The 123602-nt window shown below is 58.9% G+C and overlaps 25 protein-coding genes across 25 annotated transcripts; all 25 read right to left on the bottom strand.

Annotated features, from left to right (window-relative positions):
* Window positions 1–9565: 9565 nt before the first annotated feature.
* On the bottom strand, window positions 9566–11485 carry LDBPK_291440 (RNA-binding protein, putative; the record flags this gene model as incomplete). The annotated part of the gene is made up of 1 exon (XM_003862513.1): window positions 9566–11485. The coding sequence occupies one exon, from the start codon at window positions 11483–11485 to the stop codon at window positions 9566–9568; it is 1920 nt and encodes a 639-aa protein (XP_003862561.1).
* A 3740-nt stretch (window positions 11486–15225) lies between these two features.
* LDBPK_291430 (hypothetical protein) lies at window positions 15226–16134 on the bottom strand (the record flags this gene model as incomplete). Its single annotated transcript, XM_003862512.1, has 1 exon — window positions 15226–16134. The coding sequence occupies one exon, from the start codon at window positions 16132–16134 to the stop codon at window positions 15226–15228; it is 909 nt and encodes a 302-aa protein (XP_003862560.1).
* A 495-nt stretch (window positions 16135–16629) lies between these two features.
* On the bottom strand, window positions 16630–18393 carry LDBPK_291420 (serine/threonine-protein kinase, putative; the record flags this gene model as incomplete). The annotated part of the gene is made up of 1 exon (XM_003862511.1): window positions 16630–18393. One exon carries the CDS (start codon window positions 18391–18393, stop codon window positions 16630–16632), a length of 1764 nt encoding a protein of 587 aa, XP_003862559.1.
* Window positions 18394–19919: 1526 nt separating this feature from the next.
* Window positions 19920–21266, bottom strand: LDBPK_291410 (hypothetical protein, conserved; the record flags this gene model as incomplete). Its single annotated transcript, XM_003862510.1, has 1 exon — window positions 19920–21266. The coding sequence occupies one exon, from the start codon at window positions 21264–21266 to the stop codon at window positions 19920–19922; it is 1347 nt and encodes a 448-aa protein (XP_003862558.1).
* A 3725-nt stretch (window positions 21267–24991) lies between these two features.
* On the bottom strand, window positions 24992–26875 carry LDBPK_291400 (carnitine/choline acetyltransferase, putative; the record flags this gene model as incomplete). Its single annotated transcript, XM_003862509.1, has 1 exon — window positions 24992–26875. One exon carries the CDS (start codon window positions 26873–26875, stop codon window positions 24992–24994), a length of 1884 nt encoding a protein of 627 aa, XP_003862557.1.
* Window positions 26876–28964: 2089 nt separating this feature from the next.
* On the bottom strand, window positions 28965–29855 carry LDBPK_291390 (hypothetical protein, conserved; the record flags this gene model as incomplete). Its single annotated transcript, XM_003862508.1, has 1 exon — window positions 28965–29855. The coding sequence occupies one exon, from the start codon at window positions 29853–29855 to the stop codon at window positions 28965–28967; it is 891 nt and encodes a 296-aa protein (XP_003862556.1).
* Window positions 29856–31160: 1305 nt separating this feature from the next.
* On the bottom strand, window positions 31161–31517 carry LDBPK_291380 (hypothetical protein, conserved; the record flags this gene model as incomplete). The annotated part of the gene is made up of 1 exon (XM_003862507.1): window positions 31161–31517. The coding sequence occupies one exon, from the start codon at window positions 31515–31517 to the stop codon at window positions 31161–31163; it is 357 nt and encodes a 118-aa protein (XP_003862555.1).
* Window positions 31518–32402: 885 nt separating this feature from the next.
* On the bottom strand, window positions 32403–38120 carry LDBPK_291370 (lipase domain protein, putative; the record flags this gene model as incomplete). Its single annotated transcript, XM_003862506.1, has 1 exon — window positions 32403–38120. The coding sequence occupies one exon, from the start codon at window positions 38118–38120 to the stop codon at window positions 32403–32405; it is 5718 nt and encodes a 1905-aa protein (XP_003862554.1).
* Window positions 38121–41694: 3574 nt separating this feature from the next.
* On the bottom strand, window positions 41695–44298 carry LDBPK_291360 (ATP-dependent Clp protease subunit, heat shock protein 100 (HSP100), putative; the record flags this gene model as incomplete). The annotated part of the gene is made up of 1 exon (XM_003862505.1): window positions 41695–44298. The coding sequence occupies one exon, from the start codon at window positions 44296–44298 to the stop codon at window positions 41695–41697; it is 2604 nt and encodes an 867-aa protein (XP_003862553.1).
* Window positions 44299–46560: 2262 nt separating this feature from the next.
* Window positions 46561–51723, bottom strand: LDBPK_291350 (hypothetical protein, conserved; the record flags this gene model as incomplete). Its single annotated transcript, XM_003862504.1, has 1 exon — window positions 46561–51723. The coding sequence occupies one exon, from the start codon at window positions 51721–51723 to the stop codon at window positions 46561–46563; it is 5163 nt and encodes a 1720-aa protein (XP_003862552.1).
* A 1424-nt stretch (window positions 51724–53147) lies between these two features.
* Window positions 53148–58592, bottom strand: LDBPK_291340 (hypothetical protein, unknown function; the record flags this gene model as incomplete). Its single annotated transcript, XM_003862503.1, has 1 exon — window positions 53148–58592. One exon carries the CDS (start codon window positions 58590–58592, stop codon window positions 53148–53150), a length of 5445 nt encoding a protein of 1814 aa, XP_003862551.1.
* Window positions 58593–60448: 1856 nt separating this feature from the next.
* LDBPK_291330 (hypothetical protein, unknown function) lies at window positions 60449–62626 on the bottom strand (the record flags this gene model as incomplete). Its single annotated transcript, XM_003862502.1, has 1 exon — window positions 60449–62626. The coding sequence occupies one exon, from the start codon at window positions 62624–62626 to the stop codon at window positions 60449–60451; it is 2178 nt and encodes a 725-aa protein (XP_003862550.1).
* Window positions 62627–64126: 1500 nt separating this feature from the next.
* Window positions 64127–70603, bottom strand: LDBPK_291320 (hypothetical protein, conserved; the record flags this gene model as incomplete). Its single annotated transcript, XM_003862501.1, has 1 exon — window positions 64127–70603. One exon carries the CDS (start codon window positions 70601–70603, stop codon window positions 64127–64129), a length of 6477 nt encoding a protein of 2158 aa, XP_003862549.1.
* Window positions 70604–71642: 1039 nt separating this feature from the next.
* On the bottom strand, window positions 71643–73076 carry LDBPK_291310 (hypothetical protein, conserved; the record flags this gene model as incomplete). The annotated part of the gene is made up of 1 exon (XM_003862500.1): window positions 71643–73076. One exon carries the CDS (start codon window positions 73074–73076, stop codon window positions 71643–71645), a length of 1434 nt encoding a protein of 477 aa, XP_003862548.1.
* Window positions 73077–73765: 689 nt separating this feature from the next.
* Window positions 73766–74896, bottom strand: LDBPK_291300 (hypothetical protein, conserved; the record flags this gene model as incomplete). Its single annotated transcript, XM_003862499.1, has 1 exon — window positions 73766–74896. The coding sequence occupies one exon, from the start codon at window positions 74894–74896 to the stop codon at window positions 73766–73768; it is 1131 nt and encodes a 376-aa protein (XP_003862547.1).
* Window positions 74897–75733: 837 nt separating this feature from the next.
* Window positions 75734–77545, bottom strand: LDBPK_291290 (hypothetical protein, conserved; the record flags this gene model as incomplete). Its single annotated transcript, XM_003862498.1, has 1 exon — window positions 75734–77545. The coding sequence occupies one exon, from the start codon at window positions 77543–77545 to the stop codon at window positions 75734–75736; it is 1812 nt and encodes a 603-aa protein (XP_003862546.1).
* A 1560-nt stretch (window positions 77546–79105) lies between these two features.
* Window positions 79106–80899, bottom strand: LDBPK_291280 (hypothetical protein, conserved; the record flags this gene model as incomplete). The annotated part of the gene is made up of 1 exon (XM_003862497.1): window positions 79106–80899. One exon carries the CDS (start codon window positions 80897–80899, stop codon window positions 79106–79108), a length of 1794 nt encoding a protein of 597 aa, XP_003862545.1.
* Window positions 80900–82326: 1427 nt separating this feature from the next.
* On the bottom strand, window positions 82327–89703 carry LDBPK_291270 (hypothetical protein, conserved; the record flags this gene model as incomplete). Its single annotated transcript, XM_003862496.1, has 1 exon — window positions 82327–89703. One exon carries the CDS (start codon window positions 89701–89703, stop codon window positions 82327–82329), a length of 7377 nt encoding a protein of 2458 aa, XP_003862544.1.
* A 2865-nt stretch (window positions 89704–92568) lies between these two features.
* LDBPK_291260 (hypothetical protein, conserved) lies at window positions 92569–93681 on the bottom strand (the record flags this gene model as incomplete). Its single annotated transcript, XM_003862495.1, has 1 exon — window positions 92569–93681. The coding sequence occupies one exon, from the start codon at window positions 93679–93681 to the stop codon at window positions 92569–92571; it is 1113 nt and encodes a 370-aa protein (XP_003862543.1).
* A 1096-nt stretch (window positions 93682–94777) lies between these two features.
* Window positions 94778–95215, bottom strand: LDBPK_291250 (tryparedoxin; the record flags this gene model as incomplete). The annotated part of the gene is made up of 1 exon (XM_003862494.1): window positions 94778–95215. The coding sequence occupies one exon, from the start codon at window positions 95213–95215 to the stop codon at window positions 94778–94780; it is 438 nt and encodes a 145-aa protein (XP_003862542.1).
* A 1380-nt stretch (window positions 95216–96595) lies between these two features.
* LDBPK_291240 (tryparedoxin) lies at window positions 96596–97045 on the bottom strand (the record flags this gene model as incomplete). Its single annotated transcript, XM_003862493.1, has 1 exon — window positions 96596–97045. One exon carries the CDS (start codon window positions 97043–97045, stop codon window positions 96596–96598), a length of 450 nt encoding a protein of 149 aa, XP_003862541.1.
* A 4333-nt stretch (window positions 97046–101378) lies between these two features.
* LDBPK_291230 (tryparedoxin-like protein) lies at window positions 101379–102206 on the bottom strand (the record flags this gene model as incomplete). Its single annotated transcript, XM_003862492.1, has 1 exon — window positions 101379–102206. The coding sequence occupies one exon, from the start codon at window positions 102204–102206 to the stop codon at window positions 101379–101381; it is 828 nt and encodes a 275-aa protein (XP_003862540.1).
* A 3081-nt stretch (window positions 102207–105287) lies between these two features.
* On the bottom strand, window positions 105288–106403 carry LDBPK_291220 (tryparedoxin-like protein; the record flags this gene model as incomplete). The annotated part of the gene is made up of 1 exon (XM_003862491.1): window positions 105288–106403. The coding sequence occupies one exon, from the start codon at window positions 106401–106403 to the stop codon at window positions 105288–105290; it is 1116 nt and encodes a 371-aa protein (XP_003862539.1).
* A 4456-nt stretch (window positions 106404–110859) lies between these two features.
* On the bottom strand, window positions 110860–114165 carry LDBPK_291210 (hypothetical protein, conserved; the record flags this gene model as incomplete). Its single annotated transcript, XM_003862490.1, has 1 exon — window positions 110860–114165. The coding sequence occupies one exon, from the start codon at window positions 114163–114165 to the stop codon at window positions 110860–110862; it is 3306 nt and encodes a 1101-aa protein (XP_003862538.1).
* A 6442-nt stretch (window positions 114166–120607) lies between these two features.
* On the bottom strand, window positions 120608–122485 carry LDBPK_291200 (hypothetical protein, conserved; the record flags this gene model as incomplete). The annotated part of the gene is made up of 1 exon (XM_003862489.1): window positions 120608–122485. One exon carries the CDS (start codon window positions 122483–122485, stop codon window positions 120608–120610), a length of 1878 nt encoding a protein of 625 aa, XP_003862537.1.
* Between the last annotated feature and the right edge of the window lie 1117 nt (window positions 122486–123602).

Raw genomic sequence — 123602 nt, 5'->3', positions numbered from 1 at the left:
TGCGTGTGCGTGTCTGCGTGTGCGTGTGCGTGTCTGCGTGTGCACGACTCTGTGAACTTTGGCGCTCGCGTCCCGCGTTGCCTCGTCTTTCGCCACCGTCCTTGTCGCCTCTTGTTCAGTCGGGCATCGTACTAGTCATGGGTGTCGGTCGTGCTTGAAGCGCGCAGCGCTGATAGAGAACGAAACAAAAAAAAAAGTGGTAAGCCCGGCGAGAAGAGGAAGCACAAATCGAGGGCAAAGAGCCACAAAGCACGCACACAAGCACACGCGCGCATACCCTCCACCAACTTAGCCGCAACGCTGCAGGCGTAGGTGTCTTCTGTGACGAAAAGAGAGGGCAGCCGAGAGGAAAGAAGTGACGTTGTGGCCATTGATTTCTCTGCTGCTTCCCACTCCTTTACGTGGTCTTCGACGCCAAAGAGAAAACAAATAAGATCACAGCATTACCGAAGCACAACACCCACGCTGCTCCCCCTCCCCTCCCGCTCTCTTTGTTGTGTGTTCTAGGAGCAAAATTTTCGTCTCTACACGGCAATAGCAAGAGCGTCGGTGCTCCTCGCCGACGTGTTACACCTGCTGCTCATTCCTCTCCTGTCTCTCTGTCTCTGCTTCTCTTTGCATGCGCCGTTCGGCTGTGCACGTATGGGTGAGTGGGCATGTTGGTATGAGCGTTCCTCGAGTGCGTGTGATGCACTGCGGGTATCAAGGCATCTAAGGGCTGTTTAGGTGGCGTATGAAGTGTCACAAAGAAAAGATGCAACGCAAAACGATGCACGCACATGACTTACTGCAAGTCCTCCAACACCCGCCCTCTCTTTTTCGACATGCTTACATCTTCTACAAGAACAACGACAAGCATGAGTGCCATCGACCGCCAGAGCGAAAAAAAAAAAGAAATTTTACCATACTGCACACAGGGTCTTCACGCAGCGCACAAAGAGAGAGTTTGATCGGGGGCAAGAAGAGTAGCTTAGAGAATGAGGACACTGAAGGGCGTGCAAAACCAAAAGAAAAAGAAAGCGAAGTGAGATAACTTGAAATAAGAAGGTGCAGAAAAAAAAAGGACAGGCAGACACATGCGTAGGCGTAGATGGATGAAAGGCACCCCTTCCCCCAACACAGACGCATCTCCCCTTTTGTGGCTTTCTGTTGTCTTATGTCCGCTTTACGTTTGTTTTGTGTTGCTTGCCTGGTGTTTGTGTGTGTGTGTGCGCGCGCGCTGTTTTACCACATGTGCTCGCGCGTGAAATCGAAACTGCTTGCGTGCATATAACTCTGCGGAATGTTGTGCGTGTACGAGGCTGTACGGAAAGAGGGTGGCATCTTCTACGAGTAGGAAGTTCGGTGCCCAGAAGCGTACACCACAGGCCTTCATAGGAGCGTCCCTGCCGGTGTCGGTCTTTCGACAAGATCACATATTTATGTGAGCGTAGGAGTAAGCACAGGAGAAAGAAAAACGCCTTGAAGCTGAAAAAGCGACAGTAAAAAACTTACAGAAAGAAGCGCATGCACGCACACGCTCGCACTCATGTGAAACAAGCAGAGAGCAATGTAGAAGAAGGTGAAACACGCGAAAACATCGAGAAAGAGAAGTGCGCGCAGTCGAGCACCTGCACAGACGCATTTGTTCTTCTATTTTTGCTGCTCCCCGCGCTGCTTCATCAGCTTATCGCAGCCTTGGTCTTTTTTCGCCGCTTTCGTCTGTTTTCCTTTTTTGCATTTTTTTTTCGTGTCCCTTCTTGCTTTTTGTTGCGTTAGGCTAAAGGAGTCGTTTGCTTGTCTTTCGTTCGCCCTTGCTTATTTTCTGCCGGCTTTGTAGCTGTTGCATTGTGCGCCCGCTGCGCTTCTTTCTCAGGCGCGCCTCGCCTTTTCCCCCTCCTATCCATCCCACCCCCGCCCCCCTTTCTGCGGCCTCACCGCTACGGTTGCCTACCAGTGATAACGCGCAGGCGTTTGCCGGTGTGTCCGCCCGGGTGGGTGTTTGCCTCTTTTGCCTTCCTGGTCTTTTTTGCTTGCAAAGAAGACGCGGAGGGGAAGCTCGGAGAGGACCACAAAACGAAAACGCTCACAACACAGACGCCTTTTTGTTTTGCTTTTGTGTGGGTGGGTGTGTGAGGACGTCACAGGCATTCCGTCCCACTGCATCCGAGCGATCCTCAAGGCCGTCCTTGTGTAACCCTCATCTGTGTCGTCCGTTTTACCGCGATGTGCATACACGTATATGTCTCCCTTTTCTCCGCTGTACGCCGTCGCTTCTCCCTTTCGCTCACACACACGCATGCGCGCGTGCATGCTCGCACAGGGCCATGGTGAACGGTAGTGGAAGGCATACCCTGCAAGAGCGTGGGCATGAGCGCTTCATGAGAGTGAGAGGCAGAGGGGGGAAGGAGAAAGAAAGAAAGGTTGATCGAGGATGAGAGACGGTGCGTGTCACACTAGTGCAACCCGCGCGCACATGTAGAGCGCAAGAGAGACAGACGAGCGTTGAGGTTAAGCACAGCACAAAGAAAGGGTGTGTGACCTCACACAAGGAGGAGGGTGCAGAGGTGTTGAGAAACGCGGCGAAAGAAGGAGAGGGGAGGGAAAGCAACATGCGCGCAAGAAGCACACACACACACACGCACGCACACACACGCATGCGAAGAAAATGGTGCTGGAGTGGTGTTTTGATGGAAGTGAAGCCGGAGGGGAGCGGCGACAGAATGCGCAGGGGAAACGTGGAAAGGTGAGGCGCGCGAGGTAGACTAGCCTGTGCTCCGAAGTCAACACGCTCGGCAGCAGCAAAGACGCGACGCAGAAGCACAGCACTAGGAAAACAAAAAAAATCAACAGGAGTCGTTTTTATTATGATTATTACCTTGTAGTTCGTGTGTGCGGATGTGTGTGTGTGTGTGTGTGTGTGTGTGGCGACTGCACCAATCGGAGAAAAAGAGAAGACAAGGGGGTGGATTGGGGGGGGGGGAGGCGAAGGAAGCCGGAACTGGGAAAGGGGAAAAGCAGAGGAAAGGTATGCTCTACTAGATCGCAGAGAGAGGTAGAATAGCCCCGTCCCTCCGCACCACTCACGCCCAAATGGAGAAGAGGGAGACGAAAACAAGCAAAGAGAAGGACAGAGAAAGAGTGGCCTGGACAACACGAAAATAGAATCGAGTAAAGAGACGGACGCCGCGAAGACAAGACAGTAAAAAAGAGAGGGGAGGTGGCCCCCTTTCTTTCTTCCACGAGACGCGTGAGTCGAAGAGGACAGGGAAATGGAGGGGGAGGGGGCGACGGCAAAGAGGAGGAGAGAGACAGAGAAAAAAGGGCGAGGGGGGGGGTCGAGGAACAGGGGCAAGCAACGTAAAGAAAGAGCAAAGAACCGAAGGAAATCACTAAGATGACAAGGGAGAGACAATCCTGAGAAAGGGGGAGAGGCGAAGATGCAACGAGGAAACACAAGAGCATGCAGCACACATGCAGCACACAGAGAGAGAAACACGCGCAGACACGGCCCGGGGCAAAACAAGGAAAAGATATAATAAAAAGGCGCAGAGAGAAATGGAGACAGAGAAAGGGGGAAGGGAAATAGAAGTTTGGGCGTGTAGGAGGAAAAGAGGGAGAGCAATGCTCGTATCCGCTGCCGTCGGAAAGCACGAGAATAAAAGACAATGGCGAGAAGAAGAGGAGAATACGGATCGAGCAAGAGGGTCAGAGCGAAGGATCTGCGTGGGGGACAGAGGGGCAAGGGCAAAGAGCGACAAGGGCGAGAAGGAGGGCGGGGAAAGGGAGTGAGGCACCTCTGCAGAAGCAGAAAACAGAGAGAAACAGTGCAGCGGCTCCTCCAAGAAAATGAAGAACGGGAATCACTGACTGGAAGCGAGAACAGCAAAAAGAAAGTGATCTTGAGATAGAGCAGCACACACACGCGCACATCAGCGACGCTCGCGGATGATGGCAACGGCATCTTTTTGCGTCATTCCGCCGCTTCCTCTTCTTTCAACTCGTGCTGCAGACTCTACAGAAGTGCGAGCACCCGACTTCAACAAAGCAAAACACGCACACAGACACACGCGCATGCACAGAGAAAGCCCGCCAGCGGGCACACAAACTTGTCAAACCTGTGCACGCTTATTTCTCCACTTGTTTGATCTTCGGAGGCCATTTCGTTCGCCTCCACGGAGACGCTTGCTCATGCGTATGTGCCCGTGTGAGCGATGTGTAAGGGTGATGCGATGTTTCCGAGAGCACGCACACACAGGCACTCAGTACCCTTTCCATCGCTCTCTTGGGCGCCACCACCGCCACACCTTCTTTTTTTTTCGGGGGGGGGGGGAGACCGCCTCGCCTGCCTATCTTTGACATACCGTTTTTTCTGCTCTCTACACCTTCTGCACTTTGTGCGACGAGGTCGAACGCGGGGACGGATTCCGAGGCACAAGAAACGTAAGCGGAGCGCATATAGGGGCGTGTGAGGGGGCCGCGTTGGGGATGAGACGAAGAGAAAGAGGTCGTTCGTGACCCGCATCAAATGAAGTCCCTCAAAGAGGAAGAAAAACGGGCAGACAGATAAGATGCACACATGCGCACGCACATGCACACATACATACCTACAGACTCGATCGCATATGCACCCAAGGCTTTCTTGCTGGAGCATTCCTGCGTACAGAGAATGGGAGTTCCAAAGCATCATCAAGGTACTAGGGAGGACGAAGAGAGCGACGGGAAAAAAAAAAAAAACAAGAAGCGCCTGGAGGAGCAAGAGAAAGCAAAACTAACGAAAAGGAAAGAGAGAGAGCAAGCTCGTGGAAAAGGTGAGCAACAAACAGAAATTCAAATGAAAAGGAGACAAGGGAAGCGGCGTCGACAGCCATCAAGCACACAGAGCAGGTAAAGGGAAGGAAGGAGGACAAAAACGAGGGCAAGGGAGCACGCGCAGCAAACTCGATAGAGAAAGCACAACAGAAAAAAAAGCACAACCAAAGATAAAGAGAAGCAAAGGAAGCGAGGTCATTCAAAGAAACCGAAAATACATAAAGCAAGGAGAACACGCGATGGAATACGATGGCCGGAAAGGAAGACGTCAAACACACAAGTGAAGAGGAACGACGAAAAAAAAAGAAGAAAAAGCGCGTACGTGCACAGCACAACGAAGGAGAAGTGGCATCCACGAGATAGAAAAGAAAACAGAAAGAGAGAGAGACAGCTAAAAAAAAAAGGCAAAAGGGTGAATGAAAATCAGAGAGCGATCGACAATACGGGCGGGGGATATGGGGTATATGCAACCACACTAAACGACATAGGAGGGCGAAGAAAGCTGGAATCGACCGTTCGGCGGTCATGCAAACACCCAGGCTCAGAGGACGAAGGCGCCTGCGGCCACGTCTCAGACAACAGAAAAGTACTACGGCCAAACCCTCAAGAAAAAAAAAGAAGCATAGAAGAGATCGACGGGAAAAAAAAAGATAAAGAGAGAAAGCGAACGGCAGAGGGTGGGGGGCAGTGTGCATGTCTAGAGGCAGCAGCGGTGAAAACGTCATCGCGGTTGTTAGGAGCTCTTCGCACACAGAGCAAGAGGTCAAGCGAAAAAAAAAAAGGAGAGAGGGCTAGTACTACTACTAGGTGATACCAGAAGCTACACAAGCACAAGTAGACGCATACGAAAGACAAGCATAAAGAAAAACAGACGCACGCAGACACACATACATAAACACACGGGCATACACAGACATCCACGCAAGCATAGAGGGAAAAGAGAGAGAGCGCACAGCCGTCGAGCAAAGCAGCGAAGAAGGGCATAAATAAAAAAGACAGCAGCAACGGCAGGGTGTGTAGTCCATCGCCCTGAACTTTCGCTGTTCTCCTATGCTTTGCGTGATTCGTCGATTTCTCCAGCCACCATCCCCACCACCACCACACTTTTTTTTTTCGGTCCGCGTTGGTTTGTGTGTGTGTGTGTATGCGTCAAAGAAAGATACCGGCTGAGGATGAAGGGCGCGCGCGTACGCACATACACATGTATCACCACCATCTCCGCCTCCGAGTATGCGCCGGGAGAACGGAGAAGGGAAAGAAAAAGGCGCAAATATCGTTTCCGTAGGCAATGGCATACACGCGGGAGAGAGAAGCGGTGTGGATTGGAATGTGTACATGCGTGGATGCGTATTGTGTGTGCGTGTGCGTGTGGGTGGGTGTAGCCCTCTCCCTCTCTCTTTAGAGGAAAGCGATGAGACGAATTGAAAAAACAGCAGCATCGGTTTGAAAAAAAAGGAGCGAAGAGGAGAAATAAAAAAGAAAAAAAAAAACAGAGATTGTGTAAGGAGAGAAAGAAAAACAGGCACGCAACCACAGAGACATCAATCGCGTGAACGGGCAAGCATCTGTGTCTGCGGCTAATGACGAGGGATGAAAAGGTCGGAAGAAGCTCAGAAGACAAAGAAGAAGCACCCGTCGAGAAAAAAGGGAAAGGAGAGAATGAGCTGCTTTACACAAAACAGCATCGAAAAGCGACGTGGAGACGCACGCTGGTGCACGCAAGAACATTCAAACATATATATATATATATATAAACAACAAACCCGAAAACAGACGGTTTTGACCCACAGCGCGCATGCGACAACGACAAACAGTTACACATACACATACACGCGTAGGGACCTTCTTTTTTATTCACATTTTACGAGCACGAAGAGATGAAAGGAGAGTAAATAAGAAGCGAAGGAGACGCAGCTGTGAGATGGAAGAGAAAAACGGGGTAGGGGTGCCAAAAAGCGCAGGAATGGAAGAGCAGCGACTGTTGAAAGAGAAATAGCGCAATGGAACAGCGAAAAAAAGAAAATGGGTATGCTCGAGAAGAGAGAAGTGAAGAGGTAGAAGAGGGGGAGAGCGCCTAGGGAGAAGAGGTGAGTGGAGCAGGGCGAGGCACAGAACCAAACGAAAAACTACAGAGATGTCATCTCCTCCCAGCACCAGTTGCGCATGCAGTACCAACACGCTTCGTCTCCTGCTTCCATGGACCCTTCCTCTTTTGCTGGTTCTTTTTTGTTGTTTGCTTCTTCTCTGCTGCTCCGTTGACGCCTGTGTGGCGGTGATCGGAGGCGGTGCGCTTCAGTCGCACATCGCCCCTCACCTCCATGCCGGCGAACGCCTTCCGCCTATTTGTTGAACGCACATACGCACTTTTTAAGACTCACCTTCCCGTCCCACTGTTGTTTTTTTAGTGGCCTCGCCCTGCGCTATCTTCAGCCCCTTTTTTGAAGGAATCCATTTTAAAAATCTTTTCGTTCTTTTTTTTTTCGCTGTACCTAACCCGCATACACATTTCTGTGTATGTGGAAGGGGAACGTGAGGCGGGACGATGAAGGCGCCTTCCACACAAACGCGCCATCTGCGCTTGCCAGCAAAGCCGGTTCACTTCTCTGCTGAATCCCTGCCAGCGTGAACACAAACATGCGCACAGAGACAGAAAGCGAAACATAGAGAAAGGAATGAGAAAGAGCCGCTACAAGAAATCCAGTAATGAACGTGGCGAACTGGCACTTAAGAACCAAGAAAAAAAATGCTCGGAGCACACACGCAGAAGAACGAAAGCAAAAACGAGAAAACCACGTACAGCCGCCACACGTACGAGGGAGAAACGGGGGAGAACGAGAGAGGCCAAAGAGGAGTAGAGGTAAAGAATGGAGTAAGGGGCGAAAACGTGCGAAGAGTGCTGCAGCAGACGGCGTTGCTGGCGTTAGTCAACGAATCATGGGGTGGAGCACATGTAAAGCGGACAGGGAAAAATGGGCATACATCGTCAATGCTGCTTCAGACAGCGCTACAATAAATTACGGGTGCTGTAAAACGCAGCGGAAGAAGGACGCCAGACTGCCATCCAAAGCACAGCACACAAGGAAAAGAAGAACAGCAGCAGCAGCAGCATCGGCAGGAGGCAAAGGCCAAGGCAAAAGACGAGCGCAAAAACACGAAAAAAAAAACTGAACAAACAAAGTTGCCAACGTACAGCAGATGGAGAGAGAGAGAGAAGGGGTTGGTGGGAGTGAGTGTGGACGGGGGGGGGGGGCTTCGACTTCGGCATTCCGTGTTTGCGGCTTGTTGTTGTTGAACCCTCGGCGTAGCGCATTGGTTTTATTTCCTTATTTTGTTGTTGTTGGCTCGAACAAATCACCCCTCCCTTCTTTGGAAAAAGGGGGCTATACGAGCACACAGAGAGATAGACGTTGTACGCATGTGTGCACGCATACACGCACACAGAAAAAAAGAGCTCAACAAAAAAAAACCGAAACAATGAAAAGGGAGGCGACATAGGAAGACAGAACACGAGAAGAATTTGCTGGGACCAAAAAAAAAGAGAGAATCAATAAGTGAAAGGGGAAAAAAAAAAACAACGCGCAAACGCATATGCGGTCACGTTAGCAACACGAAAATGGAATCGCATTGAGAATCCACAGTTAAAACACACTTGCGGCCAAGCAAGGCAAGGACAGGCTGAGCGAACTGCACAGTGCACGACACTGTGCATAGTCCTCGTCCTTCGACGCGAAGAGAGAAGAGCAAAGCCGGCACGGCAAAGCGAGGCAGAGAAAGAGAGAGGCCGTGCGAGACAGTCGAGAACGGGGGGGGAACGGAAGAAGCAAAAATAAGATGAAAAGAGACTCCAGAGACAAGGGCAGTAAAATGAAGAGGAAGCGCACAGACGCGACGACACAACAAAAAGGGAGCAAAAAAAAAAACAAGGAAAGGAGGCCTCATCCCTTCCATGGGGAGAGACGTAGAAGGGGAGCAGAAGCGAAGCCACGAAGCTGGCAATTTCGCCAAAGCAGCAGCAGCCGACCGCAATGTGCGTCCTGTCGCCCATGCACCCCGTTTCCGTTATCTATACTCGTTTTTTTTTCGCCTCGTTCTTCACTATCTCCTTCTATTCCCTCCTGCGCTCGCGCGCTCTGTCAACAAAACGTCACACACAGCGCCAGAGCACGAGAGAGGAAGCTGTGGCCAGTGAAGTATAGTGAGGGAAGAGAGAAAAAAAAAAAGCGACGGTGCTGTCAAGAGGGTAGCTGATAAACAGGTGAGAGAAAGAGAGAGAAGGAGCACGGAAAGGGTAAGAGATTTAGGGAGGGGGAGGTCAAGAAAATCGTAAAAAAAAAGAGCGCATCAACCTGAGAGTGTAAAGGCTGTTGTGCAGCAGCATGAGCAAGCTGCATCAGCGCGAGCAGACGCAGACTGTCGTGTTCAGTGCAAAACACGCGCAGATGAAGCCAACCCCACAGAGAAAGTGAGAAGACACCGTGCATCGAAAACTGTTGCGAGCTAAGCATGTTTAAACAAAGAGGGGGGACAAAGTCAATCAACGACAGAAAGAAACAGAAAACGATAACCTCAGAAAGAACACACAAGGCGCCATAGAAAAGCGAAGCGAGCGAAAAAAAAAATGCAGCGAGTAAGAGACACAAACACATATGAACACAGAACGGGGCGCTTCAGTGCACCGTCTCTTCTGTGCTGTGTCTGGGTGGGCGTATGCCTGCGTGTGTGTGTGTGTGTGTGTGTCGGTCCAGCCCAGCCCACCTCCAGCTGTTGGCTTCCATCACAAGCTTCTTGAAACACCAGCTGCAGCCGGCGTTTTAGCAGAGACGTTGCCCCACGTCACGTCATCGTCCTCGATACACGGCACCATGGAGGGCATCGGCACCTCGCACATCAGTGTAGCAGCGTGCGCGCCGTCCGTTGTCGGGCCCAAGCTAGAGTGTCCTCGCGCTTTGGCATCGGCGCTCGGCGGCGCTGCAGCGCTGCGAGGCACATGCGTCATGGGCGCCTGCAGCTGGGGCGGAACGGTGTTGGTGGGGTTGACAGTCCCGTTCACTGGGCTGTCCGTCGCAGAGAAGATCGTCATCGGGACCGACTCCCGCACACCACCAGGGCTGCTGAGCTGCGGTGAGACCGAGAAGGGCGGCTGAGCGTGTGCCAGCTGGTGCTGTAGCGGCGACTGGTTCTGAAAGACATCTCTAGCCGCCTTCGGCACCGAAGCACCGGTTCGCAGCGGGTGTGTCATGGGCGCCGCTTGCACTTCGAAGATCGGCACCTGCTGTGGCGTCTGCTGAGAGGACTGCGGGCTAGGAGAGTAGGAGTAGTAGCCGGGGACGAAAACGTTCGGCTGCGGCTGCAGCGGCTGGCCCTGCGCGTCCGCAAAGACCTGCGGCAGCGTCACTGTCTGATAGTATTGCTGCACGGATGGAGGCGCAGCAGCCGCGTAGAAGGGCTGCGACGGCTGCGGCATCACCCTGTTCGCCGTCGTGAAGCCCTGAAGCCCGTTGGACACGATGACGCACTGACCAGGGGCTGCGGAAGCTGGTAGCACTTGCTGCGCAACACCGTTGTTCGGCGAGGGTGAGACGTAGACGTACGCAGTGTTCCCATTCGCATCAACCGTGGTTTGCAGCATGGGAGTTGCTGTGGATGTCGGCGCTGAAACAGTGAAGGGCAGTGTCTGTTGCCCACTCGGCGGCAGCGAAGGCGCGTGGCCCTCGTGAATGAAGATGGGGCTGTTGTGGCTGACATCCATCGACAGCGTCGGGGGCGAGAGCGTTGCCGAGGCTGGCGTGGAGAGAGGAACGGTCAGCGGCGAGACGGAGGCGGCAGTGGAGAGGTGGTTGCTCTGCATCATGGCCGTCGCGAACGCCTTGGCGGCCGTGTTCGTCGCGCTGCTCTCGCAGAAACGCTGCTTTCGGTCGATGCGGTCACGGTTGTCCTCAGCCAGCTTCACCATGAGCGGGATCCCCTCGCAGCTGTCAAACGGGCAAGTGTTGTGCAGCGCGCTCACCGCCTGCTCCGCGACGTCGTCGTCCTGGAAGAGAATAAAGGCGATGTTGCGCATTTGGCTGGCCGGGCGCGAGCTGTCGCCGTTGTCGCGGGTGGCTGCGGGGGCCGTGTCACTATGCAGGGTAACGTTGCTGATGGATCCGAACTTGGAGAAGATCTGGCGGAGATGACGCGCTGTCACGTCGAGAGGGATGTTGCGCACGAAAAGCTTGTGTATCTTGCGGCGAGCGTCGCCACACGGGGTGCTGTCATGCTCGCGCTTTGCCCACTGAATCGAGATGGGACGGCCGTAGAGCTCACGTCCGTCGAGAGCCGCCATGGCCGCGCGGGCCTCATCGTGGGTACTGTAGCGCACAAAGGCAGTGCCAAGGCTCTCGCCAGTGTGGATGTCTCGCATGAGCGCGAAGGACATAATCGTGCCGTACTGCTCGAACAGCTTGCGCATGTCATCCTCCGTCACAGCCGAGGCCAGCTTGCGCACAAAGAGATTTGTCTGGCTGCGAGGGCCTTTCGGGTCCAGCGCGACAGCCTCGTACGATGGCGGAGCCGCAGAAACGGCGGTGAAGGAGTTGCTGTTGCTGAACGATACCGACATGTCCTTCATCGGGGTGCCGAACGGCAAAGGCGCAGACGTCGCGATGACCCCTGGCGGCGACACCGACGACGGAGCGGCTGCAACAAAGTACATTTTTGTGTTGCTGTTGTTGTTTTGCAAAGACTGTCCTGTTGACGCGCCTCCTGTTTGGCCTGTAAGTGTGCGCGGTGACGAGAGGAAGCGGATACGTAAACGATACTGAGGAGTCGGGCTAAAAGGAGAGAGAGAAAGACCTCAAGCTAAACAAAAAGGGGGAGAGAGACGCAAGTCGCTCGAGCCTTCGTGTGAGGACGCCAAAGAGCGCGGCAGAGAGGAAAGGGAAAATAAAAAAGGACTTGAATCAACAAAGTAGAAGATATGGAAGTTATGAGAGATGAGGAGAATGATCGGTGACAAATAAGCTGTGTGCCCCACACACACACACGCATACACTTTTTTCTATTGTTCCTCTGGCTTCCTCTATTTATATCGATGAGGCCCGAAGAAGCAGAAGTTGTGGTGTGCGTGCGACAACGCAAAGAGCAAGCCGAAGGAGAGCACCCCAAGAAAAAGCCAAGAAGATGATCGAAGATGAGAAACAAAAAAAAAGGTGAGGTTCAATTGTGCGCCAATCAAAAAAAGTGTGAGTGAGACAGCAACAACAACGATACAATAAACACACACACGCACGCCCAAAAAAAAAAAACGCAAGGAAACCAGATCCTTTCCTGTTTTTTTTTTGCTTGTCGTTGCTGTTTTAAGTTCGGTTGCTGTTGTTTCTTTGTTTGCTTGTTTTTTTTTTCGTTTCGAGACGTTGGCTTTGTGCGCGTATCGCTATCGCGACCCTCGACTTCTGCGCTTGTGTGTCTGTGTGTGTGTGTGTGTGTGTGTGTGTGTGTGTGTGTTTCGTTCTGGTTGTGTCTTCCTCTTTCCCTCCCTTGCTTTTTTGTTCGAGTACCGGTTCGTTTGCCCTCTTCTCTTCTGTGAAAGAGAAACTGAAAACGACCGACTTCTTTGCGCACTACGGGGGCAGCAAGACCAGTGACGAGAACGCACAGGGGGAGAAGGGGGGCAGGGGGGAAACGTTTAAATAAATTTAAAAAAACGAAGGCGTGTAAGAGAAGCAAAACCAAACCGAAAGGCGCAAGAACACACACACGCACACGCGAATAAAACAAAGAAAAAAGAAGGGAGGAAATCCAGTGTGGCGAGTGAGAAGAATGGAAGTAATCAAAAAAAAAAAACAGAGAAAACTGAAAAAAAAAAGCGCAGAGAATGAGCCTTCTCTTTGTTCTTATTGTTGCTGCTCTCGTCGTCGTCGTCGCCGTGTGTGTCGGGGTGAGAAGAGGAAGGGGGAGGGAACGGACGGCCTTTGTCTCGCAGCGCTACCAAAATCAAAGAGAGAGAAAAGAGGGAAAAATGGGGAAAAGCGAGCCTGCGCGTGCTGGAGAGTTCGCGTTCTCTATCGGGCAAAACAGTCACACAACGGCACACGTGCTCTGGAAAGAACAACTGGAATCGGAGAAGAGGGGAAAGAGAGGGAAAACGCACAGGCGCCGAGTGTGAGTGTGCGCAAGCGAATATAAGAGAGTTAGAGAGAGAGCGAGTGAGATAGGATGTTTTAGTGGAGGGGGAGGGTTTGCGTAGGTGATGGTAAGGGTACCTCCTTTCTTTTTACGCCTTGCGTTGAGGTGAGTGCAGAAATGAGATGGGGGAGCAAGGTTCGGATAAGAGGTTTGGGAGGAGAGGGGAGGGGGGCTGCAGCGTGCTTGTTGCTTCGAGTGAGGGCGTGTGGCAACCAAGCAAAACAACGAAAAGGAGCGAGATATAGATAGGTGTATGGGTGTGTATCTGGAGCCGGAGGAAGAGAGTAAAAGAGGGGAGGAGGTAGCGTACAATGAACCGATTGCACGCGGTATTCAGTCGTCGTGAGAAGGTGATTCAAATTCGAAACGGAAAAAACAAGGGAGGAAAGGTACAGGAGAAGCAACGAAAAGAAAAAGATGAGAGAAACGTAAAGGGGATGATGAGAGATGGGCAAGAAAAAAAAAAACGCACGCGCACGTGTGCACACCCTCTTAAAGATATGCGACCTGAGAAGAGGGAGAGGTAAAAATAAAAGTAAAGAGCGAAAGGAGGGGAAAAGAGTTTAGGGGGAAAAACGCGCACACACAGGAGAACGAACACACAAACACAGAGAGAGAGAGACAGAAATAGATAGCGAGGGAGGGGAAAAACAAGAAAACACCGGCACACAGACACACACGGAGAGGGAGGAAGCGAAAGTGTCAGGATGCAGCACGAAGGAGAGGAGAAAGAAAAGCAAACCCACGTACGCACGCTTACAAACTTTCTGGCTAAAGAGAGATGCCGAAAGGTAAGGTGAAAACGAATAAAGGATTTCGGAGAAGCGGGATAGAAAGAGCGAAGAGCTGCTGGAGGTGTGGTGTAACTAGTGGATACACCGCTACCACCGTTACGCGTGTAGAATAACTAGAAAGAGCTACGAGCAAGTCGGTGGGGGAGGGGGGCTCTGTGTATGGCTTTAGTAAGCGTGTATGTGGAGTGCTTGTGTGTTCCTCCAAGGCAAAGGTGCGTTTGCTTTTTTTTTTCGTGGTTCACTCCCTTTTTTGTTGTTCTTTCTCTTTTGATGTTCTCGAAAAGGAATCCTTCTGTTCGCTTCTTTCCCTTGTTTCATGAAATCAGCGTGTCTCCTGTTGGGATCTCGTAGGCCGACTCACTCGCTGCCTTACCTCCTTTCCTTTTTGATATTTATATATATTGATATAAAAATAGGTACATATAGAGAGAGAGGTTGGTTTTTTTTTTGATGCCGTGGGATGTGCACGGCAAGCAGCGCAAGCACACTCTCTCTTCCTCGTCCTCGAGCTTCGTTTGCAACTGTGGTACTAACACACACACACACACACTCACACGCAGTGGGAGAGGGAGAGGGAGAGCTATGCGCACACGTGAGATGCACAGTTAAGCAGTGACACCGAGTCAGGGTTGGGCAGAGCCAAACACGCGCACAGGACGCGCGCTCACAGGCAGGCAGTCGTCAGAGCGTAGCTGTGACGCGAAAGAGAGAATAGAAAACGCACAAGGGCTGCAAATGTGAGAGAAGCCTAGCAAGTAAAGGGGGTGAAAAGAAAAAGAGAGACTGATGCAGAAGGCGTAGCTGATGGTGAAAGTCTGACCGGTTATGAGGTGGGGTGGGTGGGTGTGCGATGGAGCGTCAGAGAGAGTTCAGGGAGTGATGGAGAGCGCTTGTGTGGGAGACAGAGAGCAAGATGATGATGAGGGATGGGGAGAGGTGTAGGACGGTGCTGATAATGGCGTAGGGGAGTTACGACGGGGAAAGAAAACAGAGAGCCCCCTTGAGCGGTCAGAGAGAATGGAAAAATAGAAGAGAGAGGAATTACACACAAAAAATGAGCGAAGAAGACGAGGATGAGAAGACCAAAACACACACACACGTCGAAGCACAAGAAAGGGCAAGGAAACGAAAAAAAAAAGGAGGAAAGACCAGGAAGGAAAAAGAGCGCTAAAAGAAGAACGCCAACCACATAAAAACTTCCCAAAAGTGAAAACGGGAGGGCGGCAGACGAAAAAAAAAACACGAGAACACACAGGTAGACAGAAAACAAAAAGAGGAAGAAGAGAGCACCACAGAAAAACACAGGGAAAAGGGACGAGTACCAGAAAGCGACAAGTGTGAGATGTGTGGAAGGGAGGAAAGGGGGGAAGAGAGGGAAAGGAAAGAAATCACTGATGGAAGAGCACAGACGCACTGACACGCACGCACACGAAGAGAAAGAGGAAGCGTTGACGATAATGATGAGCTTCAACTTTCAAAGGCGAAAAGAGAGACGCACAACATGCACACACACGCCCACACGCAACGTCAACGAGTAGTGAGACCTTATGAGTCGAAGCGAAGAGCGCCGCCGCAGATTCTTTTTTTTTTTCGAAGGGGTGGGGGAGGAGTGGGGGGGGGTCTTTGATGAACAGCCGCGGAGGAGACGCGTGTCAAACGCGTGAATTTGCTGCAGGAGGAGGAAGGGGAGGGGAAATAGGCAAAGAACAAAATAAAAGGAGGTAAGGGAGACGGAAACAGAGAGATGGGCAAAGGGTTTGGTGAATGGGTAGGTGGGAAGAGAGGGGGAGGAGATGTGGATGGGATGACGGTGAATGCGGGTAGAAGGGGAAAGAAGTGGATAGCCTGTGCACCCCGGGCGGGGCGAGCAAGGAATGGGTGATTGCAAGTCGAGTACGCGATCAGCGCGCGCACACACAAGGAAAAAAAAGAAAACTAGTCGATCAATATGCGGTTGCGAGCCGGAGAGGAAGACAGCGACGAGCAAAGGAAGGGAAGCGGCACTGATGGACCCAACCGTTTTGTTTCTTGCTTCCTTTTCTTTTTTGCTGCTGTTGAGTTTTGCGTGTGTTGGTTCGTAGAGGAGCGAGGTGGATTGGGTGGAAGGAAACGAGAAAAAGGAACACACGAGTACAGAGCACACAGACGCAGAATGACGAAGCACACACGTGGCGACAGTGAAGGAAGAGGTGAACTTTAAAATGTTTAATGACATGCAAATAAAAACAAAAAAAAGAGAAGTAGAAACGAAGTAACCGGCTGTGTTGTGCGTGACTGTTTGTGCGTGGAGGGCTTTAGATGGAGGGGGTCGGTTCGAGAGATGGGGCGAGAGAGACGTGGGGGTGGAGGAGAGACGATTATTCGTGGCAACGGGATCAGCCATCGGCTCTGTCAAGCAGGTGACTCGGAGAGCGTCGCAGTGGGTTGCGTCAGGTGGAAAAAATCACGCGCAACGCGAGCGGAGAGGGACGGGGATGTGGGAAAGGAGCTGTCGTGTGCCGGCTCATTCCCTTCCTCCTCCTTTTCATGTGCTGTGCAGGGTAAGTCTCACGATAAAGCCGTGTGTCGCCATTTCTTTTCGTTCTCAGGCGCCATTGTGCGGGCGAAATTCCCGGAGGACTCATCCCGATAAAGGAGCGGCTGCTCTATACACATACGTGCAGCAGTGGCACGCCTAACTCTAAAGCGGCACGCGAAAAAAAAAAAGAAGCCCAACAACGGTAACTGTCGTTGAGGCACTTTAGCGCCCATGCGTACATAGCAGCCACACGCGGATAAGCGCCAGACAGCACCAGGCAGAACAAGGGGATCGAGAGAAGAAGCGGCACAGGGTGCAAGGCAAAAGGAGCGGCATCCACGCCACTTCTTTCATGACTTCCTAACGAGTTTTTTGCAGCCAGGCATGGCCCAACACCTCCTGCATCGTCGGTCGCGCCGACGGGTCCTTCTGGAGCATAGCGTGAATGAGAGAGAGCGCACCTGCAGATAGGGCCACGGGTTCGTCGAGGGTCAGACACACATTACCCGTGGCGGAGGCACCGCTACCAGTGAGCCCTGGCCCGCGGCCTTTAGGGCGTAAGCCGGTGAGGTTGGGCGGCAGCCGCTGGATGGCGTAAAGCGTCTGCTGAGTCGACTCGGTGTAGAAGGGCGGCGTGCCGGTCAGCATCTCGGCCAGCATGACACCAAGCGACCAGACGTCTGTCTTGGCCGAGTGTGCTTGGCCGGAGACCATCTCAGGCGAGAGGTAGTCCAGAGTGCCACACACGGTGCGGCGACCCTCTGCCACCCCTTCCGTCGGGTCCTCGTTGCTCGTGTCGTGCTCCGCGCTGCTACACGGTACGTCGTTCCTGTCGCCTGCAGTCTGAGCAGTAGCCGCTGACTTACTGGGTGGCAATGGATGCACAACAGGGCGTGACCAGCCAAAGTCTGCCAGCTTGGCAATGCCGTCTGCATCGATGAGCACATTTTCCAGCTTCAGGTCTCGGTGCGCCACTCCGAGCCCGTGCAGATGTGTCAGCGCCTTCGCCACGTGGCGAGTGTAGCGCGATGCCTGCCGCTCCGACAAGCGGTGCTGTGGTGCAGCTCTCAACCGACTCAGCAGCGTCCCGCCGCTGCAGTACTCCAGCACGAGACTGATGCAGTCTGGCGTAATGAAGTAGCTGTAGAGTCGCACGATGTGCGGGTGGCGCAGCGTCCGCTGCAAATTGATCTCCCAGCGCAGCTGCGCCTCCAGCGGTCGCCATCGCAGGCGGCTTCGGTCGATCTCCTTCAGCGCGAAGCACAGGCCCGACGCACGGTGCGTGGCAAGGGTGACGATCGAATAGCTCCCCTCACCGAGCACCTCCTCACGACGGAAATCTGCGGGGCGAAGCTCGTGTTGATGGATGCGGTGCGGCCGCGATGGCACTGGCGACGGTGCTGATGTGTCAATGATAGCGCCAGGGACTGAAGACGCCGATGCGGGCTGAGGATGAGAGCAAACGACGCGCGCGCCGCGAGAAGCAGATACCAGGGAGGGGTAAGTCGCAGAGAGCGGTGGTGAAACGACGCCCGACGAGGGCGAGGCCCGCACAACGGCCGCCGTGGAATGCGCCTTTGAGTGCGCAGATGTGGTCGAAAGGTCCCTCGGAGCGACACTGCCGCTCACGTCGCAACTTGCTGACGAGCCTGGCAGGTGAACGCGTGCACCCTTCGCCCCGACCACCGGGCACCCACCGAGAGATGTGCACAGAAAACGAAAAGGCGAAGGCGCAGCCCGCGAAGAGGGGTTTGATGTAGAAAGCAGAGGAGCGGCAATGGTGACGGCTGTCGCCGCCGCACTCCTGCCGACAGAACTGCTGTCGCCGTCTGGTCCCGGGCAAGATGACGGCTCTGCATGATGACGCTTTGCGCTCGGTTCCTCCTTCCCTCGAGCAGAGGCCGAAGCAGCCGGCAGCGGCGGAGCGCACGCTTGGCTGACACCTCCGCCAGACTTCTCTGGGCATGCGCGAATGTTGCCGTCCTCGTGTAGACGCAGTCGCATCGGGGCATGTAGCTGGTGCTGCTGCTGCTGCTGCTGCACTGGACCTCTTGACGGCGAGCGAATACCGTTGGTGATGCTGCCTAGCAGAGGCGAGGATGAGGAGGGGCATGGCGATGGCATTGTCCTCTCGTAAAGGCTGCAGCAGCAAGAGTGGCTAGATGCTCATGCAGATAATGAGCAGGCAAGGAAGGGAGGGAAGCAAAGGAACACAGGCGCCCCTCTGTGTGTGTGCGCGCGCGATAGGTCGCGCAGGCCCCCTGGATCTCTCTTTCAAAAAGGCCGTGCGTGAATCTCTACGTCTGTCTTGAGAGTCGGTGCCGCACTTCACCATCCCACACAGCGGCAACAAGAAAAGGCAGAAAACGATTTTTGTTTGTGCTGCTCTTCTACTTTCCGCCGAGCCAGGCACCTCGCGCTTCGCCGCGCCGATGTCCGTCTCCGGGAACCAGCGCCCCGTCGGTGGAGGGTGCGTGTGCAGGGGGAGAGACGGAAAGGAGAAAAGAGCGAGCAACGCAGAAGCTGGAGAGGAGCACAGGCATGCAGGAAGCCGAACTGCTCGCAGAAGCAAAATGCAAAGACTTTCAACGGCTGCAGGCACGAAAAGCCGCGCCCCCTCGCGTGTAGGGCAAAAAGGCTCCAATCCATCGTGCGGAGAAGGCGGTAGAGGAGATGCGGATGGCCCACACTGCTTTCCACGCCCCTCCTCCTCCTCCGGCCCACAGCTCCCGGATATGGATGCAAAAAGCTATCACATGCCTCTTTTTTCGCTTACTTTTCGTTTCCTTCCTTGTTGTTGCTATTAAGGGGGGAAAGCTGTGCTTCCTCTCCGCCACCACGCAGGAAGGTGTGGCCTGTCCCATGTGCACCACACCACCCTCCGATGGGCTTGCTGCTGCCTCGCAGCTCATGCTCTCCCGGCGTGTGATTCGGGAGAAGGCAAGGGAGGGAAGCGGAATGGCAAGCGAGCACGAGTAACAAGAGAGAGAGGTGAACGCCCCACGTGCACACGGGCACCCGCCCACATGAGAAAGAGGGGTTGTGAGGGGACGACGCTCCCTCTGTTCATCGAGTCCCGCGTTCTCGCCACTGTCCTTAGGTCCTCGCCTCTGACTTCAACAGCGGTGGCCCTGAGCACAGTGAGCGTGAGTCTGTGGGTGCGGTTATATCTTAGGCGCGAGTCAAAGCAAGGCAAAGGGGGGGAGGGGGTTAAAAGCGCATGCAGTGGAGTTGAGCGCTGTTGGTGTGGAGTGGAACGCTTATGTTAGCTTGGGGGAGTGGGAGTGAGGGTACACTGCACTGCAGAAGCTATGCACACGCGCGCGCACACACACACCGGGTGTTGTGTCGCTGCTATGAGAAGAGAGAGATGATACGGACGGGTGCGCGAGCGTCTTTCCTTCGCAGCACTCAAGAAAAAAAGGCGTGCACACACACAGGCAGCTCTACCGCCACCACCACCACCTTTCACATCCCTCCGTTTCTGCCCATGCTCATAGACACCAGTGCAAACACCCTACACCTCCCACCGCTGCCGGAAGGTCCAACTCCCTCCCGCACAACTGCTGAGACTACAGCGACGGTGCTGCTCGATGTGTCGCTTTCTTGTTGTCGCCCCTGGACTTGTATCTGGAGGAGGAGGGAGGGGGTCAACTTAGCCAGCCTTTCAGGTAGGTGCACCCCTTCGGATTCACCACGCCACGGCACGAAACGGAGCATTGATCCAGAAGGGGGCACCCGAGGCAGGGAAAGCCCACAGCCGGCATGTAGGACCAGCCGTCAACAGCGTCCTTCGAAGATGGTTGCGAGACGGGCGCCGGCTCCCAGAGGCTGGACTGGCGAAGGGCCTCCATGGTGCTGTTGCTGAGTCCGTCATCCTCTACATCGGGAATGCACCCACTTCCGCCACCAGCCGCAGCAGTTGACGCCAAAGAGGGCGGAGCAGCGGACGGGTGCCCAGACAACCCCAACACCAAGTCATTCTCTTGGCGCACGCGCTGCAGCGCCGGCCCCTCCATGCCTGTCGGCAAGGGCCGTTGGCGAGGACGCCGCGCCTGCGCTGTGAAGTGCCGCATCACACTCTGGCCGTGCGCAAGCTGGTACTGAGGTGTGTTGACCTCCTCCGTGGTGGCTGGTATAAGCATCTCCAGTACGCCGTCGAGGACGAGGGTGTGGACGAGGGTGCGCAGGTCCAGGTCGGAGAGCTGTTTCGCTACAAACGTGTAGCTGCTGCCCGCGGATGCCATGCCAGACGTGGACAACGACGGGCCACCGCCGGCAGGCCGCTGCATCGCTGAGTCAATCATGGTGAAGACAACGGGCAGGTTGTACGGCTGGGTGGATGTGCTGGACGGGTGATTCGCCGCAAGACCTGCGGCGGGCGGAGCGCTGCCACTACCACGGCCACCGGCAGCGCTCTGCACCGCTTCGACATGCCGCTTGATCTGGTCAAAGCTGACCATCCGCCGCGTTGACACAAACCGTGTCAGCTCGCGACGCCACTCATCCACAAAGGCGACGTCGAGCTCCTCGCCGCAGTACATGGCGCCCCCCGTGATGTGCGTCGACGGGTCAATATTGAAGAGTGTGTAGATGCGCTTCGCCCGGTTCGTGAAGGAGCGGTGCTCCTTTATGAGGTTCTTCGCCGTTAGCGCTGCGAGAGCCTTGCCAAGCTCCGTCTTGGGCATCCGCACCTTGCTCAGCAGCTGGGTCTGATCGATCCCACTGGACCCGCTCGCCCGCACCGCGTCGAGCACCAGAGACAGGTTCTCGTTAATGTTGTTCACGATGGAGATGTATATCTGCGTGTCGGCGCCGTTGCCGCGGCGCAGGCGCACTCGATTCTGCTCCATCAGTTGGCGCACCGCTCCCTCGCCGCCGCTGGGGCCGAGCTGCAGCTCCCTCTTGAGCCGCTCATAAGGGATGGCCTCCTCGGCGCAGGCGGAGAGCCGGTGCAGGATGCGCTGCTCCACCGTCATGGAAGACGAGAGGGACATTTTGCGCGATCAGCGAGGAGTGCTTCGGTTCCGAGTTGAGAGGAATCACATACGACAGGCAGACGAACAGGCACACACCGACACACACGCCTACCACGACAACGAAAGCGGATGCGGTACGCGAAACAGCCGCTCTGTCGTGCAAAACACTGGCCGCACACAACGCTGGTCGTGGAGAGGAGACAGTGAGGAGGCGCCCGCGCAGCGGTGCGTTGGCGGCTCCTTTGCCCGCCTTGGCGGTGTTCTCTCTCAGAGGACGTACGTGGAAAACGAGTTCGTCCACAGACGCGTGGCTGCCATGCGGCGGCATTCACGCAGCGGTGGCGTTGGTGAGCAGGAGAGTGCAAACGCGAGCAAGAAACAGAAGGAGGGAAAAGAGGCACAGAGAGTGCGAAGAGGGTGCGAAGGTGTTAAGAGCGTACATCGAGAGTGGAAAGAAGACACGAGGAGGAGGAAGGGCGAGAACAAGGCAAGAAGGAGCAAGAGAGGGGAAAGCCTGCGCCGCCTTTGCCGCCGCGCTGTGTACACTTTTGCGGAAGACTCAGGGTCTCGCTGGACAACAAGCTTGGATGCACCTGGCGCAAAGACGCGAGGAAGAGACGAGGAAGCTCGTGGGAGCTGCTCTTAGTGCGCGCGTGCGCATATAGGCAGGCGAGTGAGTCGTGTTGCTCCGCCTGTCTGCCTTCCTTTGCCTACCTTCTGCTCTTACCTTCATGGATCCATGTGTCTCGGATCTGGGGTGCCTGCGCGCCTCCGTGCGTGCGTGGTCCTCGTTGGAGGTTGCTGTGCGTGCCTTTTAGAAAAGGTAAAAAAAAGGCAGACAACACGCAACAAGAACGTCATGAAGGAGGCAGGAATAGAGAGGATCGAGGGCCAATACAGTGGGCCTGCCAGTGGGTGGAAGGGGCAGAGACAGAGCCAAAGAGAGATTAGCAACGGGAAGGAAGGAGGGTGGGTGACAACGCGGCACAAGGACGCCAGTTGGCTAATAACAAAAGAAAACCCTTTTTCAGCGTATCCATTCTGACATAGCGCATGTCTTGAGCTTCACTCTGCCTGAACTGTCACAGGACCCCACCGCCCGGTGCGAAGCAGCCGTGAACACACGCGTTTCAGCACAAGGCCCCCACTGAGCCATCGGAGAGCACGACCTCTGCCCTCCAACTCCACCCACCCACCCGCGGCCTCGCGGGTCGCCACAAAGCCGCTCCCCCATCGTGCCGGTCACCACTCCCGGCGCATCCCCGCTCGGGGGGTGGAACTCAGGCACCACGCACAGGTAGGCAGCGAGAGGGTCGGGTGCGATGCCCTCGAGTCCCGTGGACACCTTGACCATCCCGTTAATGACACAGGCGTGTCCCTTGTCGCAGGTGCTTCGACGCACAACGCCATCCAGGACCACAAGGCCGACATCAGTGGCGATGCATCGCTCTGGTCTCCCCCACTACGTCGTCGGCACTTGTCAATGGCACCACCAGAAGCCGCCCGGCATTGGGAAGGATAGGAGAGGGAGGGATGCTTGGCTTCCGCCCCACACAGGGTGTGGGGTGGGGGGACACGGGAGCCTGCGATACCACGCACTGCGGTGTCTTCCGTCATCAGGGACAGTTCAAGGCAGCAAGCCCGAAAGAGAACAAGTAGAGAGAAATGTGAGACTACGAGGGTGAGAGAGGGGGGGACGTGCTAGCGGAAGAGAGGCGAACGAAAAACAAGAGAGAAACAGACTCGTAAGCAGTGTCCCTGAGAGAACGTGAAAGAGGCCCCTTGAGCAAGACCCGGAAACACGTGCCCTATTGGTGGCGTGATGACTCCCTTCAGCGGAAGCCAGCGGCTGCTCGTAAGCGGCATTGACTCAAAAGAAAAAACAGCGTTCGTACGCTCTTGTCCCTCTTCGTTCCGCGTCTCCAGCTACTCCCAACCTCCCCATTCGGCCCGGCCGCGCCGTTGGCCTCAGCGAAGGTGCACGCCAAAACGACAGACTACCGGCAGCGTCCCCTTCCCCAATCGATCGGTATCCCTTTAGAGACCTACTTCAGAGGGCACATACAGCGTGCCCTAATCTCACTCACTGCAGAGTACATCAAGCCACAAAAGTGAAGCTGGCTTGAGTAGATTATGGAGAAGAAACAACGGACACACCAATCAAAGACGAACACTTCACATACAGGCAAGCCCAGCAGCACACGCCCTGCCCTGCTACTCGCACACCATACATCCCCTCTCCCTCACCTCAAATAGACGCGAGAGCCACGCCACAAAGGACAAAAAAAAAAAGAAATGCTCCCCCTAACAGGCAGAGAAGAGGAGGAGGTAACATCCCCGTGTCGGCTGCTGCGTAGAGATGGAACACAAACACATACAGACACACACGAAGAGAGAGACGTTAATAAGAGGAAGGGAGATGAAGCACAAGCAAGTCTCAACCAAAAAAAAAAAAGAAAGGGTGGGCGTCGGAGCATACGATGCAAAAGAGCGCCCATAGGGAAACAAAAACAAGGAGAGGTGCAAAGTGGGCCGACGGTAAGGCGAAGAAACCAACATCAGCGACATCACCACACAAACGCTAACACGTTAACCTTTTTTCAGCAAGGCTACTGAGAGAAAGAGAGTGACGAAAACGACCGTACCAAGAGAAATAAGAAAAGCAGCTCACTAGCACACGCACACACACAAACACACACCGCGCCATGACAAATAACAGAAAAATGTGAAACACTGACATATACAGAGACGCACCGGCCCAAGTACGCAGAGGTGCGGAGACGCTTGCGAAGAAAAGTGATGCCGAGGGGGGAGGGAGGGTGGAGGGTAGAGCGCAAAGAAACCGATTCGGCTTGTCCCCCCCCTTTTTTTCCTCGTGGGCCACCTCTTCCTGGGCTCTTTCTATGCGCTCACACGCACACAAAGAAAACATTTTCGACAAGGAGGCGCTCGAGAAAGTCAGCCACACAAAACAAACAGAAGATCGCACAGGCGAAACGCGGAAGGGGGACAACTGGAAGGGAGAAGGGCGGGGCGTACGAGAAGGTGAAATGGCGATATTCACACATACCCTCCACAAAGGCGAAGGAGGAGGGCGAACAAGACGACAAGAAAAGGGGCGGAAGACAGAGAGACAGAAAGCACCAGAACAGAGTTATGCTCGCGGTGGGAGGAGCGGGGAGGATGAATGTTGCCAACTCGGGCCAGACACCCTGCGAAACGCCCCCTCCCCCCCCCCCACGATACACTAACACAGGTCCGTTCTCGAGCAACAATGTTCGCACTGATTGTTGTGTTTCCCCACCACCACGACCATGGCCCTTATCTCTCTGCTTGTGGGTTGCTGCGAGCAATGGTTGCCGTGCTTTGTGTAGAGAGGCGGGAGAGGGGGAAGAAGGGGGAGGGGAGGGGGCTGCCTGTAATCCGTGTGTGTATAGCAACGCACAGAACGAAGAGAATCATGACCAGCAATGAAGAAACGCTGCGCAAAAGAGAGCGCGAGATCAGCGGGCGAGGTGGCGCGTCCTGGACAGCGGAAAACAAGAGGAACGAAGGCTGAATTTGCGTCTCGCTGTGCTGGCTGAATTTCCGTGTGGGTTTGGTTGGGGGGAGGGGGTTGTGGCGATCAAGTGCGCGCGCCCAGCCTCTCGTCTGTCTCTCATTCATAGGCGTCGGATGCTCCCCTGTCCCTCTACGCCTCGAGCCTCCTCCCCTCCCTCACCCTCTTTTTTGTTGCAAGGCGCTCATTTTGTGGCTTCTGCTGCAGCGGTGTTTGCGGCTGGCGCGCCTCCAAGCACCTCGCAGAGGGTGTTGCAAGACAGCATCAGAGCCGCCTTCAGGTCTGCCACGTTCGTTGTCGGGCTGTTCGTAAAGGCGGAGAGAGAAATGCGCACCTCCTGCTCATCGATCACGTACCCGAGACCGTAGCCGTTGCTCTGCATGGGGCCAAAAGTGTAGTACCGCAGCCACGGCTGGCTAAACTCGCTTGTGCTCAGCACCGACCTGCTCGTCTTGAGGAACAAGTCGTCTTCAAAGAAGGCAAGCGCGGCCTTGTCACCGTTGATGCGCGCGACGTGGCGTAGAGCCATAAGGTGGCGGTCGTATCCCTCGCCACGCGATGCGGCAGCTGTGAGGGCGACGTGTCGGTCGCTCGTAGCGCGGATTAGCTTAGTGAGCATTTCTTTGCCGTTCGTGTCCAGCACCGCGGCGTGCTCGCCGTCCTGCTGAAGCTGCGCGAGGTTTTTCGCTAGCGCCAGCATCTCCTCGGACGTCGTATGCACCAGCTCCGTGGTGCCGTGAAAGAAGCCGGCCGTGCTGCACACCTCCGTCGTGCTGTACAGCTTGTTGCGCATCTTATACATGGCTAACTGCAGGCACATCTGCACAAACGCATCCGGCTCCACCTTTAGCGCGGACAGCTGCACCCTGCCACAGGGAAGGTGAATGGAGTGCACCTCGGTGTCCGTCACAATCGCCAGCGCCTCCTGGCGTGCCGCGCGGATGTGAGAAACGAACGACTTGCCGTATGTCACGCTCAGGTGGCGCACGATGCGGCTCACGGCAACACCGTCGATGCCATCCGTCGACCCTCCGCTAGCACCCCTCTCTTTGAGGATAGAGAGTACGTCGCCTATCCATTTGGCCCAGTGCACGCGGTCGCTCGATGTCGAATCGAAGTTGAACGCCACCTGCCCATCCTCGGAGACGATCATCTGATGCTTGTCGTACCAGCGGTTCTCCAGCTCCTCCTTGCTGCCGTGCAGAGCCGAGGCCTCCGCCAGACTCTCGTCGTTGCCCCACTTCATGCTGTCGAGACACACCACCAGGATGCTTTCGTGGAAGAGGCGCAGCACCTCGGCGTTTTCGGGGGTCTTGAGGAGCTCTTGGTACGCCTGGCCCCACACAGCGCGGCTACCAGCCGTCAGCACCGACACAGGAGACGTATTGTCCTGGTCGGGAGTGATGGTGAGGATCAGCTCGAAGGCTTTCTGGATCAATCTGCGATCGAGCACGCGCTCGTGCTCGTCAAAGACGCGGACCATGTAAGGGTGGCCATCGTGCAGTACTATGATGTGGCTTAGCTTCTCCAGTGGCGTGGTATGTAGCAGATCCGTCTCCTTGGATGGAATGAGGCTACGGCCAAACTCGGTGAGGAGCGGCGACACGTCGTACTGCGCCGCCGGATCAGCCGGGACGGAGAGACCATTCGTCCGAAGTTCCTGAATCCAGCACGCGATACCGTAGGTGAGGGCCGATGCCACTCCAGCCTGCGTCCTATCCGCCCCGGCGATGTCCTGCTGCAGAACAAAGCTAGCGTTCATATTCACCTCTTGTGGGGAACGGCTGTTGAGGGCCGACTGTGCCAAGAGGCCCTCCACGTACGTGAACGGCGCCTTGCCCGACTCCGCGGCGGTCATGTCCGCGTCCACCAGATGCCTCTGCAGCACAGGGGCGGAGGAGTTAACGAAGGCGTCCAGCTTGGCTAGGTGCGGCGCCGTCACCTCGGGTGACCATAGTGCACGCAGCGATGAGCGGTACCCGTCCATGGTGGCCGCAACCGACGGAATGGGCAGACGCGGCAGCTTGAGCACGTTGCCCTGCAGCTCGGTGGCGCTGATGCGCTTCATGATCAGCGGGAAAAAAAAAAGGGGGGGGGGCAAGAGGAACGAAAGTCTCTTCAAAGCGATGAGATATATCAGAAAGAAAAACGATGAGCCGATGCTCCGTCTCGGCTGAAGCCGCTCACGATGGCAGATGTGTGTGCGATGGGTTCGTCTCTCTCACTCTTTCTGCGACGGCAAGAGATGATAGGGCTGCAAAGCGATCTAAATACCACGACACTTCACGAAAAGGTCAGAAGTGAAGGTCGCTGAAAATCGTTCTCCCTTGCCGATCACGCGGACGCCTCTGGGTTCTTGTGGAAAGCAACTGAGAAAGAAAAAGAAGACGCTTCTGTTGTGCGGCTGCGAGGAAGCGTGATCCGTCTTCGTCGCGTCGTGCACGCGCGCTCCGTCACACGCGTTCTGCTGGTGCCAATAAAAGAAACAAAAAAAAAGTCTAGAAAAGAGAGACCGTTACCGCCTGATATCGTCTCTTTCCCCGCCGCTTTTGTGGAGGCTTACACACCGCTCCCTCACTACACGCGAGAGGGCAGGCAAACGAACTCCCACACCAGAGACGACAAGGTGTGTATGCGCGTGTGCGTGGAGGTGCGCGCTGCGGAGAGACAGCAGCGCTAGTTGTCCCTCTCTCTTATGTGGAGTGCTCTGCGCCGTGCGTGTGTGCGGAGGTGGGACCCGTTTCGCGTCGTAGCAGCTCAGCACAAATACACATCAAAAGCCAAAGAACCGGAAAAAAAAACTGAAAAAATTGGGGTGTCCTTTTCACACTTTTTTTATGCCCAAAGAGAAGCGGGAATGATAAGGAGAGCGTCTGTGATGGTGGTGGGAGGGGAGGGGAGAGGAAAGGAGAGGGGTACTTTTTTTCTGTTCTTTTTCTTCTTTAAAGGAAAACGAAAAACTGTGTGACGCACCGTGTCTTCGATGTGAGGAATAACAAATAATCGAAACAACAAACCCGAAACCAAAACGGAAAGGGAGGGTAAAGAAGACGAAGAAATCGCGTAATCTGCGTGTCTGTACGTGCTTTTCGTGGATGGCGGCGTGTTTTGAGTACGGAGTGCGTCTGTGTGCGTTACTAGTTGTATTCTTCCTCAGAGGCACGTGGGGATGCAACCGACAGACGCACAGCCGCGTTGCCCAGAAGAAAGTGGGTGAGCGCGCGCAAGAGAGAGGGAAGAGAGATTGGGAAACGACAGAAAACAAAATTGAGGAGACGTGCAGTCGCAAAAAAAAAGCCTCTGAGACTTTGTGCGGGCGTGTCTGTGTGGGGGACGGGAGGAGGGGGAGGGGCGTAGACCCCAGAGGTGAGAACCCAGAACAGTCCCACGCGGACACACACGCATACTCGTGCATTCGCACGAGCACAGAGAGACGGCCGTATGTGTGTGTGTGTGTGTGTGTGTGCGGTTGTGTGCCAGTGGTGTCTGCTTTTGTTTTTTTTTAGCAAGGGAATCACCAAAAACGGAAAGAATGTGAACGTCGACAACCCCACAACCGGACAGCAATACCGAAGCCACCACAGACGTGCGTGGAGAACGATGCCCACGCGCAAGTGCTTTGGATCGCCAAGAGAAGGGCACTCACCACCGAGCGAGCAAGAGAGAAAGCGTCCTTGCTCAGCCAGAGAGAGGCACACACATACAGACACGCCACCACCCAACAACACGCCTTGAAGCGATCGACACGCCTCGAGCAGGCACGAATACCTTACTGCTCCGTCCCTGATTTCTCTTCTGGCATCCCTCAACCGTCACGTCCATAGGCCTCTACCGGACGCGTTTTTCCTCTCAACTTCGTGCCGTCGCGAAGCGCTAACAACACGAAGAAGCGTGTGACTCCTCAGCGGGAGGAGAACGTGCATCGAGGAGGGGGGAGCGTGAAGGGGAAGGAAAAACGCGAGGTCTGTGGGACGCAGCCACGGAACAGAACAGCAAACGACTACGAAAGAAGGGAGGGGGAGGGAGGGAGGGGGGCATCCACACAGCCACCGGCAGCACAACGACCACAAGGCAGCCCAACACTGTGCGTGCTTAGTCAGCGCTGCAGAAAGGGAAAACGAAGCGGCACCACACGAGTGCGCGGCAGCAGAACGACGCTACGAATGAGCCGGTACCGCTTCACCGGCACCTTCCTCCACCTCCTCCACAGTCCAGCCGCGAATAACCTCGTCGTACGCGATATCGCTGTACTTGCTGAAGATGAGCGGGTCGGTCGGGCTTAAGAAGTTGAAGTTCCCCTTGGCGAACTCCTCGTCCGGAATGCGGTCGAAGAGAGCCGTGTGAAAGCGGACGTAATGGACAAGGGTGTAGTACGTGAACATCGGCACATCCTCCGGCCGCGGAAGCGGGCAGAACTTCATCAGGAACCCCATGAGCATCATATCCGCCCCTGGCCCATCGTGCAACAGCGCCTCCTCAAAGTTAACCGCGGTCACGTAGTACATGTCGCGGATGTAGTACTTAATCTTGTTCAGTGGCGGGCGGCCCATGATGTCCTCGGACGTAGCCGCCCAGCCATCAAACATAGTCACCAGCAGCTCTTCCAGCACTTCGCGGCGGCGGTTGAACTTCTCGATCGGGATGCTCGTCGCGCGGCGGCTGACGAGGTGCACATGCAGCACGTACAGCCAGTACGTCAGGTCCATCTCCGCGTACTCTAGGTCGAACAGATCCTTCCACTCGGGCAGCGAGATGTGGTGGCATAGGTGGCCAGAGATGAACTCCGATACAGCACGCACTTGACCGCCCATCGTCATCCACCGCGGCCGTTCGCCCTCGTAGATGGCCATCGAGGATGGGTCTCGAACGTCGATGCCCTTGTACCGCTCCGCGTTCTCCTCCACCAGCTTTGACAGCAGCTCCTCGGCGGGTTGGATGTCGGTCGTGGCCCGAGGCGTCAGAAATTGGTCCGGAACGGGCTTCAAAAACTTGTCCTCCGCAACACTCTTGAACTCGTTGCCCAGGCTGGCCCACGCCGCCCCCGCCATCCACGACGTCGACGCAGGCGTAGCGACAGGAGAGGAGGCTGCGGAAGCACCGGTGGCAGCCGATGATGACATGGAGGCGGAGGGGTGGCTCTCGTGGCGCGCATTGTCGCTGTTGGGGGCCTCATGCCTGGCAGCTGCAATGGCTGTCTTCTCCACCAGGCGCCAAGCACTACGCGAGAACATAGCGACTTGACGTCCGGGCAGCTGCCGCCACAATTACTGCCTTACCTTGTGAATGCCGTGCGAATCGACGCCGCGGCCGCGCTCACTGTTTGGGCGGCGGCGAATACGATGGAGTCAACGAGTTCGCGGTGGTCTGCCGTGTTTGGCGTCGTACGCGATGCGGTGAAGGACTGCCTTGCTAGCACTGTAACAATGACACCGAAGCGCGGGAGCGAAGAGTCGATTTGACAGAGGGGGCCAGTTCGTCACTTAGCCAGACGAGCACCCCAGCCCTTCGCACGACTCCTCGGCCTACCTTTAAACTTACGGTACTTAATATCGATCTCTGCGAAGGACGACCTGGCATGCATGGCAGTGTTGGCCAAGGTGGGTTGAATGGTTGTCGCAGACACGCACGGGCGTGTGGGTGCGTGGTGGTGGGGGAGAGAGGAGGGAGTGGGGAGGTGCGCGGTGATCAGATGCAGAGTACGCGAGCGAGGGAGAGAGAAAAAGGAGCGGCAGAGACGCTACAATGAGATGGGGTGTCGAAAAGCAACAAACAAAATGCCCTAGCACAATAAGTTGCCGCACTGAACGAGCCAGCGCACCATTTTGGCCCCAGTCGTCGGCCACCGATAGCAACGGCAGCGCATTCCTTTGTTAGCCGCAAGCAGCGCGTTTTTCTTGTCCCACACCCTTGTGGAGGAGGAAATCGGGAGGCGTTCGAGGAGATTGACATGACCCGGTCAGACAGCACCCGCAACTGCCACGCAGACAAAAGGCATGAAACACGCCCACGCACAGCCATGGCAACGCGCGGCTGCGTTTTCATCACTTTTTTTTTGAATCCTTCGACAGAGATGCGCCCACGTGTCAAGGGGCAAGCCGCACACAGATGACATGATCGAAACTGGAAAGATGTCGCAACATAATAGGAGACATGGCAGAGAAAAGGGACGAAAGAGGGTGGAAGGGAAGACGAAAGCAGCACCCAGAGGCTAAGCGGGTCGGCGTGCGTCCTACTCGCTTTGTCGACTTGCCGTGGTACTGGTTTCCGTCTATATGCCCCCCCCCTCCCCACCGAGCACCCCCCTCCCTCGCATCCCCGACACAGACGCAACCATCCGTCGTCTCTCGATCACACTACTTGGACGCGGCCTTGGTGGCGTGAAGCTGTGAAATCTGGCCGATGATATGCTCGAAGGTGTCCTCCACGTCCTCGTCCTCCCAGTCCTCCTCCCATGACTTGGCCACTTCCTCTTCAAACTGCCCGCTGATCTGCCGCATCGATAACGTGCGGACAGACCCGGCGCGGGACATGTTGCCTGGGCCTCCCATCGCCGGCGCCGGCTCGAAGCTCTTGAACTCCAAAAACTTGTCCTCCGACTCCTTGTACCACGCCGACCACACGGTCTCGCTCGAAGGGACGGCTAGGAGTGCGTCTGTCGTCTGGAGAATAGACGGCTTCGCCTCGGTTGTGCTCGCTGCCGTCGCCGCCATTTGATCGGGTTTTTTTTCTTGCGCCTTTTGTGTGTCGCTGCTCGTGGGTGCGGCGCTTTCCGCTCTAACTTGTTCGGCGTGGAGGAGAAGTGGGGGGTCGCTGTAAAACTTCCTAATGGGCAGTGCGGCACAGTCGCTGGACCGACCGATGAGACGCCAAAGAGAAAAGAGGTGAAGGGGGAAAGAGAAGCAGAGATACGCACGTGCACTGCGCAGGCCTCCGAGGGAGGGGGCTGGAGGGTAGCGATGCTGATGAGTACGATGAGGGTATCCAACAACATGAGTTCGCAACAGTGAAAAGGGGCACACAAGTGCGCCCCGCCGCTCTCGTCTAGGCCGCGGCATCGTTGAATCGCGCAAACGCTGAGGTGCTTCATGTATTTCCAAGCTGCAAGTTTGTATTATGCACGATGCAGTGAACCACCACACATGGAGGGAGGAGGCGGTGGTGTTGGTGGTGATGCGTCCCCACGCGCAGCCGTGAAGATCAGCGTCTCCTCCGTTATGCGCGTGAATTAGCGGCTCTTTGTAGCCACCCCTTCAGCAGACAACAACAGCAAGAGCGCACGCGCCGGGTTCATGCATCGTGCTTGCCACGCGCGTACGAGTGCGGCTGAGCGTATGTGTGTTTACCCGCCCATGACGTGGGTAGATCAAAAAAGAGGTCCCTCTTTTTCTCTCCCCCTCTCGCATACCTGAGCAGTGACGGCAGCTGTGCGCAAGCCATCACGCGCTCGCAACGAGGGTGCCCCTATCGGCATGACGGCAGCAACGATCTTCCCTAGTGATCGTCACCGGATCTCGCCCCCTCCCCCTTGCTATCGGCAGTGTGGACCTCCCTCTCACTCTCTCTCTGCGCACGTGCTGTCGACTTGCTTCTCGGCTCTACGACTGCGCCGCGTGGATTGCCTCCATCTTCACCGTCTCGGCCTCCACCTTTTCGGGGTCGGCGGTCAAGTAAAAGTCAAGCCCGCGCGCCGGGCATGGGGTCCGAGAGGCGATCGCATTCAGCGAAATCCCGTAGCTGGTCAGGAGGTGGTTGACCACCATCAACCCCCGCCCCTTCGTCGGCGGAAACAGTTTCTCAATCGCTGTCGGCTTCACAATAAAGTTGCCATTGCGGTCCACGTCCACCTCGATGCCGACGTGGTAGCCGCCAAAGATGAACATGTTCACGACAACGTCGCTCTCATTCACAACGCGGAATGTGCGCGGAACGGCCTTGTTGTAAATGTGCTGGAACGCTCGATTGCCCATGCGTGGCTGGCCGTACGTGTAGACGGTCACGTCGGCGATGGGGTAGTCCATGCGCCTCAGCATGTAGGTGATGCTATACGCGCAGAGGGACGCCAGGGCGCCGCCGAGGCTGTGGCCGGTTGTGAAGATGCGGCAGACGGTGCCGCGGTCGTCACACAGGACGTCGCGCAACCGCGACAGCACTGTAGGCTTCAGCGTCTTCCAGATGGTAAGAAACCCGGCGTGGCAGGTGGGCCGCCACGACGTCTTGCGCATGCACGAATGGATGCACGACGCACAGCCGAGGTGCTGCGCAGCTGTGGTGCTGCCTTCGTCAAAGGTGCTCGCCAACTCGGACACCTCTTCGCCCGCCGCGTTCGCTGCCTCCCTGTCGGCCGTCTTCTCCATCTCCCGCCACACGACCCGGTGAATGTTCATGTCGTACTTGGCGTTGCTCATGTTCGCGGTCCCGCGGAAGCCGATGATGACGCGCGGCGCCTTGCCCTTGTGTTCACGAGCGCTCGTGTCCATCTTCACCATGAGCACCTGCACCTCCCTCGCCTCCGCTACCAGTAGCCGCACAAAGCCATACTTCTCGACGTTCATGGGCAGCACCGCCGAGTCGGCGACGGTGGCTGCGGCTGCGGCTACCGTCGGCGCCGGCGCCCCCGATTCAGTCTCAGTGGGTGACAAGGCGGAACGGCTGGGCGGACGCTTACCGGCGAGTGCAGGCGTGGAGGTTGGCGGTGACGCGGCTGCGCCGCCGCTGTCATCTTCGCTGCGTATATGAACAATGACCGTGTCCGAGTCACGCGTGCACGGCGTGGTGGGCACATGCATCTCCTGCCCCGTGCGAGCGTCGCCGATGGCGGACGCGACTGCTGCACTGCCCTCGCTAGCGCCGCCAATTGAGCCAGCGACTTCCCGCGCGCCCGCGACTGCCTGATCTGCCTCTCTTCCGCTGTCATCTTCGGCGTCATCGTCGCCCGTGTCTTCCTCCGCTGGGCAGCAGCCGCAGAGTCGATTCTTGATAGCGTTGGCCACAGCGCGAGGAACGCTCTGCGGCGTCATCTGAATACCCGTCTCGATCGCCTGGCCGCCAGTGCTCTCCTCCACACCGTAGGCCTCCCAGGAGATGTTAAAGCAGTCGATGGCAGTCTCGAGGTTGAAAAAGGGCAGGTACTGCATTGACTGAAAAGGCCGATACGCTGCGTCGAAGATGTGCGTCTCGAGCCGCTCCAAGCCACGAACCGGCCGTTCCAGCAGGTTCTGCTCCGCCGTCCCGATCAGCGCTCCCAAGCGCTCCCGCGCCAGAACCAGGGTGCGCATCAAAGAGCGAGTGCCGCCACGCGTGCGGTCGCTGCTGCTGGCATCATCGCTGTCGCCCGAGGTGCGCAAAGAGAGGTCGAATAGCGCGTCGCCATCTCTGGAGTGCGATATGCGCGGATGACTTCCTGTGTCGCCATGTACAGAGACCTGTCGCGCATTGGCATCAACACCGCTGCTCGCTGGCGCAACGCAAGACGCGTCTGCCGTCAACAGTGGTGAAATGCACGACACAGTGGGAGGGTCGTCCTTCCCCACAAGCGGCGTTCCTTTGAGATTGCTTCCATCGTTAGCATCGGATGCGTCTGCAGTCGACGCCTGCATCGGAAGCATCGCGCACGGCAGAGAATCGCGCTGGCGCACGAAGGTGTCATTGTTGGTGCCTAAGGCGACTTCGCTTTCGCTTAGTCGCCGCTTGTCATGTTTGTGCCACTCCTCGTCCACCTCGGTGTGCGGCAACACCGAGACTGAAGCCTCCGCTGGCGTCGCAGCTGCCGCCTGCAACGCTCTCGAGAACGCTGCTATGGGTATCTCAGTGTCCCCTGCCACGCCTGTACCGGCGGAGGGATCTCGGTAGCGTGACCGCGGCGCCAGTGGAGGCGTGGCATGCCGTGAGACAGTCTTGCGGCTGCGTCTGGCGGACTCCGCGTCCGCATCCCCCCACGAGTTAGTGGGAGCGTTCCCATCCGAACGGGAGCGTGCGTGGTGCTGGCACCACCCAGCATGCTTCAACGGCGCCAGTGACGGAGAAGCACGGCCGCTGTGGCAGTCAAAACCACTGTACGTGTGCGCCAAGGTATTCGCCGACAATGCTGCCTGGCGCTGCGAAACCCTACAAAACGTAGCGCTGCCGTCTCCGCCGTCAAGACCTCGCGCGGCAGATGCGTTCTGCCGAATCCGGGACCGCCATCGCGCGGGGCCTTCAATAGCGTATGCGTCTCCTGCCAATGACCTATCGCGCCTAACGCCGGCGTACGACTCCGTAACGCCTCCGCCACCACCAGCGGTGCCGTCGCCGTCTGCTAGAAAGTAGGTGCTAAAGCGATCCATATTGATGATGTGGCGTGCCGCCACGCTCACCGGCATCAAGCCATTCGAGTCTACATCACTATGGCCACGCCAAAAGCCACTGCTCCGCATGTCGAGTGTGGTGGTTGCAGCACCAGCGCCACTGTCATCGTCGAAGCGTCGCGACGGACTCGGCTCGATGCCCAGGTGGCTTGCTCCTCGTGCGGCCGGCACACCCGAACGACCATCGCAGCGCACGAGGCTGATAGTGCCACGACTGTTGTCCCGCGCAACCGGTGACTCCTCATGGTGCTGGCTGCCGCCGTCATCGGCGTCGTCGTCCGTGTCTGTCGCGCTCACCAGGCGGCTCGGCTGCGGCGACGCGCATACGTCGGTGCGCCACGACACGGGAGCGCCGCCGTCGCGCTGCAGCGAGCTCGTCGCACGGCAGCCGTCACCCTGCATTTCACGCATGGGGGGCAACAGGTTGGACTGCATTGCGTTCTGCGTGCGCTCCCACGGCGTGGTGGCGGCGATGGAGCCGGCCAAAGTGGGTACGAAGCTCGCCACCGCTCCGCCCGCGTTCTGAAGCCGTTTCTGCTTCGCCATGTACTGCCGCCGTCGAAATTGAAACTGAAGACGGTAAAACCGCGTCTCCTCCTGTTCTGTGACAAAGATGTACTGGCTGCCGCCGTGCCGCGCCAACCAGCGATACCACGTGTCGGGCCACACCATGTGTTTCCAACGTGGGTCCCTCGGGTTGACGGGTACGTTCTCGTCGCGGCTCTGCGAGGTGTAGACAAGCGTCATGATATTCACAAAGAAGCTCGCGACCATCAACATCGGAAGTTGCAGCAATGGCTGCTGCGAGGCCAGCGCCGGGTAGCCGCGGTTGTAGAGCAAAAAGAAAACGAGACAGTGAATCACGCAGTAAGCAATGGCGGACAGGAAGACCATCAAGAACACACGGCAGGCAAGCTGCTGCGGACGGCTTTCCAAGTACGGCTTTTTCCCGAGGTAGCTGCGTAGGTAGAAGAGGAGCAACAGGCAGACGAGACCGCCAGAAATCTGAAGGATGATGACGAACCAGTAGAGCCGCTTGAACCGCACCTCGCTGTTGGAGGTGAGCTGCCACATGTACTTGTTCACGCTCGCATCCACGATGTCCAGCACACAGATGCTGAGCATGTAGACAGAGATGAGGATCTTCGTCCACATGGGTGGGTCGCACACGTTTCGGCTCCGCGCGAGTAAGGCCTTGAGCTTGGCGAAGGCGCCGTCGTTCGGCTTCGCTTCGAGAGGGCGGGCCCACATCATCGAGGCGGTCATGACGGAGAGCATGTACGCGATCGACACCGCCATGAAGTAGGTGGGGATGCGGTACTCCATGAAGGCTAGCATGGAGGATAAGGGCCAGCTCGTGATGTTCAGCGCGAACAGCGGGTTCATGTACCACAGTAGCGCCACCTGCAGGACAAGCGTCCAGCTCTGCTCGTACAGGGCGCTCGTGTACTTGCAGTACGCGACAAAGCGTAGCGTGTGAATTAGGGAAAAGACCATCAGTGTGTAGCGCCACACAATCGTGGCAACCGTGTAGGCAGAGCGTTGGTAGGCAATGCCGACGGAGCCGCCGGCCGCCCCGGCCGCCAGCGATTCCGGCACCAAGGTCAGGGTAAAGCTGAACTCGCCCGCAAGCGTGGGCGTGTTGCCAAGCAAGAGCTCCGGCACACGCGCCACATCGCACCGAGTCTTCGTCCTGTCGCAGCGAATCGACAAGGGGTACGCCGAGACCCGCTCGACTCCGTTGCCCGATAAGCGATTCTCGGCGACGACGTTGTACACCTGCACTATACCTGCCTGGTCAGTTGGCGGAGGTAGACTAAAGGCCACGCGCCGGTAGCGCACCATACTGCTATGCTGATGGGTCAAGATCGAGCCGCCCCACCTAAGCGACACCGTCGCTGGTGTCGCGAGGGTGCCGTTAGCCGCTGCAGTCGGCGGAGAAGTCACGCAGGGGCTCGTCCACTTGTCCATGTGCCGCAGATCTACGCCGTAAGCTGTGCCACAGATGTTCACCATCGACCATTGCACCTTCGGAATGACTTCGACGACGAGAGCCGCGATAAGGCACGCGTGCCACAGCACAAGGGTGAGTCGCATCGCGAAGGCTGAGATGGACTCCACCTGCAGCTCCACCGGCTCGTAGAAGCGCTGCATCACACGCAGCTTCTCGGAGCCCCTGCGCTTGCGATGGCTACGATGGGAGTTTGCAAAAGCAGCGGCGTTAGTGGACGACTGTGCCATTGGACTGTGCGATGGCGAGCCTGTCTGCATGTTGAGGATATCCAAGGAGTTGCTAAAGGGGTGGACGCCGGATGGGACAGGAGGGGAAGCGTGAAGCGACATGCCTTTCGGGGCAGACATGCCGGTGCCGGCGTGGTTGGGCAGCACCGTGGTTGACGCACCCGCATACGTCATCCCTCCTCCAACGCCACGGGCATTGCCAACGCCACCGCCGCCGCTCGAGTACGCAGCGAGGAAGCTCTCGTGATTCTGCGCGCTAAGCACACCTGCGCCGCAGTAGTAATTGCCAACGAGGAAAATTTGCCGGTGCGGTGGGGTCGGGATGACGCGACGACGATGCGCCGATGACTGCCGCAGCGCCACCTTCTGCCTATCCTCCTTTTCCACGTGCTGTTTCCGGCGCTTGCGAGGCTTTTCCTCGGGCTGACACTCCCTCCAAGACGGGCGGCTGCCGCGCGCCTTGGCGGATGCGTCCACCCTCTCCCGCGCCTTCTGCACGAATTCGCCCTTTGAGATCGGCGCGGAGGGCTTCGGTGCGCGTTGCTGCTTCTGCTGCTGCTGCTGCTGCGGCGGCGGCGGCGCCGACTCGCGAGCTAATCGCCTGCCATCGTCATTGCCCTCAGCGCTGCCGTGAGAGGATAAAGAGGCGCTTTGTCTCCCTGCGAAGGGGGACTGCGTCGATGCTAAATTTGCTGCAGCATCGCCACTGCGCAGACTTACGGAGGGCATATCGAGTCCGTCGCTCTTGCTACTCAAGAGAGTGAGGGGCTCCCGTAGAAGGCAGTGGCCCGGAGAAGTGAGAGAGCGGCAAGCGCGCGTGCACTAGGGCTCTGAAGTTCTGTTCAACGACGGTCGCTCCACGCTTCAGTTGAGCTGTGTGAGCGCCACGAGGAGGGAGGCCACTATTTAGAAGAGAAAGAAAAGACGAAGGCTCTCGCCAAAAGGATGTGTCGATCAGCAGCAGAGGCGCAGAGGGGGGGGGGTAAGAGGCGGTTCAGTGAAAAGGAAAGAGCCCCCATAGCAACTGTATCAAACGCCACGGCTGTCTACGTCGAGCTCCTGTCAAGATGCTCCCCTCTCGTGTGGCGTTTCAAGGGGAAATGGGAAGAGGGGGAGCACAGGTTGCACAACGGGTCACAAAGGGTGTGTGCACATGGGCAGAAGCAAAACAAAAAGGTAGTAAAAAGAAGGCGAGACTGAAGCGGAGAAAGGGAAGGGGAGGGCGCGGCCACAAGATACGCTAGCGCTCCCACACGTCTAAACTCACGCACGGAAACGCTCAGGGGCGCGCGATCCACCTTCCTCGTCAGCGCTTATCGCAACCAATGGAGGGGGTGCAACCCTGACGACGATGACGAAATTTCGTAAAGACTAACCCTCGGCGCAAGGCGAGATGGCAGCAACAGTGATCACCACCGAAACAGCAGAGGGACGGCCAGCGGTGGCCAAAACTGAAGGAGAGAAGGGAGAGAGAAGAAAGGTGTGTAAAGTAAGGTAGAAGAGGAAGGGAGATCAGCGGTTCGCGAGCGAGCTGATGGAGGCGGCAAGCCTAGCAGTCGGCGTGCAACGAAAACATTTTTTTTCTATTTTCACCCCGCCCCTATGTCGCACTGCGGCTACATCCGAGTCGGCCAGGACGAGCAGTCTGCCGTCGAATCGGACCATGCATCTAACAGGATCCTCCTGCCCTTGCTCGTCCCTTCCTCGCACGCATGCCGCGCCATCGGCGACACACGCACATGGGTGGACTGCATGCCTTGATCCAAGAGAGCCGCGCCCAGCGTCCTGCTCGAGGGCGGAAGCGGTCGCGTCTGTCGTGGAGCCGGCAGGGGGTGATGGTCACTGAGGTATAAGCCTCTCTCTATGTGCTCCACCTCACTGGTAGCCGCTACTCCGGCGCGATGCAGCGGACGGTGCAACGGAAGGGTAGAAAGGGGGAAGTTGATAGAGACGAACGCAAAGGCCAGTAATAAGCAGCTTGGAAGAAAGGAAGTGAGGAGAGAGAGGTGGTATCATGGCAGCGCAAGAGCGGCACGCAGTGGTTGACCAACGACAGCAAAGGTCATGGAAGCACCCAGAGCGCACATGCGATTGTGTGTATGCAGCGGATCTGCTCGGCCTGCAGCAGCGGCGGAGTGCTCTGTCGGGACCGCATTACACCGAAAGTAACATATGCGTCGATGAAGGGGGCCTTGGCTATTCCGGCCTCCGCCTTTTCTCTTGACGCTCTCACCTCGTTCTTTGGTCTTGGTTTGTTCGCACGCCTACGCGTATCTGTGCGTGACAGACGGGAGGGTAGGTATGTGTCGGTACTCATCATCGTCGTCGAGCTCTCGCGCACCATCACGCAGCCCCACTCCGTCGCTGCTGTCCATCCGCATGATCATAAGCGCCACACATGAAGAGGCGCCTGGCAAGGGCCCAAATACACACGAAAAGAAGAGGGAGAAAGTCGGCTTTATAGCGTTGGGGGTGGGAGGAAAACAAAAAGGGATAGGTAAAGGCTCAGCGAAAAGTAAAGAAGATGGCAGGGTTGAGGGCGGATCGAAGACACCAGTGCGACAGATGCGTCGTCATGACCGCCACTAACAATATGAAGCAGTCTCCCTCACAGAGGCAGGTAGAAGGGGGGAATTACGAAACGTCTCTCCATGAGAACAGAAGAGTGGGAACAGCCAAAGAAAAGCGCTAGTGGCTGTACGGCCCTCTCGCACGACGGCGCTGTCACAGCAAGCTTAAATATCGCACATTGAAAGCTTGTTTTTTTTTGTTGTTGTTGTCTCTTGTCAGTGTGCCGATTCTGGCACAATACAAGGCTTGAACTCCACTCTGGCAATCCTATAAGCGGCACAAGTCGGTCCACTGCCGCAGGTTGCACCGACGCAGCGCCATCCACGACCTGGCCGCCGACGTCAGTAGCGGCACATCGCTCTCACCTCTCCATGATGCATGGCCCTTGATCTTGTCAACACCAGAGGCGGATCGGCATTCGGCAAGGGATGAGGGGAGGGGGGCTTGCTTAGCCTCCCCGCAGAACGTGGGAGTACGGCACCCCACGATACCATGCGCTGAGGCAGCCCCCCCTCCCTCCCCTCGTTGTCATCATGGCAAGAGATCCAAGAGGGAAGACAAAAAGTGGCAAGGCCGAAAAGGTGCGGCGCACCAGCAATGCGCCACAGCATGGCCGTGCGCCACTGCTGATGAGCCGCATCAGCAAAACAACATAAACGAAAGGTCACCACAAATCTGGAGAAGTGGGTATGGGGGGAGGGGAGGAAATAGCAACAACATCAAAACGGCACAGAAAAAGAAAGAAACATCCGCATCCACGAGAGCAGCAGCGCCGCACCTTCCCGGAGCCTGCGCACGCACGCCCACCTCTTCTCCGGCGGTCAGCAGAGTTTACAAAACGGATGCACCATCCCAGACGCACACCCAGACATGCACGCACACGCGCACATCTGACCAGGAGGGCGGGAAAACAAAGGAAAAGGTGCGTCGAGTATGCACAGGATGGACCGCTGGGTAAGAGGACAGCGGCCGCCGCCGCAACGCGCATTCGCGTCGCATTTATAGGTGTGTGTGTGTGTGTGTACGTGTTTTCGGCTTTGTTGTTCTCGCTTCGATTTTTCCGCGTTTTGAGTTGGTTGCCTCTGCAGGGGCGCGCCATCCTCAGCGCCTCTCCTCTCTCCAGCATGCACGCAAAAAGAGGAGTGGATCGCCTGCCCACACATACTCACTCTCAGCTGCGCTTCCATGAGAGAGGCCTCAAGAAAGAGAGAGAACGAGAGCACAAAAAGAAGCAGACTGAGAAGACGAGTGGGAAAGCGAGAGGGAGAGAGAGAAGGGAGTTGGCGGCCATGGAGGGCAGGGAAGGACACTCCACACCCACACACCCAAGAATAACGAAGTCAAAAAAAAAAATACGCGATCACGGACGGGCCATGAAGAGGCGCACACAACGCGCACGCGCAGACAATGAAAAGAAGCTCAACAGACGCGATGTGGCCAGAAGAACGCCAACGCGCGCATAGGCGGGCAAGAACTGCAGAAGCAGAAACCTCGTCAGCGCAGGCAGGTAGGGCGCTGTACTGTTCTGAGGCAGAGGGAGCAGAGAGCTGAAACGCTGGTAGTACTCACCACCGAACGAAAAAAAAAACACCGGCGGCGGCGGCACCGGTCATGCCTGCCGCTACTCAGCTCGCCTTCGCTTTGCCTCTCCATGTCCATTGGCGGAAGCGGACCGGCTTTCGGCGCCGTTCTCAGCATCAGCGCTGTCCGAGTCCGCAACCGCCGCCGCGATTCATGTCTGCGCTGCCGTCCGCTTCACCGAGAAGGAGAGCTTTTTATGATTGCTGCTGAGAGTCACTTTCACCGTGCTGTTCGGCGACAGCTCTTGCGAGATGATCATGCGGCTGAGCTCTGTTGTGATGTTCTTCTCAACCCAGCGCCGTAGTGGGCGAGCGCCCATATCCGCGTCGAAGGCGGACTCCAATACGTAGTTCTTAGCCTCTTCTGTGAGGGAAACCCGGATGGACTGGTCCTTGAGACGGCCATTGAGCTCCTCGGTGATGAGGTCGATGATGCCGGTCATCTCCTTTAAGCCCAGAGAGCGGAAGAGGATGATGTCATCCAGTCGGTTGATGAACTCCGGGCGAAAGAACTTCCTCACCTCGCCCATCACCTGTGTCTGTGCCACTTCGTAGGCCTTCGGTGAGGTGTCCATGTTCTGCAGATACTGCGCACCCAAGTTGGATGTCATGATGATGATCGTGTTGCAGAAATTCACGGTTCGGCCGTGCGAGTCAGTCAACCGCCCGTCATCAAGCACCTGCAGCAGTACGTTGAAGACGTTCGGGTGCGCCTTCTCCACCTCATCCAGCAGCACCACCGTGTATGGGCGACGGCGCACCGGCTCCGTCAGCTGGCCACCTTCTTCGTGGCCGACGTACCCCGGCGGGGCGCCGATCAGCCGCGCCACAGAGTGCTGCTCCATGTACTCGCTCATGTCCAGTCGCACCATGTACTTGGCATCGTCGAAGAGCTCTGAGGCGACGGCCTTGGACAGCTCTGTCTTGCCCACGCCGGTGGGGCCGAGAAACAGGAAAGAGCCGGTGGGCCGGTCCGAGCGGGCCAGGCCCGCACGTGAGCGCAGAATAGCCTCCGCGACACGGCTCACCGCCTCATCCTGGCCCTTCACACGGAGGTGCAGTTGGTCGGCCAGGTGCAGCAGGCGCTCGCGTTCGGTCTGGCTCAGCTTTGTCACCGGGATATTGGTCCAGCGCGACACAACGGTGGCGATGTCCGTCTCAGTCACGGTGCCCTGCAGCATCGTCGCCTTCTGCTTCTCGATCTCCTCCTTGAGGGATCGGATCCTGTCCTGGAGGATCGGGATGACATTGTATTTAAGATCTGCTGCCGTCTCCATGTCACGCATCCGCTCCGCCCGCTCTAGCTTCACCTTCTTCTCGTCCAGCTTTGCCTGCGTTGCCTGCAGCTCGTCGATACGGCCACGCTCTTGCTCGTACTTGGCAAGAAGTGGGCCAAGCTTCTCCTCCACCTTCTGAATCTCCGCCTTCACGGCTTTCAGCCGCTCCTTGGCCGATGCGTCCTTGTCGCGCTGCAGCGCCTTCTCCTCGATCTCCAGCTGGCGCTTCTTGCGCTCGAGGGCGTCGATTTCGGCCGGCCGCGACGACAACGTCACGCGCACGTTGGCGCACGCTTCATCAATAAGGTCAATAGCCTTATCCGGCAGAAAGCGGTTCGTAATGTAGCGGCCAGCCAACTGCGCCGCCACCACAACGGCCTTGTCCGTGATCTGCACACCGTGGTGCTGCTCGTAGCGGTCTTTCAGACCACGCAGGATGCTCGTACACTCCTCGACAGATGGCTCATTCACCTGCACTGGCATGAAGCGGCGCTCGAAGGCGGCGTCCTTCTCCACGTACTGGCGGTACTCCTCGAGCGTCGTGGCACCGATCGTGCGCAGCTCGCCACGGGCCAGCAGCGGCTTCAGCAGATTCGCGGCGTCCATCGCGCCGTCGGACTTGCCGGCGCCGAGCACGAGGTGGATCTCGTCAATGAAGAGGATGATCTTATTGTCGCTTTCCTTCACCTCATTCAGCACGGCCTTCAGGCGCTCCTCGAACTCGCCGCGGTACTTGGCGCCGGCGATCAGCGCGCCCATGTCCAGTGAGAAGATGCGAATACCTGAGAGAGTGTCCGGCACGTCGCCTCGCACCACCTGCTGCGCAATGCCTTCCACAATCGCGGTCTTACCCACTCCAGGCTCCCCGATCAGCACCGGGTTGTTCTTGGTGCGACGTGACAGCACACGGATAGTGCGCAGAATCTCGTCTGCGCGACCAATAACCGGGTCCAGCTTTCCGTCCTCCGCCTGCTTGCAGAGATCAACTGCGTACTTGTTCAGCGACTCGTAGTTGTCGTCTTGGAAGTCGGAGTTTATCTTTTTCCCCTTGCGCATCTCGAGCAGTGTGGCGCGAATCGCCTTCTTGCCAGCCCCTGCAGCATCCAGGATTCTGCCAACCTCCTTGCTCTCGTGCAGGGCCAGGAGAAAGTGGTCAGCGGCCATGAGGGTGTCACCGAGGGCAACACGCTCCTGCTCCGCCGTGTTCATTACACGCATCATGTCCGAGTTGGGCCGCGGCTGCGTGGGCGCAGGCATCTGCGTGGGAATCGCGTCAACACGCGCCTCCAGTCCATCCTTCACTGAGGCGGCCCCGAGCTTGCGCACGACACGAGAGGCAAGACTGTTTTCATCTTCAAACATGACGTAGGCGAGGTGCACGGGGTCGAGGTAGCCGTTTGCCTTCTTGCGTGCCAATGCCGCGGTGCGAGCCATCAAGTCCGACGCCGCCTGCGTCCATTCTGGCTGCTGTGTCGTCATGACTACAGAAAGAGAGAAGGGGGAATACGGGAGAGTTCAAGGGAAGGATGCAGAATAAAAACAAAGGTGGGTCGGAGACGGTGTGTGTGTGTGTGTGCCAGAGAGGAGAGAAAGTAAGACTTGTATCCTCTTTACAAGAACCGGCAACGCGTGGGTCCTCCGTTTCGCGTGTTTGCCCGTGTTATTTCACCGCTTCTCACATGTACACAGAAAGAGGAAGAGATGAGCGAGCTTGTTTTCTGTTCGCCGCTGGTGCGTCTGTGGGTACGCGTGGATGCCCAGCTGTGTCTGTTTTGTTCTTTTCCCTCTTTGGATGCTCGATGAGGCGGCAAAAACTCAACGAGCAAGCACGTCCACGGCAGACAAGCGAGGCAGGCCACTTCACGCGAGCGAAAAAGGAAAGAAAGAAAGAAAAAGGAAGCGCATAAAGAGCTTAAAGGCGGCACGTGCGAGGGAAGGGACACCGGAACGACGAAATGGACGAGATAAAGAAAGGGAGCGGGATACTGCGCGTCTCTCTGGATGTCCTTGTATGATGTGGTGCTGGATCTGTCTTTCCCGTTGTGGTGGTGGTGATGGTAGTTGTTGTTGTTTTTTGCGCTTCCGTTGTACGCCTGTTAGCCGACTGGCCAATGGAGAGACAGAGAGAGCGCGCGTACCGAAAACGCTCAGCGAAAGCAACAGCAACGATTGGAATTGAAAAGACTCACACGGAGCAATAAAAACGAGGCGTTGGGCAGCGCAGGTGCCCTTTCAAATCGTCTTCGCGTCGGTGGGGCTTAGCCGCACTCGTTTCGTCGCCAAAGTCTAATGTGGTGAGAAGCGGAGAAGCAGGAGGGGCGCGGCGCGGCAGGTGCACCGGGCGGAGTAGTGGGCTGACTCTCCGTGTTTCGGCCCTCCTTTTTTCCCCCGTACGTCGTCCTGTCGCTCTGTTTCACTGCACGACTCGCGAGTGGACGGCCCAAAAGCGAAGCGAGACGACAGCACACGAAATGACACGAGGATAGAGAGAAGGGGGAGTCGAGAAAGTAAAAATCCGGCACCAAGCCCCGGCAGCACACGGTGCAGCGAAGGACAACGACGGCGAGTGAAACGAGTTACGACCCGGCAGTAGTAATATCCAAAAAGTAAAAAAGAGAGCACACACAGAGAAGACAAACACGAAAAAAAAAAAACAGCGGAAGTGAAGAAGCCGACGTGACGAAGAGAGGAAGAGGGGGCGGGAAGCGACGGAAGAGGTAAGAAGCACACACCAACAATAAAGCCAACAACCAACAACAGCGCGGGCTTCAATACGCTCGTGTTGTTTGCTTGTTTTTTGATGTCTCGCGACTGTAATAATACGGGTGAGGGGGAAATAGAGAGATAGAGAGCGTGATATGTTTTGTAGCCTGCAGGTGAGGGTTAATGTGCAAGATGTATGCGTGTAGTTTGCACGTGTGCATGTGGTGGGGAACATGTGCGTGAAAAAACAAGGATGGTTGGAGAAGAGGAGGAGAAGGGGCATTGCAAGTGAGAGCGATGGAGATGTCGCAGAGAGAAAGAGATGAGAGGAGGGTAGAAGTGGTGCTGGGGTCAGCGCGTCATGCCCGTTATCGTGAAAGAACTACGCCGACCGTCAAGGGGAAATGACGCGAGGAGAGCAAGCGCTTCCTTTTCCTCCCCCTCCGCCTCGTAAAGTCGTCGAGGCACGCTCCCTTGAGAAAGGCAAGGCGCAAGTTCATCATCGAAACTGCGAAAATTCCCTGCCGCAGAGAAAGGAGACGGAGTAGCGCCTGTTGAAGCAGAGCCGCCCGGCGTGTGCGCAAATGTTCCTTTGCCTCTGTCACGCACGCCCACCTCTTTTGCTTTCGTTTTCACGTCTTCCTGCGGTCTGTTGGTTACGTTTCTTCGCTTGGTCGGCCGATGGCACCGAGTGCATGTGACGAGCATGTCCTCCACGACACTCTGGTGGGGAAAGTGCTACGCGACAAAAAAAGGCAAGAGGCACGTGCACCTGCGGTGGGGAAAGGAAAGCGGCAGAGGATCCAAAAGCATAGCGTGAACGAAGAGTTCCAAACCTCGCACAGCAACGCACGCCATGAGAGCGACGACAGTTGGTCGATAAAACGAGAAGGATAGCTAAGACTCCAACGACGAGTCCCCCGCCCACACACCCTCCTCGCTCCTTCATGGTGTCTTCCTTCTGTTCAACTCGACGCACCGTCGGTATCCCTCCGACGCCTCTCGTTGCAGGAAGCGCAGGGTAAACCGTGCAGGTTGTTAGTCCTCCTCCCCGGCCGTCGCCGCGTTGCGGGTGTCCTCCTCGCTGTTGGTGCTGCTCACCGACACGATCTCGCCCATGTAGGGCTGGCGGCACCGCAAAGGGCACGCGCCGTGTGTGTAAACGTTGGCCATCGCATTCAGTGAACTCGCGTAGGCCGAGATGGTGTGGTTCGCGAGAGCGAATCCGCGCCCGCGCGTGGGCCGGAACATGCGCTCAATGTACATGGGCTTGCAGATGTAGTTGCCGTGGCGGTCAATGTTCACCTGGACGCCAACGTGGTGGCCGCCGAAGAAGTTGAAGCCGGAAACAGCGTCGCTCTCGTTCACAACGCGGAAGGTGCACGGCACGGCGCGGTTGTAGTACTGTTTGAAGACGAAGTTGCCGATGCGAGGCTGGCCGAATGTGTAGACGACGAGATCCGGTTCCGGGTATTGGATGAGCAGCAGCATGCGGCGCAGCGTGTAGGCGCACAGAGACGCCAGCGCACCACCAAGACTGTGGCCGGTGACATAGACGCGCATGAAGCCCTCGGAGCCGCCTTGCTTACTGCCAAAGGCACCCTCGCGAGGGTCAGCGCAACCCCTGCCGCCGCTGTTGCGTCGCAACGTCCAGATATCAGAGAATGGCACCGTAGTATGAAACATGTCGTGGCCCGCCCGCGACGGTGAGCGGCCGGCCGCGGTACTCGCACCCTCCTCTGCGTGGCCTGTCGTGCCAGCAGCAGAGACCTCGGCGCTTGACTCCTCAAACGGTGTACACTGGCTGCGCAGCTCCCTCAGCACCACGTCAATCACCCGTTCCTTCAGCGACATCCACAGCTCTAGGAACCCGCTGTGCACAGACGCCCGGGACGACAGGGTCGGCGTCTCCATCTCCTTCCACGTGCGCTGCCGGAACCGTATGTCCTCCATCACGTTCGCCACGTTGTCGGTACCGCGGAAGGCGATGACGAGGCGCGGCGCCTTGCCGACGTGCACCGGGCAGGAGCCTGACGTGTCCATGCGCACCACCACGACCTGAACCCCACGCGTCTCCAGGACAGCGACACGATGGTAGCCGTACTGCTCCACATTCATGTGTGGCAGTCGCACAGTGTCGGCTCCGGCGTTGGCGGTCGCTGCCGAGGCGCTCGTCGGGAACGACCCAATCCTCTTGGAAGGAGAGGAAGAAGAGGAAGATGCGCCGGCTGCGGTAGCACCTGGCGGTGACGAGGTCCCGCCAACACAAGGCGATGTTGCAAAGGCCGCAGGGGTGGGTTTCCGAAAAAGGGGCTGGCAGCTGCCGCTTCTAGCGCTGCTGCTGCTGCCGTGAAGTAAAGCTGCCGCCGCCGCCGGATCAGCCTGAGCCGCCCGTGTCGCCGATGACGCAACCTCTGCGCCAGGTGGGGCACGTGAGGGGGATCGGGATAGAGATGGGCGACGTTCATCCAAGAGTGGCGTCCTATCATCCCCCGACGTGAATGATATGGCCGCCGCCGCGTCCTCTTCGCCGCTGTCATCGAGGGCATGGCACACGTGTGGAGATGGCTTGAAGCACAGGCCGAGCAGCGCCATGGCAACGCGCTCCACAAACCCCAGCGCCACCCTCGGTACCTCGGCCGCGTTTACCTGGATGCCTGTGCAGATAAACTTGTCGCCGCGGCTCTCCTGAACCGCGTACGCCTCCCGCGACAAATTCAGGCAGTCGATCGCGGTCTCCAAGTTGAAGAATACGAAGCTCTGCCGCGCTCGTTGCCGCAGCCGCACACGCAGTGGACGGTCAACGCTCGTTTCGGCAAGAAAGTCGAGGAACGTCGCTGTGCCGTCCACCAGCCTGCTCTCGGCACCATGCCGTGGGTCCGGCATACGGCCGGCGGCGCGGCTCGACGCGTAGCGCGGAGCCCCTCCGCTCTGCGAGAGAAGAAAGCTGCAACCGGCCGCTGCGTCGTCGGCGTCCGAAGCCGACAAGGGCTGTGGCAAGGCAGGCGTGCCGCCGACTTCCAGTCCACCGCCAGGCATCGTGTCTGCGGAGTTGCACGACGCCGTTAGTGCGCGTGGCTCGTCTTCACAGCTGACAGACCGACCCAGGTTTGGCGAGCTCGAGTTGTCGTGCGTCCTGATCTGCTCGTCGCTGTCGCCGTTGTCAGCGTGGGCCGTTCGACTCCAAGAGGAGGTAGACGGGTGGGTGGTGATGGTGGACAGCGTAAGGCGTCGACCTGCCATGTCGAAAGGCGGAAGCCAGTCGCTCTCTTCCCGCGATGGTGGATCGACGAACCCTGCATCCTCGGCCACCTCTCTGCCTACCGTGGAAGGGACAGCCGTAGCAACAGCAGCAGCGGAAGCGGAAGTGTCGACTGGTGGCAGGAGCGGTGGCGTCAAATGGTTGCCACCCTGGAGGCCCTCGACACCAGCTGCGTTGATGTCCCGCCCGCTCTGCGTCAGTGAAGGTCGACGCCGATGTTGGCCGCCGTCGCCCTCGCCGCCAGCCTCTGCCCTTTCCCCCGCCCTCGCCTTCGGCGGTTCGGCGCTCTTTTTGCTCTTCTTCTTCTGCCTCTTCTCCAGCTTGCACGTACACTTCGCCAGCTGATAGGCCACCTGCACGTCGTAAAACAGCCGCTCCTCCGCCTCGCTAAAGAAGACGTACAGGCTTCCGCCGTGCGAGTTCAGCCAGCGGTACCACCGCGATGACCAGCCGACGCGCTTCCAGCGTGGATCGTTCGGCCGCAGCGGGATCTGTAGCGACGACTGCGTTGTCGTGTACACATACGTCATGTGGTTCACCAAACTCGTTAGCACCAGCAGATGAGGGAGCTGGACGAGGGGCTGGTAGTAGATGACCCCCAGCAGCTGCGCGTAGAGGGCGTCCAGCAGGGCTACCTGGGCAACGCTGTAGATGCCACCCGTGAAGTACATGAAGATCATAATGCGGCAGGCAAGCTGCTGGGGACGGGTGGAGAGGTACGGGTGGCGGGCGAGGTTGCGGCGCAGCCAGTAGAGCCCCACCCCGCTTGACAAAATCCCGCACAGAAGAAGATAGCCAATGCACTTGTCAACACGGAGGCACATCGGGCTCTTGCATGTCAGCTCGCTCCCACCGACGCCCTTCTCCTCCAAGCAGCACTTGGCCACGTCGAGACTCGTGACGAGGGCAAGAAACGAAAGCAGCAAGACTCGCGCACGGAAACGCGCCACCTTTGAGCTCGGCACCGCCTGTGCACCTGCCTCAGCCGAGAGATCGGCAGCAGACACGTGAGATGACCTAGCCGACGGCTGCGGATCACCCTCCTGTGCGGCAGACGCGGACGTCGAACTCCGCGTCGCCGCTGGAGGGTGGAGCGCGTGCCTGGATTCCGCCGCAGCAGCATTGTTGGTGGGCACGCGCCAGCGAAACGAGCCGGCGATGATGCTCCATACGTAGCACACGATGAGCGCCGCAAAGTGCGTCGGAACGTGGAACTCAACATAGTAGAGGAGGAGGCGTAGCAGTTGTAAAAGAAAACGGGCAAGCGCAGGCAGTGTCGTTGGCGTCCCGTCGTTCGCGCCGCCAATGCCGTTCGCACTGCCCCTTCGCGTGCCCTCGCCGGCGTAGATGCACCACCAGTAGACAGGATTGAGGTAGAAGATGAGCCCGATTTGAGCCGTCAACGTCCATTTCTGCTCAAACCTCATGCGGTGCGCCTGCCGACTGCTGTAGAGGAAGCGGAGCATCGAGACAAGAGTCACAAGGAGGAAAAAGTAGCGAAACACCAGCGTACCGATCGTGTACTGCGAACGTTGATACATGACCCCTACCGCACTCGAAGGGGCCGGCCGCGGTGTCGCGTTCGATGCCAGAGGAGTGCGCCGCGCTGCTGGCCCTTGATGCGTGCAGGGTGAGTCGACTGCGCCTGCAAGAGCGCCCTCGCATGCGAGGAGGCGCGACGTCGGCACCGCATCCAGGTCGTCATCATCACCGTGGCCAATCATGAAGCTGCGCAGTGACGCCTCCGCCAGCTCAGCGTCCACGTCGATCAGTGTCAAGGTAAGCTGGCTGTGGTTGGCTGGGATCACCACACTGGAGGGGAGCACGATGTTGCTGCAGCGCGGCGCATCACGCCGGCAGGTTACGCTTGCGCGATACGTGTACACGTACTTTGGCTGGTCGCTCATGCTACTGCTGTCACCGTCACTGCCCCAGCCTCCCCCGCTGCTGCTCTCCGAGTTGTTTTCACACGGCGCGAGCGATGTCTCTTCCAGTGCTACAAGGACTTCGTAGACTCGCTGTGGCGCACCCCAGAGCGAATGCTTCACAGAGCTACCCCAGGTCGCACTGGCAGACGGCATTCCCGTTTCTATGGCCAAAGGCGAGGCAAGGCTAATGAAGACGTGCAGGAATCGATTGAGTTGGTGATCCAGCACGCCGCTCAGAGCTTGTGCTGTCCAACGCAGCTTGTACTTGAGGTGTAGCGGCGGCATCGTCGGGCCTGTCAGCGGCGACGGCGGCATAGCGGAGCCGCTCGAAGCCCATGCGCTCCTGACTTCCAAGGAGGAGTCCGGCGGCGAGAAAGACGTAGCAGCGCGCTGGTGCACCGAAGCACTGCCCACCTCTCTCGCCTCCTGAGGTGAGTGCGGAGAGAGGCACTGCTCAGACGGGACGGCTGCGTCACCGCCGTTGCAGGAGCCGCAGGCAGATCTGGCACGCAGTACCCCATCCATTGGGGGCCACGCCACGTATCGATAACCAGCTGAGTCACCGCTCTCCAACGCTCGAGTCGTGTCGGCTACTACGCCGGCTCCCTCCAGCGACATCCACTGCTGCTGTTGCGAGTAACCCCGTGGCCGTCTCGGTGGATAAACCTCTCGCACCCAGTACGCCTCCCAAGTCAGGCAGGCACTACTGTTCCATTCATCCAAATGGTAGACAGACACCTCTTCCGCCGCCCCGCAGAAATTGCGGCTGCTCCACTGCAAGCGCACGTTGGACTGCACCACCAACGCCACCACCAGGACGGCGTACCACACGTACAGGAACACGCGACTAGATAGGGAGGACATGGTCTCCACCTGTAGCTCAACAGGCAGAACGTCCGGCGCTGCAGAAAAGCACGATGGTGTCGACGGATGCAGCTGCCCACGACCCGCAGGCGCCTGTCCAGCAGTCGCGGCAGAGGGCTCATCGTTGTGGCAGCTGGCAGAGAGCATGGTCGTGGGAGACGCGGTGCGATGTAGTGGTGCGCGCTCTGGCAGGCGACGCGGATGCGGAGGCAGACACAATACGCTATAAACAAGTGGGGTGTGGGTGTGGGTATGCGTGCGTGTCGGTGAGAAACCAAAGCACGCGTAAAACGTTTCGTTTTAGCACAACAAACCGAAAACAAAAAAAAAAGATGATGAATGCAAGTTGGTATAGAAGCAGCAGGGAGGGAGGGAGGGGGATGATGGAGAGAAACCGAGAGGAAACACGGTGCTCTGTGTGCCTGTGTGCCTGTGTGTGTGTGTGTGTGTGTGTGTGTGTGTGTTCCTGTGTGCACGTGCTCGTGAGCTGCCGGCAAAAAGAAACAAACAAAGCAAAGGAGGGAATCGGCGTGCCACTGAGGGGTGGAGGAGGTACAGGGTACGAGAGGGGGTGGTGTGGTGGGCAGCAAAGTCACCAGGAAGCACAGAAAACAAAAAGAAGGGATGAAGAGCGAAGACGACAGAAAAGAAGGGAGCGGAGAAGCGCTGACGAGCAAACTGGTGAGAGAGGCACCAGCACTTCTTCACAGTTGTTTGGCCTCCCCCTCGCGCCACCTCCTCCTAAAGCCTTGTCTTGCGGAGTTGGTGGGGTGAGTTGCTTCGCCTTTTCGTGCCTTCCCCGTCGTCTTCCTCCTTCAGCGGCACACGCTCACCTCTTTCGCTCCTCCAAGGGGTAGAAGGGGGGGCACAGATGCGTATTGGCCGCTGTGTGTTTGTGTGCACGTGTCGGTATGTCAACAATAAGCAGCAGATGCGCTTTAGGAGTGCGCATGGGTGCACTTCCCGGAGGAGGAGGTAGTGGCAGTGGTGCAAGACAAGGACGGCGGCGTCAGAGACGTGCACCGGAAGAGGGCAAGAGAAGGTCATTCATCCATGATGGGAGTCAAAGGGCAAGCACAAAACAACAACAATGAAGAAGCATCAGAAAGCCATATACCGTGTGCGAGCGGAGTGGCGTGTTTCGCTTCAGCGTCAGAGGGGATCTGCCAGCCCAAGCGCTTGCAGGTACAAAGGCACGGCCATCATGGCACGTGCCTCCCGAATGGTTGCCGCGCTGCTGCCCTTCAGCTTCTACAGTCGTTGCTTCGCAGCGCTGTTGGCGGTGGGGCACGTTGTCGACAGCGCAACTGTGTGAAGGAGAGTAAATACTGTGGAGCGCGAGAGTCAGAAAGACATGCGCTCAAGGTGCGGCGCTCGAGAATGTCCAGAACACATAGAGAATACACTTTTATAAGGAAACAGGAGGGCAACAGGGGACGCTTTCGCTCGCAGCGATCACAAACGCACGCAAACTGTGCGAGCACACGGTGCATGCAACATCACCGCCACGTTCTCACTGGGGAGCGCAACACCCTTTACTAACGGCGTAGACGGCGGCGGTGACGAGGTCCTCACACGTAGATTAGGTCGCTTTCGCATCCGTAACTGCAGTACCCCCCATCCTCATCCTCATCCTCATCCGCGTCGGCGCCAAAGCTGTCTGCTTCCGCCGCTGCCATCGCCCGCTGTCGTCCCGGGTAGATCCCGGCCGCCTGCGACACTACGGCGGAGTTGCCATCACTGAAGGGGAAGGCAGAGCTGCGGTGCAGTCCATCGGTACCCAGAGGTCGATTCGCTCCAGAGTCTATCGGCGGCTTCGAAGGCACCACTGCAAAGGATAGGCGCATGCGCTGCCATGACGCTGGTGCGCGACACTCTGGCGTCTTGGCCGTCGTTGCCGTTGACACCGCCGTCGCCGACGCCGTCGCGCCAGTCGCTGAGGACGAAGCGATAGAAGGTCGACTTTCACGTAACTCGGCCGCGGCGGACCCAATCAGGGCGTTGGCCTGCATGGAGCCCTCGCGCGACGGCAGCGAGGACGGGGCCGACGCGGCGAAGCCTCCATGGTCTTCGCCACCACCACCACCGCCGTTCATTAGCGTGTTTGGTTCACGCTCGAGCCCATCCAGCATGTCGCCTCTGCTGTGACACCCCTCCGCGTCGTAGGGCTGCGTGCTTTCGCTGCCCCAGCGAGGGCAGGACCTACTAGCAAAGAAGTCGCTGCGAAGCGCCCTATACAATGCCTGCGGCTGCACATCATTATTCTGGGCCTGCTGCCACTGTTGCAAGCGCTGAGTGTAAGCCGCCGGCACGTCATCGGACTCGTGCTCTTCCTCTTGTCTTTCGCCCGCGTGGCGCCCACGTCGGGGCCGCGATGAGGTCGTCGCCGACGAGGCCGCGTTGATCGAAACTATCGAGGAAGACAACTCTGGCGCCACGCGGCGGCGGGTGCCTTCCCCCGCTTCCGCTCGGCAGCCTCCTGTTCCGTGAGCGATAGCCGTCGACATCAGCGCCGTCACCTTGTCCTCCGCATCGTTCACGGGTGCCGAGGAGGAGGACAGCAGGGAAGTCTCTCGCTGTCGGTGCACCTGCTGCCGTGGCTCGCGCAGCGGCCCCGGCGGAGGCGGCGGCGGCGTTGACGCGGAGGACACGCTCGAGTACACGTCGCCGCCGTCGATGGAAAGGGCGGGGGCGGGGTAGGGTGCATGGCGATCCCACAGCGTCGGTGCATCGTCGAGGCTATCTTCCAGCCCATCACCATCGCTGTTGCCCGGCTCCTCGCTGGTGCCGAGATCGGTCGATGGGCCTGTGTACGCCTCCCTAGCGCCTCGACTCGCCGATGCGCTCGCTACATGGCAGGTGTGCGTAGGCCCTGCTCTGAACACCGAATTGCTGTGGAGGCGACTGTCCAGGGGGGTACGATGTGCGCAAGCGGCCACCACATTTCTCGTCCCTGAAGAGGTCGGTGGGGTGGGGTGGGCAGCCTCCGCGCCGACGTCACCGGAAGTGCGCGCTGCTGGTTGAGTGACGCGAGACGGCTGGTCGGGGTTTCGCGAGCCAAGTGACGACGGCCATTCCACTGAAGAACGCGGCACGGGGCCGCTGTCGCTCTCAACGTAATGAGGCAGGGCATGTACCTTAGCCTTCTCATCCACCCCCAGCACAAGGCCTTGCGTGGCAGGCACGTCGTCAGCTATGTCTTTGTCTCGCCCCCCTGTCACTTGCCGCGCAGCCGCTGCCGCCGGGATTGCGTCAGCTACGTGGTCATCTGCAAAGAAGGTTGACATGACAGGGGCGTCGCACTCTGTCGCTGAGCCCTCCATCGCGGATGCGCTAGTCACGGAGCGCGTCAGCGGGGTGTGCTCCAGGGAAGCGAACGAGTCCATGCAAGGGATGCCGGCTCTGTTCGTGAGCGATGAGCCAAGCTCCGGGGTGTAAGGTGAGTGTGGCGGGGTTTGGTATCGTGTTTGCGAGTTGGATGACGTGCACAGTAACACCTCGAAGCGGCTCGTGGAGCTGTCTGCGCGCCGCACCGAGAGCGTGGGGTCACTCTGGTCCAAGTCCTCAGCTCCCACGGCACCGCAGGTGGGCAGCGGCGCCGCGGGAGTTTGCGAGGTCATCACGCGTCCCCGCCTGACAGGGCCCTCGCGCACTGCCAACGCTGCCAGCGCAGACGGTGGCCCGGTCACAGCCGTGTCGATGGATGAAGGCACGGCAAGTGGTCCCTCGTCGCCAGTGTAGCGCTGCAGTCGCTGCTGAGATGCGTGGTCGTTCGCGACCCAGTCGAAGTCCACGCCGGCGCTGTGAAGTGAGTCGAACGGAGTGTGGCACGTGGCGGGGCCAGCGGTGACTCTGTGTCGGGTTGTGGGCTCGCTGCCACCGTGATAGCGCCTTGGCTGGCGCGCCGTTGTGCCGTTGGTGCGGCTCTCGTTGTCAAAGCCCTCACCGCCCGCGTCACTTGCTCGGACACCGCTGCCGCTGCGGCTGCGATACGAGCCCCTGCCTTCTTCGCTTCTCCCCATCGAGGTAACAGCTGCATGGCTCAGCACTAGGGGCGATGGCCGCGAATGCTCCGGCGCCTCAGCAGCGGCTGCCGTTGCTTCTCCGTGGCCCACCTCCTCCGCTTCCAGTTTTGAAGCCGCTGGTGAACAATGAGCGCAGCCACTACCGGTCCTGTCGGTTGCTTCCTGCACCCCCCTCCTGGCATCGATCGCGGGTGAGCGTGCAGAGGCGTTACCGCCGCCGCCACCACCCAAAAATGGACTGCGATTGCCACGTTGCGCGAGCGGGGGAGGAGTTGTCGCGGAGGAGACGCCCAGTGACGTAGACAGCGGCATGCCCGTTTGCCGGTGATGAGTAGCCGCAGCCGCTGCGCTGCGCCGACTCAGTGGAGATGCGCCGGGAGCCCTCACGGGAGGCACGCACATCACATAGTGATGCCACTTTTGCTGTTTCTGCTGCTGCTGATTCCGCCACTCCTCACTGACCTCTCTTGAGAGGCGACCCGATGTGTCGCCAGCGATGCACGTGTTCGCTTCTCTTGGCACGTTGTCCTCCATTCCACTCACCGCAGTCGGCGGCTCTTCTGTCGCGTCGATGGCCTTCGACTGTGGAGCCGCGTGCCGTCGCCCCCGAAAGCCATGGACGATTTTCTCTCCTGGCCCCAGTCGGGCAGCTGGGCCGCTCAGTGCCTTCCTCTGCCCCCCATCTGCTATCGATTGCACCGGTCCGGTGATATCACGAGTGCCTGCCACAGCGGGCACGGAAGGTTGGGCATCTCTCCCCGCCACATCAGGCATATTTGCGGCGCCTTCGAGTGGAGACCGTCGGCGCCTTGGAAGGGAGTAAGAAGGGCTCTCTGCGCACGCCGGTGGCTCTAGCGGAGTTTCTCCGACCCTCTCTGAGACCGGCTCTGCCCCGAAACTGCCGTGTCGCGATAAGGACTGCTGCACTAGAGCACCCGCGCGCCACATATCAGCGCCTGGCGAAGACTCAAGGAGCGGCGAAGGCAGGGGCGGCGGTGGAGGATATTGTCTACGTGCCGCACCGGTGTTCGCTGCTTCCGGCCTCGACAGCCCATCGGGCGGAGTCGGCGGCGCTTCAGCGAGACACGCGTCAGCCTTAGCCGCCATGGCGATAGAGGCAGAGGCCAACCCGGACGCACGAGACGATGAAGCCGACGTATGGGACACATCCCGGCAATGCACGTTGGCGCTCTCGCTCTTGTGTGTCGAGCTCTGCGAGGACGAAGCCCCCATCACACGAGCCTCACCGGCAACAACAGCCGCTGCGGCGGAGGGTGGAGAGAAGCGCAGTGACCGACTACTAAACGGTGCCGGTGAGGCCTTGCTCGCTGTGACGGCGAGCACAGCGGTGCTTAGCAGAGGCGACGACTCCACCGGCAGGGTGTGCCGCTCAAGATCCAGTGAAGAAGACGCGGCCGCTCGGGAGGGCGCGCGATCTGCCGACGGCGACTTCTCCGAAACGGCGCGTGTGGCGCGCTGCGGGCGATCCGAGGTCGTCCACACCGCGCCTGCGTTAACGTCATCGCCTCGTCTGACGACTGGGTGCCCCCTCGCATCGAGAGCAGCCCTGCCTGCTGCTCCAGCTACAGCTACCGCGGGAGCAGCATGTGAGAGAGCTGTAGTGCCACCGCTGCCCGTTGCGGTCGCCTCCGCTTCGTGCACGCGGCCTTCACGACGCATGCTCGTACTGCGACTGGTGCTGCGACGGCCGCCGCGCTCAGCAGAGGAAAAGAAGTGGGAATAAAAAGATGCGACCGAGGCGTTCGAGCTCTGAGGAGGCGAATATGCACCGGCAGTCCGCGCGGATGGCCACAGGGCTTCCGTGTCGCTGGACGTCACGCTTCTGTCGTTGCGCGCCACAGCCGCAGTGGCCAACGGCCGAGAGAGGGAGACGGCGACGGACGGGGCGGCGCTACCGTTGTACGCCGGCTTCTGTACCGGCGATGCAAGAGATGCTTCTCCCTCCTCCGACGTCATCCATCGAGTCGGCCGGGAGCTCGCATGCTTGTCGCGGCAGTCCGGCTGTCGCTGCAGCGCTTGATGTGAGCTATGCCTCCTGGAGCTCGTCTGCGCAAGGTCGAAACCGCCAGCATTGCACAGTCCTTCGACGGAGGATGCAGAATCGGCTCGTTCGATATGCGACGTATCATTCACCTTCGAGACGCTGAGCGAGGACAAGGTAAAGTGACGACTGTTGCTTGCGCGACAGTTCTTGCTACAAATATCAGCGCTAATGTTCAGTCGGAGGGGGTGTGCACTCAGTGCCGGTGTAGCGACAGCTGCCCCCGACTGTGGCCCCAATGATGGCGGTGATGATGGCTGGCGCTGCAGATGAGAAAGAGACGTCGATAACGGCAAAACCGTTCGTGCAGCCGCGCCGCTGGGAGACACAAGGGAAGCAGCGCGTGAAACGTCAGGGGCGTCGAACGACAAAAAGTGGGGACCCCTGGCGTCAGTGCCACTCCTGATTAAGTCCCTCTCTTGCTGCAAGAAGCCGAAGCTCCAGTACGCACGAGACTCAGCGGACTGCGTATCATGGGCCTCCCCCTGCCTCATGCCTGACGCATTCCGGTCGCTGTTCCTGCCCAGCACGTACTCCTCCACTCGTATGTCTTCTTCTGCGAGTCTCATTGAAGTGAAGAATGCACTGCACTCTCGGTGCACTGCGTGCTTCGAGAAGGATGGCGGTGGTGGTGGAGAGTCCTCGAAAACAAGAGCCCGCCGTGCTGCTTTGGGCCAGCCGTTGCGGCGCATCGTCGACGATGGCTGCTTGCCCCGCGGCGGCTCGAGTGTGCCGCTTACATACCCAGTCGGTTCCCCCTCCCTACGTACCCTCGCGTGAGAAGTGCATGAATCACGCATGAGGTTGTCATGTGCGTCCGAAAAGAGGGCCGCGCACGACTTTACCTCCGAGTGCTGCATGGCGGAAACGCACCGCGTGATGGTCAGCAGCGAGCGCATATCTGGCTCATGGGCATACGTGGACGGCATCTGATTCACCGTCTTCCTCTCGCACGATCCACAACGTCGACAAGAAATACTCAAAGCGAGGCGTGATCCGACACACTCACGCCGACGGGGGAGGGGGGGGGTGAGACAACAAAAAATAGAAAACGGCAGGCAAAGCAAATCTAGTCTAACGAAGATGACAAGGGCATACGAACGGCACAGACAGGAGCGAAGGAAATGGGCACCACAGACATGAGCAAGCGAAACAGGAGAAGGATAGGTAGAGAGAGCGAGTCGAACAAAAAAAAAAGGGCGGTGGCACCTCTGTGGGATGGGCGGGGGGGGGAGGGGGGGGAGTGGGGAGTGCGATGGATACGCAGACACACGAAGGTTGCGCAGCCGAAGCACAAGGCAGAAGATGAGCGCACTCGGTAATAGATTACAGTCCAGCCGGCTTGAGAGACATGCAATCCTTTTTATTTAATGGGAGGGGAGAGAGTAGCGGAAAGCGAAGGAGATGGCGGCGCGTGTCTGTTTGTGTGTGTGTGTGTGTGTGTGTGTGCGGCGCGTAGCACCTTAGTCGCTGAGGGAGAAGAACAAGTGGGGCAGCGGTCCAGTTGAAGCAGCCTCACTGTCCCCTCCACCCCCCCCTCCCTCGGCTTTCTCTCCCGCTTATGAGGAGATGAGTGTACGTATGGCGCGGTGCTGTGGATGGGGCGAAACGAAGCTTCGGTGGGACTGGATGTGCCGGTGCAGCCAGATCCACTCCAGAATGAGCGCGTGTTTGCGCGCTGGAGGGTCTATGCGCTTTGCTGTTGTTGTTGCGTGCTTGGGTTTGTCTATGGCAAAACGTTTGCTCCTGTGCGTGTGTGTTCCACGATGCCGCCCTGTGGGACGGTCTGACGCGTCCGCGATGGGCCCCCGCCCTCGCCGCGCAGCGAAAAGTATCAAGCACAGAAAAGAGCGAGCCAACAGGGGCGCACACGCAGGGAGAGAGAGAGAGAGGGGCCCACAAAGAAAAAAAAAACGAAGAATCTCCGCGACAGACAGTCACGCGCGCGTGCACAGCACCTCCGTGCAAGAGCACAGATGATACACGCGAATGAGAGCGCCGCAAAACGAAAAATAAAGACGAGTCAAGTGCAACTCCGCGAGAAACGAAAAGGAAGCGTGGGGCACGGCAGGGCAGGGCGTGTGCGCTGCGAACACGTCGGAAATGGGTGCAGGACGTGCGCACAAGAAGGGCACGTGTACGTGAAAGACAAACGCGTGGAGGCAAGATGAGGGAATCAAGACAGGGGTAGGGACGGAGGTGGGAAGAGAGGAAGCAGCAGTACCATATGTTTGCAATACTCATGCAGCGCAAATTGACCGCTCGCGACGGCGCACAGCTACGCATGCAGCCAAGTGTGTCTGCGTGTGTGTGTGTGTGTGTGTGTGTGTGTGTGTGCGCACGCTTGTTCTCCCCTTACCCTCTCCCCACGCACACACACATGCACATACGCTGATGGCTGTCGTCAAATAATGTACGGAAGGGTGAGAGACGCACGGAAGGGGCCGAGTGTTCGTTTTGAAAATACGCGTGCGCACAAAAGAGAGAGAGAAGCACCCTCCCAAAGAAAAACAAATTAAGGCAAAAGCCTGAAGGGCGAACCATCTGGGTGTCCTGCGCACGCACGCAGCGCAGAAAACACGGGGGAGAAGCGATAGAGAAGAGGACGAAGCACCGCCGTCACCGGACACGAAACTCGGTCCCTTTCGCCGCTCCCATTCGTCCTTCACGCTTGCCTCCCCCCCCTCCCACAACGCACACGTACACCCAAAGATGTACATGCGCTCGAATAGAATCCTTCGGGGTTCACGTGCAATCATCAGCCTGCGCTGCCGTTCTCCTTTCCCTATGAGAACATCTTAGCGAACATCTTCTTTGTCTTCGCCTTTTCTGCCTCCAGGGCGGCCTTTGCCTTGTTCAGCTCTGTCACAACCGCCGGGTCGCCCTGCGACACCGTCTTGGCCTTCTCCAGGTCTGCCACCGCCTCCTCGTACTCCTTCAGCGCGCTGTAGGCCTGCCCGCGGCGGAAGAGCGCCTTTGGGTGATCTGGCACGAGTTCGAGCGCGTTGGTGCAGTTGTTCACCGCGTTCTTCCACAGCCCGAGCTTGACGCTGCAGGAGGCGATGTTGAGGTAGCACGAGAGGGAAATCTCCCGCTTCTTCGTCTTGTTCTCCTCGCTGCTCGTGTCGTAGAGCTGGCCGAGAACGGAGAGCGCCTGCACAAAGCGCGTCTGCGCCTCGGCCCAGCACTCCTCCTTAAACAAGCCCTGCCCCTGCTCACGCCGCTTCTGAGCCATGCGCAGACGTTGGGGGTCGCTCTTCAAGTCGGACTCGTCCTCCTGCCGCTCCTTGCTCAGCTTCACCAGTTCTTCCTCCTTTCTCTTCTCCTCCGTACGCACGCTCTCGTAGTACGCCTCTATCTCAGAGAAGTGCTCCGTGACGTGGGCCTGCACAGCCGCCAGCTTCTCGTTCAACTCCGCCGTGCTTGCCTCATCGCCCTCGCTGCGCACGTACGCGTCGACCTCCCCAATGTAGGTCCGCATCTCGGTCTTCTTCTCACTCGACGCAGCGCAGTTGTCGACCGCGGCCAGGGTCTGCAGAATGTACGAGTCAAGTCGATTCAGCGCGGCCAGTCGCTCGTGGATGCGGGCGTCGCTGTCCTCCATCTGTTTCTCCAGCACCATCCACTCCTTCACGGCCCTCACACCTGCCTCGGAGAGCGGTCGGCTGATGGGGGAGTTCGCGTCAAGGACCTCAAAGCCAACGAGCTCGACCTGGTGAGCCTCCGCTACCGAGGATGCGGCCGTGTCTTGTGCCGTCTGTTCCTCGTCCTGCTCCCGCTGCTGCCTTGCGATGGTCAGCCGGCGCACCTCAGCGAGGATGGCGCTGCCCTCCGCCACGCTGAGGTTGGCATCGAGCGATACGCCGACACGCGTGATGCCGAACACCTCCCTGATCGCCTCCATGACGCACACGGAGCGCCACCCGCCGCCAATCACCTCGACGCGAGGGGGCACGGCTGCCGCCTGTGAACCGTCCTCCGTCGCCTTCGGCTCCGGCAGCTTCTCTTTGATGGCCGTGAGCATCGCACGCACTGCCTGCAGAAACGGCAGCGCCGCCTGCTCCATCATCGCACGCGTTACGGAAACGATGATGTCGATGTCACCGCTAAGACCTTCTAGCTGCACCTGCGTCTCGTCCGCCGTCGAGAGCACCTCCTTGGCCTTTCGGCATTCGCGCAGGATCTTGCGAAACGACTTGATGTCGCCACGCAAGGGATCCGCCGCCGCGCCGAACTTCTTGCCGAGCTCACTGTATACGTGGCTGCACAGAAGAGTATCGATGTACTCGCTGCCCATGCGCAGCGTCTGGCAACCCACCTTCTCCACGCGCGGCTGGGAGGCGATGATGAGGGAGGCGACAGAGCAGCTCTGTCCAATGTCGATCAGCACCACTGGCACCGCCGCGCCCTCATGCTTCGCGGGTAAGCTTCTGTACTGGAGGTGGTGGAAGTACACGGCGGTGGCCTCGTCTGAGTGAGCGATTATCGTCTTCTCTTGCGGCACGCCAGCAAGAAAAGCGGCTTGGCGGAGCGCTTCGAAGGAAGCCGCGCATGCTGCAGACGGCACAGCCAGGCAGACCGGAGAGGTGCGTATCATCTCCTTGTCCGGCAAGAACTGCAGGAGCGACTTGATGTAGAAGGCAGCCACCTGCGCTGGGTGGGTAAGGTGCTCCTGCGTGCCAAGCTGCCGGGATTTCAAGACAACAGCCTCGGTCATGGCGGTGGCCGGTGACACCACCTGCAGTGACACGGCGGTGTCCTTTGGCACCTGCTCCCCAGACGTGTAGCCAAAGATCCACGGCGCAAGATCGACAATGGTCTCCGACGCTTTCGTCACCTGCCGCGCCGCCGCGTTCTCGCCGAAAGAGCGAGCCTCGTTGGCGGCAAACGACACCACGGTGCTCGTGGCCTCATTGCCCAAGGCGTTGCGTATAATTGTCGGCATCAGCTTTGCCGGGTCCATGATAGCCACGCGGGTAGTGGCGGAGCCGATGTCGATGCCAACCGTGTACGTGGTCACGGCTGCCGTTGAAGCCGGACCGGTAGCCGCCGGGGAGGTTGGCGGAGATGGCGGGGTTGCCGGAGACGCCGGTGAGGCCTCCGCGCCTGTAATCAATGCGTCCGTGGTGCTCATCGCTGCCCAAGAAGAAACAGGTTGGGGAACAAACTTCTGTCGTGCCTCAGGTACGACGCCAAGGAAAAGCGCCAAAGAGCGCGGGCCCAGCGGCGGTAAAGGGAGGGGAGGGCAACGGAAGGGGAGATGCTGAGCCGAATGCGTTATTGTCTGTATGTGTGAGGTGTAATGAGGGTGCGCAATCACAGTGGTGGCGTTTGTGGCTGCTGAGTTGGTGGGTATGCGTTAATGTCTTGTTGCTGGTGCTAGTGCTGAGATCTGCGGCGTGTCCAATAGAAAGAGGGGATGGGATGAAGATAATGCAAGATGGAAGTGAGTTCGGCGTGCACAGACACAGAGAGAGAAAGGCTCAAGGGCATGAATACCGAGAGCGGTCAAGTCCTCCAGCCTTCTCCCTGCTGGGGAAGGCACGGCTCCCCTCTCCGCCAACTTGAGGGCGAAAAAAGGCGTGGCAGGTCCCTTCATTACCAAAAATGTACAGAAACAAAATGCAGGCGTCGGCATGTTTGTAGGCATTTGTGTCATGACGGCGCTTCCTCAGAGAGAGACGGAGGGAGGAGGAAGGGGGCCGCCCACAAGCACGTGTGCTCGCAGGTACGCAGCAGCACGCATGTCGACAACGGCACCCTCACGTACGCACACGCTCTGGACGTGACGCTTTCCTCGCCCCCTTCGTTTTTCTCGCCTCGATTGTTTGCTTGCTTTGCGTTAGTACGCCGTGTCTTGACACAACACCAGGCTACGCGCGGTGGCGAGCGAGCGAGGCCCACAACGCACGGACGCCCACACACACGCGCGCGCGCGCACCCTTGAAAACAAAGTTGCACACGTGCAGAAGGAGCCCAACAACAACAAACGAAAAAGACAAAGGAAAGGACTCGCAGAGAAGCGGCAACGGCATTCGACGACCACATGGCGCCGACACCCCGCATCAGCAGAACCTCCTCCACCCTTCACACCCCCACACAGACATTGCGCATGCGCCTACGCCGAAACGCCCCCTCCCCTCGGCTAATCGGCTATGGAGGAGCAGCTGCCAAGCACATGCGTGCGTGCGCGTGCCAGTGGCACGTTCACCCGCCCTCTCGACTGGCATCAGAGCTTAAAACGCAGAGCTCGACAAAACACTCTCCACGGTCACCAAAACAACGGCACAGCCTCAGCCCCCTCCCCTCCTCCTCCTTCATTCGTTGGAGAAGAGAGGGAGGGAGGGAAGGAGGGAGAAGGGGCTGTTACGTGCTACGCAGCTCACCCACTCACAAGATGCCCCTCGCGTGCAGCAGTCCAGTTCGCCTATCACTTCCCTTGCATTGCAGCGAATTAGGCGCACTAATTCGTGTTGAACATGTCCACGTACTGCGGCCGCCCACCAGGCCGCGCTGCACCACGACCAGCCATCGTTGGCGGCGGCGCGTCACGGCCCGCAATTGCAGGAGCGCCACCACTTGGGCGAGGTGCCAGCATGCCCCCTCCGGCATGAACGGGGGTTGGTGCGCCTGGGCCAGGACGCGCGTTGCCAGGCTGAGGTTCTTTACCTGTTGCTGGTCGCTGCAGCGGCGCCGACTCAGAAGGGGATGGCCCCCATGCGGCCGCAGAAGCTACCGGTGCGGAAGTCGGCCCCGCAGCCTTGGGTGCCATCTTGGGCGGGCCTGCCTTGGCGAGCTCTCGCAGCCGCTTCTCCTCCTCTGTCTCCTCGAACAGCCACCGGCCCGTCACAGGGTCGAACGCTGGTGGCTTCTCCGTGTCAAGATGCATCGGCTTCGCCTCGTCAGACTTCTCCTCGCCAGCCGCCTCGCTGTGGCCGCGCCGGAAGAAGTTGCGCAGCACATCGAGCGAGCGAGAGCGACGCGGCGCGGGCTGCTTCAGCTTGCCAGCAGCTGGCGCCGTTGCCGCCTTGGCGCTGGCGTTGCCGGGCTTGCCGTCAGAAGGTGGTTCTGGCCGCTCCAGCGGCTGGAGGGCGGCCGCGCGCTGATCGCGTGTGAGTAGAGAAGTGGCGGTGCCGGGCGGAGAGGACGGCAGCAACGCGCGGTTGAGCAATGAGAGGTGCTGCGGTGTCGGCGCCTGTCGCTGCTGGGGGTTTCGCTGCGGCAGCGGGCCGGTGTGGTGCACCTCTGATGTAGAGCGCGTCAACGTTGACCTGCTTGTGCTAGGCACCTTGTCAGCCTCGTCGTCGGCGTTCTGGGGCAACACTTCGCGCGAGTGTGATGGGGATCCGGCGTAGGCGTTTGCGGAGGGCTGCTGCGTGGTGGCTTCGCTCTCAGGGACCGACTCACCCCTCGCTGCAGCAGCAGCGCCGTCTAGAGCATCCGGTGGCTGCTGCGGCGACGGCGGCGGCACGCCACCAAAGAGGTAGACGAGCTCATTGAGCGTGCGCGGCGGCACACGCAGAGAGAAAGCCAGCGGTGGGGGCATGCGCTGCAGCAATGCGTGCAGCGCTTGCGCAGACTCCTTGCCGAGTCCCAACTCGCGCAGCCACAGCACCTGCATCATGCGGTACCCAATATCGCTCCGAGGCTGGCCATGTGGCAGCCCGTGGAACGGCACTGGCGGCTCAGCTGACTCGGGGGGTGACAGTGGAGGTGCCCGCGCGTCGAGCCGCGCGCTCACCAGCTGCACCAGCTGCGTGAGAAGCGTCGTGACAGGCGTCAGGAAGCTTGCACGGCATCCCCGCGTGGGGTGGTACGTGCCGCCGACGACGCCGATGCGCCGCCGTATCTCCTCCATGACCTGCCGCTGATCCGGACGCGGCAGCAGATCCTCCACACACTCCGGAGACAGAGAGGATGCTGGGGGAAGAGGCTCCGCACCGGCGCGGGCCGGGCCCGCCATACCAAGTGGTGTGAGGTGCAGCAGCAGCAAGCATGTGTGCGCCTCCACGACGAGGTGAACCTGTTGGAGCGTCGTGGCAAGCTGCAGCAGGCCATTTCCGCTGTGGCGAGTGAAGTTCGAAAGCAAAATCGCAGCGTGGCGGCGCCACGTTTGCTGCAGCATCTCCTGATTGCGCAAGAACATCTGCTGTTGCCGCTTGTGTTGCTGCTCTTGGTGCTGGGCAGCCTCCGAGATGCTTCTCCCCTCACCTAATGCCGTCGCCCCCTCATCCTCCTCGTCCGCCTTCGAGGGGGGCGGGACCAAGGGAGGGAGTGGCATCTCGTTGAACATGCTGTAGGCGTGGGCAAGCGGAGACGTGACCGAAAGCTCCTGCTGCATGACCGCCTGGACACTCCGTAGGTACAAGTCCTTGGTCGGGCACATCATGGAAATCAGGAGCGCGTGCGCGTGGAGGTGCGCCTCGAGGGCGGCCTCGACCGCCTCCACACGCTGACCCGTGCACAGCAGATCCTCCACCCGGCGGAGCGCGGCAGCCCGCTCCTTCGAGTCGCATCTAGCGGCGCTGGTCACCGGGTTCAGCGGCGAGATTGCCATCAGTGCATCATTCGCCTCCGTGGCGCTGGTGGCACTAGCGCCAGCTGCGGGATGGGCAGTGGCGCTCCTGCTACGAGCGGTCGCCGCGCGCCTGCGAGCGTCAGCCTGCGCCGCCGCCGTAAGCAGCTCGGCGAGTCGGCGGCCACCGTTGTCCTTCCACACAAAGCCGTCCCCATCCTTTTGCGGCAGTGCGTCCATCAACATCACCTCCACCACCTCACCGAGTGGGGCAGGGACGCAGCCTTTTAGCGCGTCCATCACCCCCGCCACCACCGCGCCTGTCGCTGCGTCCCCAGTCGCCCACTGGTCCGCGAGCAGGGCACACGGCAGCACCGCGTCCGTCAAGGCTCGCACGTAGCGCCGGCCGTACTCGGTGCCCCGGATGCCCTTGCGGTCCACCATCGACCCCCGCGCTGTCAGCGCCTCCGTCACGCTACAGAAGCTGAGACAGATACCGATGTTGCCTCCCAGTGCACCTACCCCAAGAGGGCGCGGCACCGGCGACGTGTTAGCGCGAGCAGCTCCACTTAGTGACGTGGTTCGTACCGAACCGGTTCGTGAGGAAGCCGAGGTGATCGGCTGCACTAATGGAGACCGGGCGCTGTTCGCGATGAGCGGCGACCAGGAGATTGGGTTGTTGAAGCACGCCGCGATGCATGGAAAGCCTCTCCTCTCGCTGCTGTTGCCACCCTGCACCCCTGGCAAGAGGGTGGCGCCGCCGACGAAGATGGCGAAGCACGGTGCCCCGCTGCGGCGCGACTTCTTGCGCACTGCCCCGCCGGCAAACGATCCTGTCAGCGACGCGCCGCCCGACAATGCGCCGCTGCCATTGATGCTCACGGTTGTGGCGCTCAGGTAGCAGTTGGAGTTTTGGGCGGACTTGGAGAAAGGGTTGACGAGCGTGGCGCCACCTGGCGTGCGTGCGGTGGTGGTGCCGGGGGCACCTCCGTCGCCAGCGAAGTTTAGCAGCGGTGCGGTGGTAGAGTTGGACGCCATCGGCGGCGCTGAATCGTCCTTGGGCCGCGGCGGCGGCTCGTGGTGTGCCGGCGCCGATTGAACTGAGTCGAGAGAGCCCATCAGGGCTTGGTGGGGCCTTTGTCTTGATGTGCTGTTGGTGGAGGTGTTCGCCGCATCCGGCAGCAGTCCGTTCGAGGGGGTGAAGAGAAAATTCTCGTCCGGTTCCAGGAAAGGGTTGGACGAGGACGGGCAATCGTGGCAGCTCCACGTGTCAGCCACGTTGCGCGGCGAGGGCTTCAGCGCTGGCGTGCTGTCTTTGCTGAGGGGGCTCTCAGAGATGTTTGTGCTGCACGGAAAGCCCGGGTTCGGAAGCAGCGGCAAGGCGCTGCTCTTGGAGATGGTCCTCGTCGGCAGAACTGGTGGAGGAGGGCCGGATGGCTGCGGTATGAGATGAGCAGAGGGGCCCGTCGGCCCCTCTTGGCGCTGCTCCTGCGCTTGCGGCTCGTGTGTTGGCTGCGGCGGCGGTTGTTGCTGAGACGCGTGTAGCACTTTAGGGTGGACTTGCGTGAGGATGGCGCTGAAAGGGTTTGCAGCGCCTCTCTTCTGCGCCGGTGAAAGGGGAGGTGCAGCGTGAAGGCCATTCCGCGGCGGCGGCGGCGGTTGATACTGCCCGGCAGCGCCTTTTTCCTCGGTCAAATCATCCTGCATGGAGCGACGAACAGCGTGGGCGCCGTTGTTGTGCGTGTAGTCCAGAGCGCCGCTGTCGGTAGCGCCAAACTCGCCCTCGTCCTGCTCAGCTGTCGCCATTGGTGTCGCCTCCAGCTGCGGCACGCTGTCGAAGGGTAGAGGCCGCTGTGGTATTGGCGACTCGTCGACCACGGCCCGCGCATCCTCATCGCGCACGTAGGGGGACGCCGCGTAGAGGCCGCGGCTCATGTTGGGGGGCACATTTGAGCTGGAAGAGTTTGACGGCGGCAGTGGAAGCTGCTGCCTCTGCGGCGGTGCTCGAGGCACCGAGCCCGCTCCACCCCCTCGCGGCGTGGTAAAGCCAGTCACGGGCGCAGTTGCTGTTGTCGTGTCGCCGTTGGCTGCGGCAAAGAGCGGTTGCTGTTGTTGCGGTAGCGGAGGTAGAGGAGGACCAGCAGTGCCGGCGTCTTCCGTTGTGGTGATGTCCTTCGGACTTGACAGTTTCTCTGGTAGGTTTGCCTCCGCGTCGGGGTAGGATGGTGACGGCGCCGAGGGCGGCGCGCCGCTGTGAAAACCGCTGTGCGGTGCGTCATGCAGCAGCAGCTTCTGTCGTGGCTGCTGCTGGGGATCTTGCCACTGCTGCTGCTGGCAAGATAGCTGTTCCCGGCTGACTGTTGGCGGTGGTGACGGCGACGCGGCAGTGTCGCCGCCGCCGCCGCTCTTCCTGGCCATTGCACGGAATGGATTGACGAGTGTCGTAGTAGCGAGAGTGGGGTCACTGCCGGTCATGAAAGCGCTTCTGTGCTCCTGTCGACTGGCACTCCTGTCATCTGCACTCAGGCCACTTTGTGGCGGCTCGTCGGCTGGCCTGGGCAGCGATCCCCTCGCGTCGAAACGTGGGGTGTGGGTGTGGGCGTTCGCAGGCGCTTCCGCTCCCGAAACAGTCATCCCGCCCGCGATAAGGCCATTGGGATTCCTCGGCGGCGCTGAAGGATGAGAACTGGCCGCGGCGTCGCCTGCATGACCGCTGCTACTAACGTGCTCGGCGTCGGCTCTTCGTAGCGGCCCGTCAGCCTGTAGAGGACCGTCGTGACTTGCGCTCTCGCCCTTGGGATCCCCTGCCCGCGCGTTCGAAAGCAGAGCTGTATCGCAGGTGAGGAAGTCTCCGTTGCCGCCCATGGTCGGCCGAACGCTCCGAGACGAGAAAGAGTAGCCGGTCCTCAACGAAGCGCTGCCCGTGCATAGCGTCGCCAGCCCCGGCACCAAGAGCGACGCGTCTGTGGCTGCGCTCCCGTCGTTACCGCTGCTTCTATGTGTCGCTGCAGAGCTCCACTGGTCACGCATCTCCAAGCGTGCCCCGGCGCTGTGCTCCGCAGGAGCAGCGCCGGCCTCCTTGCCCCTCACCGGCGCGCCCTGGCTCTTTTGCACAGAGGCCGACGATTGTTGCTGAGGATGTGCTGCGAGGCTGGAGAACGACGTGTGGCGCAAGGGCGCATGGCGGGCGCCGCGTGCCGTGAGGGCAGCCTCCAGTAGTTTGCGGCCGCGCGACGCAGTCGTGGTCGAGTCCACCCGAGATGAGGCTGCGCGCACCGTGCGCTGCGCGACGCTGTCGCCACCGCCGGGCTGGAGAAAAGCAGGCACACTGCGGCGCAGCCCGGAGCTGATGTTGGGTGCGTGTCCCGGCGCGGACGGTGTACGGTGGCCCCCAGCCTCCAGCGCTGCAGCCGATGCTGCTGCGACGCCCTCCAGGATGCTGCTGCCACGTGACGAGGGACGGCTGTGATGCACCACGGCGGCAGCTGCGGCCGTCTCACTCGGGCTATTCACTTCGGCCAAAAACGTGTTATACTCCTTGCTGATGCGGCTCGGTACCCAGTGACCGGTGAACTCGCTCAAGTCACGAGGCGACTGGCGGCCATTGCTTGAGTTGCGCGAGCTGGCAGGCCGGCCGAGGGCCACGCCGCTAACGCGAGTCGCCAGCAGTGGTCCGGCGGGGGCTGCGGCAGGAGCGGACGGCGAAGAAAAGGCCGCCGGCGGTGGATGTGACGGCGCCTCCGGCTCCGTGTGCTCCAACATTGTATGCATGACACCGCTGGGCAGGGCAGCTGGCGGTGGTGGTGGCAGCGGCGGGGATGCTGCCAATGGAGCCGCGGGTTGTGGTGCCGGTGGAGGCGGGCCGGCGACACTCGTATTCGCCTCTCCGCCAAAAGCGTAGTTGGGCACGGCGTACCGAGAAGCGCCGCCTACACGCGGACCACCCGCAGAGGTAGCAGGCGAAAGAGGCGGCGGAGGCGGTGTCCACGGCGTGTTGAGGGCTGCCGTCTTCGGTGGGGCCGCGCAGGGGGGTGGAGGAGGCGGGCTGCTAGAGGGCTGGCCTAAGGTCAGCTGAGCGGGTGATGGTGAAGGGTGACCTTTGTCCGCCTCTGGAGTACCTGTCGCCACAAGTGGCCGAACAGGAGGAGGTGGGGCAGCTGGATCCGCGGGCCCTGGCGGTGGTGCGTAGCCGCTACCTGTGCTTGCAGGTGGCAGCGCCCTGGCGCCTGCCGCGGGGTTTGCGTACTGGCTGTAAGCACTCAGCATGTTGACCCGGCGCGCCGCCGCTGGGTCAACGACGGAGGAATAGGGTGTCCCTGGCGGCCCTGCGGGTCGCTTGCTGAACATGGACAGCGGGTGTACTTCGCCGCCTTCGGCTGCGCCTGTCCGCGGAGGCGGCGGTGGGGGCGGTGGGCCACCAGACATTACGATGTGGATAACGAACCTGGCACGCACAAGAAGAGGCCCAAAAGCTGCAAGAGGAAACGACTATGAAGTCTGCCTCAATACACGCGCACACGGCAAGTCCTTTTTTGTTTTGCACCACACAATGCGCGCACGGCGGTGAGGGGGTGTTCGCGCGACCTTGCAGCACGTGTGAAATGCAAATGCTATAGAGTGCAGAAGAGCGGGAAGTGGGGGGTGGGGCCGGGGAGAAGGACAGCACACAGCTTGCCTACACCTTTTCCTTTCCCGTTTGGCTGCTCCTTTTGAAGGAGGGAAGGAGGGGGTCTTTCGTCTCTCGTAGTGATTGGCTATCTATATGCCTGCTGCGCATGCCCGCTTGCGATAGCTGCGCCGCCATGATTGAAGGAGGAAAGGCCACCGCCGCCACAGCGCACACGCAAGCAAGCGGCAGCATAACATTCAAGCAGCACCCCATGCGCGCGCGTATGGAATGACGAGCAAGGGGGAAAGGAAGAGGCGAGAATGCATCCAGGAGAGACAGCGCCGGAGCAGCGCATGGGGGGAGGGAGAAGGAGGCAGAAGAAGAGAGGAGGCGCCATGCCATGTCAGTGCACGCAAGCGTGCACCTCTCCTAACCTAAAGAGAGCAACGGGGACGGCGAGCAGTCGGCACAGCCGGCCGCCGCCCTCATCTCTGTTTTTCTGCGCTACAGCATCCAAAACAAAAGAGGCGCGAGCTTGTTCTCCGCCTTCTCGCGATGTGTGAGCTCCATCCTTGAGCTAGCAAAGATGGCGCAGAAAACGCACGCCTGCGTGCATACGTGTTGAAGAGAACCTTTCATCTTCGCCGAAGCAGCAAAGGCAAGGGTCAGAGGCAGCAGCTGCGTGCTCCTCACCTCCCCCCCCGCCACTCAGCCGCCTCGCCGACACGCCTGCCATGTGCACGAGCACAAGGACTGCGCCGATGCGGCCGTCGAGAAAAGGAAAGAAAGGCGAAAAAAAAAAGATTTTACAGGGCGGCGCATGTAGTGCAGGAGCGTGCGCAGCAACTCCCCCGCTCAGTCAGCTCCATCCTCGTCATCCTCATCGTCAACGAGTCGGCGCAGAAGAGAGCTGCCGCATTTCCGTGGCGGCGGGGGTGGCTGTGAGGCGCCAGCCGGAGTTGCGAAGCGAGAGGCAGGCTGCGCACACGGCGTCGCTCCTGCGGTGATGGAGACGGCGCTGGTGGCACGAGCCGCGCTAACAAAGGCTGGCTTCGGCGGTGGAGGTCCACGCAGGCGGGCGAGTAGCGACTCTTCAGCATCTGCGTCGTCGATGTCGTCATCATTGTCATTATTGCAAACGAAGAACTTGTTTTGCTTGATGCTGCTCTTCTTGGGTGCAACGGCTGGTGCCGATGTGGTCATGGGTGTTGGGCACGATGCGCTAGCGGGGGCCTGGAGTACATTCGGCTCCTGCGCCTGCACCAGCGTGGTTGTCACTGCCTCCGCTGTGGCACGGCGATCGCCGCCGTAGCGCGCCAGCACACGCCTCAGCTCATCCTCATCAGCGGGCATCGTCGTCTCGGCTACAATGCTCTGCTGCTCCTGTTGCCGCTGCCGCGCGCGCTGCTGGCGCTCCAGGGTACGCCAGCGTCGCTCCATGTCCTCGTTGAATTCTCGGAAAGCGCGCTCATCGGCGTCCTCCTCGTCCTCGTCGCCGCTCCCGTCGCCGTCGCCGCCAAGCGTGAAGGCTTTTGGTAAGGGGAAAGCGGTTGACGATGATGACGGCGGTGACGATGCTGGCTCCGCACTTGTAGAACTCGGTGCCGTGCCCGGCTTGCCGCTGTCATCCGCGTCCTCGTCGCCGTCGTCGTCGAGCGCAGCTGCGCGCACCTCGGTGCGGCGGGGGCGGCTGCGCAGCATTGTGAGCAGGTTCCCATCATCGTGTCCGGCGCGCTCCTCCACTGCCTCTTCGATCTGGCGGTTGCGCTCCTCCAGTTCGCGGGCCGCTTCGTTTTCTCTCTCCAGCGCCGCCAGCGGGTTCAGCTCTGCCTCCGCCTTCGCCTTCCCCCATCCCTCCCGCGCCGCTTGGTTCTGCTTGTTGAGGGAGTAGAAGTCGCCCTCGACTCGCTTGCAGCCCTTCTCGCAAATGTAGCCGCCCGTGTCCTTGGGGGTCTCCGGGTCGGTGCGCAGGTAATACTTGCCCTTGCAGAAGCGGCACAATATCTCCAGCTCCCAGATGCGGATGCTGTCGAGGTAGCGCTTGTCGGTGGCCCGTCGATTGGCGTAGACGTGACTGCCGCGAGCGATGCGTCGGTGGCAGTGCTCGCAGATTAGATCGAACGGAATGGCAAACGTCTGTCGCTTGACATTGTCGTCACCGCCGTGGTCGGCACCTCCGTGCTTGCGCTTGCCGCGCTGCTCCTGACGCTGCTGTTCCTCAAGCTTTCGAAAGTCTACATCAGGGGCGATGTAGTAGCCGGAGCTGTACGTCGCATTGATCTTGGACATGCTTGCAAGGGAGTGTGGTGCGCGTGACAGGGGAGAAGTGGGTCAACACGGATAATCCGCCGCTGAAGACGGCACCTGTGCGGCCCTCAGAAGATGCCTTGCGTAGCGGGGCGTAAGAAGCTTCTTCGCGGGCCCAGCTCGACAAAGGAAAAGCATCCGGTGGAACAGAGGAAAGGAGAGGGTGCAAGGGAAGGGGGATAGCAATGCCGTGACGATGTAGAGAAAGCGCGACGCACGAGAAGGACACGTTCACAGAGAAAGAGAGATGCGTTGGTGGTGTAGCGCGCATATGTACTCGCGCATAAGCTTGTGAGAGCACACCAGAGAGCGAAACACTTCTCAAAGAGCGCGAGAAAAGCCCCCACTGAACGCGAAACATGCAAGCACAAGGCATTACGGGATGCGGGCTACGTGGGGAGTACCCATCGTACATCCCAGGTGCATATCCACGGCAGGTAGGCCGCCCATACACACCATACAAAACCAGATGGTACAATTCGCACGCGTTTGGCTGTCTGTGTGTCCTTCCATTTCTCGCTCATCGAGAAGCAAGACGAACGTTGCGGTTCTTGTGCCGGCCACCCGCACGTCACATGGCCGCGATTCGACCCCTTCTTGACAAAAGCAACGTCATATGTGACGCGCCGTCACTAAGCCCTCAGCCATGCACGGCGAGGGGCTCGCCACACTCACCGCTGGGTCTGCGGCAGCGGCAGGTCTAGCCATGTCGACTCGAAGTTCCTCAAGGTGGCCGCGGCGGCTGCCTGCCTCCTCTGTGAGTCCGCTTCATCGTCGTTGGTGATGGAGAGATCCACAAACCTGCGCACCCAGTCCTCTGCCGACGCGGCGTCCTCATCGCTCTCTGCCACCTCTGCCACCTCGACACGGTACCCGCGCTGCAGAGCACTGCGCAGCAGGCCCCGATTTCCGTATCGATGAAAGGCAGCCAGAACACCCGGGAGAAGCGGGTTGCGCCGCCGCAGCATCGCCATCTGCGCGCTGTCCGCGAAGCACAAGTCTCGCAAGACACCAGCAAAGCGCGTAGGCGGTGGCGGAAGCAGAGACGGAGTCCACGGCAGGCGCACCGGGTAGCCGTCCTTGTTCACCACCACCGCCGCCGTAGCAGCAGCAGCAGCAGCCGTAGAAGCACTCGCAGGGCCAGCCTCGGAGTAGCGGTGAGGCTTTGCGTCGTCTGCGGCGCTCACGGACGGCGCCACAACGTAGGCGCCCAACTCGGGCGGAAACGTAAAGAAGCGGATGACGGCATCGCTTTTGTCCTCCCATGTGGCACCGCTTGGCACGCACGTGTAAAGCAGTTCTTCCAGGGCGCTCTTTAGCGCCCTCGTAGACGTGCCGGCCTGCGCTAGCGCCAGCGACAGCACCGGCATCTGTCGACGATGCAGCGCGTACGTCACGGCGCCGTCTCGTGTGTTCTTGGATGTGATCAAGCACTCCCAGGCCCTCATAAAGGGAACGGTGTTGTTAACATCGCGCGTGTACACATCTGCCTCCTCCGCCTGCCAGTAACGCAGCAGTTGCAGTGTGGTAGACGTACTCAACGACGCGGCCTCAGAGGCGGTGCCGGGATCTGCCTCCGGTGACAGAGAAGGCCTTGCCTGCTCTTCGGCAGACACAAGACTCCTGCTATCAACGACAACGAGCTGGCCAGTGACCGCTGCCGCAGAAGCTTGAATCAGCTCCAGCAGCATCGCCGCCTCCTCGACGTCCTCTCGCCCCTCCTCCGGCGCGTTCGCTGCATCTGCGATGTCCACGTAGACGGTAACCCGCTCAAACCGTTCTGCGTGGGAGTTCGCCGGCATTGCAGCCACTGCGGCCGTCGTTGAGGCTTCTGTAGAATAGAGCGAAAAAAAAAAAGAAAATGATGAAAGCGCGAGTCGCACGCGCGCGGCGGGAGGGGGGAGGGGAGCTGAGGTGTAGGTCACAGTGAGACAGAGAGGGGGAGAGAACAAGAGGGACGCGCGACGTGCAAGGGAAGAGGTGTGAGACGGAAGAGCGGCGGCGGCGTGGCGTTGAGCCTTCGGCTTTCCTTTGCCTTCCTACGATGAGGCGCGTCGCGGAGGGAGGGGCGGAAGACGGTTCGTGTACGTGACCCTTTTGTGTGTAGGTGTGTACATGTCTGCCTGTGTGTGTGTGTGTGTGTGTGTGTGTGTGTGTGTGCGTGTGCGAGCATCATGAGGCGAAGAAGAAAGGATCGGCACATGCAGAGAGAGAAAAACAGATCGCAAAGGGGTAGAGGAGGTGGTACGGAGGGGAGAAAAAAGAAGGGGAGGGGCACTGTGGTGCGCGCCCACGATGCGGGACGTTGACAATGGACGCGTGGTGGTTGAATGCGGTGCCAGAAAACAAAAGTGAACTCCCCAGCCATCTCTAGAGGCGCCGCCTAGAGAAAAGGCGCCGTTTCTCCGCCCGCCGCGCAGCCTTCGTGGCGTGCAGGCCGGCTCTGCTCGAGCGATCAGGCCTCTAAGCACGCATCTGTTTTTCGCCTTCGTTTCTTCTGTAGCACGGAGAGAGGAGCTGCGTCGTCTCGAGCACCGTGGATGGGTGTGTGCGTACAGCCAGGTAGGCCCGCGTGGCTAAGTGAAAATATGGGTGCAACATCGGCGTCCTCTCCTTCCATCTGCACCGCGCCATACTTCTTAGCCACCCAATGGAAGCACGCCAGCAGCGTTCAGTAGAGCACGCTGCTCAGCTGCGCACTTGGCTTGGAAAGACAGTAGTTCTTCGTGCGCGCTTAGGGCACCCTTCAACGCTGTCCCCAGCACCATCATCTGCAATGGCACAACGAGATACACGCTCAGGCACCCCAGAAGCCAGGACGGGAGAAAGAACTGCACAAGTGGAGCAGCTGAGGCGGTCACGTCATAGCTGGCAGCTAAGACACGCCACAGGCTCCACAGCAGTTGGCCTGCCACAAGGAGGCACAGGAGCAGCCGTAACTTGAGGAAAAAGAGTGTGGGGGAGCGGTGGAGAGCAGATACAGCAAAACGCCGGCGTAGCAGAGCAGCGCGACGCTGCCGCTGCCCTTCGAGCTGCCCTTGGTGTTGGTGGGGGCAATGCTCCGAGGCGGGCACCGCGCCGTACCCTGCCGGAGGGGTGTCACGCCGCCCCTCTGCGAGGGCTACAGAGGTTACGGGGGACGTCGACGGCGCTGCCTCGGCCCCATGCACGGCAGAACTCGCGGTCAGAGTCGAGGGAGATCCTGTGGTCGCCGAGGGCGGCCGACACTCGTGCGGTGTTGCGCTAGGTGTCGTGCCCCTACTCGCACTAGCCTCCTTCACCACGCCGTCGTCTTGCCCTGCGGCATCAGCTGTAACCGCGGACGCATTCACCACGAAGGCCTCAGCCGCTTCTGTCCATGCATCTCCCACGCAGAGCCAGAGAAGAACGCACACCAGAAACGCACTTGGTACTGCGATGTAAAAAGTCCAGCCCCAAGCCCAGGTGAGAAGCTGATCTGCGCGCACGAGCAGCTGCAGGTACAGTGTCGCGTGGTGGAGTGCAGTGCAATGCCATGCCTTGCGAGGAAGAGGCACCAAGCTGGATGGAGGTGCTGCTATCACGCTAGTTGCGCCCAAGCTATCATCTCGTCGATTTTGATGCTGTTGCTCGACATGTCGACACCACAAGCCGTACATGTCTTCCCACTTTTGCAGTGTCCACCCCGCTGGCAGTGGCGCCGACGACGACGCTGAGCCGATAGCGCAAGCGGTGTGCAGCCGCGCCGTTACGGCGCCGTCTAGGTCCTCCACCAAGTGAATGTGCTCGGCAGATGGTACATGGTAGAGTCGCTGTAACGGCGCCGGCGCGACACCGTCTCTGCGGAGCTCAGACTCGCGAGTGGCAAGTAGATGGAGCAGGTTCTCAAGACGCTTCCGCGCCTCGTACGGCCACGTCAACTGCAGAGGAAGTCGGAGATCACCCGGCAGGAGTGCGGCAAGAGAGACAGCAGCGTCGGCAACGCGGTCGTCCACGCCGCTGATGCACCGCTCGGGGGCCTCGACGACAGACGCGACTCGTGTCGCCGCGTTATTGCCCAGCTCCGTCTGAGCCTGGCATGTCGCATGCTCCGTCCCTTTCCTCTTCTCCGCGACCGCGTCTGCGACGTCGCGACCGTCTCCATCAGCGACCTCACCCTTCAGTGAGGCTACGAGCTCCTCGAGAAACTCAACGTACGAGTCCGGGCAGCCACGGCCGAACTTCTTGCACGCCGTGTGAACGCCCCACTCCAGTGGCGGATCGGGTAACGCCTCTGCATGATACGGTGCCTTGTCGAGCAAAGCAGCGCGCAAGTGCGCGACGCGTCTGTCCCTATACTGCTGGGCTGCGGACGATGCGGAGAAGGTAGGCGCAGCAACAGCGGCCACGCAGATGAGTGCTAGAGCAAGACACAACGCCATGAGCGCCACCCGGGCCGCAGCAGTCAAGCGAAAGAAGCCAGGGTAAGCCATAAGCGGCGGCGTCGAGCGGATAAGAGTTGGAAAGACTGCAAGGATGTGCTGCTAAGGGGAGGCGCCAGCTGTGTGTGAGCGAGCTTGCCTCGCTGCCCACGACCCCCTGGCCTGTGCGCTGCGCTGTGGCCGCTGTCGAGCTGTCTGGAAAAAAGAGGAAGGAGGACGCCGGCGTGCACGGGCGCGCGTTTGTGCGGAGAGGAAGGGGCTCAGAGACGAACTCGCCTAGCAAAGAGAAACGGCAGAGAGAGAGTAGCACAAGGAAAGAGGTGCGCAAGTAGTGGTAGCGCCATGTTCGGCTCTCGCGCCACAAGCCCATGTGAAGAACGCCGCGCGTTGAAGCGACCGACTGCGAGTCCGCGGACTCTTCACGTGTGCATCACTGTGCGCGCATGCACATCCTCTGACGAGCCTAAAGAGACTTGACCTGTCACCTAAAAATGGCAGCCTTAGCATCCGCCGCTTTCTGCTTGATGGGCCTCTTTGTTGCCTCCCTTGCAGGGAGAAGGGCACAATGGACTCTGCGACGCATAAACGGCAGACGGCAGTGCTCACATACACGCGCCGACGCACACACAAGCATACAGCAGCCCACCACTGTCTCTGCGACGGCGAGCGGCACGCGACGCTTTCTTGGATCTCTGGTCAGCGTCACTCAGCTCCGTCATCCATTCCAGCAATGGGTGGGGTGGGGGGAAGAGGAAGAACAGAGAGAGGGTGACCCGACTAATGGTCAAGGTCCGCGTTGGCAAGCTACAACTCCGTGAGAGACGTAAAAAGAAGGCGACGAAGAGCAGGGCACCCATGCACGCCGCTAAAGCGAAGCACGCCACCGGCTGGCAAATGCACGCAACGGACATACTCGCCGCCAGCACCGATTTCGGCACAGAAACGAAAAGAAAGCAAGATAAGGTGAAAGCGACAGAGAAGACAGTGGCGACACCTGAGGAAAGCAGTCCAAGAGATAGACAAGCAGAAGCCGGCAATCATGCACTTATACATAAACCTGTGAATGGGCAAGAAATCAGCGTGAAGAGATCGCCAAATACCCCGGCGACAGCAGTCGTTGTTCGCCATGCGTGCATTCGAAGCGGGTGGGACGGCGTGTAAAGCTGAGGATTGTGGGGGCAAGCAGAAACCGCACATTTTGAAAAAAAAAGACGAAGGCGTGGAGCGAAGGAAAAAGCAGCCCGAAACAGCAGGGGAAAACGAGGGGCTCTTGTATTTGTGTGTGTGTGTGTGTGTGTCGGTGGGTGGGTGAGTGTCTCCGTGTCGAGCTGACGCTCCCAGCACGAGCGTTATTATTTTTTTTTCCTTTCCCTGCACCGTGGTGAGCGAGTGGCGCGCATCGATCGTCGCGCCGCCATCCGGCAGGAATCTGTGCTCTTGGGCACCGTGAAGTGAGGCGATGCGTGCAGCAGGCGTTTTCACAAAGGCACGCGCACGCGTGCCGAAACACAGACACGACAAACTCCCTGAGAGGGAGGGGGTGTTGCAGGACGAAAACGGAACAAGTACCACAGGTCCTCTGGGAAAGGCCGCCCACGGCTGCAGAACTCTTCACACGCCAGTGCCGAGCAACCAACACGCACAGTCCAAGGGCAGATATAGGAGGATGGCAATCACCACTACGCGCCAGAGCACAGCATAGTGTCGCTGCGCCATATCCACCGCGTAGAACCACACGGAGAAGAGCGGCACCGGTCGAGACGAGGGTAGCGGCACTGCAAAGCCGCTCCACACCACCTGCCACGAGTACAGTACCGACACGGCGCACACAGAGACGACTGTGCCGAGCTGGTGTGTCAGCCACAGCGACAGCACGGCGGAGCTCATGCCGTAGCCAGCGTAGTACATCGAGCACTGCTCAAAGTGACGCAGCTGGTACGTGAGCGCTGACCCGCGATGGTGCACCGCGTCCGGTTGCTGCTGCGCGGCATACCGGTAGTCGAACACGTAGAACACGTAGAGCTGCGCGTTGAGCACCGCACATAGTGGCGTGCCGATCAGCGGCAGTCGTTCGATTGCGGATGCGAAGAGCGCAAAGGACATGGTTGCCAGCGCCTTGAAAAGCACCTCGCTGATGGCTTCTAGCTGAAGGACGACGGTCGCAAACGGGTCGGGGCTTGTGGACATTGTCTGCGACTGATGCGGCGATGCTGCACCCGAGGCATAGGCATGATGGTGGCGGGCGCTGGTCAAAGCAGAGGCGGCGGCAGCAGCAGCGGCAGCTTTGGAAGCGTCGCCGAGTACCCAGTCCTGCAGCACTGCTGTCGGGCCCTTGTGCGTGATCATGCGCCACACTAAGTTCGTGGTGTGTCGTACGTACGGCGGCACAGAGCGCAGAAGCGCCGTGCACATGAGCAGTAACGAAGATGAGAACCCTCGTGCCTCGTACGACGTACCATCCTCGCCGTCACCGCTGCTTTCGGCGCCGGAATACAGTGGAATAAGTGAAAGCCATGGCAGCGCCGCGCCGGCGGCGACGGACGGCGGCGGCGACGTAGGAGGTGCGTGATGGGAGGCGGCACCGGCATCGCTGCCACCTCCGCCACCACCCGCCATGGCTTTGTTCTTCGCTGACCCCGCGGCTGGTGCCTCGCGTAACTCGGTGCCACGGAGCACCCAACCCTTGCGCACCAGCCAGGTTTCGCGGTAGAGCTGGCTAAACCATACAAGTCCGATAATCTGCAGAAGAGTGTAGAAGGGCCACTGGCCGACGTACTTGAGCATCCACAGGCCCAACCGCACCGACCATAACAGCAAGAGAAATACCAGGGAGGTGGTGAGGGACCTCGTTGCAGTGGTACCGTTGCTGCTGCGCGCGTCCGCTGAAAGACTCGCGGTGGTCGCACTTCTACCGCCAGCAGCCGCCCTACTAAGAAAAGATGGCGTGTTCGAGGCGAGGCAACGTGAGAGACCCATGTACATGAGCGTAAGGCAGGCAAGGGCAAGGTTTGCCAGGAGGTTCTTGCGCAGGAGCATCCACAACTTCGGATCTCGCTCCAGCAAACTCCACGACGGCATCAAGAAGGTGCGCGCCAGACGGGGTGCACCAGAGCCGCTCCCAGAGAGAGCCGCGGTCCGCGGCAGCGGCGCAGCGGACCCTGGCATTGGCGTTGTCGCAAGTGCGCCTTCTGCAGCCGCCCCCTCAGCCACATCCGCCAACGGTGTGGATGAGAACGGCGGAGGTGAAAATCTGCCCTGCTCATCCGTCACCTCGGCCCCGTCGCGCGCGCGGCGCTTATCAAGCGCGTATGACCACACCAAAACAACGCCGAAGCTCTCCACGACACCTTGGAAGAAGTTGTGCACCTCCTGGCGCACCTGAGAGGTCACCAAGCTCAGTGGCATTCGAGAGCGTTGGGAAGCGGGGGGTCAAGGGCGGTGTAACCAGTAGCTGGGGGATGACGAGAGAAAGTGGAGGGAAGCAGTGCAAGGGCTGCGATAGGCGTGTGTGCTTGAACCTGCCCTCGTCTACGCTTTTGTGCGCACGGATGAGTGGATAGACGTCGGCCCGGGCTTTCTGGAAGGCTCATATAGAGGAAGCGAGCGAACTACTTAGTTGATGAGCGTAGAAGCGGAGAGGAGGAGCGAGCGAGAGGTTTGGAGGATATGGTGGAGAGTCGTGGAGGTGGGGGGGGGGGGGCTGCAGAAGCGTAGAGTATTTCATCTGCCTTCTTACTGTTTGCCACCGCCCCACTTGCACGCCGCGGTCTGCGGCGCTGGAAGGAGAGCCGCTTAAACGGAAAAGACGCTGTGCAAAGCGTTTCTAGGCCTCGCTTGTATGTGCGTTCCCGGGATGCGCGCGCGTGCGCGGGGCAAGTCCCTATCTCGCGCGGGGAAGAGGGGGAGGTCCTCATGCACAGTTTGCGCCCACCCTAGCATCCCCCGGTTGGCCTCCAGGGCTACCACGCGGTCGTGGCAGCCGGAGGAAAGGAAGGAGCGGCAAATAGGGCGCTTCGGGCATTTTCTCCATGAGAGTTCCACGCAAACGCACTGTCCAACCTGGCACACAACAGAAACATACAGCTACGCGAAAACGCAATATCAGCGCATACATGACCTGCATCGTCGCCATCGCCATCTCTCATTCAGCCCGCGCATGACCTTCTCGAGAAGCAGTGAGCATCGCTGCACGAGAACCGCACCAAACGTTCACATCGCTCCGCACGCACACGCACTCGTGCACGGCAGCAGCCATCACTCAAACAAGGACGACGACGACGACGTAAGAAAGTTGAAAATGCAGACGGTCACCAACGCGCACACCGACATCAACAACAACACGAAACGAAAGGGGAGTCGAACAGACAGGCGGCGTGCACACACACACAGACACAGACATGGACACAGAGAGAGATAGAGAGAGAGACAGACAGAGACAGACGAACAGACAACACAAGACGTTACGACACGGCACGTGCAGCCCACCCCGAGATCAAGCTGCGCACGCCCCGGCAGCACCCATCGGCATACAACAACCACTTGGCCAGCGCTTGGTTGGATGCGTGTGCATGGCCATGCGTGTCGGCATGTCTGTGTGCACTAGCGTGTGAGTCTTAGCTTTCTCGAACGGCGCGCTCACGTATACCCCAGAAAACAGGCGAAAACACACACACACACTCAAAGAAGCACAGAGACAACACACAAAGTAAACAAGCGAATCAAGGCATGCGGGCACAAGCAAGCGGAAAAGATGCAGCACAGGCCCACGCCTCACACCTCACCTCGTCGCACATCACTCGGGCCACAGCACACCCCAAAAAAAAAAAACCTGCTCAGGATTCCATTAGGCGCAAAACGTTATCATAAAGGAATGACTTGATGGCCTCCACGGAGGCCAGCGGCGTCGAGTCCGGATAGGGAGACCCCTCCTTGCCCTCCTCCTCTATCATGGTGTTGCTCAGCGACGTGGCAGCCGAGGTGTGCGGGTTTGTGGCTCCAAGAGACGGGGAGCTCAGGTCAGTTGCATTACCGCTTGCAGAGCCACCGCCAGCATTGGCCGCGGTAGAGGAGGAGGAGGATGGCAGCACAACAGGCGTCATGGCCGGAGTGATGATGTGACTTGATGCACTGCCACCGCCGGTAGTTGCAGCTGCAGCAACTGCGCTGACGTTGCCAAGCACCGGTGTCGTTGTCGGCGAGCTCGGCAACGGAGAGGCACCGCTCGGCGTCGAGGAGCGACGCGTAATCACCTCCGGCAGCACCTGCGCCTGCCCAGACGACTGCGAAGATGAGAGACCTCGCAAAGCGGGGTTCATGCCAGACGCGGGAGACGCAGTGCCTCCTCCGACCGAGCCGCCGGCAGCGGAGCTCGACACCAAAGACGCTGGCAAGCCCGCGGCACTCCCTGTGGAAGATGCTTGGGCTGAGGCGTTTGGCCGCCCTTCGGAAGCCAGGCGGCGCCGCAGCACCGCGCTCGTCCGCTGCGGCCACCGGACGCACGCCAGGTAGAGCTCCCCCTCACGCACCGGCAGCTGCTTCTCATCCGCCTCTAAAATAGGCGCAATGATGTACTCCTGAAAGAGTGCCAGGTCCTTGGCGTGTTGACGGCGAAGAGCCGAGGTGTTATCCGGCACACGCGGCGGTGGTGCAAGCGACGGTGAAGATGCGGCGGCGGCCTCCGCGCTCTCACCACCGCTACCAAGCCGCCGACGCAAAGTCCCAGCTGGTGTGCCGGTCGGCGCAGGTGACGCTTGGCGCAGCAGAGTTGCCCTCACCCGCAGCCCACCCTCCTCGTCGACACCGTGCTCGTCATGCTCACGCACGCCACCACCGTGATGCGTCGCTGGCGCGGATGGCGGTGAGTCAGGCGCTGGCGGATGGCTGAGGATCGAGTCATAAAAGTACACTGTCGGCAACGGGCGAGCGGCAGCGGCGGGTTTGTGCGCGGTGGCAGCGCTCGTCAGTGAATGGGCACCGCTCACGTGAAGCCCGTGTAATCCGGCGGGAGAATCCAGCTGGAGAGTGAGTGGGCCAGGCATCGGGGAGCTCATCGCTGCAAGCTTGGGCGACAGGCCTCCGCGCGTTTCCGACCAGCCATCTTCCAAGAATAGCGGCGCGCTGCCACTACGGTTGCTGAAGTTGATGTGGCCGGGGCGGTGCAACGCGGAAGCCGAGCCAAGATCGGCTCCGCCGGAGGCAACACTCAGCGCTGTGGCCGCCGTGATACTCGGCGAGTAGCGAGTGGGTAATGTGTACTCCTCCAAACCGGTGCTGCCACCTGCGGTGGCGTGAAGCACCGCGGGCGACAAGGTCACCCGGTCCCCGCCAACAGTGAAAGACGTTGCGTACGTGCCGTGCGGCGCCATCACCTGCAACTGCGTCGGCTCTGACCACGCACGCTGTTTGCGCGCCTCTACCTCTGCGTAAAACCACCGTCGCACCTCATCAAGCGCGTTGACGCACTGCTGGTGCAGCTGCGAGTCGACGGAGCCGAACGCGCCGAGGACGACAAAGTAGCCACCCCTCTCCAGCAGGGACGGGAGCTCGCCGTCTGCCACGAGGAACGGTTTGATGGGTGGGAAGAGGCGCTCCACTGGCTGGTGCAGCGACACGGCATCAGCGGTGGCAGCCCAGCCATCCTTTTCGACGGCAGCCGCCTTCTTGGTCGATGTACCCGACACGCTCAACAGCTCTGTGGGAGAACGCAGAAGCATCGCATCTTCGAATACGTCTGGGCTGCTGCCCTTCAACGGCGGCGAAGGACGCGAAGATAGAGCGGTGTGCGGAAGATCTTGCTGCGGCTGCCGAAAGTCACTGGTAAAGGATGAGAACATCTGCTGCCCCAGGCGCGAAAAAGCCGACACATTCTCGTGCTTCATGCGCAGCACATCAGCCGACTCGCTAGTCCAGGGAAACTCCTTGCCCTCTGGATCATCGCAGAGGTGCGTCTCGCCGTGCAGCTGCACCACCTTCCAAAGTCCGTCGAGCCGCTGCCCAAGCAGCTGCTGCGACATGACGGTGGTGTCGCACAGTGCCTTGAGTGTGCCAGCGGGGTCGCCGAGTTCGTCCTCGACCTCGTCTCCGTCTTCAGCGCGGATGACCCCGGTACGCACGGCCGCCGTGCGCCCTGCGTTCGTAGGTTGCTGCTGTTGCTGTGCAGAGGGCAACTCGACGACCACCATGCGCGGGAAGGACTTGACGTGAAAGATACAGCGCGCCATCTCACTCGCGTGTTTCTGTAGCTGACGCTCCAGTGTGCTTTGTGCCACGTAGGGGGAGACGCAGAGCCAGTCCGCCGGCATCTCAGTCATGGCGGAGCACACGCCTTGCAGCGACTCATCGGCGCTGACGTAGATGACCTGCACGCAGCGGCGCGGTGCCGCGTCCGATGCGGCACATTTGTCGGCCACGGCAGCCGCCTCAACGGAAGGAGACGCACTTGCCATGCGCTCCCCTTCCTCGGATGCGTTGCCGCCGTCAGCGTCGGCGTGAGCAAAGCTGCAGAAGCTGCGCATGTCATGGCGACTGCTAGCGTCCCCACAGCCACCGGCAAAGCCGACCAGGCCGCCGCCGGCCCAGTCCATCAAGGAGTTGCCGAAGCCCTTCAAAGAAGCGAACGGTGCGACATCATCGTCCTCAGCGCTCAGCTGGCTGTTGGAGCCCCGCACCTTCAGGCCGCTCAGACCTCCGCGCAAGCCCCCAGCATCACCGCCGTCGTCGTGGGACCCTTTCCTGGAGGCCGGTGCGCCCGCCGATGCAGATGGGGGTGGGTTGATGGCGCTGCATAGACGGCGCACCGCGCGCACAAACTTCGGCATTCCTGGATGCCAGCCAGCGCCGAAGAGGATCAAGAGATGCGTGCACTGATGGAGCTTCACTGCAACCTCGCGCTGCCAGTTCTCAAGCAGCCGTTCCATGATCCGCTGCGTCGCAGCGTCCGACAGTGACGGTTGCGGTGGCGCCGGGGTGGAAGGCAGCGGCGACCGGGGCTGGCAGGATAAACCACGCTGCACGGGCAGGCGACGCGCGCTGGCGTCGTCGACGCTGTCCGCCACTGAAAGGGACGGAAGCACGGGGCTTTCGTTCGGGGCGTCCGCCATGGACTGGTGCACAGCCTCCTGCATCACGGGCGCAGCGATGGACTGCCCATTTGTCTTTCCAAGCTCTGAAGACGACAGGGCGGTGTCGTTGGCTGCCTGACGCGCCCGCTCCCGCACCTCGCGCCCCGTCACTGTGCAGAAGGCAAGGCGGTGCAGCGGGTGCATCGGCAAGCGGCGCCCCGACCACATCAGCGGCGCTGCCGCCGCTCCGCGCATCCCACCACTCCGCGGAGAGAGGTTGTCGTGCGAAAGGGCGATAGCTGCCGGCGACTCGGAGATGCTGTTCGATGCGCTGCTGAGTCCGGCGTGCCGGGGCACCGCGGACGACGTCACCACCGCCGTCGCAGCGGGCGTTCTAGATGGCGTGGTCGAGCATCGAGCGTCTGCTGCCCCAGCCGAGGGCGATCCTGTGGTTCGGTCGAAATCGCTCGAGTCCTCTCTACCATCCTTCGCGTCGCCACGTCGCCTCTCACCGCGTGATGTTATTGCGCTCGCACGACGGCTGAACGGACGCAAGGAGGGCAACGGCGGCGACGAGCCGGTCTTGTCCCCCTTGGGTGCATTCTCGTCCTTCTTCGGTGCGTCTGCAGAGGCGGCGGTGGTGGCTGTGACTACGCTAGCTGTCACAAAGGACAGTGGTGCGTGCACCGTCAGCGGATCCGCCAGCACGCGATTCCATGGAAACCGTGAGGAAAACATCGGCAGCGGCGCTGGCGAGGAGGACGGTGAAATTGACGGAGCCCCTGGCGCGGCTGCGATGAAGCCATCCGCGGTCTTCACGTGCGCCACTGCGCTAGACGCCACGGCATCTGCAAGCGGTAGCGCAGATGCTAACGGGACTTGAATAGTTGGCGCCTTGTTCCTCCCCCCCTCTTCTCTGGCAGATGACGAGGAATCTTTGGACGCCCGGGTGCCGCTAACCTCCGTCTTGCCCAGTTGATTGGGAATGTCCATTTCCGAGTCCAAGTCACTCACTGCAAGCACGCCGGCGACGTCGCCTCCGTAGGCCTTTGGGTCCCAGCTGGGGAAAGATGCGTGGCCCTTCGTCATGCATACGTTGTTGGGGGAGAAGGTCGCCGAGGACGCTGTAGTGGTCGCACTCCGATACAGCGCTGGCATCGAGAGGTGGCACAAAGGCTGGGTCGTGAGGCTGATCGATTTCTTACACACCTTGTCTGCATTCTTCTGCCACGTGTTGTCACTGTCGTCATCCGTGGCGAAGCGAGTGAGCGACGGCATTGCAGTGTCGAACGGCTGCTCGGCGATGAGCACACCTTGTTCGTCGCCCTGCTCGTCCTTCGCCTCCAACCGACCGGGGCTCATCATACCCTGCTGAACGCCGGCAGCGAGCTCGTTATTGCTCATGCTCGCGTTGGGGAGCAGAGGAGATACGGTCACTGCCGATATCGATGCCGTCGCTGGTGTCGCTGTCGAGGTTGCCGAGTGCCCACTGCTGTCCACCACGTAGTGCGCGGTAATAGGAGCCGCCTTTATCGGGGTGGGCTCGGCGGTGGGGATCTGTGGGTCATGTACAGAGGCAGAGCTTTCAAGGCGGCCAGTGGAGCCCAATAAGCTTGTGCTGCGCCTCTTTGGCGTGTGCGCGGAGTCACTAGTGGACGCGTCGCCGTCGTCGGCCGCAACCTCGACGTGTGAGGTCAGAGGATTCGTGTTGGAGCGGCCCGCCGCCGTGGCGACGCCCTGCAACAGCGATAATGCTGGCGACTCCGCCACGAGTGGCGCGCGCGGCTGCGGTGACGACCGCGACTTCTCTGTCACGTCTAGTTCAATGATGTCAGCCCTGTATTGAGGGAGTGGCGGGACAGCGGACGCTTGCTGCGAGACCTCGCTGGCCTGCGGCGAAGGAGACGACGCGCTCACCAAAGCCTTCGCTGTTGCAGACTTCGATGTGCTCCCTGCGCCGGTGGCTAGTGATGCGGCCGCCGCGATGGGGGAAGTGGTGGGAGCCGCAGCACGTAGTGCAGACGCTCTTGCGACGCTGGCGTCCACCTCATCGATGTAGCGTGCTAGCTCCTCCTCCATGTAATGCAGCGCCTCCACAGTCACGACGTTGCCAGCCGGGTCGACGAGCACTACGGCCGGCCAGGACTGTATGTTGCACATCTGCATGACTCGCCGATAGCCGTCGTTGCTCTCCACCGAGTACCACCCGCCATAGTACGGGCTCTGCGTTATCTCGCTGTCGAAGACAATGTTGTCTGGGCTGAGCCATACGTCCGGCTGGCCATCGAGGAGGTGGCGCAGGACTGAGCTGAGCCGCTGCGTGGCCACCACGTCCGCATTGCTGAGGCTGCCCCTCAACAACTCGCGCAAGACTGCCGCAGCCGTAGCGCTGCCCTCTTCTGCGCAAGTCTCAGACCGCGCCGCAAAAGGGTCGCCGACGTTGTGGAACAAAGGAATGGCGGAAGATGCGCGCGGAGAAGCCGAGCCGGAGGCGGTGGTTGACAAGTGGCCACCACCGCTGAAGGAGGCGCCAGGTTGCATCGAGACTCCGCGTACGCCGTCAGGGCCGCTGTGGGGGGACAAGGACACTGGCAAAGGGCTATACACTTGAGTGCGTGAGCCGCTGGGCGGCGGAGAAGCTGCGCTGCCCACTCCGACACCACCGCCTGCGGTGCCCCCGGGAGAGATCAACGCTACACCGCCGTGTCCGTCCGCCCCTGCAGAAGCGCCAATGCTACCACCAAGGGTGGAAGTGCTCGATACCCCACCCGGGTTGCTGCGCACTGGTCCTTCTGTCGTGTACTGCAGCTCCAAAACGGCGACGGGAACCGGCCCTGCGGTTGCCGGGTCCATGTCATCGCGACCCTCCAGCAACGGCGCGCTGGTCTTCTCCTGCATCAGCTTCTGGTGCGCTAAACCATGCAGGAGGAGACAGTAGAAGAGGAGAAGCTTCTGCTGCGTGCTCGCAGCGGCAGCAGCAGCGCGTACGATGGCCTGCCGGGCCGCCGCGCCAGGGCCGCCGCCAGCACCACTGTGTGAGGCGTGGTGATTACTGAGGTGGTGTCCGCCAACCGTCGCCGTCGACGTGGATACTGAAGGGTCGACGGACTTGCTCATTGGCGCGGAGAAGTTTGGCCGCACGCCGCCGGCGGACATTGTATGAGGGCTTACACCGGTCATGAAGGACGAAGAGGACGACGTGCTGGAGCCTATGCGCTGCTTTGAAGGATCCATCTGAGGACTTTGCAGCAGTGTCGATGTCTGGTGCGCACGCGCGCCACTGGCACCGGCACCACCGCCACCACTAGCTGCGCCGCCGGAGCTAGTGAACGCCGGAGCACTGCCAGCGCCAACGCTGCCCCACAACCCCGCAGCGGACGTCTCGCCTGCCCGTTGAGGCGGCGGGAGGTACAGCAGCACGTACTTGCCCGCAATCACCTTGGTGGGCACGCTGTACTCTAGTCGTTGCGGCCGAATAGCGGGGCGTCCCCCAGAAGCTGTTGGACCACCGCCTCCACCGGTCGCGCTGTGGGCCGCGTCACTGGTGATAACCGGTGTAGGCACGCCCAGGACTAACGGGCTCAGCACAGAGCCCTCACGAGGAAAAGAAAGCGTGTGGTCAGCCGCAGCCGCAGCGGCAGCCGTAGGCAAGGGCAGCATGCCACTGGCTGCCAGGGACGACGAGCGACGGCGGGAGCCTGGCAAGTGCAGCGGTAGTGTCATCACAGGGGCGCGGTCGACACTTAGTGTAGGCGTGCGTGGCGGAAAAGGCGACGAGGACGGCTCTGTCTCAGCATTTCCGCCACGCCGCAGCGGGGACGTAGCCTCAACGGCCTTCGCCTCCTTGACGAGCGGTGTGGCCTTCGCAGTAACCGATACAGGCACTGCCCATGAGACATTGGTGCTACCTGCCTTAGGGGTGAGAAGATACTCCGCTGCAGCGGCGGTGTGATCATTGTCGTTCTCACTGCCGGCACCAACGATGTCCGGCATCACCGGCACGCCGGCCAGCGAGTTCATCGAAAACGCAGTGGGGTGCAAAAGCGATGACTGTGTTCGGTGCGGCACCGAGCCACCGGGGTGCACTCTCGACGTGTCGAGCGGCTCATACCGCTTCGTGACGTACAGCACGCCCAGCACGTAGTCCATCTTGAAGAAGCGTATTCCGTTTGGGAGTGTTTAGTGGAGGCACCCGCAGTGTATACGTGTAAAATCTACCGTTGGCGGGTGTGCAGGGGATATCAGAGAACGGCTCCGACGTGCTGCCTCCCGTTCGCACGACTGCCTGCCGCTCGCCTTCCACCGGCCGCGCTGTGCCTCGAGTCCTCCTCTCTTGGCGCACTAGAAAGCAAAGCAGCTGAGACGACGCGGGGCGGGGAGGGCCTCGACGAAGAAGACGCGTTGGGCCGCAAAAGCGTCCGTGGCTCGTGCGTCCCGCTCCCTTTCGAATGCAGCCAACCGGCACAAAGTGCGCGGAGCGGTAGGCGACGGCTACAGTCCGGGCGGAGTGCCAAGATGGAAGGTCTCTCAGAGAGCGCGCTACTCGCCGTCGCCGCAATCGTGCCGCCCTCGAGAAAAAGAAAAGCGCCCGAGTCAGGCAGTGAGGCAGAGGGCTGACGTGTTCCGTGGTGCGCGAAGGCGAGGGGAAGAGGCTGGGGAGAACACTAGCAAGGAGTTATGTGTACAAAAAGGAAGTGAAAACAGCAACCGAAGACGCGAAGGCACGATGCCCAACGGAAACGCCGGCGCGCAGGGCCACGCCAAGGCACACAGGCACTGTCACACTCGCCGGCGCAGAGGGAGGGAGCGAAAAAGAGGAACGAGTGGCTCAACACGAAGTAGCTCTACCGGCCGCACCGAAGAGATTCAACGAAGGGTGCTGAAGTCGAATAAAGAAGAGCGCGTTGTGAATGCACGTGCTTCAGTCGGAGGTGGGGGAGAGGGAGTCGGTCCCAGATCGTCGCGCGATAAGTATGTGCAGCTTCTGCTCGCAAGTTTGTGTATAAACATCTAGTCGATGTTTTTTTTTTGCTTTACAACGCAGAGGGACAGAAGGGCGGAGAGCTTGAGGGGTGCGTGGAAACAGGCGCGCAGGGCGAAAAGGGAAAAGAGAGGGAGAGAGGGAAAAGAGGTGGAGGGGGGCAACCAAAGAAAAAAAAACTAGAAAAACGCGTCGAAGATGGCAGAGTAGGGACGTAGTGCGGAGAGAGAACGAGAGGAGGAGACGGGTGCGTCGCAGCCGCTCACCGCCACCTCTCGGATAGGGAGAGAGAGCGATGCCCCCCCCGCGGTTGAGCGAGAGAGGAAAGGGGGCGGGGGCGGAGCAAGTGGAGGAGCGCAGCGGAAAAGTATGTGAGTGCGGCTTATACCACTGAGCCTTGGCGCACATGCACACTCAAACGCCAAGAAAACAAAAAAATGGATGAAGCATATGCCAGCAATAGCGGCAAAGACGATGGGTTGTACTCGCGTGTACTCGTGTGTCTGTGTATGTGTATCGCGCGCGAGAATGGGGCGGAAGTGGGCAGAGGCGTTGATTCCTTCGAAAGGAAGGTAGTGAAGTGCAAGAAAGGGAAAATAACGAAAAGGAAAAAAATCGACAATCCACTGCGTGGCATGAGATGCATGGTGCTTGTGTGAAGGCGAACACAGAAGTGGTGGGTTTACGGAGAAAGAAGAACAGAAATGGGGAAGTCGTGGCAGCAGCAGCAGCGTCAAGGAATGCGTGAGTGCAAACGACGAGGGCTTACACGCAACCCGTGAGTGGCCGCAGTAGCAGTTGCATGTATGACGCGTCGGCGCCCGTGGTGCTCATCTTCACCGAGGGACCTTTCTCTTTTCGTTCCGTACCTCTCATCATCCTTCCTGCAAACGCAAACCGCAGATATACTCACATGCGGCGGCACGTGATGAGAGAGTGGCACAGCCACCAAGAAGCAGCTTACCTTCTCTGTTTCTTGTTTCTGCCTCTCCCTCTGCCCTTGTCGGTACCAGAGACCACTCGCTCATGCCTCGGCAGACAACCTCTGCTGCTGACGATGATGCGTGTTTTGTTCGAGCTAGTTTGTTTTTTTTTTCTTCCAGGTATGGGGCCACGAAGCTGACAGGTTTTCAATGATGTACATGGGTGCGCGTGGGTGTAATATGCACGTGTGGAAGGAGGTGACCTGCCGTGGAAGAGAGAGGGAGAGACATAACACGTGAGAAGAGATGCACTGAACGAAAGAAAAGAGGACTGGGGAGAGAGCACCGCACGAAAAGCGAAAAGTGAATGGCACGAAAATACGCTCCCACCACAGATAACCGAAAAAAAAAAACTTTTGACACGCCGCGCGGCACACAATTCTAACAGGATGATGATATACACTGACGTGCACAAGCACAGAAACGCACACGTGCATGTCAAGAGAGAGAGATGCAGCGGATCAGCTAAAACGATAGTAGCATCGACGCCGTGCGATGAAGAGAAGACGCAGGCAACTTCTTTCGATGGCTCTATCCTTTCATGTCATCTAAAACGCCGTCGCTGTCCCTCCAACGCACGCACACACACAACGTCCAAACCCATTTTCTCTCTCCACCTGCCTTTATACGTTGTCCGCTGCTTCAACGAGGTGGGCAACGGAAGCCCCTCTCCCGACAGCAAAAAAAAAAATTACATGGTGAGCAGTGGGGAGGGGGAGACAATATACGAACAGGGTAATCAAAGGAAATGGGAGCACACAAAACAACACATCTGAGAGAAGCGATGAAGGAGAAGGCAAAGGAGGCGATGATGCCCGCGTGCGCCTGCGTATGTGCTACGGCTCTGCGGTCCCGCACAGATACACTAGAAGCACGAAGAGGGGTGTTGTGGGTGCAAGGCCAGAGAAAGCGAAAGCAGCCTGGCTGCGAGAGAAGGGGGAGAGAGAGAGAGGAGACAAGAGACGCCACACACACACACGCACGCACGCACACAAAAAGGAAAGATGCCCGAAGTTTCTTCCTCGCCGTCGGTCTCGTTTTTCTCTCTCCTCAGGCACGCGCAAAGCGGAGCACGAGGTAGGAAAAGGCCTCGAAGTTGAGCCAGCCATCCTTCGCTAGCGGCGCTCCGTCGAGCTCCAGCGTCGCGTACTCTGTCGGGACACCGAGGTCACGCTCCAAGGATTGCATGTAGCGCTGGAACTCCTCGACGCTCAAGACGCCACGCCCATGTACATCCAGCTCATCGAACCAATCGCGAAGCTCCTCTTCCGTGATCGGGAAGGCAGTGGTGTTCAACACGGGTTTCACGCCGTCGAGCGGCGTTTGTAGCTCCGCCACCGAGGTCGGCTGCGTCGTCGCAGTGTAACCAGGCGAGTTCATTGCAAGACGCACGGCCTGGTACGCGTTGTTGCGGTATGGAGCAGACGGCCTGACCGACGATGTGTGAGACGGGAAAGTGTCAGCGCACGCAAGTGCCACTGCGCGCTCGCCGCTCTCGGACTGCGCCGATGTCTTCGGAGAGGCGTTATCGCCCACCTCACGCTTGTCCTCAGCCGGTTTCGCCTCTGCCTCAGCGAAAGGCCCAAACGGAACGGAGACGCGTGCAGCACCATGACCCGGATCGGCGGCGGTAGGGATGCTTGAGGTGGTGGTGTTTGTCAAGCTCCCACCCGCGGTGCTCCGCCGGTTTCTCATGTTCTGATGCAGTTTCTCATACAGCGACATCTTACCCACGCGGATCGGAACGCCTTCCGGCTCGCCGAACATGCCGCGAGTATGGACAAGATCCTCCAGCGAGCACGGTGCAGTCGCCTCCTCGGATGCCTCATCGCCCTTTGACCCACGAGAAGCAGCTGTGTGGGAAATCAACCGCTGGACATACGCAGGATCACGTGCCTGCACTGCCTGCAGACGCGGGTTGGTGTAGCGTATCCACACCTCACCAGCCTTGTTCCGCGCCAGCGCGGTCGTCTGTTGCTCCTGGTTGTACCGCTCGAGCTCCTGCATGAAGGAGGCTTGCTCCACTGGGAGAAGTACCTGGTAGTGGCTCAGCAGCATCGTCACTCGCTCCTTGCTGGCCGCGTCCAAGCAGTCAAACAAGCGCGCTGGCGGTGTTGCCGCGGCTTTGGCGGCCGACCCAGCATCGGCGGTAGCGGTGATCATTTTTATGTGTCGTTCCCCTTGCTGTCCAGTGTACGCGAACGGGGGAGCACGTGTGCACGCTGCGGGCGCCAACGATCTGAGACGCGCGCGATACAGGGGCACACGAGACGAAACAATACAGCGAAAGAGGGCCGCGATGAAAGAGCCGGCAAAAGACAATCCAGGCGAAGCTGTGTCGGCGTGTGTGCCGCACGGAGGAACAGGTGAGTAGCGGCAGAGGGGGGAGAGGGAGACGTTGGAAAAAGAGAGAATCCGCATACCTTCACCTGCTAAGCGAGCTAAAGGCAGGGGTGTCCAGGTCGCAACCCGCGATGTGGCGGCCCTCGCTGTCGGCAGCCTCGCCCTCCCCCAGCCGAGTCGCTGCATCAGCATCAGTGGGTGTGCACATCCGCCTAGGCGAAGCCGCACAAGAGAGAGGGGAGGGGGTAAAAGTGGGTTGGAGTTGGGTGTGGCGCAGCGCATGCAACACCCACGCGCCGCGGAAGCGCGCAGATCCCCTCTGGCAGGTCAGCACCAGCCCGCTTGCAGGCCGTGGTCGGCCACAGTTCCTTGTCTCGCAGCTTTATAAGCATCTCCAGTGCACACAGTGCAGCCTTCACGCACACACAAGAGGCTGTCGGCTCCGCAGCACCGCACGGACGCACCAGAAGGCACACATTTCTAATACGCTGGTCACTGGGGCACAACACGCTTCAAAACAGAGGCCTGAATCTTGGAAAGCGAGCCCGCACAGATGTGTATACGTGCGCAGGCACCGCCGCGTGTTGCACACAGGGGGGGAGAAGTAGGGGAGTCAGAGAAAGAAAGAGACTAAAGAGAGCAATGAGAGAGGGAAGCTATAAATACGGAGGCAGAACCGTGGCAAGCCGTAGCAGCGGACCTGTAAAGCGGGTGAACGGGAACAGCGGCCGCCGTGCCAGCCAGGGGAGGGGGGGGGGGCACGGCCGGGCGTGACAGTGGCGGTTGCCCGGTAAGACTGGGACAGGGGAGGGGGCGCAAGCAGCAGCACCGTCGCCCTTCCGCGCGCGCTGGCCCTCGCACAGCCCACGAGCGCAGCAGGGAGATCAAGCCTGTGTGGTTCACCCGCACAGTCGCCTTACTCGTCTCTCCACGGAAACTGTTCGCCCTCGGGGTCCTGCGTCAGGGCGTGGCGCGCGCGCGTTGTCACGGTATCACCCGTGTCCGCGTTCAATCCAATCAGCGTCGGAATCGATTCCACCTTGTACTGCTTCGTTAGCGCCTCCACAACGTTGCGCTTCTCGAACGGGATGGAAAGCCATGGCATCTTGCTGTAGTACCCATTGAAGTCCTCCTCCTCCTCGTCCCATGACGCAAGTATGATCTCGAAGTTCTTTGAATTGTGATGCTTCTCGTAGAACTCCACCAGCTTCGGGGTGAAGCCACGGCACGGCGGGCACCAGCTTGCCGAGAAGTACAAGAACACGGTCTTGCCGGATAGAGAGCTCATATCCACCATATCATTCTGCTTCTGCAGCTTCAACACATCCCCCAAGTGCTTGCTGACACCGGACATTGCTGTGCACGGGGAGGAACAGAGAGGAAGTACAAAGAACAGTTAGAAAAGGGAAAGGGTGATGTGCTTGTCTGTAGAGGTCGAGGAAATGGCGAGAGTGTGATGAAGACGGGCTAATACGGATGAAGTCCTTGGTGTAGCAAGGGTTGGGAAGGGGTGGATGGTGACAGAGGTTACAAGCACGAGGGCAGGATGGGATGCGTCACGATGGCGCCCATTTGTGTACGTGCGTGCCACGCACGTGCAAGACCAACATAAAGCCAGCGTACGCAACCGCACCAACGCGCAATGTCCCGGCAGCAGTGAGGCGAGGGCAAGACGGCCAAGCGAAGGTATCAACGCATGAGCAAGAAGAAAGCGGTGCAGCAAGCGAGAGAAGGTGGGTGTGGTCAAGAGCCTGGGAAGTGAGAGACTGCGTGTGTCGATTCAAATGGAGCAGACACGTGGTGGCTGGGTATCTTTTTTGTACTCCCCCACCCCTCCCGTGCTGAATTCGGCAAGGGAGTAAGGGGGAGTGCTGGAGTCCTCCCTCAGAGCACCGCACAATATACGGGCGGCGGACTGCTCGTCATGAGCGTGAGCGGCAAACGCACATCACGCAAGAGGCACGACTCGATTGTGCCTCCCCACCCCCACCTCCTACACATCACCGCTGATTGACGAGCTGCGCGCGTGTATGTCCAAAGCCGCATGCAAGCCCATTACTGCACACCCCGCTTTCTTCTCGACTCTGGTTTCACCAAAATGTGCGCGTGTGGGGGTGAAATGAGCCACGCTTGGCGCTCCTCCTCATGTTCTGCTCATTTCTTTTTCGCGGTCTTCCCCTCTCATCCTACCGATATGGTGCAACAGACGAATGACGGGAACTCGTTCACTGATCAGCAGCAGCAGCAGAGACGGTCAGCTTGTTTTCTGTGTATACGCGAACATTGGAGTAAGAGGGCAGGGTGCGTCGAGTCTCTTGTACGCAGGACACGGAGGATTAGTACAACAGAAATGTGCCCTTTAAGTGTGCTTGTGCCTGTGCAAGCGAGCCACAGCATTTCCGTAACGATCACTGTCAGGAGGAAAACGGCGGGAAACGACCAATCGTGGTGAGGGGTTGATGGGGGGAGGGGGGGGGAGAGGACGGCAAGGATAACGGTCCTCGGGCAGGGTCGCGCTAGCGCTCATGCCGATCACCCTCAACGAGAGTTGCCAAGGTACAAGAGAAAAACAGAGAGAAGCATCCTCAAGGTAAGCATCTTCTGGAAGACGCATTCGAAGTGCGCGCGCGAGCAGGCGCGCACCACCATCACTGCTTGCCACTGAAGCACGTACCTCATCGTGCGTTCACCCTCTCCAGCACTGGTGCATATGGTGCACCCCTTTGTGTTTGGTTTACTTCTCCGACACGTTGGGCCACGGGAACTCCTTCCCCTCGGGATCCCTCTCGACCATGTTGCGCGCCCGTGTCGTAACGATCTTGCCTGTGTCCGCTTCGACGCCGATCAGCGTCGGAATCGTCTCCACCTTGAACCCATTCTTAAGAAACTCCATCCCTTTTCGATCCTCAAAAGGCAGCGCCAGCCATGGCATTTTTTTGTAGTACTCCATGAAATCGTCGGCCTCCTCGTCCCAAGAGATCAGCATCACCTCGAAATTCTTCGACTTCGCGTGTTTGTTGTAGAATTCAACGAGCTTCGGAGTGAAGCCGCGGCATGGCGGGCACCAACTAGCCGAGAAGTAGAAGAAGAAGGTCTTTCCAGCCAGCGTTGGTAGCACGATGTCCGTCGCCGAGCCCTTGAGGAAGCTGGTGGAGTAAGGGAAGAACTTCGTCAAGCCCGACATGGTAGCAAAGATGTCAGGCACGGACAAGAAGAGGGGTGTACGAGAGACGAAGGGCAGTCGAAGGTCCTGAGAAGCAAGGGTTGCGGGAGGGATACGGTTTGAGAGCGACAGAACGAGTAGTGAGCGCGTCAGTATCGCGCAAACGGCGGGGGTGGGCTTCAAGAGACAATACGGAAGGCACGCGCGGAGGCGCCGAGGAGTGTGGGAGGTGTTCACAGCGGAAGCGAGTAAAAGACTGGTCTCCGCGTAATGCACTACAGAGGAGGGCCCGGGCGTGTGCGGATCCGGCAAGCAGTCAGTCGACGGCGGTGCCACAATACGTCCTCGCGTAGCTGTGTATGTAAACGAGGAGTCAGGTGTCTGTGTCTGTGTGTGTGTGTGTGTATGTGTGTCGGAGGAGGAGGAGAGGAGAGGGGGGTTGTACGTAACAGATGGATATAGACGAGGAAAACGAATGAACAGGCGGAGGCGTAGGTGGCCGTGTGAGACGGGAGGGGGTGTGGGGGGTCGGTGGGCGTCCGTCTGCTTCGGGGAAGGTTCTAGAGATAGAGGGAGAGGTTGTCTTTTACGGGCAGCGATGCGAGATGGCGAGAGACTGAAGAAATACGGCACCGACACGCGCGCGCGCACATGGTCGTCCGAAAGGGGAGGATGACAGAGTGGAAGAAAAAAAGACCTACGGAGAGGCAGGGAAAAGGGGGGGTATCGCCCTAACAGCGGAGGGCGGTCGCAGGAGCGAAACATCTGCGCATGCGCAATGCGTCGACGATCCGTGAACCCCTCCTCGCGGCAAGGCACCTACACATAGCAGATAGGAAAAATGTGGAGGTGTAGATGCCGAGCATGGCATCTGCATCTGCACGCATGCAGCTCCTCTCTACGGCAAAGGCTTCACGCCGCGTGTGTGTGTGCTCACGCGTGTGAAACCGTCGACAGTGCGTCCTTCTATCCACGATGAGCGTTCCTCTTTGTTGCTGTCCATTGGCCTACTTGCACCGGCGAGAGCGTGCGTTTGTATGCCCGATAGCGTGTGGGCGTGCAGAAGAACGTGAGGGCCGTCACATGCGCGGTGGTTAGTATTATTGCAACCTTCACATCCGCTCCGTTTCTCTCTTTCTCTCCCTCCCCTCTCGCCCCGAGAAGCCTCACAAGGCTGCACGTCGACACGGAGACGCACACACGCACATGTATTAGCATGCGCTTACACAACGCGAGGCATGTGAGGGTTTGACGGGAACATCAGCGGGCAAAGGAAGAAGGAAGAGCCTTCATCATCCCTCCTGTGCTGTGGCGTCAGCAGCACAGCGCAGGGCAAGGGGAGAAGGGACAGCCACACACGCACGAAAGAGCACAGACAGACAAACGCGGCCACCGCCCCCCCCCCCAAAAAAAGGAGTACAAGACACAGATATAGGAGGAAGAAGTGAGATATACGGGTGGGGGCACACGCGTGCCCGCAACGCACTTAAAGAGAACAAAAGGGAAAACAAAGACGCCGGCAAAGTCAGTGGTTCGCACAAGATAAGCAACCACGCGAAGCGCAAAACAACGAAGCGCGGAGCGAGACAAGAAAGTACTGCACGGTGAACCCGAAAACACAAAAAAAAAAACGAAAAGATACCGTCGACCTCGAGAGATACTCGCACGATCCACCCCAACAACAAATATCGCCGCACCCGCAGCAGCGAGGCACAACGCTAAACATGAGCGCGCGCAACCTTAGAGTCATACTTTTCTTTTTCTTCGCCCACACCTTCATCCCAAGCCCTCCGAACACACACACGCACTCACATGCAAACACCCCAGCACACACTGAAAGAGATGCGCGCACAAACACGTTTTTTTGTTGTTGTTCTTTCCTTTTATTTTTTGCTTCCTTCTTTTTTTTGGGGGGGCGTCAGAGATGCAACCTACTGCGCCGAAAACACTTCTAAACCATCACGCAGACGCGCACACGCTTATTTGTGCTGGCGTTTTGCCTGAGGTGCGTAGACGGCGAGAAAGGGGAGGGCCTTTTGATGGCTACCGTAAAATAACCGCAGCCGCTCCATAAGGAAGAAGTGCACGCCAATCACGTTCACTGTCGCCTCACTCCCCAACACCCCCACGCCCCCCCAACTACTTTCCCCATCCTGTGACACCCCCGCCCCTCGCACTCTCTGCGGTTCTTTCACACAAGCACAAGCGCGCACACATAGCAACCTTCTTGCATGTCCCTCTCTTCGCTTACCTCAGCCAGCCCGCGCATGGTGTACTCGGATCTCTTCTCTGTATTCGCGCTACCCTGCCGCCTCTGCACGTCTTGCACGTCCCATGTCCTTTGGTGGCTTTATGCGCATGGCGAATCTGCGTTTCGCTGCGGGGTTGAAATGCGCAAGAGAAACAACGAGCTGCTGCTGCCGCCGCCGCTGACGCAGTAGTGTGGGTAGTGGTAGTGAGAGAACGAGGCAGGAACGGTCGAAGTGCTGCAACGACACAAACGGGGAAGGGGGAAGGGTTTGCGGTGAGGAGGGGAAGGCAGGGCACAGGGGGCACACGCGCATTCGTCGGCATGCATCTGTACATCTACCCTCAGACACACTGGAATAGAGGCACCCACATGCACACAGAAAGCTCCGTTCATGACCTAACACCAACAACGCCAGAACTCGTCCATGGAGGGCACACGCAAAGACAAAAAAAAAAGAGAAACACCGCAACAGCGAACGAGAGAAGTTGACATCAATACAACCGAGAAGACACGTACGCGCCCCACGCAAGCACTCACGTTACACTCTGCAGAGAGAGAGCCCATCGAGTAAGAGTGGAAAGTAAGATAGGAAAATATACAAAAAAAAATAACAAAACGACCTCGAGAGTTGAACAGAAACTGTGAAACGGCAAGGCAACGTATGCGAAGGTGTGACACCCGCAACAGACGAGACGCACACAAACACACACACGCACACACACGCGCGCGGACACAAACCTTTTGAGCGAGGCAATCACATGGAATCGGGTGGTGCAACCTGTGAGTGGCACGGTGGCCAGTGTGGGCGCATATATATATATATATATATGTGTGTGCGTGTGCGTGTGCGTGTGCGCAGGGGATGGGATGGGGGAAGTGTCTTGTTTTCCTTTTCCTTGTTCGTCCGTGCGCCACGTTCACGTCTGTACGCGAATAAACTCTTTCTCGCTCTTTGTATGCGTGCGCAGAGGATACACACTGCCTGAAGTGTCCCCGCCCCTTCCCTGAGGCAGCGTACCAGTCACCAACGTCTGCGTAGAGGATGCCTGCCACAGACCACGCGTAGTTTTCTTTCGCTTCTTTCTTTCGACGCCTTCATTCTCCGCCATACAACGTGAGCTCAACGACACTCGACCCCCGGCATGTCACAGGTCCCCATCGCGTCGTGCAAAGTGGTCGGGGGCACACGCGCTAAAGGAATGTGCCGACTCAGTCATCTGAGCACAGTCTCTGCTCAAAACCCTACCCATCCATCTCGCGCTCCGCAGGTCGCCTCATAGCCGCTCCCCTCATGTCGTTCGCCACCCCTGGAGCGTCCTCCCCCCCTGGCGGTGGCTCAGGAATTCCTCGCTTCTGTGAGCAGTGTGAGGGCCGGGGATCAGCTACACTCAAGTCGGCACTTTGCCTGTCACATGGACGGCACAAACGCGTGCTCTGTTGCAGGTCGCTCCAACGCAGAACGCCGTCCAGGACATGACCGCCGACATCGCCAGGGACGCATTGCTCTGGCATTCCCACGTCGTAGGCACCTGGCCCCGTCACCACAAGAAGTGTTTTGGCATTTGGCAGGGAGAGAGGGGAGGGGCTGCCTGGCTCCCTCCCACGCAGTGTGTGTGTGTGTGTGTGTGGAGGGGGGGGGCTCTTGAGCCCTGAGATGCCATGCACGGAGGTGTCCCCCTTCCCACACATCCATCCACCCCACACAAGCACACCTGTCATCAGGGGCCGTATGTGGCGCGCAACTAACAAACAGGAGACGGAGCGGGGACAAGAGCGGCAGCGCCATCACGACGATGACCCCACCGTCCGCCACGCACGAAGACGCCAAAAAGGAGACAGGGGGGTAAAACAGAAACCCGAAAAAAGGGCGAACGATCGTCTGTGCTGTGACGCGGAGGTTCTTCTCTTCGTGCGGCGTTGGATCCCAGCTACGATAGCCGCAAACGCACACAAACACGCACACGCGGCTGCCGGTACTTCGGCTCGTGGCCGCGGCGAGGGCCTTCCGTTGCCATTGTGCAAGTAATAGCCTCCCGTCGCCTCCACTTTTTGTTTTGCTAGCACTACCTGCTTCTGCCGCCTGGCTGCAGCAACCTCCCCCTACTAATAATACCAAAAGTAGTAGTAAATACCGCACAGTATGAGGAGCAGAAGCACGAAGCTTTCTCGCCAGCCCTCGGTGCGGTTGCGCATGTCGCCCTCCGCGAACCGCCACGGGAACCGGACCGCATCTGGGTCCTTCATCACCATCGTCTTGCCCTCCCTTGTCACCATGCAGTTCGTGTCTACGGCAACAACGACCACCTTCGGGATCGAGACGACCGAGTAGGCGCGTGAGAGGAAGCGAGCCACCTCGTGCTCCTTGAAGGGCAGTGCCAGCCAGTTGCCGTGCCCGCTGGCTTTCGGGATGCGTGGGCTCTGTGCTATGCCCGCCGCTGTCGGCGCACCACCGGCGGCCGCGGTCGAGGAGGGGACTTGGGGCTGCTGGCCCTCGCTCAGGCCAACGCCGCCTACGGTGGCAGCGCCAGTTTGGTTCCCTAAGAGATGTGTGATGTCGCAGCTCAGGGGGCAGCTCTCGTCCAGTGCCTCGCTGGAGGCGACCGGTGGAGGCGAAGACGACGCTGCCGCCGGTGGACGTCGCACGTAGTTGCTGCTGCGATTCTGAAAAAAGTCCATCATGCGCCCCTCCTCGCGGTCCGACGATACAAACAGCACCTCAAACCCGTACCGGTCCTTGTGGGCATCGTAGAAGTCCGCCAGCAGCGGGGTGAAGCGCTGGCATGGCGGGCACCAGTGAGCAGAGAAGTAGATAAGCACGTACTTCTTCCCCTTGAACGCTTCCGACGCGGCGACAGTGGTGCCGTCCTGCCGCAGCACCTTCAAGTCAGGGAACTGCGACAGGAATGGACCGCCCTTGTGACGCAAGGGCATTCTGACTGAGCGGCTCTGTATAGGGAGAGAGCAGCAGCAGCTAGCAAACCCGACAACAAAAAAACGATGAGTAGCGGCAGCCTCTGCGTGCGTAGAACCCCAGCTCTAACAATGTGAAAGCTCACTCGAGTACAGGTGTGTGTGTGTGTGTGTCTGTGTCTGTGGGTCCCGTGCTCGATAGACCGGGACCCTCGTGCTGTTGATTCTGTCGTCGCCGTCTGCCACTGTGCACGTAGCGCGCGGTAAAGCGGTGGCAAAGCAAGAAAGGTCTCACACGCCCGTCGCTCTCCGGCGCGCGCGATGGAGGAGAAAGAGTATGCGAAAGAGAAACCCGCAACCTGGCAGGCACACACACACACACAAGCAAGCAAGAGAAGGAAGTGAGAAAGCAGCTTTATAAAGATATAGAAGTCGAAAGCAAACAAGTGCACGAAAGGAGCAAGGCACCCGAGGTGAACGGGAAGATGAGGTGAGGAACAGCGAGGGAAGACACGACACAGGTAACCCCGGTGTACGACAGCTGCAACTGTGTGCGTGTCTATGTCTATGTCCGTGTCTGTGTGATAGGCACTGTAGGAAAAGAGAATGAGAGGAGAAGAGCAGGAGAGAGGTGCGCGGATTGGTGTATGTGTGTGTGTGTGTGTGTGTGTGCAAGCGCGCACGCACACAAGAAAAAAGGGGGGAGACAGCAGAAGAGTGACGGGAAAAAGAGAAAACACACAGAGGAGCAGCGGAGCGTGGGGAGTGCGTAAGGCACACAAGCCAGCACACCCACACAACAACAAAGGAAATCTGCGAAAGAAAAGCGAGGAGAGAATGAGATAACTGTGTTGATTCGTGTGTCGGTGCGTGCGTGTGCGGGTGGATGGTTAAAAAAAAAAGACAGAAGAAGTAGAGAAGGGAATCGAAAAGCGCGCAGTCAGAGACGCAAGCACTGGACAGGAAGCAGTCGCGATCGCGCAAGAAGAGCTGCAAAGGAGTGAGAAGAAGGGAGAGCTAGATCGGCAGAACTGGTGAAGCCGTGATCCTTTTCGTCACGCCCTCGCAGAGGGTCTCGTTTTCCCTGTGTGGGAGTGTATATGCGCGATTTATTTTCGTTTTCGTGTGTTGTTTCTTGTTCAGCGCTTAACGCCGCGTGAGCCGTATGTGTCTCTCCCCCTCTCTCGCTGCTTCCCGCTTCCTCCTCAATGATGAGGCACGGTGGGAGGGAAAGACCGGACCAAACACACAGAGAGAGATAGCGAGTCCACCACCCCACCCCCACAAAAAAGAAGTCAGCAACGCTCACACAGACACAGACGCACGGCAAGAAGAGCAGCGGAAGACAGAGAAGGTAGGCTAGTCGAATAACAGAAAGCGAGAACGATTAAGCGCGTGTGCGCAGTGCAGCGAAGAATTTACCTCACGCCACAGCAGCGGTGGCAAAAAAAAAAAAGACAGCGAGAGTGGGACTCGTGGAGAGCGGAGAGAGATGGCAAGCAGTGTCAGCAAGTAAACAAGGGAAGAGGCCACTGGCAGCACGGGAAAAGAAGACGAGCAATGTCCTGGCCAGAGTAAAGACAGGAGAAACACACAATGGGCGCGAAGAAATGCACCAACAAGAGAGAAAATCGAAAGCCTCCACTCCTCGCGTGTGGCCTTCCACGGGACGACTCTACCACGTCGTCCCCACTCTATGCGAATGTGTTTGTGGGGAGGGGGGGTTCGCCTGTGTCTTGCGTTGATGCTGCAATCGGGCACTGCTTCTCGGCAACACGATCGTGCGGACGAAGGTGTGGGGATGCGTATGCAAGAGCGGGAGTCAAAGAGGGGAGGTGGGAAAAGGTGCCAGAGACACACAAGAGAAGGAGGCAAAGCCAAAGGTCGGCTCGTTGCGAGTGGGTGAAAAATAGCTGCGCGCAAAAAAAAGGCAGCGAAAAGGAGCGGGGGGAGAAGACGCGCGGATACGACGCTGATTGGTGTGCACGAGTGTACAGCCTAAGTGCGGGGTTGGGGTGTGGGTGGAGCAGCTACACGGCATAAAAAGCAGTATAAGGGGAAGGTCACCGCGTGTATGTGCACAGAGAGAGAAGGAGCGTGTTAATGCGCTACAGATGTCATGCGCGGATACAGGCAATGAAGGGTACAGCGCATAAAATAAAGAGGGCGATAGTGGAACGCACACACACACTTATGTACATACATCGCCGCATAGAATCCACTCACAGCATGTAGCCAGAGAAAGGAAGTAATGGAGAAGTGAAGGTCAAGCAGGAGTGAAGGATCGTGACGTCAGAGCCAGAGAACGAGGGGGAAAGGAGAATACCCTGTCGAGAATCACATGATGCGGTTGGCCACTCCAATCTGGTAATGCTCGCGCATACCGTAACACCACTGAGCAAAACAAAGATCCGGTGGTCACTCTCGAGAGAGATTCATGTGTATACACTCACAACCGTATATGCGTGCGCACGTGGATTTCCAGTCGGCGGTCACGAAGTACATCGGAGTAGTTTGTGTCTATGTTAGCGAGCGTGAACTCTGTCATGCGCTGAATGCAGGCCGAAGGGCCCCCTCCTCCCCCGTCCCACACCCCACCCAATCACAGCGGCCGTCACCAGCAGCAGCGGCGATGGCAAGCGTAGAGAGGAGTGAAGCGGGAGAAACGGGGAGGAAAGGACACGGGCGAAGTGTCTGCGGTGGCCATCTGCCTCTCACACTCAGTCGCGCATACGCACGGATGCTCTGCGCAGATCCGCGGGGCGCTACTTATATCTCCTTCCTCCTCTTTCCCATAGTTACGTGCGGCGCGGCGTAGCCCTCAACCGCGAAGATGAAGGGCACGGGCACGCACACACAGGGAGAGAGATGCAGAGATCAAAACAAACACGAAAAAGGAGGGGCGAACGAAAGGAAACGGAAGATGTCTGCGCCTGGAGGCACAGCGGCCTGGCCACAGCAACGACCGCACTGACACGAGCAAGAGGGGGAGGGCGAGAGGGAGCGAAAGAGACCACCTCTCTAACTTTAGATGGAAGCTTCAACCCCGCCCCATCCTCTTCCCTGTCACGCCGGCCTGCTTGGCGTGCGTGTGTGCGAACGCTACAGCTCTGCCGGTGCCTTCAAAGCCGTCCGCCGCTTAAACTGAGAGATCGGGAGCGCCCACGAGAGAACTGTCACGGTGAGCACCGCCACAATCACAAAGAACACCAGCGCTGCCAAACGGGTCTTTGCGTTCATCCTGTCCCACGGGAAGTCCTCCCCGCTGGGATCCCGCTCAATCATGAAGCGACCGGCAATGGTGACCACGTCGGGGTAGCACTCGGGCCGCGCCACCATCGGTGTCTTCTGCCGTCTCTGCGGTGCATTGGCGCGATCGATGGGCGACGAGAGCGACGGCTGCGCCGACTGCGTCTCTGACCCCCCGGGCGGCCAAATCTCGGGCGGCAGAGTCAAGGAGTGCTCCGCTGGTGCCTGGTGGACCGCAGGCAGAGGTGGTAGTAGCGCAGGTCTCAAGTCCGCACTGAACCGCTTGTTGCGGCACACAATCACGCCAGGGTAGGTAAAGACGCGAAGGTGGTAGAGAATGGGAACGCCAACGCAGCCGACGTGGTCGTACGGCACAGCCCAGAAGCCACGCCGGCCGCACGGCATCAGCGGATTGACAGAGGCACCGGCCAGACCACTCGCGGCGGTGTTGACCGTCAGCTCCGCCACGCGCTTCAACGGCGGAGGTATGGAGGAGGGAGAGGTGCTGTTCCTCGAAGAAACTTTGCGGTGCTCCAAGAAGCTGTTGGTGTCCTGTCCATTGAGGTGTTGGCAATTCGCGCCTTCTTGCACGTCCGCCGCGACGGTCGGCTTTTTCTCTCCCTCTTGGCCATCCTCTGCGCTCAGACGGCGGTGCGCTCGCTCCTCCTTGCGCACCTGATACGCGCGCCTCTGCGCAGCCGCAGAGGCGCGTTCACTCAGCAAGAAGCTTTTCATCATCTCTGCACGGCTATAGTCGCGGGAGATGTACACCACCTCGAACCCTTTTACCTCGTGATGTGCCTCGTAGAAGTTGCCAATGACATCTATGAAGGCATCGCACTCGGGGCTCCACGAGGCGCCAAAGAACAGCACGACGTACGGCACGTCACGGAGCACGTCTGCGGCCAGACGCTTGCTACCATCCTGGCGCAGCAGCTCTAGATTGGACCACTGACCGAAGTAGTTCATGAACGCCTGTGTTTAGTTGTGTGTGACGGTCGGGTGCCAGCGCGTGCCTCTGTGTATTTGTTGGAAGGCAACGGAGTGGCGTTGTACGTTTTTTTTTTTTGCTTGTTTGTTTTTGTTATGTTTTCCGCTTTCCCCACGTACCTTTCCAAGGCGACGAATGCCGCAACGTCGCCCCATCCACGACTGTGTTCCTGCTGCTGCTTTGCCTCCTCGTCGGCTGGTGACTGGTCGGCCCTTCCTAATCGCCTTCAGGCAATGCTATTGCTTCCTTTGTCGGCTTCTTCTCTTCATGGTGGTGTTGGGCAGCTCGTTCCCTCGCGAGTCGTGGTTACGCGTGTGATTATGGTGATGTGAGCGCGCGTGTAGGTTTGATGTCGGGTGCGATGATGGTGGTGGAACGCAGAAAGCAATAGGCGGAGACGAGGCAATGCGGATTTCCCAGACGGAGAGGGAGAGTGAGCGCGGAAGTGTAAGGGAGACGCACGTGCGTAGCGCCGAGAGACGATGACGCTCGTGTTTGCCTTCCCTTTCGTTTGCTTTGCCTGACCTGCGCGGTAGCGAGAGGAAGGCAGCGATCGGGGCACCATTCGTACCGTCCTTTGCGGGCGAATCGTTGACCTGTAGCTGTGTGCGTGTGTGTGTGTGTGTGCCTAAGCAGCCACCAACGCGAGACATGGCTGACGCTCACATGTTTTGCGACTGTAAAGCACTCGCACAAAGACACAGACAACACCCTCTGGCAGCACCACCCCCTCCCCAGAGGCTTCTCGCTAAGAGAGAGAGAGGAGAAAAGGGGGAAGAGAGCATGAGGGAGAGACGTCACCTCCACATGAGACGGTTCGCTCTGTCGCATTCATGATCGGTGTTCTTCTTTTCCTTTTTTGTTGCTGTTGTTGGCTGTTTGCCTTTGTCTGAGTACGCGTAGATAGATAGATGCTATGCATAATGGCACATAACTGTTTTTTTTTTCTCTCGTTACCGTTTTCTTCACGTTTGTGTTTGCTCGACTCTCTTACTTCGTATGGCACGCGCAATGCAGTCTGTCGTAGAGTCCACGTATGGTGTCCTTTACTGTTTTCTGCTTCTTTCGTCCTTCCCTTGATTCTCGTGCCCTCCCCCTCCCCCTCCCTGTTCGCCATCCATGGCGCACGCGCAGGCCCATAACGAGGGCGACAGGTACGGCAAAGAGACGGAGGGGAAAAGCGCTAGATGCCGCACGAAAAGGGCTGGACCGGAAAGCAATGAAAAGGGACGGTGCTGGATAGACACGGACACGGGGGAGCAAAGAGGAGGAGGGAACGATGTGCGGCAGCGCCCTCTGGGAATAGGATCAATACAAGAGGCAAGAGTCAGCATAGGTGCAACAAGAAAAAGAAGGCGAGCCGCGAACGCGCACGTGCGCACTCGCCAAGAGAATGGAGAGTGAAGGGCATCTGAAAGAGGACAGAAAGAAAAGCGCCAAGCCTATCTGTTGCATGCAGCCACGGAAAAAGAAAGAACAGCTCGAGCTTGCGCCACAGCACTCGCATCAACGTGCACACACACACACAAACACGCACCACAAGACACGCCTCGCAAGCACCAGCGCCACCAGGGATGCAGGAGCGACTCACTGTTGCCTCCGCCCCACACTTTGAATTCTCTCGACTCATATGTACTCTATCTTCGTCGGTGAGCAGTCGTACTTCCGGCTACGTGCTTGCGTGCGTGCGTGTGTCTGCGAATATTTGTCTGCGTGAGGAGAGAGGCGGGTGGCGGCAGGTTTGCAGGAATAAATCAAGATGGCGTGTTTTCCAGCACTAGCGCAAAGAAAGGAAGCACATAATACTGAAAAAAAAAAGACAGGAAAAATACGAGGGGGAGTGGGATAGGGGCGCCCACTGGTGGAAGGTGCGTGCGCGAAGAAAACAAAGAGAGGAAGAAGAGGTAGAGCTGATGGCCATAGGGGAAGTGGAGAACACATAAAGTGTGTAGACTCACTAGAAGTCTGCAGAGGCCTCCCTCCAGCAGTAATTTGTGTCGGCTCTCCAAAGGAAATCATGCACACACACACACACACACAAGCACGCAGGCGTCGAAAAGAGGCACGCTTGAACGCTACCGCTGTCCTTGTGCGCAGCGCCTGCATGAGACACAGGCAGAGCAAAACGCAGCAAACAGCTTGACAAGCCCGAAAGGAAGAAGACAGGCAGAGAAAGGGAGGAAAGAGGACACACAAGCGCACACGCATGCACACTAACAGGTCGATATGAGTTACATCAGGAAAGGGTGAGGGGTTTCAGAAGCACTCGCATACGAAGAGATCGAGAGGGAGGGAGAGAGAGCTACATCCTCGTCTTTTCGTGCTACGCTTTCTGGACGGTGCTCGTATTAGAGCCCCCTTCTGTAGGTAGTTTGCCGTGTGTCTGTGCTGGTCGAAAGGAGATGGAGACATACAAAGAAAGAAAGAGAGAGGGGGACGGCGACGATGGCGCCCGCGGGAGGAGCGAATACAAGCACGCATACCAGAGCACGCGGCAAGTCGACTAGCTCGTGTGTCCATTTGTGTGAATGCTCTCGCAAGCCGTGGTCAGAGGACCGCATGATGCCACCAAAGCATGACTTCATTCAACAACAGACGTATCACGGTGAAAAAAAAAAAAAACAGAGAAAGTAGCCGCTAACCGACATCAAGCATATGCGTACCCGTAGGCGCACGTGCACGGTGTAAAGCAAATCGTCGTTGACTATATAAGAGGAGGAGGAAGCAAGCCAAACTACCTGCGGAGCCGTGAAAGCCACACAAGCACACTCCGTCGCTCACCTGCCACGAGAGTATGATGTCAGCAGCATCCACTGCGATACCTTTTCTTTATGTGGGGAGAGGGGGATTGTAATGGCTTCCTCCACTTTTTTGTTTTCCTTCCAGAGTGAATGTGTTGTTCCCTCCGACGCCGCCAAGCGCGTGCCTGACGTAGACACGCGCTGGCATAGACGTATTCGCCTACGCACACACGCAAGAAACGCTTGCAGTTGAGAACGCGTATGTGTCTGTGCGTAGATGTATCATTCCGCATCACAAGTACGGGAGAAAAGTGTTTGATAGGTTGCATGCCCCCATTCTGCTGGCACAGGGCAGAGAAGTGGGCTTCGAAGGAGTGAGAGTCACACAGTACGCAATTTAGTACGGGCTGCTTCCTCGATGGGTGTGGCTCCGCAGTACAGCAACCAACACAAGCTCAAAGAAGCCTGTAAGTAGCAAACAATTTTGTCTCTCTCTCCTGCGCGATACAGCCCTCTCCACAACCTTCCATGAACAATCAAGAGCACATATATACATGTATAAGAAAGGGGGACGCAGAAAGAAAGCATCCAAAAAGACGGGCACACGCGCAGGCACATACCATGTCTCAGCGCTCAACTAAAAAGCGAGAGAGAAGAGCGAGAGAGTCGAATCCATAAAGAGTTTGTGAAGCCTTGTTGCTTCTCTTGCTTCGCCTTAGCACGGTTTCCTTCCCTCTACGCCTTGAGCCTCCCAAAGAAAAAGAAAAAAAAATAGCGCACGCGTGTGTGTGTGTGGATATGTGCATGCACGCACACAAAGAGAAGAGGGCGAAAAGGAAAAGCGACGTCGATGACGCTGGCGATGTTGCTCACCAAGAGCACATCCCGCACGCAGAGAGAGAGGTGGGAGACACCGACGCATGTGCACGTGCATGGACAGGACGAGAAGTGGCAGAGGTTGAAGCAACTCGAAGAGAAAAACAAAGAAGGAAAGAGAGGAGCACTGCAAACGGACTGGAGAAAGGGGGTCGGAAGGGGCGGGCGGGTAACCGTAATAATAGCAACGCAGCACACAACGGGAAAGGCATCGGGCCACCCAAAGCGAAGGAAGTAATGCGCACGTGCACACAAGCAGACGCACGCACAACGGCACTCCAAGAAAGAAAAGCACAAGCACGCCGATGTATCGAGTGCGCCTCGCGTGGGAGGAGGCGAACGTTGTGCAGCTTCTGGCACTCGGGCAGCATGGCGAGGGCATGTTGTGGAAAATGGGGACGGGGCTGGCGAGTCCGGAAACTGGCGCCCGCCAGGACGAAAAAAGAAAAGATTGCTTGAAAAAACGGAGAAGGATGGTAGCGAACAGAGCTACGAAATCAACGACAGCAGTAACGACAAAAACAAGTTGAAAACCACCACAGAAAAAAAAAAAAAAACAGAAAACCGATGTCGACCACGCGCACCGACCGTGACGGCGTTTGCGTGGGAGTGCACGCTTGAATCGCACGTCGCAACAGGGTGGGGTAGGGGTGAAAGTCAAAAACTACAGCTCCCCCCTCCAATAAGAAAAAAAAGAGGGGCAGCTGACACGTGGTTAAACCACAGAAACAGCGAGAGGAGGAAGGAAGGAAGGAAGGAGTTCCGTGGGGTAGGGAAGCGCGAGAGAGACATACATGCCACAGACACAACCATGCACTTACCAGTCCTCCTCCTTGACAACCTTCATCCAGATACGACAGTGAAAGATGTGGTTGAGGAACGTGGCCAGCTCGAGAAAACGCACCGGGGTATCGGAAGTGTAGTGCACATAGAGCTTCTGCCCGTCCGCCTGGAACTCCACATCCACAAAGTGCATCCACTCCACACGGCAGCTCTGAAACAGGTGCGGCTGCGTAGTCAGGTACCGAAGGAACTCCAGTGTCGCCTCCTCGAGGGGAAGCTGCGTGTTACCATGCATCAGGATCTCGTCGGCCAGAGCGGCGCGGTGGATGGAGGCGGCGAGCGAAAATTCCAGGTGTACGACGAGGTGAGCGGCACGTCGCTGCACATCTGTCATGGCCTCGTACTCGTCGCGCGTCATGGAGAGCGTGACGATGCCGGTGTCGACACCCATGTCTCCATCCACGACCACCATCGTACCAGGGGCGTAGTGCTCTGACGCGACGGCGGTACTCTTGCGGAAGCGGTGCTGCAGCAAGCACACGTACTTCATCTCCGACTCGTCCAACACGGTAAAGCGCGGCCCGTCGCCGCTCTCAACCTCCAGACCGCGCCGGCGGTTCATCAGGCGGCGGGAGAGGGGTAGCATGCGGCGCAGTACGCGGGTGGAGCTGTTGCTACCAGGCCCGATCACGCACCGCCGGAGCTCCAGTGCATCACGGAAGCAGCCGCTAGAGTCCAGCTTCTGCCACAGGCCAAGAAGGTAGCTTGTGTCAAGGTCGGCCAGGTCGGCAGCAAGCAGTTCCTCTTTCGTCGAGGCCATCTCCGCCGGCTGCGCCAGGGCGTACACGCGCGCGCTGCGCGGCCGCCACCCCCACCTCGACGCCGACTGGTACGCGGAGCGGGCCGCGCTGAAGCCCAAGGGCGAAGAGTACGGGCCTGGACGACGTACCGCAGGCCACACCCCTGCCGCAGCAGCCGGATCAGCGGAGGCGCCGACTACGCCTGAGGCCGGCGAGAGGTCCTCCTTACCAGGTGCTTCAGCCAGGACTACGGCATCGAGTGTCGATGGCGACGCCACGTGCGACGCTTTAAGGTGCCCAGACGCACACGAGACGCAGGACGAAGAATCGGTGGACACGACAGGGTCTTCTTTGGTGGCGCCCGCCTTTGCGCCTCTGGCCGACGCAGGAAGGCCCACCTGCTTCGAGCGCGGCTTCGGCACCGACGGCTTGCCACGCTCCGCAGGCGCCGAGGCCGTGACCGTGAGCACAGTTATCGGTTCTGTCTCCGGCGGGGCCGCTGGGGCGGCACCGTCATCATCGTCCATAAAGGCCGAGTGACGGAGCGGTGCGGAGGCACCACTCGCAAAGAGAGCAACGGGGACGGTCGCGGTGGGCGCTGCCTCCCTCACACTCAGAAGTGCGCCGACAACTCCGCTGTGCTCGTGGCTGAGCGACAAGTCGCCGTCACCGTTCACGTAATGACGCACACATACCTTCTTTGTCGGCAGGCGACGGGGGCTGGGTCGCACCCCGTCGGCGCTGTTGCTGCTGCTGCCGTTCGCACCCGCTGCGATGTCTGGCGAGCGAGGCGGCTGCGTGACGTTGGCCCTGGCGTCGCCGCGGTCAGAGAAACCGAGGGTGGCGCGTGCGACGTAGGGGCTGCCGGTGGGCAGCGAGGAGCACGATGTGCTGGTCGCCTCGCTGCCGTCGCTCTCGACGGTGGCCTGGGTCTGCGGCAGAACGATGCGGCTATACGGATCATGCCGCCATACGACACCCGGCACCGTCAACAACCGATCCAGAGCATCCTGAGTAGGGGCCTGCGCGGCCGCCTCGTCGCCTCCCCACAGCGACTGGTCAGATGCCTCGGCGTCGACAGCGCCTGCGGCGGGAAGTCGTGGAATGGGTGACAGCGCCGCCACCGCCGCCTCCTCGGCGGCCATACTACTGGTAGAAGCAGCTTCGTGGCTAGAGCCGTTGGCGACGACTTTTTTCCCCGAGGCTGGACCTTTTGCAGGAGCGGCGAGGTCGGAGCGCGACAGCGGCTTAACACCGGCCCTCTGCGCCGCGGAGCGCTCCTTGAGCAGCTGAGAGGAGCGGTGCTGCTGCATCAGCCGCGCGTGCACGTCGGCCAGCAGCGCGCTCTCCTCTGGCGAGCAGGACCTCTCTGCCGGCTCTGACGCAGCGCCGGTGCTCCTCCGATGGCTGTGCGGCAAGGGGCGCTGAGTAAGTGGAGACGTCGCGCGAGGATATGCATGCATGTCATGCGGCGTGCCCGACTTCTGAGTCGACATGCGAATGGGCTGGGAGGCGTCCACCGGGCTGTAGCCTCCATGCTGGGCGCAAGCCACGAGTGAGCACTGCGTCACAGCAGCCGCGGCGTCGGCGCTGCTGATATGTGCCTTGCATGGTGGAATGTCGTAGGCGCGGCCGTCGTACGACAGGAACTGCGGGGCTCGCGCCGCCCTAGACACGGGCGAGCTGGTTGACAAGGAGGCCGACGACGGCAACTCCATCACGCCAGACGGATATGTGGGCGGCACGCCGATCGCATGCGCATCATTTCCGGCGACTGTGGCCGCATACGACGGAGGCAGCGCAAACGGGACCAGCGTGCCAGAGCTCGACTGGGGCGAGAGTCGTGGCGGAGGCGGCGGCATCATGACGTAATGCGACCGCCCATGTGAGCTGCTGAGCATCTCCTCCTCCGCAGAGTTCTGCCCCATCGAGACTGAGGTGGGCGTAATGCCGCTGCTCGCGCAGTCAGCGTACAACCCATAGCCACTGCCGCAGCTACCGCCAACGACGTTGGAGCAAGAAATGGAGTAATACCCGCGAGGTAGATACCATTGAGGAAAGCGGGAACCGCTGAAGCTGCAGCTGCTGAAGACGGAGCCGGCAGCTTGGTCCGTGTACCCATACCCGTTTATGCCGGCGATGGAAGGTGTCGCCCCGTACCCCATCACGGGGCTGGCACTGCGGGTGCCGGCACCGCACAGCTCTGCCGAGGTCAGCGGCGAATCGGCGTAGCGAGGCTGAGAAGAGTGGTAGTAGAAGTCGTTCGCTTGGGCCGCGGCTGCGGCGACGTAGAAGTCGGGCTGAGGTAGCAGCGGCGGCGTGATTGTTGGCAGCTCGAAAGAGTTGAAAGACGAAGGGTAACTGCTGCCGCAGGCGGTAGCGCCGCTCTGGATCATGCCACCAGCACCGCCGTTGTACGGCTGCCCGTAGCTCACCACAAAAGGCCGGAAGTTACGGCAGTAGCCCTGCTGTACACCAGCGATAGCAACGCCGTTTTCTGCCGCGGGCATGGCGTCAGCGGCGCCGGCGCTACCACTCATGATCCTTGCTTGGCTTCCTGCTGCGTCATTGCCCATGTGAACAAAGGGGTAGGCGTAGGTGCCCGGGCTGGATGCGCCAGCGGACATCAGTGCAAGGCCTTGCGGCGTTCGCAAGTGGGCTCTGTGTGCGGCCGCGTAGCGAGAAATGGCGCTCAGATGTGGGTGGCAAAAAGAGAGAGGGAGGAAAAGCGCGTTCTGTGCTGTGCGCAAGCCCGCTCCTACGAAATGGTCAGACACACCGCGATCTGTTAAGCGAGAATAAACACCCTTGCAAAGGCGGACAAGAGAGAGGGAGAAAGGCAGCGATTTCCGCCGTCAACAAGGAAAATGGTCGAGAAGCACACGGAGCCCCGGGCGCGCCTGTTCGAAGTAACGAACGCTAGAAATAGAAAAGAAAACGGAGAAGCGGTCACAAAAAGAAAAAGGGAATGCAGAGCGAGAGGCGACGGTGACAGCGGAGTTTGCGTGTGTGAAGATCTAAGAGAGGAACGGGGAGGGGAAGGGGGCAAAGAAGGAAAAAAAAAAACGAATAATGCACAAAACAATATACACAACCAATACAAGCGTATTGGGACACTAGGGAAGAGCACGAAAACGAAAAACGAAGGGGACACAGGCGGTTGTGGACAAGCGAAAAGAGGCCGCTGATGAGCACAGGCACGAAGGCGTGGCCGCTTTCTTTTTTGTTTCCTTGTCGCTTACGCGCTGCTGTGAAAGCGTAGAAGCTATAGGGGAAAAGGGGGGTAGAGGGCACCGATGCGCATACACGGAGACACAGATGCACACACTTGCACGCGACAGCAAGTGAGACAGAGAAAGTACGCTGGATGGGAAGGCCTCTTCGTCACGTTCAAGCGAAGGCAGTCGCCAGCGCGTGCACGCACACACGCCGGGAAAGCACACGGAAGTAACAGGGGCACCCGATTTGCTTTAGATGAGGAACCCGCACCGGCACGCAAGCACGCACCTCCGTCCGCAGACGCGCGCGCAGAAAGAGAGAGCTGTGACGCTCGGCAACAGAGAGAGCACAAGCAAAAATTCAAAAGCGATCGAGATGGCAACAGCCGAGCGCTGAACGGGCCTGTCTTCCCTTCACGGACACTGGAAAGCAGGAAGGCAGAACAACAAAAAAAAAAGATTAAAGCGGCGGCAGTGATAGTGGCCGAGTGTGCTTGCCTATGAAATCAGCAACCTCTTCCCTCCTCCCCTTTTTCAGTTCTCCAAGCCGAAAGGAAAAGTGAGAAAAGAAAAACAGGAAGAGACGCACAACGGAAAAAAAGTGCGGAGACAGAGATGACGTATTTTTTTCTTTTTTTACCAGGTGCGGAACAGAGGCACACACACGCGCAGACCGGCCGACCGACAAGCAGACAGACGCACCCAAATGCGTGCGAAAAGGTAAGCGCCAACTTCTTTTTGGCTTCTTTCGACTGTTCGCACCCAAGAAGGAAATCCAGCACGCGCTCGGCAAGCTGATGCGCAACGATTAATAATAATAATCATAAAAGAGGGGGTACGCAATGGAGGGGGGACCCTGTTTTACTTTTTCAAGAATGCAACGCTTCAGAGGAAAAGGGAGACGTAAGACCTGCTCGCGCTGCTCTTTGCGTTGGATAACCGTGTCTTCGCTCGAGCTGCGACGATGTGCGTCAGAGCGTGCAAACGGAGCGCTGCTCGACGCGTGAGAAACCCAGTGCGCACGCAGAGGCGAACGCAAACACGCAAATGGTATGGCAGCGCTGGCGCGCGGCGCACAAAGACGGAGAAGGAAGAAATATAAAGGAAAATATATATAATAACGGCGCGACACCCAGGGGAGGAGGGAGCAGACGTCGGAGCTGAGGGAGGTGGTGAATGAAGGCGTCGCCGGATGTGTTTAGGTGTGCCACGACAAAGGCCTGTGTACCTCGAGGAGAGAGATCGGTCGAGGTGATGCAGGCACAAGTTTCGGTGAGGGTGATTCGATTTATGGGCTTCTTTTGTTTCCGTTAGCGGTAGGATGAGGTGCGCACAGACACAAATACAGAAAAAAAAAAGAAGGCGCACTTGAGGGGAAGGAAGGGGAAGGGGTATTAGACGGCTCCTATCGTATCGCCTGAAAAGATCGACAAGCGCGACGTTGGGATGAAGATGAGGCAGGGAAAGGGGTGGTGCAGAATATCTATAGAGATATAACGCTGAGAAGGGGAGAGGGGTCGTGTAGTTAGTGAAGTGGTTTTGCTGAGCGCGTCTGTCCTTCTAAGGATACACAAGTAAAGAAAGAGGATAGGTTCCAAGTGCGTTCTCTGTGAGAAATCCACTTCACTTCGGTTCTGGCAGGTTTACGGTGTGTGCGTATGGGCTTGCGTGGTGCGCGTCAGTCTGTGTGGAGTAAGCACACAAAGAAGTGCAGAGAGAGAGAGAACGCACGCGCGCAGACGTGAAAACAGAAATGGCAGATCAATGAAAAAATAAATGTTAAATCACAACAAAAAACGCCTCTGTGAAAGATAGAAGTCTTCTCTGGTAGTGTTGGTGATAATGGCAAGAGAGGCTCTGTATCCTCTTGAAAAACGGAGGGCTCTCTGGTTGTGTAAGCTCGAGAACGGTGACGCTCTCCCCTCTCCCTCTCTCGCAGGATTATCTTTTTTTTTTTCAACTTCCACGCTGCTTCGTTGTAGTCGACGTATTTCCGTCACTTTCCCTGAGTGGCTGGAGATGTGGCGTGTGTATGTATCGCTTATCGAAATCCTGCAAAGTCTGCCAGAGGACGTGTCCACGTTTGCTTAATTCGGTTTTTTCTCCCGTCCTGCCGCTGTGCGTATGGCCAGCAATGCACAGTGCACAGAAGAAAGGTGTAACGTATCGATTCCCCCAGCGCGGAGGTCTGGAATCAGCGAATGACGAAGGGGGCGCAAGAAGCAAAAAAAAAAATGACGTTGCGAGAAAGGTGAACCGCACACGCACGCGCGCACATGCACACAACGGCACAAAGCCGCCCGCACTCACAAAACACACGTCAAGAGCGAGTGCAGGCGAACGATGGAGGCAGACCGAGGGTGTCTGCGTCCTCGCAGCAGAGCGAACTGAGTTTTTAAGAGGAGAAAACGCACACTACGCACACTTCCGCACAAGTTACCTTCTATCTGTCGGCGTTTGTGCGTGTATGATCGTGCTTACGTACCCTGAGTTTTGTGCCCGTGCTTCCTGCTTCCAACGAGAACTGAGAAGGCGTGTTTACCTGTTGCACTCTGGTATCTTCTTCGGTTTTGCCTACCCGTCGCTTGTTCTTTTCGTCTGCTGACCCTCTTGCCGGAGCGGCGGTGTCTTTGTCTCTGCCCAGATGTCGTCACTCAATCCCCTACTCGCTACTCGAAACTGCGTCTGCACTTCCTCTGCTGCCTCCTTCGTGCGTTCTGCCGGCGTCCGAAACCAGTCTGGTGCAGGCCAAGACAAAGACAAGTTGGCGAGTTAGAGAGAGACGGGGGTGCTGGTCAGGTATAACTCGACCGAGAAAAAAAAGCGAGAGCGAGCAGCGCAAGAAGAAGAGATGGAAAATGCGAGGGAAGAGGGGGAGAAAGAGTCAAGAGAGAAGAATGAAAAAAGGAGGGAGGGGAGGGGTGTAGCAGAAAGACCAAAACGAAAAAAAAAAGAAAAGGGCGAACAGAATTAGGCGGCCAGATGCAGCTGTGGGCGAGATAGAGAGAGAGCACAGAGGGAGGGCGGCAGTTGTACGTGTGTCGTCGCACGAAGGCACTCCAGCAGCAGTAGGTGGATGAGAGTCGGGCACGCAGAGTCGGGCAGTGCGAGTAAGAGGTAGACAAGATTCCAAATGATCTCGTATACAAGACGTACAAATCACGTCCGCTGCAGCAGGCACAGCACAACGCGAAGCACCGGCAATGGCAAATGCAGGTGTGCGCGTTTGTGCCTTCGGTGGAGTGTGCGGGTGTTTTGCTTGACAACCCTGCCGTGTGCGAGAAGAAAGGAAAAGAATGCGTCTCACCACTCTTTTTCACCGTAAACAACGCGAGCAAGGGTGATAGTGAAAGCGCGCAAGAAAGTGCAGTCCGATAGAGCGCGTGCGCGACTTGCAAATCGCCGGGTGGCTTGTCAAGTACACGCTGCGCTTAATGCTGCCGATGATTATACTTCTACAGTCACCACTACCGCGTCCCGACGCTGTTCTCTTTCCTTTTTGCGAGCTCTGCGTGTGTAGGTGCGTGTGACTGTGTGCGCACGAAGGAAGAGGAGGGGGAAGGGGTAGGTCGGGGGGTCAATCACGTTTTGTGACTGAGAGATTCAGGGCCAACAAAAAAGGAAATCGAGAAAATGCGAATAAAAAAAAAGCAGAGAGAGATGCGCAGAAGGTGCGTACAAAGACACGCGCCCAACAGCTAAAAGGAAAGAAAGAAGCAAGTGCGGATCGACTCAAGGAAAAATGGGTGAAGCGGAAGTGGAGGGGGCTAGGATGCTGGCCTTCTGAATACGTACACGTTAGCGTGCCTCTGTTCTTTCTGTCTGTTTTTTTGTTCAGGGGCTCTGTTCGGGTGCGTAAAACAGAATCGCGCGCCTCTCTGGATAGCTTCACACACACACACACACAAGCACACTCCAGCTAGCCACAGCGTCCCACGGGGGTGCGAAAGAGGGCCACGTTGGCGACTGTGCTGCACGTGTGTCGCAGCGACTCTGTGATACGTGTGTCTGTCTGTTTTTGTTTCTGTTAATATCTCTTGCGTTTCTTTTTTCGCTTCGCTTCGCCTTCTTTCGCTCGTTCGCTTGTTTTTTCTCTGTCCCCACGACTGTTCCCTCGTGCGTCTCGACGATGCGCTTGGAGAGTTGCGAGGGAGGCAGTGACGTCAGCGGCCCTGAGGGGAAGAGGGGTAGGGGCGTGGAGAAAAAGAACAGCGGTGTCGACTTCCTCTCTTGCTGCGGATTCGGTTATTCCGGCTAATGGTGTATCTTCCGTGTTGTTATTTTCAGCTTCTCCTCTTTTTTTATTGCTTAACGGACAGTTGACGGTTGGCAGCGGTGCCTGCGCTGCATAGCCCGCCGTGTGCACGAGTGGTGGGGGAGGCCGCTAAGAGCGAAGAGGCGGGCCGATGGCGCGGGAGAGAAAAAGGGAATGAGGGTGAGGTGTCCACATTCCGAAAAGGAGAGCGCGCAGAAGGTAGCAGTGGCACACTAGGCCATGAGGCATGGTTGCTCTACCAACATTCACGTACACATGCATCAGCCACGCAAACGGAGTTGATGCGGAAGCAGCAGCATCATTCTTTTCCGCTCGACTTGACGCTGAAGCGCAAACACCCAAGCAAGTCCATTTCTCGCGCCTCCCCGTCACAACAAGCTAAGACGAAGGCGCGTCACTGTATTTTGATCATAGAACCCCCCCCACACACACACACCACCGTGTGGTAGGCGCCTTCACGGTGTTCCGTCCTCTTGATCGCCTGCTTGCTTTCCCGCTTCATTGCCTGATTACTTACCAGTAGGCAATCTGTCCGTCGGCGACCTCATCGGCACCCTCCCGCTGTGCCGATGAATAAAGCATGAGTACACGCATACAGACACCCGCACACTCACCGGCGCACACCAAGAACGAGAGAGACAGCGAAAATGCGCAGAGAGAAGACATGATAAGGGAGAGCCACGAAACGCCCTCCCCTCCCCCCCCCCATCATCCGCGAAGATGTACAAGTCACGTGATTGAGGCATACAATTGAAAGCTGAGGACGAGGGGGGAGGGGGGGCTGCTAGCGACAAAGTCCTTTCACAGGCATGAGCAAGCATGAAACTCACTACTCTTTTACTGCACAGCTATGCATGCTGCCCTATGTAAGAGTTGGGTGGCCTCGCAGAGGCGCCCTCACAGAGGCGAGCACACGCGCGCGTGCATTCATGCAGACACGAGTGCCAAAGCAGCCATCTAACCCTGTGCGCCTGCGTAGGCGTGCCGAAGTCCATTTGTCGCATCCGACGCAGCTGCTCCGCACACAGGGTATACCACACCACACCATTGGCGACAAGATCGACACCAGAGAATGAACGCCTACGAGGAAAAGATAAAAGAGTCGACCATGGCAACAGAAAAAGAACAAAGAGCGGCAGAGGGCAAGAGCACTTGTGGCATCGTGCGAAACTCACTAAACGGCGACAGACGCACCTACGCATACAAGATCAACAGAGTGGGCAGAGGCAACTGAAAACCGAGCTCACTCCTCCCCTTCCGCCTCACCTGCTCCCCACGTCAACGTTGCCGTTCATCACAGCAGAGTTGTCACTCTCCATATTCACCATTGCCTCCCTCGCACCACTCCATCCGCCAAGCACGAAGAGGCGTGAGTGCTATTCTGCCAGCATGTGGAATGAGTCGGCTCTGTCCCTCAGCAATCGCAGTGACCTCCGTTCCTCCCCCGCCACGCCACTTCCCATCGCCTCCACCTTCCCTCTGTTGCCATCATTCTGTGCGCGGCACCTGTGCAAAAGGCTCCAAGGACTCCGCTGCTGCCTCGGGAGCTGGTGCCTCCTCACGCTCCCGCTTCACGCAGTTGACGCGACGACTATTGCTAGCACCTGCAATTGCTTCAGAAGCCCCGGCAGCGGCTGGCGCATCGGTGAACATGACCACGTAGCGCGAGAGAGCGTTGGTATCCGTATTGTTGGTCTTCTGGTAGACATCGCGGTGGCCGATACGGTCGTACATGACGTAGCGGCCATCGTGGTTGGCGCCGAGGGAGGCGGCGGCGTTGGTCGCCACCTGCCCCACCCGCAGTAGGTAGCTGGCTGTGTTCATCGGGTCCTGGCGCAAGGACTGGTAGGTGTTTTCTGCCGACACGCTGTACCGCAGAGTCGCGCCCAGCTGCACATTCGCAAAGTCCCCGTCGTCAGCGACGAGGAGGTTGCAGCCGCCGACAAGCATGTTCGGCCGGGAGGCGGCGGCCTTGGGCAAGACCGCGTCAGGCAGAATGACGTGGTGCAGCGAGGCGTCGCGCTCAGCAAGGAAGTCGAGCTCCTCCGAGTCGTGGAGACGCAGCACGGCAGCTCCCATTGAGGCCGCCTGCTGGTACCCGCTGGGGTACACCGGCACCACTTCCACTGGGTAAATGGTGTTCTTCAGACGATCGGCGCTCGTGCGGACCAGCTTGCCATCAAGCTCGATGTTGGTGTACACGTTGCCCGTGTACAGTTGATCCAGCTCACGGTCGTGGAACTGCAGATTCTCTCGACGCTGCTCCACGCCACCGGCGAGCGCTGCGGCGTAGTCGCTCACGGCCCGCGTGTACTCTATCAGCAGAGGGCGCCAGCTGGTCGAGTACTGAGGCAAGCCCAGCGCCTCCGTCTCGCGCAGCAGCTGCGCGACCGCCGTCTCGGCCGCCGCTGGGGCGTCACTAAATGTGGAAGAGAAGTGGCAGATCATGTACCACACCTTGCGCTGCTGCCGCTTCGTCGTGTCTTGAAAGAGAAGAGCCCACAGTGCACGCGTCAGCCGCGTATGCGAAGCGCTACTTCTGTCCAGGCCAAGCTTCGCGTGCGCGACCTCCCCGATGAAGCGCGTAAAGTCGCTGTCGATCTGCGAGGCCTGCTCGAAGGACAACTGCACATCAATACGCCATTGGCGCTCCACCTCTTCCGTTGTCAGCGCTGCGTCCGGCGGCTTCGCCTCCGTGGGCTGTGTGCGTGCCACACGTGCGGCGTGCCGCTCCTCCTGCGGCACCAAACCGATATCCGTGTACAGGGGCCGCTGCACGTGTGTGAGCGATGGCAGGTTGCGAATCTGAATTTCGTTCGCATCGACCACGATGCGAGCAATCTCTGCGTCACCGGGATCGAGGCGGCCATGCGGCGGGCGAGCGCGATCAGACGCATTCGCTGCCGACGTGGACGAAGACGACGCCGCGTCGTCCGCCTCTGCTGCAGCCGCCGCACGCTTTTTCAGCAGCGCCGCGCGCCTCAACGCCTGTCGTGCCTCATCCAGCGCATTCGGTGCCAGCGGGTAGTACGCCAGCGGAATGCTGTCGAGGAGGCCCGTCTGCATCGCGTCCAGCTCGGACTGCATGATACCGAGTGGCATGGTCGACTCAATCATGCGCTTGTACTCGTCAGGGTAGTACAGCATCGGGGCAGCAGGCACCTCGGGGTAGGGAACCGACCAACTTGTGTGATAATAAAAGGCGTTGCGGCAGGCCCGAAGCACATCGCCGAAGGATGCGTGTTGGCTAAGCAGACCAGCCGCATCACCGCGGCTAGCGGCGCGCGCGCTGGCAACCGCATTCGCCACGCCGTTCTGGCGCTGGCTGTGGCCGCTCTCCTCAATGCTAATCGGGTTAAAGTCCATCCTCTTTTAAGTAGCCGCGGGTGATACCGGAAGGAGTTGAGTCGGCGCGCGCGAACAGCAGATGCGAGCGCGCACAACCGCCTTCTGCGCCTTTATGCACCGACGTCAACACGGACACGTGGACGCGAAGAGCCTCAGCCACACAGCAGCAGACGAACGAAGTTCAGGGAGGCGGTGGAAAACAGAGAGAGAGAGACGAGAGGCGCGTTACCTTAGAGCCTGCTATACATGCATACACCCAAGTGAGAGAGCACGTGTGGGTGCGTGGTGGTGTGAGTGCGCAGCGAGAGATCATAAAAGACAGAAACCGGCAACGGCACCACGTCAGGATATGGCTGCTGGAGCGGACGCAAACAGAAAGAGGGAGGAGGGAGGAGGAAGGTGCGGAACAGATGAAAGCGCGCATGGTCGCGTATCGGTCTCTGCTGTCCAACGACTACGGAAGGCCGAGAGGGAGAGAAAGAGGCGGCCGGGAGGTTGCCGCAGACAGCACCGCCACCTGCCCCTCCCCCTCTCTCCCAGCCCTACTACACATTGCGGCGACGGAAAGTCCCCGAAGAAAAAAAAACATAAGCAAGCATACACAGCAAAACGAAGAAAAGCGTATGCGCATTGTGTGCCAGCCTCTGTTGCACCGAGGGGATATCCGGCAAGACGGCGGAGAGGCGCGTTCATTTTCTGAACAAGCGAGTACCGTACCGCAACTCTTTTTTGCCGCCGCTGGATTCGCTGGCAGCTTGAGGAAGTTCTGAAAAAAAAAAATGTCGGCCGCCGCCTCTTTGAATGTGCAGCGGCAGCATTGTAGCCGCGTGAAAGGGGTAGAGAGGCTCGACCTTGTTCGCCCCCTCCTCTCGCACGACGGCATACCTGTGCTGGTTACTCTTTGTAAAATGTGGTCGGTTGTTTGCGGGTGCACGGCTTGTACAAACGCCCACGAAGCCGTCAGAGGGGAGGATAGGAGAAGCAGTGATCGGACAGCGATGGGGGCCAACAAAGGCACGCACGACGCACTCACGCCTACGCACTCGCTATGCGCTTTACATCCATGGCACCAAGCATACCTCAAGTAATGATAGCAAAAGGTAGGGAAGGAAAACGAAGGAGGAGGGGGGGGGGG

Source organism: Leishmania donovani, chromosome 29, assembly GCF_000227135.1.
Source record: "Leishmania donovani BPK282A1 complete genome, chromosome 29".
Taxonomy (NCBI): domain Eukaryota; phylum Euglenozoa; class Kinetoplastea; order Trypanosomatida; family Trypanosomatidae; genus Leishmania; species Leishmania donovani.
This window is presented reverse-complemented; position numbering and strand designations above follow the sequence as displayed.